This window comes from Oncorhynchus tshawytscha, linkage group LG11 (genome assembly GCF_018296145.1).
Source record: "Oncorhynchus tshawytscha isolate Ot180627B linkage group LG11, Otsh_v2.0, whole genome shotgun sequence".
NCBI lineage: Eukaryota > Metazoa > Chordata > Actinopteri > Salmoniformes > Salmonidae > Oncorhynchus > Oncorhynchus tshawytscha.
In genome coordinates, this window is record NC_056439.1 from 575,038 (window position 1) to 719,216 (window position 144,179).

At 44.6% G+C, this 144,179-nt stretch overlaps 3 protein-coding genes and 1 pseudogene across 7 annotated transcripts; 1 reads left to right on the plus strand and 3 right to left on the minus strand.

The window, feature by feature from the left end:
- Nucleotides 1-4,174: 4,174 nt before the first annotated feature.
- On the minus strand, nucleotides 4,175-14,517 carry LOC112236862 (ubiquitin carboxyl-terminal hydrolase 38-like). 2 transcript variants are annotated; one of them, XM_042329639.1, is made up of 12 exons: nucleotides 14,406-14,517; nucleotides 14,123-14,314; nucleotides 12,845-13,580; nucleotides 12,040-12,175; nucleotides 11,752-11,881; nucleotides 10,991-11,092; nucleotides 10,244-10,402; nucleotides 9,873-10,066; nucleotides 9,583-9,682; nucleotides 9,346-9,452; nucleotides 6,752-8,129; nucleotides 4,175-5,172 (listed from the first exon to the last, which is right to left on the minus strand). In XM_042329639.1, exons 3-12 carry the CDS (start codon nucleotides 13,524-13,526, stop codon nucleotides 5,008-5,010), a joined length of 3,153 nt encoding a protein of 1,050 aa, XP_042185573.1. In that variant the 5' UTR covers nucleotides 13,527-13,580; nucleotides 14,123-14,314; nucleotides 14,406-14,517; the 3' UTR covers nucleotides 4,175-5,007. The 2 variants fall into 2 exon arrangements, with proteins under 2 accessions (XP_042185573.1, XP_042185572.1); XM_042329638.1 differs by having other exon boundaries at nucleotides 14,123-14,503.
- Nucleotides 14,518-14,603: 86 nt separating this feature from the next.
- On the plus strand, nucleotides 14,604-25,503 carry LOC112234714 (SWI/SNF-related matrix-associated actin-dependent regulator of chromatin subfamily A member 5). The gene is made up of 23 exons (XM_024402966.2): nucleotides 14,604-14,888; nucleotides 15,728-15,838; nucleotides 15,923-16,089; nucleotides 16,229-16,329; nucleotides 16,814-16,914; nucleotides 17,128-17,307; nucleotides 17,692-17,847; nucleotides 18,006-18,137; nucleotides 18,345-18,413; nucleotides 18,740-18,849; nucleotides 18,957-19,183; nucleotides 19,411-19,532; nucleotides 19,758-19,910; nucleotides 20,151-20,283; nucleotides 20,404-20,552; nucleotides 20,751-20,978; nucleotides 21,610-21,723; nucleotides 22,025-22,147; nucleotides 22,354-22,486; nucleotides 22,645-22,763; nucleotides 24,100-24,312; nucleotides 24,481-24,594; nucleotides 24,839-25,503. Exons 1-23 carry the CDS (start codon nucleotides 14,814-14,816, stop codon nucleotides 24,905-24,907), a joined length of 3,099 nt encoding a protein of 1,032 aa, XP_024258734.2. The 5' UTR covers nucleotides 14,604-14,813; the 3' UTR covers nucleotides 24,908-25,503.
- A 114-nt stretch (nucleotides 25,504-25,617) lies between these two features.
- On the minus strand, nucleotides 25,618-79,241 carry LOC112234749 (annotated as a pseudogene).
- Nucleotides 79,242-92,928: 13,687 nt separating this feature from the next.
- Nucleotides 92,929-129,910, minus strand: LOC112236623 (rho GTPase-activating protein gacJ). 4 transcript variants are annotated; one of them, XM_042329640.1, is made up of 10 exons: nucleotides 129,702-129,909; nucleotides 126,092-126,343; nucleotides 125,755-125,874; nucleotides 125,600-125,653; nucleotides 125,352-125,431; nucleotides 125,069-125,162; nucleotides 124,565-124,636; nucleotides 116,677-116,895; nucleotides 115,518-115,609; nucleotides 92,929-94,533 (listed from the first exon to the last, which is right to left on the minus strand). In XM_042329640.1, the coding sequence occupies exons 1-9, from the start codon at nucleotides 129,745-129,747 to the stop codon at nucleotides 115,557-115,559; spliced, it is 990 nt and encodes a 329-aa protein (XP_042185574.1). In that variant the 5' UTR covers nucleotides 129,748-129,909; the 3' UTR covers nucleotides 92,929-94,533; nucleotides 115,518-115,556. The 4 variants fall into 4 exon arrangements, with proteins under 4 accessions (XP_042185574.1, XP_042185575.1, XP_042185577.1 ...); XM_042329641.1 differs by lacking the exon at nucleotides 92,929-94,533 and adding an exon at nucleotides 96,543-97,079 and having other exon boundaries at nucleotides 129,702-129,910; XM_042329643.1 differs by lacking the exon at nucleotides 92,929-94,533 and adding an exon at nucleotides 98,729-98,756 and having other exon boundaries at nucleotides 129,702-129,910.
- Between the last annotated feature and the right edge of the window lie 14,269 nt (nucleotides 129,911-144,179).

A 144,179-nucleotide genomic window follows, 5' to 3' on the forward strand; every position in this document is an offset into this window, starting at 1 on the left:
TTCATCATATGTTTTACATTCATTTAACTAGGCAAGTCAGTGAAGAAAACATTTTTATTTACAATGTTGGCCAACGCTGGGCCAATTCTGCGGGTGCCCTATGGGACTCCGAATCACTGCCGGTTGTGATACAGCCTGGATTCGATCCATGGTGTCTGTAGTGACACCCCTAGCGTGACACCCCTAGCACTGAGACACAGTGCCTTAGACCCCTGCACCACGCAGGAGCCCAAATGAATGAAATGTCTTTGTTCCTTCATTGCAAGAGTAGGCTATCTATCCCTTGAAGACTAGTAGTGTTGTTCTTGTAGACCCAGAGCCTGACTATTGTCAATTTGACAGAGATGAGTTCCCATGAGGGTTAAAGTATCTGTGGAATCCTGGAATGTTATTGTAATGGTAAAAAGCTCTCCAGGTTTTTTGGCTATTAACCTGTATTTGTAAGTGCATCTATAATGTTTGACCGCCAATTTCTAATGGGTTTGAGCATAGTATACATGAAGGTCAATATTGTGATTAACAAATAGTCAACTGATGTACCAAAACAAATATTAACTTTTCATATAACTTACTAATACAAATTAATAACTATTATTGTGCACAACAGCCATCACAGGGCGGCAGGGATCCTAGTGGTTAGAGCATTGGACTAGTAACCGGCAGGTTGCTGGATCGAATCCCCGAGCTGACAAGGTAGAAATCTGTTGTTCCACCCCTGAACAAGGCAGTTAACCCACTGTTCCTAGACTGTTGTTGTAATTAATCATTTGTTCTTAATTGACTTTCCTAGTTAAAGAAAAAACATTTCAATGTATGACTCAAGTAACACAATAACATTCAAACAATGTATTAATCATATGCAGATTCACAACTAAGTACAGTCATGACCCACCCAGTTGTGAGTGAGACTTTACATTCTAATATTAATCCATTTAAACATTCACATAGCCATTAAAGATATTTGTCACAGCATAGCTCCATACAGCAGGCAAGCCCAACCAGTGAGGACAACAATTGAGTACATTTGTCAGTCTACCATCCATAATACTATTGATCCTACTTGTCAATGTCTTCTAAAATACTATTCAGCCTGGGAGATCATTTTTCCTTTTTACTGTGTGCTCCTCAAGATGGGTCTGTGACACCATAGAGCTGAAAGAAAGATATTGCTGTGGTAAAAGTTCTAGTCACTGGCATTTTGCTGAGCCATGCTAGTCACTGGGGAACTTAACAGGAGCATAAATCCCAACTTCATGGTCCCCAATAGAATGAAATGGAAAAAGAGAGAGGAAGGGAGGGAGACAGAGAAGGCATTATGTTTATTAAATTACATTTTAAATGAGTGGTTCCAGAGTTCATGCTTTTGCAAGGGATTTAAACTTTTATGAGAAAGGCATTAAAACAAATTGCATTTGACGTGTCGTGGGTGGAGACCAACCACAGAAAACTAAAAACATTCAAAACAGGGATCAAACAATATGCATTTGTGATTTGTGTGGGGATGTTAGCTGCTCATCAATTCATCCCACGTTGGTTTTTGCCTTCATTGTTATCACATTGAAATCTCTGCAATAATAGAGGGGTTATAGCATCCATTTTAAAGCCCACCGCCACAATAATAGTATTTCATAACTTCAATTGAATTGAATTGTAGTGTACTTCAAGTTCCCAGAGGGAAGTTGTTTTGCCACCATGGCAGTAAATACAATAGACTGAAAAAGTTGCTCCTAAAAAGTGCAGCCAGGCAAATCTACATACAATACTGAAAAATGGTATAAATGCAACAATTTTACTGAGTTACAGTTATAAGGAATATATAAGGAAATCAGTCAATTGAAATACATTAATTAGGCCCTAATCAAGCCATTGGTGGGCTTGGGAGGGCATAGGCCCACCCACTTGGGAGCCAGGCCCAGCCAACAAGAATTTGTTTCCCCCCACAAATGGGCTTTATTACAGACAGAAATACTCCTGTTTCATCAGCTGTCAGGGTCGCTGGTCTCAGACGATCCTGCAGGTGAAGAAGCTGGATGTGGAGGTCCTGGACTGGCGTGGTTCTGCAGTAGTGAGGCCGGTTGGACGCACTGCCAAATTGTCTAAAATTACATTGAAGGCAGCTTATGGTAGGGAAATTAACATTCAATTATATAGCAACAGCTCTGGTAGAGATTGCTTCAGTCAGCATGCCAATTGCACACTCCCTCAAAACTTGAGACATTTGTGGCATTGCAAAACTGCACATTTTAGAGTGAATTTTAATTGTCCCCAGCACAAGATGCACCTGTGTAATGATCATGCTGTTTAATCAGCTTCTTGATATGCCACACCTGTCAGGGGGATGGATGATCTTGGCAAAGGAGAAATGCTCACTAACAGTGATGTAAACAAATTTGTGCACAACATTTGAGAGAAATAAGCTTTTTGTGAGTATGGAACATTTCTGGGATCTTTTATTTCAGCTCATGAAACATGTGACCAACACTACATGTTGCATTTATATTTTTGTTCAGTATTTTTGGGCAATCTGAACCTGCTGATGAAGCTGCTCTGGTGCTATCAAAAAAAAGGCCACACTTGATATCATACAACACTGAGTTGTGTAACTTACAGGGAATGCCATTGCTCAATAAAACTTTTGATGTGTCCTTACAAAACTGTACAAGTGAAACGCAAATGGATCAGTCAATTAATAATTGAGTGCCATTGATTTTTTCCCAAATGCTTTTTGAGGCGATTACAGTGCTACTACTACAGTGTGTTGTAAACGTAATGGCAGGGATACCGAATAGCACAGAAATGACCCATTTGAAAACCACAAGCTTGCATTGCTACATTACACATATTGGCTATGCCATTAGCAACAGCAAGTGTGCTGATAGGGTCAACCGTTGCATACCATTCTCTATTCATGTAGTCCACTATTGCAAGTCTGACGCTACTGTTTTAAGACCCATTACATAAAGATGCTTCTCGATATCCTTTTGGAGAGGGTAAGGGTTCTATAACATGTCGGTTCCGTCTAAGAGGTTTTAGGTCAGTTTCCACTGGGTAAGGAAACCTATCCTGGCTGGTAACTTGAATGATGAGGCTTTCCCATGGGAGGTCTGTCTGACATCACCGTGAACTCTCCCTTCTGTTACTCCTATAATCTCTCTACCGGGTCATGTTCATTAGGGCACACCGTAACAAAACAGTTCAAAATGTGGTGCAACGTAAAACAAAAATGAGTTTTTTTTAACGTACATTTTCAGATAGTACCTCCCCGTTTCAGGATGTTTTCCTCCGTTTGGTGCCTAATGAACACGACCGTGGTATTATACAAGATTGTCAAGGAGAATGGATTTATTTCCTTCTTCCTGGATACTCCTTCAGTCTTACTCAAACATATTCACCTATGGGCATAGAAGAGCACCGGTAATTGACCTTATGCCGGGACTGTGCATGAGAAACATTGAGACGCCACAGCAGTGATAAACGCACCACACCTGAAGCAGGTGGTCTTGGCTACAGCTTCAAAGCCACTCTGCTCCGTCTTTGATCTAGGGAAAGGGGATACCTAGGTAGCTGCACAACTGAATGCATTCAACTGAAACGTGTCTTCCGCATTTTACCCAACCCCTCTAGGTTCTCTGAAGAAATCACAGCCACACTGGCAGAGGAAATGTTACCGCAACTTAGCATGCCGTTCATCTGTATCACAGCAACATGCTTCATTAAATGGGAACACCGCCCAAAGGTGAATGTCTGGACATTCAATCATTAACAGTGCCTCAAAACCAGTCTTACCCTTCACTCAAACATCAAGTGTCCAATTGGAAACCTAAGAACCATAGCCAGTACATGTAATGTTCAGTATGACTACAGAGGAGGAATGCCATGAAAAGATAAACAATACACGTAGCAACCCTAACTTACAATATTTTAATGTTGAATAAGACAAACGGTAGGAGGCATTTATTGTGTGTGGGCAGACTGGGCACTGACAACACATGAAGCTGAACACAGCCATGCATTCATACGGCCGATAGCTAGCTACTGCAGTGTGTTCAGAGAAGACAATAATACAAGAGCATCTAAATGACACTTGTGGGAGAATGTGAAACATGAAGGTGTAAAACTCACCCGGGGGGCTTGTAGGTAGCGCTAGATGGACAGAGCAGGCAGACACAAACAAGACCCTTTCATCTTTAATATTGGGGAAAATCATGTATTGTACATAGCTTTAAAACACTGTACAGCAAGGCTGAGGTTTGTGTCTTTCCAGTCAGTCTTTTTGTAAATTCAGGTTTATTAATATCTAACAAAAGGCACAAAATCTGCAACAAAAGAAAAGTATCCCTGAATGAATAACTTAATTAGAGTCAATGTTAGTAACCATAACCCCACCTTAAGAAAGTTGTCAAATGTTCAGCATGCAATTAACACACACATTTTGTATTAAAAGATTAATCGCATCTAAAACTTTTTGTATACAGTATTCATGGCATTAGTTGATCATATTCCATGTTGATTGAATATACTTTCGCACCCATATCTGTACATTTTATTGCATATGAAAATGTCTTATGACAAGTACACATCAATGAATCTCCTTATCAAAAATCAAACCCACCGCTTGAAAAAGAAAAAGAGAAATGCATGCAAACCAGAAAAGGTTATGAGGTCTAGCTTGTCCCGAGGCAGAAAGTTGAGAGTTATGGACGATAATAAAACGACAGAGCCAGACATGAGAGGTAAGACCCTCACTGTAAGGTTGAGTCCAGTGTTGAGTTCAGTGTTGTGTGTTGGATTTAAGTCCATGTGGGTGTGTACATTATGCGCTGTATTCAAGTGCTCCCTCCAAGATATTCAGCGCTCTCTCTCTTTACTTTCATATGTGCTTCACCATCCACTGGATGAGGAGCCAACCAGACTTCTCTGTGCATGTCTCTCATATATATAGAGTCCAGTGGTCTTTCAGTGCTATATTTACTTGTCTCTCACTCACTCTTCCCAGTCCCTCCTCCATCAGAACACCAGTCTATTGACAGTGTTGAACCCCCCACCTCCTCCTCCTCCCCCCGAGGGACCACAGCTGCCCGGGGGTTCGTTGTCGTCTGGTCCATTGGGCCTGAACGAGCAGGAGGCAGAGGCCGCCTGGAGAGCTCGGGTCCGCGCGTTCAACTCCTGTTCCTATTTGACAAAAGGAGTTCGGGATCATTAAACACTGTTCAGAGGGTCGTTCATTAGGGACCAAATGGAAGAAAATAGAAACAGGCAGGGACTACCTGGAGTTTAATTTTCCAATGCAGAACGGTTGAAAATGTTACCTGTCCTAATGAACATGACCCAGGAGTTTAGGTATTCTGTCTGAGCAAGAAAATGCAGCTCTGTTGCCCTCTTGTGGTTACTGCAAATGTGTGGTTGAAGTCTTATTTTTTTGAGAGATTAACAACTCATGAAATTTCACTTGACTAATTGCATCTTGAAAGCACAAGGGAAATGTGTAACATGTGTATGGTTGGCTTTCTGAATACTTGCAACATGTTTTGATCAAAGCTTGTTCAGAACTACTTTAATCCGGTCAATGGATACATGGAAAACAGGGTCCTGTTAAATTTTGAACATGGGCACAAATTGAAAGGACAAATTCCAAAAACAAGTCCAAAAGAGAAGAACAAAGCGTGACGTTACCAGAAATACCCTGAAGAATATGGAAATGTGTCTGACATGATGCCACCCCCACAAAAAAAAAAAAACTATTTTCCCCACCATCACTGATAACCAGGGGCGCAACATCGGTTTTAGAAGTGTGTGTGTGTGTGTGTGGGGGGGGGCATCATTTATAAAAAAAATGTATCCAGTCAGGTAAACACGCCAAACAGCCTACCGACCGCATGGTCCTAAAGCTCACGGTTGCCTTGTTTTGTATCACATGCCAATGATAAAACTGGGGGGGAGAAAATGCCATTTCAGAGTGTGTGTGGGGGGAGGCATGCCCCCCCCCATCCCCAGTGAAAGTTGCACCCCTGCTGAGAACTACTTTGTTGAGAGAAAATGTAGTGATACGATTATGATATGTTGTCTCACCTAGCCATCTTCAGATGAATGCATTAATTGTAAGTTGCTCAGGAGAAGAGCTAAATGACTAAAATGTAAAATACGCATGCACCTCAGCGTCCCATGCTAATCAAGCAATTAGAGAAAGGTTATTGGAGGCTTGCGTGATCATAAGTCCACACAGTACACTTCCCTGGGCCAATACATTAGCATAGCCTGATGCATCATTTAGGTCAGGATCACACTAAACGGTTATGCTAATGGATGCGTCACCCCTCCTTGGCCTGTATTTAGTGACAGAAATGACAGGCGCCGACACAGGAGGGCTTTTTATGTAGAGATAATTGGTTGGAGTGAATCGGATTTTCACCCGTCTGCTACTCTGTCATCTAAAACTGGTCATTGAGAGAGAGATTAAAGTAGATTATTATAATATGGGTTGTTGCCCTCGTGGTTAAGAGGGTGGGGGTCAAAGGTGAGGCTTGTCCTACTTGTAAGCAGCCTCTTCCATTGGCTTTACACGTCACCAATTTAAGAGTTCATTTGATGAAACAAAAAATTGCTCTGATAACTAAAGAGACAATTTCCTTAAGGTTTCAAACCAAAAATGAACATACTGTAAATGAAATTGAGTAGAGCCCTTGGATAAACATGAGCAAACAGAAAACGCCTCATTCACTATACTGTAACTCCTCACACCCTCTTCTCTCACCTGTAAAAAGAGCTTGTTGTCCTTGGTGACGGCGTCCATCAGTTCTTTCTGCAGCGGAGGTTCAGAGCCCAGTCTCATGCCATTGGCCGTCCCTCCCCCGGTACTGTTTTGCCCCCCCGTAACGTCCTGTTTCCGGTAGATCAGCACGTAGGCCGTGTCCTTGGGGAAACGGTTGGTGACGTTCTGAACCGACCCCAACGAAGTGAACGTTACCCTGCTGTCGTTGAACAGCAGCCAATCCCCGGCCGCCTGGCCTCCGCACACCTCTTCCACTTCCTGTTTGGGATGAGTCGCCCCAGAGCAAGTGAGTGTGATGGGCTCAGTCTGCCCGTTGCCAGGATCCTCCCCCAGGGCGAGGGGATTGGCTAGGTGGTGTTGGGCTCCGTCAGCCCCATTGAGGTTGCGGCCGTAGGAGTAGTAATGGCCACTCTCCGACGACATCCCAGAGTGCATCACTACAGAGCTGAGGACGTAGGGAACGAACCGGGCCGCCGGCCACACCCCTACCTCACTTTCTCCTCCTGCCATCCCGTTGTCGCCCTCTTGCCCAGTCTCCTCCTCCTCCTCTCTCTGCGACGGCTTCAGTTTCTTGGCCAGGTTTTCGCTGCTCTCGGGTGAGTCCACTTGGAGTGGAGAGGATGGTGGCAAGGAAGAGGACGAAGAGTGTTTGGGTGGAGGGGCGTGCACGGGCAGTCTCATGAGCGGCGGGATGGTGACGTTGTCCAGAATCTTGCGGCGCACGTGGCACTTGGCGTCGTAGGAGAACCTCAGCAGAGTGAGGATGAGGTACTCGGGCGCCGCCACCACCCTCATCCCCCGCTCCGCCCGCTGCAGCGAGCCACACTTCTGGCAGAAGTAGGCGTTCTCCTTGTCCAGGATCTCTGGCGCCAGGAAGTAGTCCACCAGGTCAGGAACAGACAGTGGTGGCTCGCTGGACCCTGGAACAAAATGGACGCCGGTGGTGGAGGCCGTGACGGGTTTGGGAGAAGGGCCTATTTCGGGAGCCTCGCTGCCCCCGTTGACAGCCCCCTGGCAGGGGCCCCGGGGTTCCTCTGAGGGGCCCTCGGTCTGAAGAGGGCTGGAGGTGGTGGAGGGACAGAAGGCCAGGGATAGGTCAGTGAAAGGTTCTTCTTTCTCCGAGACGCTGTTGCATGTCATACAGCGGATACCCGTGCTCAGCCTGCCTCCAAACATCCTCTCAATGAGCGTCCTCTCATCATTCCCCTCGGACTTCCCCTCCACAGGGGCCACGTGTGACACTCCGGCATCCTCCGCAGAGGTTTCACTTCCGGTGTCGTTGCTCGGTCCGTTGCCAGGGGAGACAACATTTGGCTTGGCTGACATGAGAACCTGGATGGTTTTCTCCTCTTCGTGTAATCTTGGCAACCGAACACAAGGAGACAAGAGAAAGTTCAACCAAAAATACAACATGCAAATGAATGTAACAGCATAATAAATGGAGCTCTCCTTTTCAATAACACCCATTCGAGTGAACATGAAATCTTAAAATCCTTCTCTCAAAACACTAGATTTATACATACATACTTCCCATCTATACCTGGAGTCATACAGGTTTTAGGAGTTGTAGGGTGCTCCAGCAGTCTACTAGATGGTATACTACCTGTCCAGGAGGAAGGAGTTGTAGGGTACTCCAGCAGTCTACTAGATGGTGTACTACCTGTCCAGGAGGAAGGAGCTATAGGGTGCTCCAGCAGTCTACTAGATGGTATACTACCTGTCCAGGAGGAAGGAGTTGTAAGGTGCTCCAGTAGTCTACTAGATGGTGTACCAACCTGTCCAGGAGGAAGGAGCTGTAGGGTGCTCCAGCAGTCTACTAGATGGTATACTACCTGTCCAGGAGGAAGGAGTTGTAGGGTGCTCCAGCAGTCTACTAGATGGTATACTACCTGTCCAGGAGGAAGGAGCTGTAGGGTGCTCCAGCAGTCTACTAGATGGTGTACCAACCGGTCCAGGAGGAAGGCGTTGTAGGGTGCTCCAGCAGTCTACTAGATGGTGTACCAACCGGTCCAGGAGGAAGGCGTTGTAGGGTGCTCCAGCAGTCTACTAGATGGTGTACCAACCGGTCCAGGAGGAAGGCGTTGTAGGGTGCTCCAGCAGTCTACTAGATGGTATACTACCTGTCCAGGAGGAAGGAGCTATAGGGTGCTCCAGTAGTCTACTAGATGGTATACTACCTGTCCAGGAGGAAGGAGCTGTAGGGTGCTCCAGCAGTCTACTAGATGGTGTACTACCTGTCCAGGAGGAAGGAGCTGTAGGGTGCTCCAGCAGTCTACTAGATGGTGTACTACCTGTCCAGGAGGAAGGAGCTGTAGGGTGCTCCAGTAGTCTACTAGATGGTGTACTACCTGTCCAGGAGGAAGGAGCTGTAGGGTGCTCCAGTAGTCTACTAGATGGTGTACTACCTGTCCAGGAGGAAGGAGCTGTAGGGTGCTCCAGCAGTCTACTAGATGGTGTACTACCTGTCCAGGAGGAAGGAGCTGTAGGGTGCTCCAGCAGTCTACTAGATGGTGTACTACCTGTCCAGGAGGAAGGAGCTGTAGGGTGCTCCAGCAGTCTACTAGGTGATGTACTACCTGTCCAGGAGGAAGCGGAGGTACTCAGAACAGTCCTGCTGGGATCCTGCATTGAACCAGGGGGGCCGAGACGCCTCAAAGAAGACTCTGGGGGCATACGCTGCCCTCTGCAGGAGAGACACACACAAACTGAATGACCACTCACCGAATACACACACCAAGTGAAACGTCAGGGATGGATCCATAGTCATTTCCATTGAAAAACCTGATGGCCACTAACAGCAGTGGGAGACAAACCTGGGTGTGTGAGAGGAAGGTGAAGAGGAGCTGCAGTTTCTTCATCAGTGTGTTGGCAGTGGCATCATTCAGACGTAACGATAAGACATGCCTCCTGAAACTGGGACAGGACCATAGGAAGGTTCGTGCAGAGCATTTCATAAGAACTTCCTACATAAATATTGCAGTATTATATAATGCTATTGTGAGAGGATTCAAGTCAGAATGTATATAGACAGCTTTGTTAACCATGCGGTCAACTCAATATAAATGCAACGTGTAGTTGTATGTGTACTAAATCCACTACTCACTCTGTGGCTGAGAAGAGTGTCTGTATGATACTGTTCATGTAGCAGGTGTTTCCCAGGTTGATGAGGCCAGTCTTGCCCGTCTCAGACTTGCCCGGCAGCCTCAGCAGGCCTGAGGCAAACGAGTTGGACTGGGACGTCCAGGCACTTTGGTTCAGAACCAGCTTGATCTTATCCTCACCGGGCCCAGGTAGCTCCTAGAGGGGAGGGAGACAGCTTTCAGACACTCCATACACCACATTTACTACACGAGCTGCGTAGTATTGTACACTGTCCGAATTTTGAAGGTCCATCCTTCAATAATGACATTATTCACGACGCCACAAACACTCAGTTGGTCACTTGTGTGATCACTCGTTGTCAAGGTGTCTTACTTTGATGGCCTCCAGGATGTCGTCGTAGAGGTCAGGGAAGCCAGAGTACTGGTACATCATACAGTGGACGAGCTCTGTGAAGTGCAGCAGGAAAGCCTTACTGGTGGGCAGGCCGTCATGCTTCAGACTCTGAACCAGGTCCACTATGTGTGGCACGACCTGGGGAACACACATGGAACGTATTGTCAACAAACATTTACAGTAAAGTTGTTTAGCAGACGTACAGTTAGCTAGGTGAGACAACCAACATATTACAGTCGTGGTACGTCAATTTATCCTCATCAGCAAAGTCAGTGCTGGTACACATGATGTTCTTGGTCATGTGCACATCACATCTGTTCTAATCTGTTATAAGGTGGAAAGGTGCTGTGTAGGAAACTAGGCACTGCATATAGCAGTAGAATAGCACTAAACACACTGATGTAGTGACTGGTAAAAACATCAACCTTCACATGCTACATTAAACCTCCCTTTTTGTCATGGGGGGTCACACTGACTTAAATGTAAATCAACCTTTTAAAAGGAATTGACAATCATGGCAGATGAAACCACCACCAGTCAACTAAAGGACCATCTTGGTGCTTTAAACACTTTACACCTCATTAGTGGAAGAGCCCTGCTGAGAGGAGAGTGCATCTGGGAAATGGAGTTTAATGGAGCCTGAAGGTATTTCAGCTAAATAGGGGGAATAAGGGAGGGAAAGACATGCAGTGCGCAATAGAACGAGTTGTATTGTGTGTTTCTTACCAAGTGGAAGGCCTCAGGAGAGTGTTGGAAACTCAGCAGCATATGGGAGAGAACCACTAGGGCCCCCTGTCGCACGATGGGGTACCACAGACGGTTGAACACCTACACACAAAGATAAAACATACAGCATATGTATTGTACACACACTGACACAGAAACACACAATTCAGAAGTGATATAGCTAGACACCATAATGACCAAACTACAGGAACACATTTTCGTTCATGTGATCATCTATTCATCAGTTCTAACTAAAGTTAATATGTAGTTATAGATGCCATCACCACAGAGTTTCTAAACCCAGAGGCGCAACATCGCAAGTCTTCCGGGAACGCTTGCGAAACAGATCAGGCCGGGGTTTGTGAGTCAATGAGAGAAGTGAAAAATTGTTCCTTCGTTGTGACTTGTCTCAAAATCTAAAGTCACAGCCTAGATTCCAACCAGTTGTTGAACATGTTATTACTCCAACCTTGTGAAAGTGACAAACTGACACATTTTCATTTTTGTCAAATACTACTTTATATCGAAGGAGTGCCTAGACGACTGTTCGACACAATGACATGTTTCTGAGCATGGGCTTAGCTAGCCAACGTCGCCATGACATCACCTAAAGTGTCATCAGGGATTTCTATTGGAGAAGCAGTTTCTGCCCATCTTCATATAGAGTACTGTATTTGCTATTACCATGTGTAACTACCATCTTAGCTCATTGGTGCATTGACACACCCTGCTGAGGTAGTGGTGGTCAGCACACTACCCACCAGTTCAATCTTAAGCAGGGTGACATCTATGAGGATGGTGAACTTCTGCACCGCAGCCAGTCCCTTCAGCAGGGCAATGACCCACATCTCCACATGGTGGGCCAGAGGCCAAGACAACCAGTCAATCATCCTGAGGAAGGAAAGAGAGAGAGATGGAGAGAACGGTAAATAAGGGCAGAAAAGCGCCATTAAATCACTACATCCCATCTAGTATACACACTGCAAATACAACAGATTCATTTATTCAGTTTAGCTAATGAAAAAACACAGTAAAAGGCACCCAGTGACCTGCAGAGTGCTTGAGTCATGCTGGTGTCTTTGACGTTCTGGTCGGTGGTAAGGCTCTTGATGAGAACTGTGATCATCTGGAGAGGTATGTGCTGGACCAGGCTGGCTAGGGCAATGGAGGGTTCGAAGGAGGGGTCTGTGCAGAACACAAAAAAAAATTGAGTATAATTGACTGATGTTTTTTTTTTTTTTTTGGGGGTCACAGCTTATGAAATATGACCCAATTGTATTCAAATGTCTTGTTTACAACCTCTACCCTAACCAAGTGACCCAAATCAAGTATGATATTGAGCAGTGCATGAACTCTCCACCACCCTGGATCATTAAAATGACAAAGAAGTTACTGTTCCAAGTCTCAAGCATGTGCTAACAAGCCTGACATTCCTCATTTTTCCACAGGTGGGCGAAGGTGGAGGTAAATTAGTGGCTGCATTAGAAAATACTATAGTGTACTTTACTTTACTTCTGATATTGTATTTGAAACTGCTCATTTTGTTCAAATTATTTATAACACTTTATTTATTTAACTAGGCAAGTCAGTTAAGAGCAAATTCTTATTTACAATGACGGCCTACCTGGGAACAGTGGGTTAACTTGCCTTGTTCAGGGGCAGAACGACAGATTTCTACCTTGTCAGTTCAGGGATTCGATGTAGCAACCTTTCGGTTACTGGCCCAAAGCTCTAACCACTAGGCTACCTGCCGCCCCAACTTGTATGGGACATTGATGCATAGACACATACAGTGCAAGTTGTGCGTGTGTGCTCATCTGTGACTGTGTGTGGTGCTCCCTCCCTCAGTCTCACCAGTGGAGGAGATTATAGCGAACACCTCCTGCAGAGATGGCAGCAGTGTGACCGGCTCCGCCTTCCAGATGTTCTGCAGCAACGTGCTGACCTTGGTCACCTGGTCCACGTACTCCCTCAGCTCCCGCTCCTGGCTGGCAGGACAGTGGAAGTACCCAATGGTCCTCACCAACTGCTGGCAGAACAAAATGGCCGTCTTCTCCCGGGGGATGCACTGTATGAAGTCTGAGAGCATGGTGGCGAGACGGGCGCACAGGGCTGGCTCAGGCCGTTCGCACACCATCCTTAGGATTTCTGTCTGGATGATGGAGAAGATATCCAGCACCGAGGGGCAGCTGATCAGCAGCCGCAGGCAGCCATGGATGTAGTCAACCACGGCCGGGTCCTTGCGGTCCAGGGGGCCGTAGCCCTGCTGTAACAGGCCCAGGACAAAGTCTTTGCTGAAGAAGAGCTCAAAATCAGCACGGTGGTAGCGGGCATAGGCCTCCAGCACCTGGAAGCCCACCTGTTTCTGGAAGGCGTCTTCGCCCAAGAAGATGAGGCGAGTGGTGAGAGTGTACAGGGCCTGACATTGCTCCGCCGTGACCTCTTTCTCTGCGGCTTCGACTACCTTCTTCACAATGGCCTTCTTCACTGGGACTGAGTGAGAGGAGCTAACCAGCGCCTCTAGAATCTTGTCCATGATGGCAGGCGATCTATATAGCTGTGAGGGGAAAGATCAGGGAGCAGTCCACACCTAAAAGACGAGAGCGAGCAGGACATCAACCACCATTAGTGACCAGTTACTTATTCTGGCTAGCTTTCCATTTCTTCATGGCATGTCTACCACAGCTAGCTAGCTAGACGTATGATTCGGTCAACAACTTGTAAATAACAAACTGTAATCGTTTTTACCATTGCTGAAAAGTTGTATAAGCATAGCAATATTACACGGCTATGAAGCTAGCCACAGGTAAACAAAAACAACACAGCATCATGCTTTGCCTTATCATCACAAAGCCAGCTAACTTAGCTAGCTAAACAAGTTACCACATTGAGCTAGTTACAGTACCAGCGGCATGTTATCGAATTCAAATTAACTGAGATTAAAGGCATTGATGCACAAATAAAACATGTGTGGATAACAAACTTTTTTTCGTAATCTAGCTAGTTAACGTTCTTTAACAAACTAGCTAGCGATGCTAGCATGACGTTAGCTGTGTATGGTATTGCAACAAAGCAGGCCGGAGATGTCACTAACTTAGCTAGCAGAAATGTATCTTCCCAAACATCACGTACCAATATAATTCATAACACCAGCAACCGATGAAAATATCATAAAATGCCAGTTGACATTAGTCGCCGGTTAACAGCTCATTCATCTCTTATTTTGACATTATAAAATCAGCTAATTTAAAAGCCCTGCAGAAACGTCATTCCGATGGACCACGAATTTTTCTAGGAGTCTTCTGCTGTTGACGATCTCATTGCCTGTTTAATAAAGAACGAAAATGCGACTATAAAATATATAAACTTTTTGTGAATTACAGGTTTGTTTAAATACAAATATAAACATACTGACAATGGTTTGTAATGACTTAAAACGAAATGTATTATTCCACGGACTTCTTTTACGCATTAACTGAGCTCATAGCCATTGGGTAGGCATAGCAGTTAGACTGGTAGATGTAGCAGATGGGTTATAACTTGTACATTTGTGCAGATTTTGCATTTCGGGGGGAAAACACGCAGCCACGCTACGAAAGTCTCGCGAGACAAAGCGGAACCTTTGTGAACGCGGGTAGCGGGGAAAGGAAGCTAGCGAATGAATCACTTGTAGCCAGCCAGTCTCTTTCATAATAAACAGTAGGACTATAGCAGCGTGTTTTCTGAAATAAAGTTTTTGAAAACCATATCTGCCATTTATAGGCGGACGAAGTAATCGAATAAACAGACGATCGATTTAAATCGAGGAAGAAATTCGGTAGCAATGTCCGAGACTGGAAACGGCGTGGAGCTGCGGGAAGAGCGAGCAGTTGAACTTGAAGAAACCGGAGGAGTGGAGGTGAGCCTGAACAAAATAATAATAATACAAATTCTGAGCCCATCATTAGAAAAAATGGCTCAACAACTTTTAGATTATGCTAAAATCAACCATACGTCCTTTGTGTCACTTCCAAAGCGAGCCATCTCAAACTTTGTCTTTGCTAGCTCGAGTTGTTTAGCTAGCTAGCATTAGCGTCGTTAGCTAACGTTAATCGACAGCTCCGACCCATCTTCCCGGAGAGTGTGTCTCGCAGTACTGTATAGTAGAGCTATCAGCTAGCCTGTTTAATAAACACTCATCTAACTATGCTAGCTAACGTTACACCTAATACGTTACACTAATACACACGTTTCTATACAATTGTAGCAGTTGTTTACATCTGTTTGACGCTGCATTCGATCCTCTGTATACTTGTGCAGCTTAAGACAACTGGGAAGTCTCAGTCAAACCGTGACGTCAGTGATCTACAGGTTGGGAAGTCGGAGCTCTAGAGCAGTTTTTCCCGAACCTGGTCCTCGTGTACCCCCCAACAGATTCGTTGTTGTAGCCCCTTGACAAACACCTCATCCAACTCATTTAGGGCTTGTTGACAAGTTGAACCAGGTATGCTTGTCCAGGGTTACAATAAAAAGGTGTACTGTTGGGGGTACTCGAGGACCAGGGTTGGGAAACACTGCCCTAGAAAGATGCCCAAGTTTCCAACTTGGAACTTGGAATTCAAAATATTTTTCCCAGTCGGAAATTGTTTTTTTCTTGGTTTTTTTGAGTTCCCCAATCTTGAAGGCACTTGGGTCGGAAGTCTGAGATTTCTGAGTTCCCAGTTGTTTTGAAAGTGGTGTTGCATTCCTCTTTTCCAGGAAAAGGATGATGCGTCAGAGGCCAGCAAGGAGGAGTCTTCTGAAGCCGGACAGGATGCCCAAGATGAGGACCCCTCTTCATCTACAGCGCCAGCCTATGAGGAGAAAGTGGTAATGGCACACTGCTAGATGTTAATTTACAGTTTTAATATGTAATTTGTTTCTCACAAAGTTTCACTGCTTTTCTGTGTGTAGGCATCAGACCGGACCAACAGATTTGAGTACCTACTGAAGCAGACAGAGGTGTTTGCCCATTTCATCCAACCCGCAGCCCAGAAGACCCCCACCTCCCCGCTCAAGATGAAGCCAGGGCGGCCTCGTGTCAAGAAGGACGAGAAACAGAATCTCCTCTCGGTCGGAGAGTGAGTATACAACACAACACGCAGAACAACTTCACCCGATGATTCGTCAGTCTTCCGTGGGAGTACATTGGGTGTACGTGTGGGGCATTTGATATGCTGCCTCTGATGAATTGCGGGTACCCCTTTCTCTCTTTGACAGTAACCGTCATCGTCGCACAGAGCAGGAAGAGGATGAAGAGCTGCTGAGCGAAAGCAGCAAGACCACCAACGTCTGCACCCGCTTCGACGAATCTCCCTCCTGTAAGCAGTCACATGGTTTTACTTATTAGAGCTACAATATATATCTTCTTGGGCGACCTGACCAAATTCTCATAGAAATGTGTGTTATAGATCTGTCCTTCTCATTGAAAGCAAGTCTAAGATGCGGTATATCTGTTCTAGGTTCTCATTTTCTATGCTATCCGTGGTTAAGTTTAGCATCTTTTACTTTCGGTTTTGTACACCAGCTTCAAACAGCTGAAAATACAAATTGTTTTAGTTATGGAAAATACATTTCACAATGGTTTAGATGGTACAAAGATTCTCTACACTAAACTTGCTTGTTTTGTCACTGACTGAAATTAGGTGAACTATTAGAATTTTAGCAAACAGGAAATGGCTTCTGCATAGTGCATCTTTAATGTTGCAAAGTTCTGACCGGGACTACTATAGTCCATATCTGAATGGGAAGTATGTCAAACTTGTGCAATACTGAGTATGTTGTGCTGTATCTATCTCCCAACAGTTGTAAAAGGGGGTACAATGAGAGACTACCAGGTCCGTGGTCTGAACTGGCTCATCTCTCTGTACGAGAACGGAATCAACGGGATCCTTGCTGATGAAATGGTAGGTTCTTGTTTCAAACTAAAGTGAAAAATATTTTGATATTCCGGTAGTTCTACATGCATATCTCTTGGTGTGTGTGTGTGTGACTCATGAAGATTACTCCTGGACTACAGCAGTAACAGCATCCAAATACCCATTCATGCTAAAAATCGGTAATTCAAATTATTGTGTTTTATTTTTATATATACTCTCACCTTGCCTGTTGTCCTTCAGGGTTTGGGTAAGACCCTGCAGACCATCTCTCTGCTGGGGTACATGAAGCACTACAGGAGCATCCCCGGGCCCCACATGGTGCTGGTGCCCAAGTCCACCCTGTACAACTGGATGAACGAGTTCAAACGTTGGGTCCCCTCCCTCAAAGCAGTCTGCCTCATCGGAGACCGAGAGCAGAGGGTGAGCTATGAGCAGCAGCAGACCACATGAATTCTCTAATGTAAAATGAACAGGGCATGTTGATTGCGGTAGATCAGCTGGAAAGCATTGGGTGGTGACTGTGGGACAGTGCTGAGGCTTATTTGTTTTCCAATGTTCCATATGGGAAGAAATGTTGTCATGGAAATAGTCAGTTAATCTCTCTCTCCGTCTGCAACTGAAAGCGTAACACGTAGAATTCCTGCGACATAAGACGACTAATGGATATTCTGTATAATGCAATCCAATGCAAGTCAGTCATTTTTCAATAACTTGTACTACCGCACTACAGAAGTTAGACTGGTGGTGTTGCTGGGGCTTTGGTCTTGTGCCCCACTGATAACCCTGTATTCTTCCCCCCCCCAGAATGCCCTGATCAGAGATGTGCTGCTGCCAGGGGAGTGGGATGTGTGTGTCACCTCTTACGAGATGCTCATCATAGAGAAGGCCGTGTTCAAGAAGTTTAACTGGAGGTACCTGGTCATCGACGAGGCCCACAGGATCAAGAACGAGAAGTCAAAGGTTCGGGAGCTTCTAAAGTTGACACACACTGTATACATATTTGATTAAATGTAAATATGTGATTTAAAATGTGTATATACACTAACGAAACGTCAATTGGCTCAACTCACAAAAGACTCTTAGATGGTTTGTCTGACCTGTGTATGTTTGCGCTGTAGCTGTCAGAGATAGTGCGTGAATTCAAGACTACCAACCGTCTGCTGCTAACCGGCACCCCGCTGCAGAACAACCTCCACGAGCTCTGGGCCCTGCTCAACTTCCTGCTGCCAGATGTCTTCAACTCCTCAGAGGTAAGAGGCAGATAAAACAGGATGAACTTTAATGTACCCGGGGGGAACAAATTGTTGAACACACAGACAATTGCCCTCCATTAATACTACAGTTTAGGAATTTAGGCTTAATAACACTTAGTGAAAATAACAATATTCTCTATTTTTCACTTATTTAAAGGGCCCTGAAAATATGGATTGATTTAACTTTTTGTTTTTCTCTCGAAGGACTTTGACTCATGGTTTGACACCAACAACTGCCTGGGGGATCAGAAGTTGGTGGAACGTCTTCACACTGTAAGTATCTGAAACACTTCCTTACATTTAACTGTACTGTATGAATGTGTACTGTGTATATATGAATAGTGAGTAAATAGTATTTTTGTCTATTGGTTGCCTTGACAATGTATTACTTTCGATTTTAATGTAGTAACATCTTGTGTTGTTCTTGTCTATAACTGTTTTTTTTTTGTGGATCCAGGAAGTGTATCTGCTGCATGTTCAACAGCTAATGGGGATCCTAATGAACTAAACATGTATCCATGTAGGTTTTTATCAAATAGTGTTATGGTGCCTTCCCTTACCTTTCATTGGTTGTTCTCTCTCTGTGTACGTGTGTGTAGGTACTGCGTCCTTTCCTTCTGCGTCGTATCAAAAATGAGGTGGAGAAGTCTCTGCTGCCAAAGAAAGAGATCAAGATGTACGTGGGGCTGAGTAAGATGCAGAGAGAATGGTGAGTAGCCCACACACAGTCAACGTATGCCCTTTCCCTGCCAAACTAATTCTTCAGCCCCGTGCACTATAACGTGCATTTGAATACACTGTCCCGTCTCTCCTCAGGTACACCAAGATCCTGATGAAGGACATAGACATCCTGAACTCTGCAGGGAAGATGGACAAGATGCGCCTGCTCAACGTCTTGATGCAGCTGAGGAAGTGCTGCAACCACCCGTACCTGTTTGACGGGGCCGAGCCCGGCCCGCCTTACACCACCGACCTGCACCTGGCCGTCAACAGCGGCAAGATGGCCGTCCTTGACAAGCTGCTGCCCAAGATGAAGGCTCAGGGTGGGTGGACGAAAGACTCCCCTCTAAGACCCGTTACAAAATTGGTGTTTTTATGCCCTGTTTGATGGCTCTTTGGCCCTTTCAACTCTAAAGTTGATATGGAGACAGTGTTGTGTAAAGGCTATTTCAGACTTTTTGTGATTCAAACTACTATGTTAAAGTTGCAGCAGTGTAGGCATGGTGGATGATTGATTGGCGGCCATTTTGAACTCCCCTCCCTCTCCCAGGCTCCCGTGTGCTGATCTTCAGCCAGATGACCAGGATGCTGGACATCTTGGAGGACTACTGCATGTGGCGCAACTTCGGCTACTGTCGCCTGGACGGACAGACGCCCCACGAGGAGAGACAGGTACGACTATGACTCCCACTCCTGGATCTCATTAACGGCACTGGCTTACTACCCTGGTCCCAGATCTGTTTGTGCTGCCTTGGTGTGACATTGACCATAGGAGTTGGCAGGGCAGCACACGCAGATCTGGGACCAGGCTAATAAATGGCTTGTAAATTCAAACAATTTAACTCGTTGCAGTTTGAACACACTTCATTTAACACTACATTTCCCATGTTCCTCTAGATCTCCATCAACGCGTACAATGAGGAGGACAGCCCTAAGTTCATCTTCATGTTGAGCACCAGGGCCGGAGGGCTGGGTATTAACCTGGCCACAGCTGACGTGGTCATCCTCTACGACTCAGACTGGAACCCTCAGGTCGACCTACAGGCCATGGTCAGTACCTCTCATTCACCCATGTTAGTGGACTAATTAGTCAGTCTGTTATATGACATTTTACTATTACTATTTGCACTACAGATTTAACATGTTCAATTCCCCCTAGTTTGAATCATATCACAACAAGTGAGCTTACATTCAATAGAATCTCTCACCAGTAACTTAATTGATCAAGATGCTTCTACCTGGTAACTGTTAGACACTTACCTGATTGGTTCATTTAACTTTTCTTCTCAGGACCGAGCTCACAGGATTGGTCAAAAGAAGCAGGTGCGCGTGTTCCGTTTCATCACGGAAAACACAGTAGAGGAGAGGATCGTAGAGCGGGCCGAGATGAAGCTCCAACTGGACTCCATCGTCATCCAGCAAGGTACTGCACCGGTGGCCATTTTGAATCTCCTCTTCCCAGTTTCAAACCTACGCTATTGAAGTCAATGCCTTGGCAATGCAACTGGCTGACTTATCTGTGTCTACTGTGTCTGTTCTGCAGGAAGGCTAGTGGATCCCAATGCCAACAAGCTGGGGAAGGACGAGATGCTGTCTATCATCCGGCACGGCGCCACGCACGTCTTCGCCTCCAAGGAGAGCGACATCACCGACGATGACATCGACGAGATCCTGGAGCGAGGCGAGAAGAAGGTCAGAACGCAGACGGACAAGGGCCTAGCGCTAGCATTGGGCCTAGCATTAGCGTTTATCTGCACTCAGATCATTTATATAATATGTGATAGCATTAGCATTGCTATATGTGGGTTGATATGGCAGTATCTAGAGGCCAAACACATTAGCAATGTGTAGCTTGATGCTAACACTTTGCTGTGTGTTTGTATCTGACAGACCATGGAGTTGAAGGAGAAGATGAACACCATGGGCGAGAGCTCCCTGAGGAACTTCACCATGGAGTCCGACAACAGTGTGTACACCTTCGAAGGAGAGGACTACAGGGAGAAGAAGAAGGTGGTCACCAACTGGATCGAGCCACCCAAGAGAGAGAGGAAGGCCAACTACGCAGTGGATGCCTACTTCAGAGAGGCCCTGCGTGTCAGCGAGCCCAAAGCACCCAAGGTAAGCCTCACTACCGCCAGCCTCTGGCTATGTATACGCACGCCACTGGGATAGCTGTGTGGAATGAATCAGACCATCTTTCTCCATGACTAAAACTCCTGTTCTCCTCTTCCAGGCCATCTTTCTCCATGACTAAAACTCCTGTTCTCCTCTTCCAGGCCATCTTTCTCCATGACTAAAACTCCTGTTCTCCTCTTCCAGGCCATCTTTCTCCATGACTAAAACTCCTGTTCTCCTCTTCCAGGCCATCTTTCTCCATGACTAAAACTCCTGTTCTCCTCTTCCAGGCCATCTTTCTCCATGACTAAAACTCCTGTTCTCCTCTTCCAGGCCATCTTTCTCCATGACTAAAACTCCTGTTCTCCTCTTCCAGGCCATCTTTCTCCATGACTAAAACTCCTGTTCTCCTCTTCCAGGCCATCTTTCTCCATGACTAAAACTCCTGTTCTCCTCTTCCAGGCCATCTTTCTCCATGACTAAAACTCCTGTTCTCCTCTTCCAGGCCATCTTTCTCCATGACTAAAACTCCTGTTCTCCTCTTCCAGGCCATCTTTCTCCATGACTAAAACTCCTGTTCTCCTCTTCCAGGCCATCTTTCTCCATGACTAAAACTCCTGTTCTCCTCTTCCAGGCTCCTCGTCCACCTAAGCAGCCCAATGTGCAGGACTTCCAGTTCTTCCCCCCAAGGCTGTTTGAACTGCTGGAGAAAGAGATCCTATTCTACAGGAAGACTATCGGCTACAAGGTACAACATGTACTGTTACTAGTGTAACTGGTGGTACATCAGTGATGGTAGGTGCCACTTAAAATTGAATGTTGGGCTCATACTAATGGCTGGAATGGTGTATATGTGTTTGAGCCGTCCTCGCCTCACCAGCCTCCTCTGTGGTCAATTATGACGCCGTCAGTGTGATAATGTTCCATCAGACGGCGGACATTTTGGATCTCCTCTGTGCAGTTTCAAACCAACACAGTCAGGTTTGGTTTAGAATGGGATGTATCTGTTGAGTGTTTAAGTGTATATGTGATATACATTATCTCTCCAGGTTCCTCGTAACCCAGAACTGCCCAACTCAGCCCAGCACCAGAAGGAGGAGCAGGCCAAGATTGACGAGGCCGAGGGCCTATCAGAGGAGGAGCTGGAGGAGAAGGAGAACCTCCTCTCACAGGTAATTGGCTGAAACAAGACCTCCAACTTAAACACTAGACATTCATCATAGTGCCCTACTCCATCATAGACGCCCTACTCCGTCATATTTATAGAACTACATGTAGTTCAGTTGAGATACTCTTTAATGGCTTCAACTACAAACTAGAGACAAATGTTAGCATTTGTGGCTTGTGTCGTTACAAACTGTCATCGATCTCTCCACAGGGCTTCACCATCTGGAACAAGCGTGACTTTAACCAGTTCATCAAAGCCAATGAGAAGTGGGGGAGAGACGACATCGAGAACATCGCCAGAGAGGTGGAGGGCAAAACCCCAGAGGAAGTCATTGAATATTCCGGTAAGAAAAAAATAAAATAAATTCCCTTACATTTCCGCAATTTGAAAAGAAAAATATCTGAATCTTCTTCTTATATAGCTAGTGGACATTACTCCCAAGTGTATGACCGAGATCTAGAGTATTATGATCTAAACGTGTGTGTGTGTGTACACACACAGCTGTGTTCTGGGAGCGTTGCAACGAGCTGCAGGACATTGAGAAGATCATGGCTCAGATCGAGAGGGGAGAGGCCCGCATCCAAAGGAGGATCAGCATCAAGAAAGCACTGGACACAAAGGTAAGCCATTTCAGTGAGGTCATCGTTAACAAGAACAACATTGGGGAGCCAAGACCTTTTTTTATTTTGATCAGATGATCGATACAGCTGTGAAAACCTCTGGCCACTCCCAACCCTTATGAAGGTATGTGTCTGGCCACTCCCAACCCTTATGAAGGTATGTGTCTGGGCACTCCCAACCCTTATGAAGGTATGTGTCTGGGCCACTCCCAACCCTTATGAAGGTATGTGCCTGGGCACTCCCAACCCTTATGAAGGTATGTGTCTGGGCACTCCCAACCCTTATGAAGGTATGTGTCTGGGCACTCCCAACCCTTATGAAGGTATGTGTCTGGGCACTCCCAACCCTTATGAAGGTATGTGTCTGGGCACTCCCAACCCTTATGAAGGTATGTGTCTGGGCCACTCCCAACCCTTATGAAGGTATGTGTCTGGGCACTCCCAACCCTTATGAAGGTATGTGTCTGGGCACTCCCAACCCTTATGAAGGTATGTGTCTGGGCCACTCCCAACCCTTATGAAGGTATGTGTCTGGGCCACTCCCAACCCTTATGAAGGTATGTGTCTGGGCACTCCCAACCCTTATGAAGGTATGTGTCTTGGCACTCCCAACCCTTATGAAGGTATGTGTCTTGGCACTCTCAACCCTTATGAAGGTATGTGTCTGGGCACTCTCAACCCTTATGAAGGTATGTGTCTTGGCACTCCCAACCCTTATGAAGGTATGTGTCTTGGCACTCCCAACCCTTATGAAGGTATGTGTCTTGGCATTCCCAACCCTTATGAAGGTATGTGTCTGGGCACTCTCAACCCTTATGAAGGTATGTGTCTGGGCACTCTCAACCCTTATGAAGGTATGTGTCTTGGCACTCCCAACCCTTATGAAGGTATGTGTCTTGGCATTCCCAACCCTTATGAAGGTATGTGTCTGGGCACTCTCAACCCTTATGAAGGTATGTGTCTTGGCACTCCCAACCCTTATGAAGGTATGTGTCTGGGCACTCCCAACCCTTATGAAGGTATGTGTCTGGGCACTCCCAACCCTTATGAAGGTATGTGTCTGGGCCCTCCCAACCCTTATGAAGGAATGTGTCTGGGCCCTCTCAACCCTTATGAAGGTATGTGTCTTGGCCCTCCCAACCCTTATGAAGGAATGTGTCTGGGCCCTCCCAACCCTTATGAAGGAATGTGTCTGGGCCCTCCCAACCCTTATGAAGGAATTTGTCTGGGCCCTCTCAACCCTTATGAAGGAATGTGTCTGGAGCTGGTGTCTGATCATGTCTACCAGAGGCTTACCATACACCCTGAAGGACATCTTTTCTCTCCCTCGTTGTAGATTGGTCGCTACAAGGCGCCGTTCCACCAGTTGAGGATCTCGTACGGCACCAACAAGGGGAAGAACTACACGGAGGAGGAGGACCGCTTCCTCATTTGCATGCTGCACAAGCTGGGCTTCGAAAAGGAGTCGGTCTACGACGAGCTGCGCCAGTGCATCCGCAACTCGCCCCAGTTTCGCTTCGACTGGTTCCTCAAGTCCAGGACCGCCATGGTGAGCGGAGTGGCCCCGGGCCGACAGTGGAATTAAGTACAACTTTGTTGTAGAATCAATAGAGTACAACCTGTAGATGCAAATGTGTCTTTACTTCTTCAGTAACATGATAACCAATAATTCAAAACATTACACATGTTGTGGTTGTATACTTGTGTGTGTGTGTAGGAGCTCCAGAGGCGATGCAACACCCTGATCACCCTGATTGAACGAGAGAACATGGAGCTGGAGGAGCGGGAGAAGGCAGAGAAGAAGAAGAAAGGACCACGGAGTCAGTCTTCTGTAAGATCACAACGCTCCACTTCCTGCCCATCACTGAATTCTCTGGTCATGCAGTCCTCTATCACTGTGCAGGAAGACACACACACGACACTAACAATATCACACAATGTTCTTTTCCACTATATAGTCTTGTCTAAACCAATATTCCATTGTAAGCAGACGTTATTGTATGAAGTGACGATTTTTATGATCATTTGAGCTGACACTCCGTTTCTGTCTTCCTCTTCATCCCACACTTCCTCAGGCTCAGAAGCGTAAGGGAGAAGGGACCCCAGACCCGCGAGGAGGCCGCAGGAAAAAGCTAAAGCTGTGAGGCGGTGGTGGTCAGAATGAGGGCAGCGGCAGGCAGCAGTATAGTAGTCGTAGCGTCTGTTTGTTTTGTACGGGTTACCGTGGTGATACATGATGATGATTTACTGTATAAAACCCAAAAGGACTGAACTTTTCTTCACTATAGCGTGTCGTTCTATCTAGAAGATTCCAGGAGGGAACCTAGGTTCTTAGTGTCGATTTAAGGCAGCCCCCCGCACCTCTCTGATTGAGGGGTTGGGTTAAATGCGGAAGACACATTTCAGTTATACAACTGACTAGGTATCCCCCTCTCCCTATTGTATTCCTTCTATTCACAGGCCTGCTAGTAGGGACTAACTGACATACTGCAGCTGCGCTGATTTAGTAGAATTTTCTTTTTGTTGTTTTAGTTTTCTACCCTTTTTTTTGCTAGTTCTTGAGGTGACGAGAGATTAATTTATGCCTGTTGGTTATGTTATCACATTCCATTGATTGTACCGATACCTGTATGTACCGATACCTGTATCTATCCCCCCTCCCACTCTGTTATGTTACCGACCTACATTGTAGAAAATGTATTTTTGGAACGTGTCACTAATAAACTTCCCCTTTTTTAAATAAGTCTATTCTTATGCAAAAAAATATATACTTTCTGTTGAATATTTGTGCAAAGCTTTTCACACAAAGAGCAGTGGACGTTCACAGTCTGAGTGAAGACTAGGACCAAAATCATTCAGAAAAGCACATTTGTATTTGGCAGTTAAAGTTGGAGGACATCAAACAATTGATTGAAATTATCACAAAATTGATAAGTCACCAATTTGATCTAAATTGGTCGGAGACATTTCTTTACCTTCTAGTTGGCACCTATTAACTTATACTGTCACTTGCATAAGATCAAGATAGTCACATACTTCAGTTGAGAAACAGCATCAAATGTGGGGTTAACATATTCTTCAAGTTGCACCAGGTTTTAGTAATTAATACCCTTTCTTGTTTGCATTGTCCTGTGTTGACTTTGACCATCCTATACATGCAGGTATGTACACAGACTTATAAGAGTTAATAATATACACATGTGATTTTTTAAACCTCACCTGAAACAAAAATGTATAAAAACATTCTGAATTAATAGTTTAAGCGCTTGAATGACTAAAATGGACAACATCACAATCTCATTGAATAGCACCATGTCTGTGCTCTGCTGCAGTGGGCACACCTGCTGACTACCGAGGGCTTTGTAAAGCATAGCAGTGCATCAATCAATATTAGAAAATACACACATTTACCACGTTTGATACAGCCAGCCTTGACCGGACCGACACAACCCAACATTCGATCCACTTGGCTCTCTATCTCGCACTCATAAAAACAAATATTAGTTGACACTGATTGAACGACCGACAACAAAAATAACATGATAGGCTAGTTCTCTTAAGAAAAACAGGACCGAATAGTCTCCTCAAAGCTGCTCTGCACTATCAAGGGGGACGTTTAGTTGCTTTTACCTTCTGTAGATGCAATTACTGTTTTTAAGATTTAATTGGGATGTTCAGCTATAGCAGTTAGCATAGTTGGAAAGGGTATTCTCCACAACATCAGCCCTCGGGGACTCCTAATATTTGACACATGAACTAAAGCACACCTGAATGGAGTTCTGACAATTGGGTTGTTGAGGGGGACTAAAACCCATGTTGTACCACAGGAAAAGGGGTGAAAACACTTCATTGAGGGTTCATGGATCCTCACATGACTTTCTCTCCAGGCTTGGCCAGCCATGCATGCATTCATACTCTGGTTATAGGCCCACAACACACATCAACTGACGTCAACTGTCCCAAGAATTGGCTATGCTGTCTTCAGTGCTAGCGGAAGGCAGGGTTAACCCCGTCTTAGGGCTCTATTCAATCCGTATTGCTGAAGTTCAAGTGTTACAGCGCGATTGAAATGTAAAGCCAGTGTTCCCGAGTTAGCGGAGACTGTATTCACGGTAAACCCTGCATATGTCGGCAATCGGAAATGACCTTTGCATTTTTATCACGCAATCTATAACGCTTCAGCGGTAAGGATTGGATAGAGCCATTAGACGGCACCGCAGTGGTAGAGGGTGGAACTGTTGACAACTGTCAATGTCTTATCAGAAGGCCACGGGGACGGGATGGTGTTGGTAGGAGGGCTGTCTCTAGTCATGAGCCTAGACCTCCGAGCTGTCCAAGCTGCTGCTCCCAGTACCCATCATGCCCTCTCTGCTGTTTCCACTCCCTCCGCTGTAGGCTGAGCACGACGAGGTGGAGTAGGGAGGGAACTGGCTCTTCTTCTGGTTCTTCCTCTTGCGCCGCACCAGCAGAATAACCACCATGGCCACCAGGCAGGTGAGAAGGATCAACCCGGCCAGGCCTACCAGTGTGGGCAGGGTGGAGGTGTTCACAGGCTCCCTGCCGGAGCTCTCCAGGAGGGGGCGCTCCAGGAAGGGTGAGTCGCGGTCCGACCCAGTCCGGTCACGTCCACCCCATGGCTGGCGCTGGCTCACCACCAGGCGGTCCGTGCGGTCCAGAGCGATGTGCTGGATGTTGGTTCCCCGATTGTTGTCGGTGCCGATGTCCTGAGCCAGGTCCGGAGTGGGGGCGGCACGACGGTAGCGACCCCGGGAGGAGGTGTGGAGGTCGGGCTGAGGGTCGGCCACGGAGGACAGGCTGTGGTGGTACTCCAGGCTGCGCTTGCCGATGCCACGGTTGGCATTGTCTCGGGAGCGGACGGTGTAGATGGTGTGGATGAACCACTCCCGACCTGCAGCCACCTGGAACATCCAGACACAGTGGAGCTTGAGGTTAGTGATAAAGACTTTGGCCTATACCTTTCAGTGTGTGTTTTCAAACCAAATTCGTGTGTTTTTTGTGTGCAAGTAATCAAACTCAGATTTCAGAAACCAGATTTAATTCAACCATACAGAGACTATTTTCCCATTGTTATCCAGTTTACAGACCATATTAGGTACGATTTGAGTCAAAGAGAGCCTCTCTGGGGGGGCGCGTTTCAGCTGACCTGGAAGAGAGGCGAGGAGGACAGGGCGAATCCGTCTGAACCAGGCTGTCTGACCAGAGGCAGGCCTCCAGGAGTGTCCAGGGCCAGAGTGGCACCAAACAACACATCTCCAAACGCTGTGGCCTGTGTCTCTGGCTGAGCCTTGTCCTGAGGAGGAAAACACACACAGGTTAGACCACTGAAATCATTACAGTAGGAACCTAACTTACAAATATTGTATAGGATGTCTATGGATTAGAGGTAGGTAGCTTAGCGGTTAAGAGCATTGGGCCAGTAATCAAAAGGTAACTGGTTCGAATACCGTGGCCGACTAGGTGAAAAATCTGTCGATGTGCCCTTGAGCAAGGCACTTAACCATAATAGCTCCTGTAAGTCGCTCTGGAGAAGATCGTCTGCTTAAATGACTGAAACGTCAAATGTATTTCAACAGCCTAACAGCAGCATGGCTCACATGTACTGAGATGTCAAGAACACAAATGGTTGTAGACGGTTGAAGCAAGAAATTACTTGTGAATGAATTAATTGATATAGCAAAACTGACCAAACTGCATTCAAAGTGACCATAAAAAAAACTCCAGAGGAATCTCTCCCTGACTGGAGGCATCATGTGTTAAGTGATTGCCGTACGCACCAGGATCTTGAATCTGTAGAGCAGAGAAGGTGCGTCCGCCAGGCAGCCATACTCCTTGTTGGTGGGGTTGTACTTGGGGACGTAACCGTCAGCTCCTGTACACAGGAACACCTTCTCTATACTGCAGGAGAAGTAGTCACCCAGGTTCTGGACTGGGTCCACCATCACACGGCCGTAGATAGAGGAGCCTGGAGAGGGGGATGGAGGGAGAGATTAGAGGAGGGTGGTGTCAATTGCTCTGTGACACTTCAACAAGCACTGAAAACTTCATTAAATGGTTATTAGACTGTTAAATATTATCTTTACATTCAAACTCAGAAAGCAGTTAGACAGAAAGCTGTGTGAGTTCTATAAGATAAAACAGCTAATAATGTACACTGAGTGGACAAAACATTATGAAAACCTTCCTAACATTGAGTTGCACCCCCTTTTGCAGCCTCAATTGGTCGGGGCATGGACTCTACAAGGTGTCCAAAGAGTTCAACAGGGATGCTGGCCCATGTTGACTCCAATGCTTCCCACAGTTGTGCCAAGTTGGCTAGAGGTCCTTTTGGTGGTGGACCATTCTTGATGTACAAACTATTGAGCGTGAAAAATCCCAGCAGTGTTGCAGTTGTTGACACACAAACCGGTGCGCCTGGCACCTACTACTATACCCCGTTCAAAGGCACTTACATCTTTTGCCTTGCCCATTCACCCTCTGAATGGCACACATACACAATCCATGTCTCAATTATCTCAATGCTTAAAAATCCTTCTTTAACCGGTCTCCTCCCCTTCATCTACACTGATTGAAGTGGATTTAACAAGTGACATCAACAAGGGATCATAGCTTTCACCTGATCAGTCTATGTCATGAAAGAGCATGTATTTTGACTAGTGGTATATCTATCTATATGTTGACCAGTGGTGTATATATCTATATGTTGACTAGTGGTGTATATATCTATATGTTGACTAGTGGTGTATCTATCTATATGTTGACTAGTGGTGTATATATCTATATGTTGACTAATGGTGTATATATCTATATGTTGACTAATGGTGTATCTATCTATATGTTGACTAGTGGTGTATCTATCTATATGTTGACTAGTGGTGTATCTATCTATATGTTGACTAGTGGTGTATCTATCTATATGTTGACTAGTGGTGTATTATCTATATGATGACTAGTGGTGTATCTATCTATATGTTGACTAGTGGTGTATCTATCTATATGTTGACTATCTATCTATATGTTGACTAGTGTATATATCTATATGTTGACTAGTGGTGTATCTATCTATATGTTGACTAGTGGTATATCTATATGTTGACTAGTGTTGATCTAGTTGACTAGACTAGGTGTATCTATCTATATGTTGACTAGTGGTGTATCTATCTATATGTTGACTAGTGGTGTATCTATCTATATGTTGACTAGTGGTGTATCTATCTATATGTTGACTAGTGGTGTATCTATCTATATGTTGACTAGTGGTGTATCTATCTATATGTTGACTAGTGGTGTATGTTGACTAGTGGTGTATCTATCTATATGTTGACTAGTGTATCTATCTATATGTTGACTATGGTATATATCTATATGTTGACTAGTGGTGTATCTATCTATATGTTGACTAGTGGTGTATCTATCTATATGTTGACTAGTGGTGTATCTATCTATATGTTGACTAGTGGTGTATCTATCTATATGTTGACTAGTGGTGTATCTATCTATATGTTGACTAGTGGTGTATCTATCTATATGTTGACTAGTGGTGTATCTATCTATATGTTGACTAGTGGTGTATCTATCTATATGTTGACTAGTGGTGTATCTATCTATATGTGACTAGTGTGTATCTATCTATATGTTGACTAGTGGTTGACTATCTATCTATATGTTGACTAGTGGTGTATATATCTATATGTTGACTAGTGGTATATATCTATATGTTGACTAGTGGTGTATCTATCTATATGTTGACTAGTGGTGTATCTATCTATATGTTGACTAGTGGTATATATCTATATGTTGACTAGTGTATATCTATATGTTGACTAGTATCTATCTATATGTTGACTAGTGGTGTATCTATCTATATGTTGACTAGTGGTGTATATATCTATATGTTGACTAGTATCTATCTATATGTTGACTAGTGGTGTATCTATCTATATGTTGACTATATGTTGACTAGTGGTGTATCTATCTATATGTGACTAGTGTATATATCTATATGTTGTAGTGATCTATCTATATGTAGTGGTGTATCTATCTATATGTTGACTAGTGGTGTATCTATCTATATGTTGACTATGTGATATCTATGTGTGTATATATCTATATGTTGACTAGTGGTGTATCTATCTATATGTTGACTAGTGGTGTATCTATCTATATGTTGACTAGTGGTGTATCTATCTATATGTTGACTAGTTGATCTATCTATATGTTGACTAGTGGTGTATCTATCTATATGTGACTAGTGTGTATATATCTATATGTTGACTAGTGGTGTATCTATCTATATGTTGACTAGTGGTGTATCTATCTATATGTTGACTAGTGGTGTATCTATCTATATGTGACTAGTGGTGTATCTATCTATATGTTGACTAGTGGTGTATCTATCTATATGTTGACTAGTGGTGTATCTATCTATATGTTGACTAGTGGTGTATCTATCTATATGTTGACTAGTGGTGTATCTATCTATCTATATGTTGACTAGTGGTGTATCTATCTGATATGACTAGTGGTGTATCTATCTAGTGACTAGTGGTGTATCTATCTATATGTTGACTAGTGGTGTATCTATCTATATGTTGACTAGTGGTGTATCTATCTATATGTTGACTAGTGGTGTATCTATCTATATGTTGACTAGTATCTATCTATATGTTGACTAGTGGTGTATCTATCTATATGTTGACTAGTGGTGTATCTATCTATATGTTGACTAGTGGTGTATCTATCTATATGTTGACTAGTGGTGTATCTATCTATATGTTGACTAGTGGTGTATCTACTAGTGGTGTATCTATCTATATGTTGACTAGTGGTGTATCTATCTATATGTTGACTAGTGGTGTATCTATCTATATGTAGTGATATATGTATATCTATCTATATGTTGACTAGTGGTGTATATATCTATATGTTGACTAGTGGTGTATCTATCTATATGTTGACTAGTGGTGTATATATCTATATGTTGACTAGTGGTGTATCTATCTATATGTTGACTAGTGGTGTATCTATCTATATGTTGACTAGTGGTGTATCTATCTATATGTTGACTAGTGGTGTATCTATCTATATGTTGACTAGTGGTGTATCTATCTATATGTTGACTAGTGGTGTATCTATCTATATGTTGACTAGTGGTGTATCTATCTATATGTTGACTAGTGGTGTATCTATCTATATGTTGACTAGTGGTGTATCTATCTATATGTTGACTAGTGGTGTATCTATCTATATGTTGACTAGTGGTGTATATCTATATGTAGTGTGTATCTATCTATATGTTGACTAGTGGTGTATCTATCTATATGTGACTAGTGGTGTATATATCTATATGTTGACTAGTGGTGTATCTATCTATATGTTGACTAGTGGTGTATGTTGACTAGTGGTGTATATATCTATATGTTGACTAGTGGTGTATCTATGTTGACTATGGTGTATCTATATGTTGACTAGTGGTGTATCTATCTATATGTTGACTAGTGGTGTATATCTATCTATATGTTGACTAGTGGTGTATCTATCTATATGTTGACTAGTGGTGTATCTATCTATATGTTGACTAGTGGTGTATATATCTATATGTTGACTAGTGGTGTATCTATCTATATGTTGACTAGTGGTGTATCTATCTATATGTTGACTAGTGGTGTATCTATGTTGACTAGTGGTGTATCTATATCTATATGTTGACTAGTGGTGTATCTATCTATATGTTGACTAGTGGTGTATCTATCTATATGTTGACTAGTGGTGTATATATCTATATGTTGACTAGTGACTAGTGTATCTATCTATCTATATGTTGACTAGTGGTGTATATATCTATATGTTGACTAGTGGTGTATATATCTATATGTTGACTAGTGGTGTATATATCTATATGTTGACTAGTGGTGTATCTATCTATATGTTGATATATCTATATGTTGACTAGTGTATCTATCTATATGTTGACTATGGTGTATATATCTATATGTTGACTAGTGGTGTATCTATCTATATGTTGACTAGTGGTGTATCTATCTATATACTAGTTGACTAGTGGTGTATCTATCTATATGTTGACTAGATCTATCTATATGTTGACTAGTGGTGTATAGTTGACTAGTGGTGTATCTATCTATATGTATGGTGTATCTATCTATATGTTGACTAGTGGTGTATCTATCTATATGTTGACTAGTGGTGTATCTATCTATATGTTGACTAGTGGTGTATATATCTATATGTTGACTAGTGGTGTATATATCTATATGTTGACTAGTGGTGTATCTATCTATATGTTGACTAGTGGTGTATCTATCTATATGTTGACTAGTGGTGTATCTATCTATATGTTGACTAGTGGTGTATCTATCTATATGTTGACTAGTGGTGTATCTATCTATATGTTGACTAGTGGTGTATCTATCTATATGTTGACTAGTGGTGTATCTATCTATATGTTGACTAGTGGTGTATCTATCTATATGTTGACTATCTATATGTGTATCTATCTATATGTTGACTAGTGGTGTATATATCTATATGTTGACTAGTGGTGTATCTATCTATATGTTGACTAGTGTATCTATCTATATGTGACTATGGTGTATCTATCTATATGTTGACTAGTGGTGTATCTATCTATATGTTGACTAGTGGTGTATATATCTATATGTTGACTAGTGGTGTATCTATCTATATGTTGACTAGTGGTGTATATATCTATATGTTGACTAGTGGTGTATCTATCTATATGTTGACTAGTGGTGTATATATCTATATGTTGACTAGTGTTGACTGTATGGTGTATATCTATATGTTGACTAGTGGTGTATATATCTATATGTGACTAGTGTGTATATATCTATATGTTGACTAGTGGTGTATCTATCTATATGTTGACTAGTGGTGTATCTATCTATATGTTGACTAGTGGTGTATCTATCTATATGTTGACTAGTGGTGTATCTATCTATATGTTGACTAGTGGTGTATATATCTATATGATGACTAGTGGTGTATATATCTATATGATGACTAGTGGTGTATCTATCTATATGATGACTAGTGGTGTATCTATCTATATGTTGACTAGTGGTGTATATATCTATATATTGACTAGTGGTGTATATATCTATATATTGACTAGTGGTGTATATATCTATATGATGACTAGTGGTGTATCTATCTATATGTAGTCCAGTACCCTCTGAGAAGGCTGTGTCGGTGCTCTCTCCGAAGCCCATGGATCCGTCCGACAGCCACAGCTCCCTCTTGGACAGCAGGAACATCTGGGTGTTCAGACTGAACTCAGCCGCCACCGGGTCACTCACCTGGGGTGGTCAGAGGGCAAAGGTCAAACACAGGAGAGTTGATAAGATTTAAACGTTTGGTTCAATGCATTTAATCAACAAGTATCTGCTACTACTTGTTTTTAGCCTCATACAACACCGAGACAAATCAGCATTGGTGAATGACAAAGTTTCCTCTTGATTCTAGCGTCTTGGGTATGCTAGTCTGCCAGAGACTGTGGGTATGCAGTGGTGGTGAGGGTGACCTGCTGGAAGCGGATGTCCATGTGGAAGGTGAGCGGTTCTCGTGGGTGACACACAGGGGGAATGCTGAACTCCCCATTGGGAGAGGCACTGCAGGGGATCATCTTCACTGTGTACGTGCCAGAGTAGTCCCGCACCTACAGACAACAACATTACAACATCATTAAAACAACTTTAAAACACACCAACCATTTAAGGTAGTTACTGTTGGTCTGGTATCCATACTGTACGTGCTGCTAAAGCTAACCCTAGTCTTCTGTCATTACCGTCTACCAGTTGGCTTCAGCACAAACACTAAGAATACAAAGTTAAAGGTAGACTCAGCGATATGACGTAGGTACACAAAGTAAACAGCATAGTGGGTCCATTTCCTCAACAACTATGAGCGCTCAGCTGTTTTGGTCCTGCACCTACCACGCTCTGACAGCGTGAAGCGAACCGGTGCACATACGCAGATACCGTGTGTGACAGTGAAGTCTTGTCTCTCGCTCATCGCAATATCTACGGTGCAGCTCGTGGCCACGTCATATCGCAGAGTCTACCTCTAAGACAGACAATGATCAAGATGGCAGCTCACAGCGAAGTCCGAGACGAAGCTCCACTGCTGCATGGGCTGGTTGTAGGTGGGCTCAGTCCTGATCAGGGCCAGGGTGAAGGTCAGGCCAGAGAGGTCAGCACACATCACCATGGACGACAGAGTGGTTCCTGGAAACACACAGTCAAACCTCTCTTTAGTCTCACACGTACACTTCTGTTGAGCGTTTCTTTGCTCGATGTGTCTGACAAAGGGCATACATGAACACAACATCTTAAGACCGACGTTGTACTGTATGTCGAAGTTCAAAATGAACGCACCTCGTTGTAAGGTATACACATTTTACATTGTTGACGGTAGTTTTATTCTTACTGAAAAGGGTAATGTCATGTTGACATTTGGCAGAACAACCCTTAAGACGGTTCCATTCTAATAGCGGTACAGGATCTGGGTAACAGTGCATCCCAATAGGAGAGAAAGCTATACAATCACCCTATCGGATGTGTGTGTGTGTGTGTGTGTGCGTGCGTAATACCTGGGTGGGACATGACAAACTGTCCCCTGAAGCGGGCCTCAGTCTTGAAGTTGACCACCAGACGTCCCTCCTCGTTGATCCTCATGCTGGTGGGGTACATGGATCCTATAGGGACACAGTTACATCAAACCAGGGTTATTGTCCACCTCTATCATTCACTGGTGAAATAATGCATAAGACATTATTTACATTTTTGTAATTTAGCAGAGACTCTTATCCAGAGTGACTTACAGGAGCAATTAGGGGTAAGTGCCTTGCTCAAGGGCAGATCGACAGATTTTTCACCTCTCCAGCTCGGAGATTCTAATCAAATGTGCCTGCAGACTATTAATTATACAGGTATTAACTGAGTAATACTGCAAGCCATCCACCTCACTGTAGTACTTAAAATAGCCAGCAGTGGGCCGAATTGGCTGTACCTTGTAGTTCAGCCTCCGGCGGGCTGCCGATTCCATCCTGCCACAAGATGGCGGTGTCGTACACAAAGGTGAGCTTGAGCTCTGACTGCAGGTCAAAGTGCTGCCATCCTCCCACGGCGACGGGGGAGTGGAAAACGTAGGACACATAGAGAGGCACGCGCAGAGTCACATAGGACTGGACCAGGTTCAGCACCTAGAGGAAGAGCAACACAGAGATACATAGTCAGGGTCACCTTCAACTGTACCTGGCTCAGCATATACCACAGTACAAAACAGAAGGATAGGAACACTTCAGAGCATTCAAGCATGAATGTTAACATAGAGGGAATTTAACACCAAGGGAATTTAACACAGAGGGAATTTCAAAATGTCTACTTTCAATTTGACAGATTACTGAAAAAACAACGACAGCAAGACTGAGTAATCCAGAGCTGCACACAGAGAACAGCCAGCGTGTCAGTTTGTGTGTGTGTGTGTGATTGCATCAGTGCATATGTGTGTCTCTCCAGTACCTGACCATCCGTCCCGATAGAACCTCCACAGGTGGTGAGCAGCTCGGACATGTCGTAGTAACTATTAAACTCCCACAGACAAGCCTCCAGATTCAGGTTCCTGTAGAATCTCAGGCTGTTGGTGGAGCGCATGTCGGCGCTGTACTGGTAGGGCGATGTCTCGCCGATGATCTCAGGGTTCTTGGTGGCGTCGGTGATGAAGCCGTGGCCCGTCTGGATCTCGTTGAAGTCCAGTAGGTTGGAGCAGCGGTGGTTGCCCACGCGCGTGCCGTCCGGAGACAGGGTCAGCTCGAAGTTGGACAGGGGCCGCGTAGAGATGACCGGTAACATGCCTGAGGAGAAGAGGGGTGAGAGAGAGACGGTTTCAATACATCATCAATCCATTGCAACATTTATAAATCTTTTAATGACCTGGTAACTTTTTACCCTTGACAACTGATCTTGAATCAGTTCTTTCTACCTCAGTCCTATCGTCATCGATTGTCAACAATCAAACTGACTCTAGACCAGTAGGTAAGGACATGATAGAGCCTGTTACTCACCGTCCATGTGCGGCATGTTGACAGTGAGTTTGATGAGGTTGGGGAAGTCAGGGTCGTCAGGGCCGGTGTAGCGGATCTTAGCAGAGAAGGGCTCAGCTCCAACCGTGCCAGAGATACGTGGTTGACACAGACCTACACAGACACACGAGACATATTATTGTCGGATAGACAATCATCCTTGAACTCTCCATCACAAGGCCTACGTAACTCCTAGTGGTCCTAATAAGGACATATAACAGATGTCATCAACAGTCATGAAGGTTGATGTCACTGAACTCTGAACCCCCCTCCCTCCCAGTCTCCACTCACCCTCCTCCCTGCTGACCACCAGGATGGGACTGGACAGCTCCAGACCAGCATCCCCGTTCGTATTGAACGCCCGGGCAGCACACTGGACTCTCGACCCAGCCTGGAAGTAGATGGAGTCCAGGGTGATGGACTTAGTGTTGGTGAAGAAGGTGTTGGTGTCCACCTCTCTCAGGGGCGAGGTGACCCCGTCCGACCCGCTGGGGGCGCTGACCAGCCAGCGGTACTGGGTCAGGGTGTCGTTGATGCTCTCCGCCGTGCAGATGGAGCCCGTCTTGTCAAAGTCGTGATGTTTGGGGTTGCAGGCCTGCAGGTGAGGGAGGGGCCACAGATACGTGGTATTATGGTATGTAATAGGACTATACACAGTCGTCTTGTAAACCGCGCTCAACACGTGAAGTGAAGTTTACGAGGCTAAATGCAATGGTATATCGGTAATATGTATTTGAGATTTGTTATGCCGGTGAAAGGGTCTCATGTTTAGGATTTAGTCAGAACTGGAGAAAGCATTTCAATGGGAAACGGATTCATTTACCACTTAAACAACAGGTTTTGAAACTATGAAACACAAAGACCTTCAGTTTGAAGCCTCGGCTTTCTGGACTGGATGAAAGTATTCCGACAGTGTCGCTAGCTTAGCTTTACATGTTTAAACACCTGGATATAAGGTGTGTGTGTCTGTGTGTCTAGGGGGTTGCATTCTGCGTGTGTGTGTCTGGGCCCTGTGGCCACCACTCACCGTCACACAGACGATGGGGTAGCCAGTAGAGGGGTGAGGGTTGTCCCTGGCGCGGGCCGTGTCATCGTACATTAGCAGGGACACCACAGTAGGCACAGCCGGGAAGGTGACGTCTGCCACGCTGTCCATCTCCTCGATGTACACAATTGCCTTACTCATCTGATGAACGGGAGAGAGAGATTCAAAACACCATTCCGTGGGTATAGTACACTTTATGGTGTTCTACATTGTAAACTTGGACGTTTGAGAAGGTGGAGTCCTCCTTAGAACAGCATATTTGTAATACCAAAGGAGAAGAGTGAGTTAAAGTGAGCGTACACCTCTAGCATTATTTGTGTCAGGTTAGTGGTATGGTACACTACATGTCTGGGATGCCACATAGCTGTGTTTGTAGGTCACACTGCTCTGTGGGTTGACTTGAGGGACATTCTCATAGCATGGACTCAACCAGGAGGTCTTTTTATAATAGCTGGTGATTTGGGTGCTGGGGCTGCTGACAGTGGCAGCTGCTGCCTGGCTATTTGTGTGTTCAAGTGTGTGTGTGCATGCCCTGAGACCCGCTGAGGGTATTTATATGGTGTGTGTGTGTGTGTGTCTCGGTGGGTGATCTAGGTGGGTCTCAGCAGCATACCACCCTGCATCTCACTGCTGGCTTGCCTCTGAAGCTAAGCAGTTAAGCAGGGTTGGTCCTGGATGGGAGACCAGATGCTGCTGGAAGTGGTGTTGTAGGGCCCGTAGGAGGCACTCTTTCCTCTGGTCTAAAATTAAGAAGATCCCAATGCCCCAGGGCAGTGATTGGGACATTGGGTGCCATCTTTCGTATGGGACGATAAACGGGTGTCCTGACTCTCTGTGGTCACTAAAGATCCCATGGCACTTATCGATAAGAGTGCTAACCCTGGTGTCCTGGCTAAATTCCCAATCTGACCCTCATACCTTCACAGTCACCTAATCATCCCCTGTTTCCAATTGGCTTATTCATCCCCCCTGTAACTATTCCCCTGGTTGTTTCTATAAATGAGAATTTGTTCTCAGTCAACTAGAGAGAGAGAGAGAGAGAGAGAGAGAGAGAGAGAGAGAGAGAGAGAGAGAGAGAGAGAGAGAGAGAGAGAGAGAGAGAGAGAGAGAGAGAGAGAGAGAGAGAGAGAGAGAGAGAGAGAGAGAGAGAGAGAGAGAGAGAGAGAGAGAGAGAGAGAGAGAGAGAGAGAGAGAGAGAGAGAGAGAGAGAGAGAGAGAGAGAGAGAGAGAGAGAGAGAGAGAGAGAGAGAGAGAGAGAGAGAGAGAGAGAGAGAGAGAGAGAGAGCCATGCCCTCAGTCTAACCTGCATCTCTGCAACCATGTACTCATCAGGTTTCATGTGGACGACGAAGGCTTCTCTCATCTCTCTCTGGCCGTCATACAGGATCTGCACCTCCACAAAGTGTTCTGTCTCACCCTCCTTGAACTCCACATCTTGAGAGACACACACAAGGTTAAACAAGAGCTTAATAAGGATCTCTATTAAAAATGTATCACATCGTTTTTGGTGTGAATGGGTTATACACGACAGTGCCCAACACAGTATGACAACGATGGCTGTATATTCTAGGGTAACAGAATAATACTGAGAATTTAAAATGTATGTCAAACAAGAAAAATATCATTGCAAACTTAAACAAACCATACAACTCTCTGACAAGACTACTTTTAACAACTGACACTGAACATTTTACATAAAAACTAATTTACTTGAAAAACAGTGCAGATGCAAAGTTTGGTAACAGAATGACGGTATGTGCTGTTTTTGTAAAATGTTCAGTGGACATTGTTAAAAGTCGTCCTTGTGCATAGAGTTGTATGTTTTATTTAACTTTGCAATCATTGTTTTTTCTTTGACATCCACTTTAAAGCGTCAAATCTCATGGTTCTGTTCTAACGCCCATACTAACATCCCACTTAGAATGAAGCAATATTTTGGACAATCTAAGAAGGATGCTAGAGTGGATAATGGAACATAGACTACAGTTCCTGAATGTGTACTCACCCTCCGACAGCAGGTTGTAGTCCTCTCCAGACGTTAGGGTTAGTTATGTCTGTGTTACATGATTAAACTATATGATAACTTAATGGTAGGACTCACCCTCCGACAGCGGGTTGTAGTCCTCTCCTGAGGTGGCTGACCCGTCCTTGGTGTGGACCCTGACCAGGGAGACCTTGGAGGTGTCTCCTAGCCTCAGGATAGGGATCTTCACCACGGCTGTCTCCCCCTGGATCTGGGGCTCCCGTACACTGTACTTTATCTCACTGAAACGGATGATGGGCTCTGAGGAGAGAGAATGCGGTTAGACTCCCGATACAAAACAGAACATACTACCGACTCTAACTCTCTAGAGACTGAATCAAATCATTAATAAAACAGAGTGTTTTGGCATTTCATTTGAAATACTTTGTTAGATAGATCTATACAATGTAGCCCGATGTTCGGTAGATATCTCTGTGTTCCTTGGGGAAAGCTTACTGTCTTTCTCGTCAGTAATGGTGACCACCGCCTCGCTCTGTTCCCCTGTGGAGGCTCCGAAGGGTGACTTGCTCTTGGGCGTTCCCAGGACCAGACGGAACTCCTCGTCCTCCTCGTATAGGTTATCATCCACCAGGTTCACCACACACTCCTTCTCACTCTCCCCTGTGGGACAGACGGACAGGGGGAACACGGCGTTAACACACAGAAATATGAGGATATGGGGGGTTGGCATATAAAAAGACATTGAGAGAGAGAAGGGGTAGAGCTAGGGAAGGAGGGAGAGAGAGAGAGAGAGGGAGGGAGAGAAGGGGTAGAGCTAGGGAAGGAGGGAGAGAGAGAGAGAGAGAGAGAGAGAGGGAGGAAGGGAGAGAGTGAGAGAGAGTAAGAGAAGGGGGAGAGAGGGAGTAAAGAGGGAGAGAAGGAGAGAGGAGAGAGGGAGAGAGGGACAGAGAAAGGGAGGGAGATGGAGAGAGAGAGAAACAGAAAGAGAGAGAGACTGGGGTTACCTGGGAAGAAGGTGATGAGTGACCCGTCCGTGTTGGGCCTCTCATCATAATCCATCATGACCTGGGCAGAGCCCTGGCGGGTGTAGCAGCGCACCGTAGACCTGTGACTGATGTCTCCACTACGATACACTACGGCCTTCATCTCCCCGTCCGCCTCATCCACCTTATAGGCAGCATCCTTGAACTGAACCTTGGGCACTGGAATGATAAGTAGATTTGAATTAGGCTCTGAAGAGAACAGAATACTACTTATCAGTACTGTGGTTTTCTAGTAGCTCAATATTCTTTCCATGGCTTCTGCATAGGGAGTTAGTTTAATTTTTAGTTTAATTTCTCATTGCTCACTGACTAAATGTGCCTTAGACAATCATCTTAAAGCTACTTTTATATGGATAACAAAACACAAACAATTCATACAAAGAGAAAAGCTAAAACAGTTGTTATGTTAGTGCTAAAACAGTGGTTATGTTAGAGCTAAAACAGTGGTTAATGCTAAAACAGTGGTTATGTTAGTGCTAAAACAGTGGTTAATGCTAAAACAGTGGTTATGTTAGAGCTAAAACAGTGGTTAATGCTAAAACAGTGGTTATGTTAGAGCTACAACAGTGGTTAGTGCTAAAACAGTGGTTAACGCTAAAACAGTGGTTATGTTAGAGCTAAAACAGTGGTTAATGCTAAAACAGTGGTTAATGCTAAAACAGTGGTTATGTTAGCGCTAAAACAGTGGTTATGTTAGCGCTAAAACAGTGGTTATGTTAGCGCTAAAACAGTGGTTATGTTAGCGCTAAAACAGTGGTTATGTTAGCGCTAAAACAGTGGTTATGTTAGCGCTAAAACAGTGGTTATGTTAGCGCTAAAACAGTGGTTATGTTAGCGCTAAAACAGTGGTTATGTTAGCGCTAAAACAGTGGTTATGTTAGCGCTAAAACAGTGGTTATGTTAGCGCTAAAACAGTGGTTATGTTAGAGCTAAAACAGTGGTTATGTTAGAGCTAAAACAGTGGTTATGTTAGAGCTAAAACAGTGGTTATGTTAGAGCTAAAACAGTGGTTATGTTAGAGCTAAAACAGTGGTTATGTTAGAGCTAAAACAGTGGTTATGTTAGAGCTAAAACAGTGGTTATGTTAGAGCTAAAACAGTGGTTATGTTAGTGCTAAAACAGTGGTTAATGCTAAAACAGTGGTTATGTTAGCGCTAAAACAGTGGTTATGCTAGAGCTAAAACAGTGGTTAGCGCTAAAACAGTGGTTTTGTTAACACTAAAACAATGTGTGAAAAAGTGTGTGTGTCTGTATAATTCATGGTCAGTGACAGTATCATTAACTGGGATGGTGGTCTTGCTGGGGGCTATATATCTACATGTGTGGGGATGTGTTACAGAGTGTGTATAACTCACGGTCAGTAAAAGTATCATTAATAGTGATGATGGTCTTGCTGGGCTCTCCCAGCACAGCGTTCATGGGCATCCTCAGCACCAGGTCAAAGGTTTCCGGCCCCTCCAGCTCCGGCTGACCCAGGTCATCCAGGATGGTCACTCTGAATGTCTGCATGGTCACCCCGGGGGCAAAGTCCAGGTTACGGCTGATGCCCACGTAGTCCAGGCCGGCTGGCAGGGGGACACGGGGAACATAGAAATAGAACATTACACATATATCTTTATGGAGAGAGAGTCAGTAAGGGCATTGGAATACTACCATAACAGAGAAAGAGATGACATCAGAATGTTAGGAAATATTAGAAACGATTGGGAATTCTGTGTAATTGCATTGATAGAGAGATTGTGAATAATGTGAAAACAGAGATTGAGGGGCTCCAGGGGAATTATAAATACTGTGACACATACAGTGGCTTGCGAAATAATTCACCCCCTTGCCATTTTTCCTATTTTGTTGCCTTACAACCTAGGATTAAAATAGATTTTGGGGGGGGGGTTGTATCATTTGATTTACACAACATGCTTACCACTTTGAAGATACAAAATATGTTTCATTATGAAACAAACAAGAAATAAGACAAAAAAAATGAAAACTTGAGTGTGCATAACTATTCACCCCCCCAAAGGCAATACTTTGTAGAGCCACCTTTTGCAGCAATTACAGCTGCAAGTCTCTTGGGGTATGTCTCGATAAGCTTGGCACATCTAGCCACTGGGATTTTGCCCATTCTTCAAGGCAAAACTGCTCCAGCTCCTTCAAGTTGCATGGGTTCCGCAATCTTTAAGTCATACCACAGATTCTCAATTGGATTGAGGTCTGGGCTTTGACTAGGCCATTCCAAGACATTTCCATGTTTCCCCTTAAACCACTCAAGTGTTGCTTTAGCAGTATGCTTAGGGTCATTGTCCTGCTGGAAGGTGAACCTCCGTCCCAGTCTCAAATCTCTGGAAGACTGAAACAGGTTTCCCTCACGAATTTCCTTGTATTTAGCGCCATCCATCATTCCTTCAATTTTGACCAGTTTCCCAGTCCCTGTCGATGAAAAACATTCCCAAAGCATGATGCTGCCACCACCATGCTTCACTGTGGGGATGGTGTTCTCTGGGTTATGAGAGGTGTTGGGTTTACGCTAGACATAGTGTTTTCCTTGATGGCCAAAAAGTGAAATTTTATTCTCATCTGACCAGAGTACCTTCTTCCATATGTTTGGGGAGTCTCCCACATGCCTTTTGCAAACACCAAACGTGTTTGCTTATTTCTTTCTTTAAGCAATGGCTTTTTTCTGGCCACTCTTCCGTTATCTTTGGTCTCTTTGTTGCCTCTCTGATTAATGCCCTCCTTGCCTAGTCCGTGAGTTTTGGTGGGCGGCCTTCTCTTGACAGGTTTGTTGTAGTGCCATATTCTCTCCATTTTTGAATAATGGATTTAATGGTGCTCCGTGGATGTTCAAAGTTTCAGATATTTTTTTATAACCCAACCCTGATCTGTACTTCTCCACAACTTTATCCCTGACCTGTTTGGATAGCTCCTTGGTCTTAATGGTGATGCTTGCTTGGTGGTGACGCTTGCTTGGTGGTGCTACAGACTCTGGGGCCTGCAACACCACTAAGAACAGGTGTAAATATACTGAGATCATGTGACACTTAGATTGTACACAGGTGGACTTTATTTAACTAATTATGTGACTTCTGAAGGTAATTGGTTGCACCAGATCTTCTTCAGGGGCTTCGTAGCAAAGGGGGTGAATATACAGTATATATTCTTATTTTTTAAATTTCATTTCACCAATTTGGACTATTTTGTGTATGTCCATTACATTACATTTAAATTACAGGTTGTAATGCAACAAAATAGGAAAAAACACTAGGGGGGGGATGAATACTTTTGCAAGGCACTGTATTCTGGAAACGCTACACCACAAAGAGGATAGGAATAATAGATCTAACATTCACGTTCTTCTTCTGACCTTCAGCAGAGACGGGGTCACTCTTCCTGGAGCGGACGGTCACTGTGGCCGTCTTGGAGAGGTCAGTGCCAGTCCTCCAGACCCTGACCTCCACGTAGCCTGAACTCTCATCCACAATGTAATCTAGTTCTCCGAAATACAGAGAGGGCTCTGTGGGTTAGAGGGAGAAAGAGAGAGATGGGGGAGGGAGGGGAGAGAGAGAGCGGTCAAGTCAGTATATTATCATCTACATCTTACAGATATGAACATTAAGTTACAAAAATTTGGTTTTGATTAAGGATGTCTTTGGGGAAGAAGCTGTCATGGGATAATCCACATTTCTGATCTGAACTCTGCTTGTCAGATACAGTTGGTACGGCTGACGGGGTCATCCCCCTCTTTCCCTCTCTTTCCAGGAAGAGACCTGTCACCCCACTCATCCCTTCATCATCCTCCCCTCATCGAGGCCAGACAGTGTCGTCTGAACTCAGTGCCAGAGGTCTACTTTGCACACCTGAAAAGCCAGGTAGAAATGGGGGATAAGTGAAAGGGGGATGAGTTGGGGGGAGAAGAGGGATGGGATGTCCACCTTGTCTGATGACAGTAGCACTGATAAGAGGGAGGAGACGGGGGAGGCAGCACAGACAGGAGGATCTCTCTACCTCTCCCTCTCTGAGTAATAGACTAGAGGGACGGAATGCATATCTTTGGAACACACAGCGGATTAATCTCTCCACACCCCTGTATAACAGCCAGACTGATCATCACTGACAAGCTACCGCTGTCTACTGTCCACCCCTCTATAACAGCCAGACTCATCATCACTGACAAGCTACCGCTGTCTACTGTCCACCCCTGTATAACAGCCAGACTCATCATCACTGACAAGCTACCGCTGTCTACTGTCCACCCCTCTATAACAGCCAGACTCATCATCACTGACAAGCTACCGCTGTCTACTGTCCACCCCTGTATAACAGCCAGACTGATCATCACTGACAAGCTACCGCTGTCTACTGTCCACCCCTCTATAACAGCCAGACTCATCATCACTGACAAGCTACCGCTGTCTACTGTACACCCCTCTATAACAGCCAGACTCATCATCACTGACAAGCTACCGCTGTCTACTGTACACCCCTCTATAACAGCCAGACTCATCATCACTGACAAGCTACCGCTGTCTACTGTACACCCCTCTATAACAGCCAGACTCATCATCACTGACAAGCTACTGCTGTCTACTGTCCACCCCTCTATAACAGCCAGACTCATCATCACTGACAAGCTACCGCTGTCTACTGTCCACCCCTCTATAACAGCCAGACTCATCATCACTGACAAGCTACCGCTGTCTACTGTCCACCCCTCTATAACAGCCAGACTCATCATCACTGACAAGCTACCGCTGTCTACTGTACACCCCTCTATAACAGCCAGACTCATCATCACTGACAAGCTACTGCTGTCTACTGTACATCCACTAATGAGGTTGATCTATAATTGAGCTTTCTGCCATTTCTATAAGGGGCAGATACAATATTGTGACACTCGTGATTATTTAGTCTATAGCTGGATAAAATAGTAAAAGTAAGACATGGAGAATAGGAAGTATGTACACATTTAACTGACTGTTAGGTGAAGAGGATTTTAAGAGGTGGTCTAGAGATGTTTTTAGACTAGGGCTTGGACTGCCGCATTCAGAAAACCACCGCTGACCCGCTGAAACTTGGCTTACTCTCAATGCCTCTCATCACCAGAGATACTGTTTAGTACCAGGGGCGGCTGGTTAGGGGGAAGGAGACATGGCAATCCCTAAAGGATCACTGAGAAAGGAAGAGCCAGACTAATAACAATGAAGCCTAATGCTGGCCGGGGTCCCAACCACAGGTTTACTCAGCCCGGAAGATGGGTTTACACACACGCACACACACACACACACACACACACACACACACACACACACACACACACACACACACACACACACACACACACACACACACACACACACACACACACACACACACACACACACACACACACACACACACACACACACACACACACACACACACACACACACACACACACAGTGGTGTCACTTTAGATTTCAGGACCCACCAAGAAGTTTGTGGCACAATGGAGGAATGGATCTTTACATTGAGAAGACATCTCCTCTTGTCGCCTGGAGATCATGTCTGGGAATGCACGCTGATTACTTAGACATAACGTTTCCATTGTACTCCAAATTACAGGGGAGGAAGTGGGGAGTGTAGCCCTGACTGTGAGTGTGTCTGTCATTAGAATAAACCAGTTAGTGAAATAAATTAGCTCTGAAGGGTGGGAGAGAGGAAGGAGAGGAGGAGGAGGAGAGAAGTGCAGAGGAGAGGAAGAGGAACGGCTCAGAGAGACAACTAAAGAGAGATAAATGACTCATTCAGTCAGAGTGGATGGGGAGGACTGGAGTGGCCTCAGATTCAGAAAGTAAATCACTTGAACACTAAGGGGCAGTTTCCCAGACACAGCTTAAAGGTTTTATATATATTTCCACACTTTGCGTTTGGAATAATACTGTGAAATAGCTGTTAGTGTAAGAGCTGTTTGAAAAGGCCGCCTGAAATTTCAGCCTGTTTTGGTGGGATGGAGTTTTGGCCTTCCATGGTGACATCACCATATGGTAATAAGAAAGAGATTTCTCTTCCTCTCTATCAGTAACGGCTCATTTTCAGTTTTCCCTTTCCCACTCAGACCACTCCCAGACATTCCTAGAAAAGTTATTGCTTGAGAAATTACCCTTTGCTTAGAAGCAATGTTTGTGTATTTTTGTCCATTTTAATTTAAAACAACCACAGTGAGGTAATTCATTCTTACCCAGTAATGATTTGATTTTGAGATAAAAACGGCTGCATTGGACCCTTAAGACTGGTCCTGGATTAAATCTCCATTGAATGTGTTTCTTGGTTTACCTGTGTAACAAACAAACACATCTCCTCTTTCTCATCTAAAGCCTATGGGTGATATTTGACGTACATGCAAATGAAAAGAGGGAACATTTATGTCGATACGATATCCTAATATGTTGGGTTTTTTTTACTTCCAGAGCGTCCTTGAAGTTGTAAACAAACCATCACCCCCATCTCAGATAACAGCTACACAAATAAAACAAAAATGGAGGCTGAAAACCATCAAACAGGAGCCGGAGGAAAAACATGCCTGTCATTTGACATTCCTCTCCCACAAATCCCTGTTTCCCCACCTGCCTCTTGGCCCCTGCAACACAAAGGGAAGCCCTCTGTTTTCCCCCAGCTCCACTGAGTGGTGGAGTTGGAGGAGTGTCTCAGAACAAAACACGTTCAGAGAGCTGTTTTATGTGTCATGACAGAGGGTTGTCCAGTGTAGTTAAGACTGGAGTTTCTATTCGATTGTATTTTCTCTCTTCCCAGTTCTACCACCTGTTACTAGAAGTATAGGATAGAACAGCTGTAGTGTGTAGTCAGGGGTAGAGCGAGAGGAGGGACCAGGGAGGAGGGGAAGGACCCGGCAAAGAGAGGGGAGTCAAGACAAACATGTGGGGAGAGGTGCTTTTGTCTTGGGTTGAGTGTGTTTGTGTGCCACTGTCTGTCTTTGTGTGGCTTTGGGGAATGGTACCATGCATGAGTGGACCTGTAGTGGAATAGATTACACATAGAGACCAGTGGTTACAGTAAAGAAGGGCATCACCCGGGCTGGAGGATCCCCAGCACCCGGCCTCTGAGTTATGGTGTTGATGATGGCTGGAGGATCCCCAGCACCCGGACTCTGAGTTATGGTGTTGATGATGGCTGGAGGATCCCCAGCACCCGGACTCTGAGTTATGGTGTTGATGATGGCTGGAGGATCCCCAGCACCCGGCCTCTGAGTTATGGTGTTGATGATGGCTGGAGGATCCCCAGCACCCGGGTGTTGACTCTGAGTTATGGTGTTGATGATGGCTGGAGGATCCCCAGCACCCGGACTCTGAGTTATGGTGTTGATGATGGCTGGAGGATCCCCAGCACCCGGCCTCTGAGTTATGGTGTTGATGATGGCTGGAGGATCCCCAGCACCCGGCCTCTGAGTTATGGTGTTGATGATGGCTGGAGGATCCCCAGCACCCGGACTCTGAGTTATGGTGTTGATGATGGCTGGAGGATCCTCAGCACCTGGCCTCTGAGTTATGGTGTTGATGGTAACACTCTCACCAAAGAGGCTTCACTAGGCTTTGTACAGTCCTACGGTCTACATGCTCTCACAAGCCCTACTGTAGTTCCTATGTGGCTCAGTTGTTTTTTGTTGTTGATAAAACAACTTCTAACCACATCTTTCCTGCCTATCCTCTCTCCTTTCATCTACTGTTTGGCACCAGCTCTCTCTCTTTCAGTCTCCTGTCTTTTCTCTTTACCCTAGTGCTTTTGGCATGGCTGCATCAATTGTTCCTTTATTCTACCTCACTAACAGGAGAACAAAGAGTGAAGCAAAGTAATGCTATTGATACGCGTCTATCGTCAGTGAAAAGTAATGACCCTGTTATCAGTTCAATAGTGTTGTATCTAGTTGCACGACTCTGTGTTTTCAGCGACTGTGTTGAATATTAGACAACTGCTGGGAGATCAAATGATAATAAATCAATGTGGATGAAAGGGTTTGGTTGCTAAGGCATCACAGGTGCACACTGACATACAACACACAGCACAGACAGAGACTGACACACAAAAACCCAGAGACAAAGACACACACACCTGTACACTTGTAAATTGTAACTGGGCACATCAAAGTGTCTCGGGCAACAGTTAAGCCCCCATAACAAACATAGAGGAAGTCATATGATTAGGAGTGGCCCATAGGAAGTCCCAGGAAGTCATATCATTAGGAGTGGCCCATAGGAAGTCCCAGGAAGTCATATGATTAGGAGTGGCCCATCCCAGGAAGTCATATCATTAGGAGTGGCCCAGGAAGTCCCATATATGATTAGGAGTGGCCCATAGGAAGTCCCAGGAAGTCATATCATTAGAGTGGCCCATAGGAAGTCCCAGGAAGTCATATCATTAGATTAGGAAGTCCCAGGAAGTCATATGGCCCATAGGAAGTCCCAGGAAGTCATATCATTAGGAGTGGCCCATAGGAAGTCCCAGGAAGTCATATGATTAGGAGTGGCCCAAGTCCCAGGAAGTCATATCATTAGGAGTGGCCCATAGGAAGACCCAGGAAGTCATATGATTAGGAGTGGCCCATAGGAAGTCCCAGGAAGTCATATCATTAGGAGTGGCCCATAGGAAGACCCAGGAAGTCATATGTTTAGGAGTGGCCCATAGGAAGACCCAGGAAGTCATATGATTAGGAGTGGCCCATAGGAAGACCCAGGAAGTCATGGAGAAAAGCTGAAAGGAGCCCCTTTGAAACACTTCATTTGTTTATCTTTTAAAACAGGGTTCATAAAGGGTTATTCTGCTGGCCCCATAGGATAAACCTTTTTGGTTCTAGGTAGAACCCGCTGTGGAAGGGGAACCTAAAAGAGTTCTACCCGGAACCAAACTTTTTTTATTGAAGGGTTATCCTATGGAGACAGCCGAAGAACCCTTTTAGGTTCTAGATCACACTTTTTTTTAAAGAGTGTACTCCTGTTCACTGAACCCAAGAGACTGGAGGGTCGAATAGGAAGTAATTCTGATACTGGTAGAGTTTCCTTTATAGTCAATATAGTAAAGGGTCAGGAATCCTTGAGTCTGTTGCCATTGACGAGTAGCATTCAAGTTGACTTGAACCTGTGTGTTGAACTATTTGAACTAGGGTTTCAAGTTTCAAGTAGGGTTTCATGACAATTGATTGACCTCTGTATTCAACAGGTGACTATAGATGCCACCACCCACCATACGCCCAACAAACCCACTCACCGTCGTCGCTGTCGGCCAGGATGGTGACCTTCGCGCTGGGGAAGGTGGCTCCCACCTGGCCCCCCATGGGCATGCTGAGGGTTACGTTGAAGCTCTCTTCCTCCTCGTAGAGCGAATCGTCGATGATGATGATGCGGCAGGGCTTCTCCCTCTGGTCCTTGTCGAAGCGGAGCACGCTGGTGTGGTCCTCGGGACGCGTGATGTAGTCGCTGTAGGAGAGGACCGTGCTGGGGATGGTGCCCGTCGCACTGGCTGTTGGGAAAAGGAGTTCAGGGGTCAATGGTTAAGGGTCAATAGAAGAATGACAGGCAGTTGTGGGGGAAGGAGAGTAGTTTTATGTTACAATATATCTACAGTGCATTCGGAAAGTATTCAGACCCCTTGACTTTTTCCACATTTTGTTATGTTACAGCCTTATTCTAAAATGGATAAAATCATTTTTTCCTCTCATCAATCTACACACAATACCCCATAATGACAAAGCAAAAACTGAAATATTACATTTACATAAGTTCTTACTGTTTACTCAGTACTTTGTTGAAGCACCTTTACAGCATTGAGTCTTCTTGGGTATGATGCTACAAGCTTGGCACACCTATATTTAGGGAGTTTGTCCCATTCTTCTCTGCAGATCCTCTCAAGTTCTGTCTGGTTGGATGTGGAGCGTCGCTGCACAGCTATTTTCAGATCTCTCCAGAGATGTTCGATCGGGTTCAAGTTCGGGCTCTGGCTGGGCCACTCAAGGACATTCAGAGACTTGGCCCAAAGCCACTCCTGCGTTGTCTTGGCTGTGTGCTTAGGTCGTTGTCTTGTTGGAAGGGGAACCTTCGCCCCAGTCTGAGGTCCTGAGTGCTCTGTACTTTGCTCCGTTCATCTTTCTCTCGATCCTGACTAATCTCTTAGTCCCTGCCGCTGAAAAACATCCCCACAGCATGATGCTGCCACCACCATGCTTCACCATAGGGATGGTGCCAGGTTTCTTCCAGAGGGGACGCTTGGCATTCAGGCCAAAGTGTTCACTCTTGGTTTCATCAGACCAGAGAATCTTTTTTCTCATGGTCTGAGAGTTCTTTAGGTGCCTTGTGGCAAACTCCAAGAGGGCTGTCATGTGCCTTTTACTGAGGAGTGGCTTCCGTCTGGCCACTCTACCATAAAGGCCTGATTGGTGGAGTGCTGCAGAGATGGTTGTCCTTCTGGAACTCTGTCAGAGTGACCATTGGGTTCTGACCAAGGCCCTTCTCCCACGATTGCTCAGTCTTGGTGGTTACAAACTTCTTCTATTTAAGAATGATGGAGGCCACTGTGTTCTTGGGTACCCTTCCCCAGCTCTGTGCTTCGACACAATCCTGTCTCGGAGCTCTACGGACAATTCCTTCGACCTCATGGCTTGGGTTTTGATTTGAGATGCACTGTCTTCTGTGGGAACTTATATTGACAGGTGTGCACCTTTCCAAATCATGTCTAATCAATTGAATCTACCACAACTGCACTCCAATCAAGTTGTAGAAACATCTCAAGGATGATCAATGGAAACAGGATGCACTTGAGCTCAATTTCGAGTCTCATAGCAAAGGGTCTGAATACTTATGTAAATAAGGTATTTCTGTTTTTAACTTTTTACAATTCTAAAAATATGTTTTTGCTTTGTCATTACGGGGTATTGGGTGTTGGATTGATGAGATTATTAATATTTTTGATCCATTTTAGAATAAGGTTGCACTGTATATCTATGTGTATTTTATTCATGCATTTAATCTTTGTAAAAACCCATGTATTTGAATGATATATTTGACTGTATTCACCTTGCTGGGTGTAGCAGACGACCATGAGTTCCTGGCTGAGGTCTCCAGAGCGGCGAACAGGCACCAGCAGCTCCCCAATGTCCTCCTCTATCTTATACTCTGCCTGGGGGATGAACACCGTGGACTCTGCAGAGGAAAGAGGGAGAAACCATAGAATTCAGAATTAGAATAGTCATTTAACAGGATCTCTATGGGAGAAACACAGAGGATAGGCCAAAGAGAACAAGAGAACAAGAGTTTACAAGCTCAGGTGAGTCTGTACTTATTTGATCCATGCATATTTGCTGCTGTCATCAAATTGCCCAACAATGGAACAATAAACATGATCTGATTCGGGGATCTTAAATGAAGGATACAATTATATTTTTGTTTTTGTTTACAATTATATATATTTTTTTTCATTTACAATTATGTAAATGAATGTAGCCTTTCCAATTGACTTAAAGCCTGTCTACTATTCATAAAGGATTTCATGTCGGAGGGCAAATCAAACAGACAATCTGCAGATAAGACTGTTCATTCTTACCATCACCAGGGTCCACTATCTCCACAGTGGCTGTATCGGGGTACTCCAGCACGGCCATGACAGGCTCCGACAGCTGGATCTCAAAGGTCTCGCTGGTCTCAAACTCCTGGTCCGTGAAGATCTTCACCCTCCAGGTGGCAACTGTCTGGCCTGGGTTGAACTGGACCTGCTTCTGGGCCTTGCCCCGGAAGTCCTTGTCCTTCTCCGCAGTGCCATCCTTGGTGGTGATGCCTGAATAGAACCATATCGAACTGAACTAAATAGAACCTCATTTAATTACATTTAATTGTAATTTAGCTGAGGTAAGCTGAGCTGAACTGAATTGAGTTGAACTGAACCTAATTGAACTGAATAGCTTTATAATAATGACACGTAGCACTGTGTAGTTTGCAGGGCCTCAGAGGATGTGAGTTGACTGCAGGTTGACTGTGATTTACAGACTGTAGTTGCCTGGTTAGCTCTCATTGTCTGTCTTTGTTCATATTTGCCCACTACTGCATCGTCAAAGACAACTGTACATATAGGAGCCTATGTATAAAAGCTTGTGTGTTGGATGTAGCCAAACAGACAAGCATGTTGACATTACCTGGTGACCTCTATGAGGAAGGGCTATCTGACCCCTCAATCAAACTAGGTTTTTCACCAGCGAGACAGGAAATGGGTCATCAGTCAAACAGGAACACACACAGGGAAGATTGATAACCAGGGGGTCTGTTTTATTCTTAGGCTTCTTCTAATGGCAGGGCAATAACAGACACATACACTCCATGAAGACCCTTAAAGGGCCAATCAGTCTTTTAACACAATGACAGTTTAATAGGTCCTGCTTTCTGAATAGTCTCTCCACTGACATGTACATCTTTTCGGAGTACCCCTAGTCAGAGTTGATGGTGGTGGATGATTGAAATATTTACACCCCATTAGGGATAAAATAGTGGCAATTTAAAACTACCTTTATCTGAGTGGCAAGCAGAGAAAACAATGGGAGAAATGTACTAAGGGGATTAACCAACGAAGTGCAAGCCAGTTCCAACAGGAATGGTACACTCTTAGAAAAAGGGTTCCAAAATGGTTCTTCAGCTGTCCCTATAAGAGAACCAAAAGGGTTCTACCTGGCACCAAAAGGGTTTGATACCTGCAATAAAAAGGGTTGGGACAGCCGAATGACCCTTTATGGTTCTAGATAGCACCTTTTTTCAGAGTCCACGCCCTTGGCATCGGCTAATGGGGATCCTAATAAATCCAAAATCAAACCAAAATACTATAGATCTGATGTAAATCCTGTTCAAGACATTCAGCATCTCCATGTCAGCCATATTGAGTGTACCCATTAGTATTCTGTAAAATGACTGAGGAGCCTTGTACCCATTGTATTCATTCTATTTCTATGTTAGAGGTAAACACTGCTAATGGGTCCCCATTCTAGTCATTCTATATCTATGTTCCCTTACATTAAAAAAAACTGCATGGTTTCACATGTGGAAAATCACAATTTCACGTAAAATTTCACATGTGAAATCATGTGAAAATGTTTTTTTTGGAACACTTCACATGCCCCATTCTAGTCATTGTATTTCTAGGTCATTCTATATCAATGTTTAGAGTTAAATACTCCTATAGGACCCATTCTAGTCATTCTATATCTATGTCTAGAGGTAAATATTGCTATAGGTCCCATTTTAGTCATTGTATTTATCTGTTTAGGTAAAGGCTGCTGTAGATCTGTGGTAAATACTGTGTAAGACTTCCAATACTCACTGACGAAGGATGTCTCTCCCAGGTATCCCCTGCGTCTGAGCGTCACCTCCAGGAATTTGGCGTCCTCATCCACCAGATAGTACTCCTTCTCCAGGCTGATCCACGACCAGTTGAGCCGGAATGGCTGCGGCTTCAGCTTGTTTCCACCTGGAAGACAAAACTTTGACATCAGTTTTTGTAAACTCATTGAGCCCTATGACAAAAGACAGATATTTTAAATTGTGACGGGTAACTTGATAACTGAATGTCAGGGCTTACCCCCAAATCCTCCATCACAGGCCTCTTGAGTGATGCCTTGTTTCTAATTTCCTCTCTCACTCCATTGTCCCCCCCACACACACACACACACTCTCAGTCAGTGCCTGGCTAGGGTTTCTCACCTCCTCACCCAGATATGTGTGTCAGTTTCCTGGCTCCTTTGGCAGGGTTGCCTTCCCCTGGCTAGACTCTTACCTTCTTACCAGTCTCGGGGGAATGGGCCAAAACAGGACAGAGAGAGAGAGAGACCAGTTTTTAATGGATCACTTGCTGACAGTGACTCAGATAGATACTGTAAGTGGCAGTCTGTTCAAGGGAATCCCTGTCTCTTTGATTGTCTGTCTGTCTGTCTGTCTGTCTGTCTGTCTGTATCTTTCTCTCTCTCTCTCTCTCTCTCTCTCTCTCTCACTCTCTGTCACCTCTGACCCAAACCAGACAGTATTAGCAGAGGGGTTAAAGGTGAGGTGCAGAGAGAGGCTCCATTACTCCTGGTGACTCACTGACATGGCAGCCTCAGCCATATCCTTTAAGCATCAGCCCTATCCCTTTAAGCATCAGCCCTATCCCTTTAAGCACCAGCGGTATCCCTTTAAGCACCAGCGGTATCCCTTTAAGCACCAGCCCTATCCCACATCGTGCACCACTCCCTAGCATTCTTCTTGCCAATGTCCAGTCTTGACAACAAGGTTGATGAAATCCGAGCAAGGGTAGCATTCCAGAGGGACATCAGAGACTGTAACGTTCTCTGCTTCACGGAAACATGGCTAACTGGAGAGACGCAATCCGAAGCGGTGCAGCCAGCGGGTTTCTCCACGCATCGCGCCGACAGAAACGAACATCTTTCTGGTAAGAAGAGGGGCGGGGGCGTATGCCTTATGGCCAACGTGACATGGTGTGATGAAAGAAACATACAGGAACTCAAATCCTTCTGTTCACCTGATTTAGAATTCCTCACAATCAAATGTAGACCGCATTATCTACCAAGAGAATTCTCTTCGATTATAATCACAGCCGTATATATCCCCCCAAGCAGACACATCGATGGCTCTGAACGAACTTTATTTAACTCTCTGCAAACTGGAAACGATTTATCCGGAGGCTGCATTCATTGTAGCTGGGGATTTTAACAAGGCTAATCTGAAAACAAGACTCCCTAAATTTTATCAGCATATCGATTGCGCAACCAGGGGTGGAAAGACCCTGGATCATTGTTCATCAACTTCCGCAACGCATATAAGGCCCTGCCCCGCCCCCTTTCGGAAAAGCTGACCACGACTCCATTTTGTTGATCCCTGCCTACAGACAGAAACTAAAACAAGAAGCTCCCACGCTGAGGTCTGTCCAACGCTGGTCCGACCAAGCTGACTCCACACTCCAAGACTGCTTCCATCACGTGGACTGGGAGATGTTTCGTATTGCGTCAGACAACAACATTGACGAATACGCTGATTCGGTGTGCGAGTTCATTAGAATGTGCGTTGTTGAAGATGTCGTTCCCATAGCAACGATTAAAACATTCCCTAACCAGAAACCGTGGATTGATGGCAGGATTCGTGTGGAACTGAAGGCGCGAACCACTGCTTTTAATCAGGGCAAGGTGTCTGGTAACATGACTGAATACAAACAGTGCAGCTATTCCCTTCGCAAGGCTATCAAACAAGCTAAGTGCCAGTACAGAGACAAAGTAGAATCTCAATTCAACGGCTCAGACACAAGAGGCATGTGGCAGGGTCTACAGTCAATCACGGACTACAGGAAGAAACCCAGCCCAGTCACGGACCAGGATGTCTTGCTCCCAGGCAGACTAAATAACTTTTTTGCCCGCTTTGAGGACAATACAGTGCCACTGACACGGCCTGCAACGAAAACATGCGGTCTCTCCTTCACTGCAGCCGAGGTGAGTAAGACATTTAAACGTGTTAACCCTCGCAAGGCTGCAGGCCCAGACGGCATCCCCAGCCGCGCCCTCAGAGCATGCGCAGACCAGCTGGCCGGTGTGTTTACGGACATATTCAACCAATCCCTATACCAGTCTGCTGTTCCCACATGCTTCAAGAGGGCCACCATTGTTCCTGTTCCCAAGAAAGCTAAGGTAACTGAGCTAAACGACTACCGCCCCGTAGCACTCACATCCGTCATCATGAAGTGCTTTGAGAGACTAGTCAAGGACCATATCACCTCCACCCTACCTGACACCCTTGACCCACTTCAATTTGCTTACCGCCCAAATGGGTCCACAGACGATGCAATCTCAACCACACTGCACACTGCCCTAACCCATCTGGACAAGAGGAATACCTATGTGAAGAATGCTGTTCATCGACTACAGCTCGGCATTCAACACCATAGTACCCTCCAAGCTCGTCATCAAGCTCGAGACCCTGGGTCTCGACCCCGCCCTGTGCAACTGGGTACTGGACTTCCTGACGGGCCGCCCCAGGTGGTGAGGGTAGGCAACAACATCTCCTCCCCGCTGATCCTCAACACTGGGGCCCCACAAGGGTGCGTTCTGAGCCCTCTCCTGTACTCCCTGTTCACCCACGACTGCGTGGCCACGCACGCCTCCAACTCAATCATCAAGTTTGCGGACGACACAACAGTGGTAGGCTTGATTACCAACAACGACGAGACGGCCTACAGGGAGGAGGTGAGGGCCCTCAGAGTGTGGTGTCAGGAAAATAACCTCACACTCAACGTCAACAAAACTAAGGAGATGATTGTGGACTTCAGGAAACAGCAGAGGGAACACCCCCATCCACATCGATGGAACAGCAGTGGAGAGGGTAGCAAGTTTTAAGTTCCTCAGCATACACATCACAGACAAACTGAATTGGTCCACTCACACAGACAGCATCGTGAGGAAGGCGCAGCAGCGCCTCTTCAACCTCAGGAGGCTGAAGAAATTCGGCTTGTCACCAAAAGCACTCACAAACTTCTACAGATGCACAATCGAGAGCATCCTGGCGGGCTGTATCACCGCCTGGTATGGCAACTGCACCGCCCTCAACCGTAAGGCTCTCCAGAGGGTAGTGAGGTCTGCACAACGCATCACCGGGGCAAACTACCTGCCCTCCAGGACACCTACACCACCCGATGCTACAGGAAGGCCATAAAGATCATCAAGGACATCAACCACCCGAGCCACTGCCTGTTCACCCCGCTGTCATCCAGAAGGCGAGGTCAGTACAGGTGCATCAAAGCTGGGACCGAGAGACTGAAAAACAGCTTCTATCTCAAGGCCATCAGACTGTTAAACAGCCACCACTAACATTGAGTGGCTACTGCCAACACACTGACACTGACACTGACTCAACTCCAGCCACTTTAATAATGGGAATTGATGGGAAATGATGTAAATATATCACTAGCCACTTTAAACAATGCTACCTTATATAATGTTACTTACCCTACATTATTCATCTCATATGCATACGTAGATACTGTACTCTATATCATCGACTGCATCCTTATGTAATACATGTATCACTAGCCACTTTAACTATGCCACTTGGTTTACATACTCATCTCATATGAATATACTGTACTCGATATCATCTACTGTATCTTGCCTATGCTGCTCTGTACCATCACTCATTCATATATCCTTATGTACATATTCTTTATCCCCTTACACTGTGTATAAGACAGTAGTTTTTTTTTTGGAATTGTTAGTTAGATTACTTGTTGGTTATTACTGCATTGTCGGAACTAGAAGCACAAGCATTTCGCTACACTCGCATTAACATCTGCTAACCATGTGTATGTGACAAATAAAATTGGATTTGATTTGATTTGATTTAAGCATCAGCCCTATCCCTTTAAGCACCAGCGGTATCCCTTTAAGCACCAGCCCTATCCCTTTAAGCACCGGCAGTATCCCTTTAAGCACCGGCGGTATCCCTTTAAGCACTGGCGGTATCCCTTTAAGCACCAGCCCTATCCCTTTAAGCACCGGCGGTATCCCTTTAAGCACCGGCGGTATCCCTTTAAGCACCGGCGGTATCCCTTTAAGCACCAGCAGCACCTCTGAGGGACAAGGGTAACTTCATGTCTATAGGCTTAAAATAGACCTTTTACCCCTTGGTGTTAAACCTTAGTATTGTGAAAGTAGCTCACATTTGTTGTGGTGAAAAACAGAAAGATTAATTAATTAGTTCTTACAATGTTTGAGTCTGTGCACTATGCACACGGAAACCTCTGATTTGAGATTTGCACCTGGACAGGATCCTCTGTAAAACCTCAGAGTTCAAGCGATTAAGACTTCATATCTAGGTCATTTTTCTCAGCTTGAAGTGTATCTACCTCATTAGGCCCCATGAAGAGAACAGGTGCCATAAAACACACATATGAACCAGACCTGGGTTCAAATACTATTCTAAATCATTTCATCATTTCAAATATGTTGCCTGGTCTCTATTAAGCTTACCTGACGCAATGGGACCAATATAATAGTCCCAAAAGTACAATCCCCCCCTTTTTATAAGGTATTAAATAAGATATCAAACAGTATTTGAACCCAGGTCTGAATCTTGTAGTCACCTGGCACTGATCACCATTGACTATACATTGCTTCCTCTGCCCTTAATCCATACTATCTCATGACTCTTTTATCCTTCAAAAGAAAGTATTCCACTCGCCGCTTGACATGGGCCACTCTGGACAGACGGAGTTACTTACTTATCCAGTAGCTTTCTTAATGCTTAAATCTTAATCCCAGGCTTCTATTTAATAACTGTGGCCAAACGTCCAAACGCCTTGGCTTATCCCCTCTCTGACAGGCCCTAGGAGGACCCTTGACCTTGTGTCTGATTGGCCAGAGCTTAGTGGGTTCAGAGAGCCGCGGAGGTTAGAGAGGTGTTGGTCGGTTTTGCACCGCTGGTCACAGTGGCAGAAAGGCCTTATTAGCCTGTTATTAACCTGACCCCTGAGTCTAACTCTGAGCAGCCATGGAGGAAGTAGGTCAATGTCAAGATAAGACCCTTTCATATTAACCCTTCACTTCCTTTAGTGTAGCGCCATGGTGGTTGTGGTCATCAGAATATCACTCTATTTCTATGGTTGTAGCGCCAGAGTTGAGGATTTGGTAGGTAGACTGAGAAAAGGCTGTGTGATATTAACCATTGATCTCCCTCTAGCAGAGGAGTGCTAGTGTTAGCCTAGTAGCATAGTGGTTGCCAACATACGGTGGTGGATTTGGTAGGTAGACTGAGAAAAGACCGTGTGATATTAACCATTGATCTCCCTCTAGCAGAGGAGTGCTAGTGTTAGCCTAGTAGCATAGTGGTTGCCAACATACGGTGGTGGATTTGGTAGGTAGACTGAGAAAAGGCCGTGTGATATTAACCATTGATCTCCCTCTAGCAGAGGAGTGCTAGTGTTAGCCTAGTAGCATAGTGGTTGCCAAACATACGGTGGTGGATTTGGTAGGTAGACTGAGAAAAGACCGTGTCTTAACCATTGATCTCCCTCTAAGGTGCTAGTGTTAGCCTAAGCATAGTGGTTGCCAATACGGTGGTGGATTTGGTTAGACTGTGTGATATTAACCACTGATCTCCCTCTAGCAGAGGAGTGCTAGTGTTAGCCTAGTAGCATAGTGGTTGCCAACATACGGTGGTGGATTTGGTAGGTAGACTGAGAAAAGGCCGTGTGATATTAACCATTGATCTCCCTCTAGCAGAGGAGTGCTAGTGTTAGCCTAGTAGCATAGTGGTTGCCAACATACGGTGGTGGATTTGGTAGGTAGACTGAGAAAAGACCGTGTGATATTAACCATTGATCTCCCTCTAAGAGGAGTGCTTGTTAGCCTAGTAGCATAGTGGTTGCCAACATACGGTGGTGGATTTGGTAGGTAGACTGAAAAGGCTGTGTGAATTAACCATTGATCTCCCTCTAGCAGAGGAGTGCTAGTGTTAGCCTAGTAGCATAGTGGTTGCCAACATACGGTGGTGGATTTGGTAGGTAGACTGAGAAAAGACCGTGTGATATTAACCATTGATCTCCCTCTAGCAGAGGAGTGCTAGTGTTAGCCTAGTAGCATAGTGGTTGCCAACATGGTGGTGGATTTGGTAGGTAGACTGAGAAAAGGCTGTGTGATATTAACTATTGATCTCCCTCTCACTAGGCTTTAGCAGAGGAGTGCTAGTGTTAGCCTATAGCATAGTGGTTGCCAACATACGGTGGTTTTGCCTGGCTGAGGGAGATCTCCCTCTAAGAGGAGTGCTGTGGGGTTCTGTGGTTGTGGATTGGTGATTTGGGGTCCGTGTCAGAATGAAAAACCCTGGTGGGGGTTTTTGAAATGGGGCTCTAAATTCAATGTATTATTATGTGTTATTCATATCATTATTATCCACTCTTGTAGCATGATGGTTGCAGCACCAGAGTCAATTTGGTAGATTAATGCGGAGAAAAGACCCTTCGGATATGAACCCCTACATAACAGAACACTAAGGAAAGGAGGGCAGAACCAATCCTCTGAGGGGTGACAGAGAACCTGTGAGAGGAGGCTAACTAAAGAAATAAACTCTCACTAGGCTTTATGGAGGACAAGAGCATGGAGCATCTGGTTCATTTATACAATGAGCCTAGGGTTTTGCCTGGCTGAGGGAGAAAGGAGCTGTGGGGTTCTGCTATGTGACTGGGGAAATGAAAACACTGGAGGGAGGAGATGGGGCCACTTCCTCAAACCCACATGTCAACATGGCACGGCCGGGCCATAACCGAGACACAACAGGGCCAGGGACAAACCACACTCCGCCCACATGTCAAGCCTGGATGTCAATGACGGTGGATTGAATTGAACTGATACCAACTAGTGGATTTTTGGGGGGATTGATTCAATTGGATCAGGGCCACTTGTTCACAAATCACACACACACACACACACACACACACACACACACAACACACACACACACACACACACACACACACACACACACACACACACACACACACACACACACACACACACACACACACACACACACACACACACACACCAGAACCCGCCACCCTCCCACCCCAGCCATCCCCCAAATGTATAGTATAGTAGCCATGGAGTCCCAGTTTGACATAGGAGCCCCTAGCACCTAACGGTGTCTATCCTTGACCATGCTCATGTTTCTGACAGCTCCGGCTAAAAATACAGGAAGCATTCATCATGTTTGTCTTTGCCTGCCCCAAATTCCACCACGCTTGATGAGTGCGCATGTGGCCAATTGATAGACAAGATGAGCCAGCTAACTTCAAAATAAGATTTGAGTGTTTGGTTAAGTGTATTTTCATTTAGCCTGAGTGGAAATATCAAACACCTCTTGAGCATCTTTGAAATGTAAAAGGGAAGTGCAATGACTGTTGACTTTCGTCCGTTACTGTACCTATAACGTACAGTGCACATAAACTAAATGCTACATGGCACATTAGTCACACCTCAGTCCATCACATAAAGTATAATAATCACTTATCAAGGGAGAAACTTGATTTATAAAACCTGTATACCTTTCTGCTCATATCTCCTCAAACCCACAGAATCTGAAGGAGTGTTTCTGTTCAGAAAGCCACGTGTTCCTAGGCAGGCTGCCCAGTTTACACAGAGCTGATATTGAGCTTAGTGAGCCTGTATTGTGTGTCAGATAGGATTATCGTATGAACATAGTCAGCAACAAAAAGACTATCGCTCTGGCATCCAGACTGGCAGCCTATCTGACAGCTTCTGGTTTCAGCTCTGACACTGTTACCCTCAAGACATGTAATAATGCTATTTTATCTTGAGCATTGCATAGAAATACAATTTCTAACATGGTGTACTTTGTCTGATGTCAATTGGAAAAAAAGAGCTGAGGTAAAGTCTTCCCTAACCATGTCTCCATTTCCCAGACCTGATAGAGATACGTTGTGACACCATGACATCGCTGTGACGCTGTACATACATCATGTTATACATAGACGCACAGCCAGTGGAGGGGACCTCAAAGCCCTGGCTGTGTGATATCTGAGCCTTTGAAAACGCTATGACAACTATGACAAAGGCAATGTCGTCATCATCCATATATTTTGTGTGTCGTCCAAGAGAGTTGGCTGGCAGGCAGGCCTCAAAAACAAAATCAGCACCTGCTACAATGATGATACAAGCACACAAACATACCCTTTAAAAAATGACAAGGTGATATCATTACAATCTGAGCTGTCTGTGTATAATCAATTACACTAATATCACATTCCATCCCCCAGGTGGACATGATCAGAGCCATAGACATGACCGTGAGATAGGGGGCTTCAGATCCGGCCGGTGTGACACTTCAGTCAGCCATTCTCTCTCTCGCTCTCGCTCTCTCTCTCGCTCTCTCTCTCGCTCTGTGTCTCAGAGAACTCCTGCCAGAGCTTCAGATTCCGGAAAAAGAAGCTGAGTGACAGCTGTGCCCTCCCACCCCATCTCTCTGTCCCTATGTTGGCTTTGTCCCTCCAGGATGAACAAGGGACAGCAGGCCACTCTCTGGGTGGCCCACAGCCCACTGCTCTGGCATGTCTCTCTGCCTCCCTCCCTGCCTGCTTTCCTTTCTCAAACTCAGAGGAGGGAATCCTCTTCTGGCTCCTTTTGTGAATCCTGTCAGATACCGTGTCCAGACCTGGCATGGAATCCAACCACACCAGACACGGATCCAGTGGTGTGTTGTCAAGCACACTATACACTTTCTGCTTTCCATTAGAGAAGGTCACATCAATAGCACTGATTCAGATAAACCTAAAGTGAAACTGAGTGGTAGCCTTTCAGTGTTTGTATAAAACTCAATTTCAAATGATATATAGACTGATTAGTGCTCAGCGCTGCTGCCTATTTAAATGAACTGAGGCATCTTGCAGAAGTGGAGAGGGACGCCTTTCTTGGTATTTATGAGAGCAATACCGTGGATAGAGTATGTAAGGCTAAGTAATGGCCACATTCCCTCTGAACCAGGTGTCCCTGCTGGTTCTGATGTCTCTAACTGATTTACGAACTCATTTATTACAATCTTTACAACTAACATATCAACCACACTCCCAGCTCACATTTCTTTTGCGTTTCAAACTGACAATAATACTAGTTCTCACCATCAGATTAAATGTTTTATAGAAGACGTAGGCATTTTGAAAAGCCCCTGTTTCAGGCTCTTAATAAATTTGTCCTTAGAGTGATTTATTAATGCTAGGCTAATCGTTTGAGTAAGCAGTAAGCACAGCCAGTATATCACAGCCACTGCTAAGTGTTGGTTCCTGGACATTTTTCATGTTCTTAGACCTGAGTGAGAAGACCAGATGTTTTCCAGGTATGGAGCTCCCTACGGTGCATCCATCTTTGGATAACTAACTCACATGGTAGCTAGCTAGCTTGCCCCCCTATGCTCCAACAACATGTAACTTTAGTGGCTAACAGGTCAAATGAATTTACCACTGTCATTTTAATGACCTGTCAGGGGATTTGCCAAGATTCTCAAGATGGTCTCCTGTGAGCCTCGATGACTAAGGATATAATGGAGACATCAGTTAGGTTCATTCCGATTCCAAACATGTTTGATTGTATCTCCTGACTGTACATCAGAGGAGGCTGGTGGGGGAGCTATAGGAGGACGGACTCATTGTAATGGCTAAAGTGGCATAAATGGAACGAAGTCAAACGTGGTTTCCATATGTTTGATACCGTTCCATTATTCCATTCCAGCCATTACAATGAGCCTGTCCGCCATTGCTAACTACCAGCACCTTAGCTAACTAGGTCCCATTGTTGCAAAGAGTTATGGGATATTAGATACCCTTGTTTTAACCTTTGTCATCTTCAACCTCGACCATGGTCAGCAATCCATCCATAAAGCAACCAGCAGCCCTACAGAAAACCCCCCTAGTGTCTTTTCATTCCACCTTCTTCATCAGGTCATCAGGTCCTATTTACATTGCTACAGTATTCATAGCCATACATAGATATACTTAGGATGGTGGGTGGGACTCAAGAGGAGGGGGGGGATATCATTGGTCAGAATGAGGTTTTGACAGCCAAGAGAATGATGCAAGGGTGAGCAACAGAAAGCGGAGCCCATGTAAGTATATCCCCGCTGAGTGACAGGAATGAGGACCATGATTATTACATTTCCTCATTCCTCTTTTTATTTATACTGGGTCACATTGCACTCTGCGACATGGCCCGGTATAAACTTGCAGAAATTTACATTTTAGCAATTTAGCAGACTCCCTTATCCAGAGTGATTTGCAATCAACTAAAGTAGGCAAAACAACCACATATATACAAAAATAATAATGTTTTATTGTCACATACAGTACACCGGATAGGTGCAGTGAACTGTGTTGTTTTCACAGGAGGCTGGTGAGGGGAGGACGGCTCATATTGGGGAGGACAGCTCATATTAATGGCTGGAATGGGATCAAACACATGGAAACCATTTGTCTGATGAGTTAGATACCATTCCATTTGTTCCGTTACAGCCATTACTATGAGCCCGTCCTCCCCAATTAAGGTGCCACCAACCTCCTGTGGTTGTTTTACAGGGTCAGGGTAGTACGGCGTCCCTGGAGCAAATAAGGGTTAGGTACCTTGCACAAGGGCACATCGCTAGATTTTTCACCTTGTCAGCTCAGGAATTCAAACCAGCGACCTTTGGGTTTCTAGCCCAACACTCTAACCGCTCGGCTACCTATGGCCCTTATTATTACAGTCCCTACAGCCAAAACCATCAACAACACCTGTGTGAACATAGATTTCACATGTGGTCAGAATTTCTATACAATATATTCAATTACAACAGCTTTCTCTTTTTTTAACGTTGGCGCTACAGTACAGAAAGTATATTCTCAAATGCCAGTGTGCTCAACTCAGTTTCCTCTGGGCCATTCCGAAGATCCCATGGTTGGGATTTTGGATTTGAAGAGCCAGGCAAATTAATAGATCCTATTGGCCACTGCCATGCACTGTAAAATAACACTGACTCCAGAACAGTGACCTGATCTGGGTCGGAAAGGCAGTATGCCGCACATCACAAGGTGACAGAGAGACTGGGTCACCCCCCAATGGTGCCACTGGCGCTTATTGCATCATTTTGGAAAAAACGAACCTAACTGTCCCATGGCAACTGGCCAAAATGAATCATTTAATCATATACATACACAACACTGAGTGTACAAAACATTGAGAACACCTGCTCTTTCCATGACACAGACTGACCAGGTAAATCCAGGTGAAAGCTATGATCCCTTATTGATGTCACTTGTTAAATCCACTTCAATCAGTGTAGATGAAGGGGAGGAGACAGGTTAATTAAGGATTTCTAGGACTAGAGACAATTGAGACATGGATTGTGTATCATTCAGAGGGTGAATGGGCAAGACAACATATTTAAGTGCCTTTGAATGGGGTATGGTACTAGGTGCCAGGCATACTGGTGTGTCAAGAACGGCACACTGCTGGGTTTTTCACACTCAACAGTTTCCCGTCTGTATCAAGAATGGTCCACCACCCAGAGGACATCCAGCCAACTGTGTGAAGCATTAGAGTCAGCATGGGCCAGTATCCTTGTGGAACGCTGTTCTGAGGGAAAGAGGGGTGCAACTCAATATTAGAAAGGTGTTCCTAATGTTTTGCACACTCAGTCTATATGCCATTTAGCAGACACTTTTATCCAAAGCTACTTACACTCATGCTTGCATACATTTAACGTATGGGTGATCCCGGGAATCGAACCCATTATCCTGGCATTGCAAGAGCCATGCTCTAATAACGGAGCTAAATGAAACGACTAAGTGGTGTCAAGATTCTTAGTGAGTTCTCACAGAACCTTTCAGACAGGGAAGGAGTGATAGAAGAGAGAGAGGAAAGGGAAGGTGCATTTGCTAAATGACTAAAATGTAAATATAAATGAAAGAGAGGATAGATACTGACATACAGATGTGGGATCTTAATTTGATCCCCCTGTTGCAGGATAACTTTTCTGTGATGTAGGACATTTAAAACATGTAGTGTACTTGCAGTTTGAAAAATGCTTCTGAAATTTGTAATTTACACTCTGAAATGTCAGACTTAATTTTCCCTTATGAAACATGTATCCACCCCAACAAAAATGTATATTAATTATGAAAATAATTTACATTTCCCGTTGCTGGAAGATTATTTTCCTGCTGTGGCAAACTGGCTCAAATTAAGACCCTACATCTGTGCAGAACAAGTGTGCAAGTGACACATCTTTAAACAGACAGCGAGAGAGTAGAATATAATGTAAAGTATAGAATATAAAGACAGTTTTAAAAGAAAGTATGGGGAGCAGCAGACAGCTTTGCCATATGGAAGCAGACATGAATAACCTCTAGGGGCCAGACATCATAACACCAACACTCTCCCAACCCCAATAAATCTATCTGCCCCGTGTCAGGAGGCAAGGAGAGAGCGAGAGAGAGGGAGAGGAAGAAGCCTCCGCCTCACAGTCACAGTATACATGTAGGTAGACCTTCGACTGGCACCAGGGGACAGTAAATCGTTGGCCGGCTGTTGACATGGCTGACAGGTTAGATCCGAACACACACTTAGGAAGTCATGGTGCCTGCTGTGTAAAATGGCCGCGACCCATAATTCCCCTCCTCTGACAAAGTGCCATTCTACCCCTCTGGAACAGAACAGGGGGCTGTAATGCAGTCAAACGTTCCTATCTGAGTATTGGCTTTGATCTCTGGGGGTTGTGAGTGGGGTCTGTGGGGGACTATGAAAGGGGATACTACCTGTCCTGGAACTCTCCCAGTCCCATACACCTGTCTACTAGGGTTCCAACTTCACTTCCAGGTATGTCTGTGTGTGTGGCAGGAGACGGGAGTCTTGAATCGCATAACACTATTACCTCTGCCACTGGTCTACTGTCATTCCCCATGCAGCAGGAGCCTGGAGTGAAAGGGGAAGCTACCAGATTATAAAACCGAGAATGATTCAACTCTATTCAACACAGGGAGGCTATTTTCAAGATACAACCAATTAGCATGACTATATATGTACATTTTTATCATCGCTATTACTATGAAAACTAAAACGGCACAACCTCCTCTTGCATAACGTATTAACCTTGGCAGAGTTTGCCTGGAAGCTAATATTCACTATCTACTCACTAGCCTATCATTTTCTTAATGAGCGCTCTTAAAGAAATCTGATGTAGACTTCCCATATATATCCAACTACCTGGATGAGTTTAAAACTCTGATGCAAGACTCTGTTCAGGAGGAGTGTAAATTGTTATCGTATTGTTACGCTGATTGGATCGTATTGTTACGCCGATTGGATTGTATTGTTATGCCGATTGGATCATATTGTTACGCTGATTGTATTGTGCTGATTGGATCGTATTGTTACGCTGATTGGATCGTGTTGTTACGCTGATTGGATCGTATTGTTACGCTTGATTGTATTGTATTGTTACGCTGATTGGATGGTATTGTTATGCTGATTGAATTGTATTGTTACGCTGACTGGATCGCATTGTTACGCTGATTGGATTGTATTGTTACGCTGATTGGATGGTATGTTACGCTGATTGTATTGTATTGTTTTGTTGTGCTGATTGTATTGTATTGTTGTGCTGATTGTATTGTATTGTATTGTTGTGCTGATTGTATTGTATTGTTGTGCTGATTGTATTGTATTGTTGTGCTGATTGTATTGTATTGTTGTGCTGATTGTAATGCATTGTTGTACTGATGGGATCGTATTGTTGTGCTGATTGTATGGATGACAGAAGAGGAGTAACCCCAACTGACACACTGAACTTCATTATTGGGATAGAGCTCAGAGGCTAATAATCATTGTGCCGTTAGACTAGTTTCTTTTGAAGAGGCTATATGGAAATTGAAAAATACATCTGGCCTTTTATGATAGAATGACACTGCCTTTCATCCAAGCACCTTGTCATAAACCTATTATCACACAGGGGTAGCCAACAATAACAAAAACAGTGTTGAGGAAACATTCAAAGGTGGCCATTTTGAGCGAGGCAGAATCCAGGTCAGGGCTTTGCTGTGTCTTTCAGCAGGATTAGGTGAAGGGACAGAGGGCTGACACTAGATCAATAATCAGTTATCTGTGTAGTGATGGTAATAATACCCCGTCCTCCTAACCCTAACTGTTCTAACCTGTTCTAACAACTCCTCCTTGAGTCCATCACTCAACGAAGAGGATCTCTCTACATGGCCATATGCCTGGAGATGAGGGAGTAGGTCTATACCTCAGCTCACTTTATCCATCAGAGTACCTTATAATCGCCCCTCAGAACAGAACCAGTGGGCTGGTTGGGTCCTTATGGGCCTCAAGGGGTAAGGTATTCCCTCATCAAATAATACATTAAGGCTTGAATGAAGGGAACCTGTCTGAGTTTGTCACTTATGATTCAGTCAGTCTGCTTATTGTTGTATAACATTGACATCAGTTTCTAAACAACCATTTCCAAAATGCATTTACATTTTTTAATTGCTACCCCTCAGGGCTGACTGATGATTTACACATTCCACCATCCATCGGATCTCCCCGAAGGGTGAAAAGTTAAACAGGCACTCCGCAGGGCCTCCCTCTGGGGTCCTGACTGAAAAAGGACAGCATATGATACCAGGACTTGGAATGTGGCCACTGTCCATTTCAAGAGACAAGACTTCCCGCAGTGTGGCAACTGCTGACCCCTTTCTTGAACAATGCAGAGACACTGGGAAGTCATCACTAATCCCCCCTCCTACCCCACATTTCAACTCTATATCTGACATGGTACAGATGTCTTCTTTTGTGATGATAAGCCCATAACCATATGTGTGAGGTGTATACTTTTATTTCAAAGTAGATTTGTTTAAGACTACTAAGAATCACTCTGTATGACCCTAAAAGGTTAAAGACAGCTGCAACTTTAGCCCACTGCAGTAAAAGTTTAAAGACAGCTGAAACTATCAATGTATCTGCAGGACTATTTCCTCAATGGAAACATGTTCATCTGAATGATGAAAGGATTCAACTCATTAATGACACTTCCGTATTCATTTTGGTGTGCAGCTAGAAAGTGTAAAAGGTGTGGTACCACATAGAGTAAAAGGCACATTTCACACCGTATCTGACTCAGCTGAACCCCCTCTCTCTTCTGGTCTCTCCCTTCAAAACACCCAGGACCAGAGCCACCGCCACCCTGCCTGGAGCCAGTACAGCCTGCCTGGACCCAGTTGAGCCTGCCTGGCTCTCCTTGTCAGAACCCCCTGGATCAACAGATGTGCTCACTTGCCCCAGGAAGTCCTGGGCTGTTGTAGTGTAGCCAGGGTGACACAGTTCGGCAAATCAAATCAAATCAAAGATTGCCCATTAATCACATATGCTGAATACAACAGGTTTAGACCTTACAGGTGAAATGCTTACTTACGAGCCCCTAACCAACAGTGCAGTTTCAAAAAAAGCAATAGATGACAACAGAGAGTGGCAGTGGTGTGGAGAGGGGTGGGGACAACAGAGAGTGGCAGTGGTATGGAGAGCGATGCAAATAGTCTGGGTATCCATTTGACTAGATGTTCAGGAGTCTTATGGCTTAGGGGTAAAAGCTGTTCAGAAGCCTCTTGGACCTAGACTTGGCGCTCCTACCACTGTTGTGCGGTAGCAGAGAGAACAGTCCATGACTAGGGTGGCTGGTATTTGATTTAGAGCCTTTCTCTGACACCGCCTGGTATAGATGTCCTGGATGGCAGGAAGCTTGGCCCCAGTGATGTACTGGGCCATTCGCACTACCCCTGTAGTGCCTTGCGGTCGGAGGCCGAGCAGTTGCCATACCAGGCAGTGATGCAACCAGTCAGGATGCTCTAGATGGTGCAGCTGTAGAACCTTTAGAGGATCTTATTACCCATGCCAAATCTTTTCAGTCTCCTGAGGGGGAATAGGTTTTGTCGTGCCCGCTTCACGACTGTCTTGGTGTGCTTGGACCATGTTAGTTTGTTGGTGATGTGGACACCAAGGAACCTGAAGCTCTCAACCTGCTCCACTGCAGCCCCGTCGATGAGAATGGGCGTGTGCCCAGTCCTCTTTTTCCTGTAGTCCACAATCATCCCCTTTGTCTTGAGGTATGCTAACGCTCTGAGATATGCTAACGCTTCATCACCACTTCACACATAAAGTTTATGCTAACAGTATGCTACGCTATATCACTACATTCCCCTCAAGGTGAGGGACGAGGGGAGAGCTTCATTCAAATGAATTCAGTCAGGGTCTCAACATACTATTCAGTCTCTACACTCAGTCACATAGGGTCCCCATTCAAAAATTTGGCTAGGGCTTTAAAACTATAATAAGTCTCTACACTCTCGCCCCCAACACCCACACTCCTGACCAACACCCAGGGGAAATACCCTGACCCCTCGCTCTTTCTCTTCTTACCCATAACGCATTATTTATGACATGTTGTTTCAATACAGCAATACAACTCTACAGGGAGACAATGCAGCCATTTGGACTATTTTCTATGTGAATTTTGCACACTTAGGGTGTAAATAGTATTCATTTTAAGGTATTGTTCATGGTCACTTCTGCTGCAGACATTTATTCTATAGAATCTAGAACGTCCAGCGGTGTTTCTCACACACATTAAGAAAACACAAAACTTTTAGGGGGAAATTCGCTGACCAACAGAATGATGTGTCAACTTGTTCATACATGCCAGTAACAGACTCAGGCAATTGTTGCCTTTTCATGCCTTTATTTGATGTTACTCGGTGTGTGTGTGTGTGTCTGTGTGTGGTGTGTGTCCTACCAGCCCTGACTCAGTGCTCTGCACATGTTAAACGTAGTCAGACAGAAACAAAGTCACATTAGACAGATGGCAGAGAGGTATAGAGCCAACCCTGCACCTGGTTCAGATGTGCTGGCTGGAATCTCAAACAGAACAGTGGGACAGACTACACTACAAACACAGGGGATTGTGGAGCTAATTGAAGCCCTTGTGTCCCCTTCCTGTTGTAGCCAGACCCTCAATTACAGACAGCCCTGAGAAAGAAATCCCTATTATCCATTAAGGCTATGGTCTGAGAGCGCCAGCCATTTATGGCCATCTGGAATTCAGCATGTTCTGCTTTAGCAGAGTAAGAGGACGTGTCCATCCAAAACAAATGGAAACTTTGGGAAGACACATGCATTAAAAAATATAAATAATTAATCAAATAAGTCTCAGTATTTCAGCATGTGTGGATCGGGACAGGACAGGAAATGTAATTCCTTGTTGTGCAATATCTTCAGATACTAGTTAACAACCTTTCTCCCACTCTGTTCTCACAGTCAATTCTCTGTCCTAACAGGAGTGTTCATTACTGGGCGTGAACACTGACATGAAGATGAAAGGGTTAACTTAGGGGTTAAACGTGGTGAAAACAACAAGAGGAATTGACCAAAAGGCCAAGACACATAAACCCTCCGTGGCCATCAAACACGGTGATGATGATGATGATGATGATATTGTGCTAGCTAGCTAGTCCTCAATCCAGCATAAATATAGCCCAAACCTTTCTTACAGTGTGTCATGGAGGGATGAATTTCAAAACCTCAGAATGTGTTAAGCATTTACAGCTGATGTTAAAATAGCAAAGCATGTCCCCATCCCCTTTGCTTTGCATTCGCTATATATATATCCGTGATGCAGTTAAACTAGGTCCACAATGGTACTTTGGACGAAGTGAACCATAACAAAGCGCAAACGAATATCCAACAACTGATTTGTTTCAAAACTCCACAGTCTGTGTGTGATACACAAATGTGTAGAATATGTAGAATATACTTTGAAACCAAAAACCTATTTTATGATAAACATGCTTTACTCCAATAGTTGAAATCTACCGACAATACCATAGAAAAGCTACGTTATACAAACACTAACATCATAATCATGCATATGAATTACTGCATACTGAAAACACCAATAGGATTGTCACGATAGAAATGCAACCTGTGTGGATAGTTATGAAATCCAATAAGGTACGGTTCATATGACATCGGACCAAACGTTAATTTCTAGGGGAATATAAATACACACAGCTACTGAAATCCAAAGCCTTCCAAGCAAAGGATCCCTAGAGAAGGTAAGGAATGGATCTGGCATATCAGATGGTAATGACTAGTCTATTTTCTATTTTCTAATGACTAGTCTATTTTCTATTTTCTGATGACTAGTCAAACAGAAAATAGAATCCAAAAAAATAGAAGCACTTCAAACGATTCCATGAGAATTCTGGATTGTGAAGCAAAACTTGCTAACTTCACTATGAAATAGTTACGTTTCTGTTCCACTAACCTAGAGAAGCAATGAAGCAGGTTAACAGTCACCTTGATCATTACAAAACTGCTGTTCAAAATTAGTAGTTTCCTCTACACACAGGGTCAAAAGCTCATGCTATTCTCACTTATCTAGGATCGATTTCCATAAAAACGGACATATGGTTTGATGAATACTTGGAATGCCTTGGAGGTATTGAAGGTGGCAAATTTGGTTTCATGCTATCACTTCAAACACTGAAGCAAACCCAAGACAAAAACCACAAAGGAAAACCCCCATTGTTCATGATACAATAAAGTTCAGAGCTTTTTTAATTGCCGGGCGTTCCATCCCTTTCACTCCTAACACACCCAGGGACACTGTTCGGCCCATGTCCCCACTGACCTCATCCACCCCTTCTTTAAACCTGCCACCCTCAGCAGTGGGGCGAGGAGAGAGAAGGGGCTCTGTGCTAGCTGTCAGTCATGGCGGACTGCGTTTAAGTCTTTGTGATGCAAACACTTTGGAGATTGACAGAGAGCAGGAAGATTCAATCTCAAAGAGACATTCAATCTTAAAAGAAGGCTGAAGCCGAAAAGAATGCCTACAGGCCATGTGATATAAGTCTGCAGTAACGGGACACAACAACGTCAATGAGCATGAGGTTCAAATATTAAAAAAGAGGGTCTTACCTTTATCCTCAACTGTGAAGTAGAAGATATCACTTGTGGCATTGCTACCATCAAGCAGCACGTAGCAAATCTTCATTTCATCGATATCAGCTGATGACATGAAAGGGTGAATTGGAAATGTAAGGAGGAGAATCTCTACATTCTTTAGAACATCTGAGATGATTACTCCACTTTCTACTGAAGGTTACTTACAGCCCTCAGGCATCACTTTAGATTATGTCAAAGACAAAGGCATTACAATACTGATTCTGGAGTGTGAATACTGGTCTTTTTTAATTTTTTTAATTTTACCTTTATTTTACTAGGCAAGTCAGTTAGTCTTACTGATATTGTAAACATAATTTTCCCAAAGTACAGAACTTCAATCAATTTAAAATAAAATGAAAAAAAAGTAAATTTGTCAGATTTTAATTGTTTTGAATGTTTGTTCACTTTTTCCTCAATTGTGTTTTTAATTTGTATATATGTCATATTAAATGCTAGTCTTACCTTGTGTGAAGGCCTTGATGCTGTCATTGCCCAGGGCGGTGTTCATGATGAAGCCATGCTGTGGGGCCTCGGCCACGGAGTACTTGAGGACTTTGTGAGGACTGTCTCGATCCTCAGACTTCAGGGCCTTGCTGGTGATTAGGAAGCCAAGGTGGCCGCTATGCAGAACCCTTAGGGACGGGGCAGCCTTGTTGACCACGATCTGGGGGACCCCATTGTCAATAGTGCTGATGTGAATGGTCATCATCTGAGGCTTACGTGTCTCGTACACGGTATCAGGGAATACATAGAAGTCGTTGTGTGTGCCGTCGGTGACGGTGAACGAGAAGCTATCCTCGTTGGACTCGGTGCCATCATGCTTGTAGGTGATGAGGTTCTCGCTCAGGTCCTGCTTGGTGAAGGTGTTGATTGGCTGGGTGCCGTTGAACAGCAACTGGCCATGAACCGGCACCTGGGTGACCACAAAGCGCAGCAGGTTGTCTGGGGTGTCACGGTCCTCCACCGTCAACTCGAATGGGGTGATGAGCTTGTTTTCGCCCTCTCCCAACAGCAGCTTATGGACGCTCAGGACAGGTTTCTTGTTGTCCACGTCCGTGATGGACACTCTGAAGGTGCGGAAGACCGGGTTGTAGCCGTCCGTCACCTCGAACTCAAAGCTATCCATCTTCATTTCATCGTCTGAGGTGTGGATGTAGTAGATCTTGTTGCCGGCCAGCTGCAGCTGGGTGAAGGTGGAGATGGGCACACCTGGGAGGTCAGTGCATTCAAGGTGGCCTCTGCTAGGGGCACGTGTGATGCTAAAGCTGAGGAACTCATCTGGGCTGTTGATGTCAGTGGTGCTGAGCAAGTCAGTGGTGAGAGTCACTTTGCCCCCTTCTTTTAGGGTCACGCCTTTGTTGATGACATCGGGGAAAACCATGTCGATGCTTCCGATGTTGATGTAGAAGTATCGGTCGATAAGGGGGTTAATGCCATCGGTAACGTCGAACTTAAGCAGGTCACGTACACCCTCCTGGCCCGTATGCACATACTGGATCAGGTTTTTGTCGACTTCGTCTTGGGTGAAGTTCATGTCGAGGGTGATGTTGCCCACAACGTGTCCGAACTTGGTGATACGCTGGAGATAGCCTTGGCTTGGGCCGTAGCGCACAACGTAGATGAGCTCTTTGTCTTCCGAGTCCAGATCAGTAGCCTTCATGACCCTGTTGTTGATTATTTTTGTTTCTCCGATCTCAACCTCCAGTCCATCATTGATGGCCATTCTCGGTGTCTCGTCATCGACAGGAATCACCATGATGAGAATCTTCTTCTCCACTGTGTGTTTCCCGTCTGTGAGCCTAACTTCGAAACTGTCTTCTTTGGTCTCTGAGTCGTCATGTTCGTAGATGATGTTGGAGGCCTCATTGATCTGTTCCAAGGAGAACCTGACAACAGTGACTGTGCCCGTTGTAAGCTGCTGAACTATCTTGCCATGCTTGGGGTTCTTTATGATCTCAAACTCCAGTTCATCCCCTGGAATGTCTGCATCGGCCGCATTCAGGATGGGTGTGTCGATGACCAGACTCATGCCCTCCATCACGACAAACTCACGGATAAAGATCTCTGGTTTCTCATCATTGGCAGGGATGATGACGATGGGGAAAAAGTGGCGATCAGAGAAGTTGATGCCGTCGGAGCAACGGAAGGTGAACCTGTCTTCCACAGGCTCCACACCTTTGTGGATGCTCTGGACATAGTAGATATGACCGAGGAAGACATCTTTGAAGCTGAAGGCGGTGATGGCGTTGCCTGCTCTGGACTTCTCAGAACCTGAAGCTGGGGAGATATTCTCCACGTACCCGGATGTTGATTGGACAATAACGGTGCACAGGATGTCATTGTTGTCTGTGTCCATATCCTCAGTCATAACGTGATCCAGAGTAATGACGTTCTTCTCCCCTTCTATCACCACAAACTGCTCCCCGACGCTGACAATGGGTGGGATGCTGTCGACAGGCAGGATGGTGACGAGCACCCGGACTCCTTGGACCTTGTTTCCCCCGACGACCCATTCATCGGACATGTCGGAGATGGTGAGGTTGAAGGAGTCATGCTCTTTGAAGGAGCCGATCTCACCACTAGTGTGGGCATACATCACCACGCCGTTGATGATGTCCTGTTGGGTGAACCTCTCGGCGCGGGCACCGCTCACCAGGATCTCACCGAGCCTGGGGGGCTCCTCAACGATGAAGGTCAACATGAGGTCGTCGGTGTCTTCGTCACGGCCCTGGATGACGTTGCTGGTAATTTCAGTTGCCCCATTCTCCAGGACATCGATGGATGCCCCTAGAAGGCCAGCAGGGAGCATGATGGTGGGGGTCTTGTCATCAACTGGGTTAATGGAGATCTTGATGATGATTGGTACCTCATGGAAGCCGTCGCTGACGTCACACTTGATAACGTCACTGAGGCTTTCCTCCCCGCCATGGATGTAGGCAATATGGCCATTTTCGATGTCCTCCAGGACAAATGTCTCACTGTTCGACATATCGATCCCTAAATACTGCAACTGCCCATAGCGAGGAATCTGGGTCACAGTGAATAGAATATTTTCATATTCTGTGTCCTGGTCGGTGGCATCGAGCTCCTTCTTAGTGATGATGTACGTGCTTCTCTCCTGGCAAGTGAAACCAGTGTTGGTGATAAAGGGAGGTTTGTTGTCAACGGGCTGTAAGAAAATAGTGAATAGTCCATCTACTGTATTCCCAGCAGTATCCTCCACAATGAATGTGAACTGAAGGACTTTTGGAGTGATGCCCAGTTCCTGGTCTGGGGGCTTGTAGGCCACTTTGTGGTGGTTGACCTGCGCCTGCGTGAACTCACTGATCACAGAGTCGGGACTGTCAGTCAGAACAATGTCACCCAGGGGGGCCGGGTTGTTCTCATCTGTGTCAGTGGGGGACTTGGTGACGGTATATTTCAGATCCCTGTCATCCGAGTCCAAATCTGTGTAACGCAAAAACGTCTTCTTGAAGTGAGTCAGCTCATACTCTTGCACTGTCATGTGAAGCGTGGTCCCTGGGTAGATCTCTGGTGGGAGGTCATCCACCGGGTGGATTTTAATGGTGAAGGTATGCTCACCGGACTGGTTTGGTGGGTTATTGTCATCTTGGACGCGGAACACAAACTGATCCATCACAGTGGTGGTGCTGTGAGGCCCAATGTGGCGGTAGAAGAGCTTCCCATCTAGAATGTCCTGCTGGAAACATTCGGTCACCACCTGTTCAAACATCTCATCTGTCTCACTGAACTTCCAGAGAGAGGGGTTAGAGGGAGGCTCCACTTGTCTGAGGATAAGCTCCCCTACAGTGGAGTATGGGGCCTCAAGGATGAATTTAATGGTAGAATCCTCTGAGTCTATGTCTGTGGCGCTCAGAATGAAGGGGGAAATCTGCATGATTTCATTCTTGAAAAGCACCAGGCCGGTGTTTGCATTGATAATAGGGGGTTCATCGTCAGTGGGGGCTATAGTGATAGGGAACAAAAACTCGACCTCATTGCTGCCATCAGTCATTCTAAAAATGATGTTGTCGCTGTAGGTGTCGCTGCCGTCGTGCTGGTAAACCACGATGCCGGCATCTAAATCGGCCGGTGTGAAGAATTTCCTGCGCGCGCCGAGCACCGTCAGCTCGCCGTGCTTCAAGCCGTCCACCACTGTGATTTTCACATTGTCCAGGTTATCTTCATCACTGATCTCTAAGTTGTGAGAGCTGGAGAGAGTTCTGGACTGGCCCTCAAACAAAAGCTGCCCTATGTTCTTGGTTGCTACGGGAGCAAGAGTATTCATAGGCTTCACCACAATCATAAAGGCAAACGTATCAGAGACGGCGCCCTCTGTATCTACAATTTCAAACTCGAGCTGGAAAATCCTCTCTACTTCTGAATCCTCGGATGGAGGCTTATAGGCTATCTTCAAATCTTTAATGTCTCTCTGGTAGAACGAGGTGATGGGGAGGTTCTGATCATCTGTACTGATGATGTAGCCTTGCTGATGGTCCAGGGGGGACGTAATGTTAAATATTAAGTCATCTGGATCAGATTCAACATCCTCGGCAGCCAACATATCACTGGTGATAGCTGTCATCACAAACTGATCAATCTCCATCATCATCATAGAAACAAAACTAGGCTTAGGAGGGGTGTTCTCTGTACCCTCTCTGATTCTAACCATGATCTGGAAATGCTCCTGCATAATGGTGTTTCCCTCATTATCCTGCAGCTCTACCAACATGGGGATATAATCTCTGTTAGGAGAGTTGGTGGTGGATGTGTGCTTGTAGCGAATGCCTTGCTTAAGAAACTCATCACAGTCCATCATCTGGCCATTAGTGGAATTATTTAAAAGGGTGCCATACCTGGGGAGACCGCCGGCGCCGACCAGCGTGGCGACCTTGCACTGAGTGACACCATCCTCAAAGGAAAAGTCCAGGCCCTTTTTGTCGATGGGGTTGCTGTTGCCGTTGAGCTTGTCCACAGCCAGGGGCATGTTCCTGGTGAGGACCTCCAGCTGCTGGAAGACCACCTCCACCTCCAGCATGAAGGGGATGACCACCGTGTCCGTCTGGGAGTCGTAGCGTAGCTGCAGCTTCACCCTGTCTTTACTGGGGCTCCGGGAACCAAAATGAGTGTATTTCACCTCATCACCGCCAAACGCACAGGGAACTTCTTAGGGCTAAGCATTCCGGGTTTTTGGGCCAGTGGGTCATTCTCCAGGACCGTGATGGAGCAACGGTCTCCGGGCTGCACCTCAGTCACCAGGTCATTGACAGCGTCCAGGTACACAGACTTCCCGAAGGGAACACGGAGGCCATTGTTGGCCACAATGATGCTGTCAGCATGATGTCCTTGTCGTTGTCGGTAAAGGAAAGCCGAATCAAATTGGTGGGGCTCCGCGTCCACAGAGGAAAAGCAAAAGACAAGAGTGAAAAGCACAAAGAGGCATCTCAACAAACGTGCCTGCCCTTTACAAAGTCCTGTCCTTTGCAGACAACCAGCCATGTCCACTGCCAGTTGCCCTGCCACTTTGTATAACTCAGCAGAAATAAATGTCCTTCAAATCAAATCTCTCCAGAGAAGAAAAAAGATGAGAAAAAGTAAACCCCACTCTGGCAGTTGAAAAGTTGAAGCTTGGGTCTCTGGTTCTCTCTCTCTCTGCTCCCTCTTTCTCTCTCTCTGTCCACTCACACTCACACAGGAAAAGTGTAGTTGATCTTATGGTGCAGGTAATACTGAAGCAGGAGACAGTGACAGCGCCCCCAGACTCCTCCCTCTGACAACACGGAGAGAATGCCTCCCGCCCCCAACAGCTAATTTAAGAAAACACATTGGACAGCCCCTCCAGTACCCTTGCCTATTCCCCCCCCCTTGCCTATCCCCTCCCTCCCCCCCTTGCCTCTCTTCCCCCTCTGCCTATCCCCTTCCTCCCGCTCTCTTCCCCCCCTGCCTATCCCCTCCCAGCTTCCCTCCTCCTCTTTTCCCCCCCCAGCCTTCCCTGTCTCAGCCCCCATCCTCCTCTGCCCCCAACAAACTACCTAACCCCCCCCTCCAAAAGAAACCTAAATCATCAGTTGAAGATCTCCAAAAATTCTGTGTCCAGGTTTTCAAGACAACACATGCAGAATTGGCTTTAATGTGTGTCAGGACCCAAAGTGGGCCCTGGGCATGTATGTGAGAGAAGGGTTATGAAAATAATCACACACTATTTCTTCTTAATTTGGGTTGATGAAGGACGATTTTGGTCACGGGAGGAACATCAAGTTCTCATTTGGGTCTCGAGCTGAAAAAGTTTAAGAACCCCTGGTCTAAACACATTGATAATAGACCTTACATAAAGACACAGTTTGGTTAATGCATATGTATTTTGAATGAGTCTTAGATTGAGGATGTGATGATTTTGTAGAGTATTACGTTAAATGTTTCAGATTCAAACACCAGTGCTGATTTAGAGGTTTGCTTTCATTGTGCATTAAGCATGATCAAACATTGAACAGGAGCGTTTGAAGTGCAAGGCAATGACACTGTGGAACACTGACGATAGTGCCCTCTATTGGGTCACCTGGTGCAGGATACACGAGCTACAGTTATTGAACTACATTCCAACCAAAATAGAAAACCCTAAAAAATCCCATTTAGTCAGTTAACATGATCAGTTAAATATGAAATGAAAAAAACTAAGTAATAAGAGTTTTAAAATATCACATACATAAAGTTTTCCTCAGAGTATTTTCATGGTCAGATATTATGAGGTATAGGTAGGCAGGTAACCTGCCCCATTAGTTTCGGAGACACTTTGAAGTCAACTCGGTGCTCTGATAGGCTATATCATCAGCGATCGCCATGGTAATTTCACATTGTGCTTCACATGAACAGTGGGGTCTTTCAGAAGGGCCAGGTCCAATGCTAATGAACCATGACATCTCTCTTATCATACGGTGGCCTGACAGACAGGCTACCAGAGAATACCCAAAGCCAAGGTCAGTAATGTAATGTCCTCTTCCTCCCCTCCACTCTATTCCTGTGTTCAGGGGCCCTGGTGTGTCATCATACCACAACCCCTCACACCTTGGGGTTAACAAGCTTCTATTCTATTTTTTGCTGCATGGGATGATATTTGATAAGGTTTAGAATATCATCATACAAAGCATTGATGTTTAATGCAGCAGAAAACACTACATAACATATGCACAAGGAAAACGTTGAAGTGTTGTTCCCAAGACATCCTATACAGTCAGAAAGACTTTCCACGTTACATTGTTTTATCCCTCATCAATATACACACAACACCCCACAATGACAAAGCAAAAACAGGTTTTTGCAAATGTATATATAAAAAAATAAGAATAATATTACATTTACATAAGTATTCAGACCCTTTATTCAGTACTTTGTTGAAGCACCTTTGGTAACGATTACAGCATCGAGTCTTCTTGGGTATGACGCTACAAATCAATCAAATAAAAAGTTATTAGTCACATGCGCCGAATACAACAGGTGTAGGTAGACCTTACAGGGAAATGCTTACTTATGAGCCCCTAACCAACAATGCAGTTTAAAAAAATACAGATAAGAAATAAAAGTAACAAGTAATTAAAGAGCAGTGGTAAAATAACAATAGTGTGAATATATACAGGGGGGTGCCGGTACAGAGTCAATGTGCGGGGTCACCGGTTAGTTGAGGTAATATGTACATGTAGGTAGAGTTATTAAAGTGACTATGCATAGATGATAACAGAGAGTAGCAGCAGTGTAAAAGAGGGGGAAAGGGGGGACCTAGGCACACCTGTATTTGGGGAGTTTCTCCATTCTACTCTGCAGATCCTCTCAAGCTCTGTCAAGTTGGATGGGGAGCTTCGCTGCACAGCTATTTTCAGGTCTCCCCAGAGATGTTCGATTGGGTTCAAGTTCGGGCTCTGGCTCTGGCTGGGGCATTCAAGGACATTCAGAGACTTGTCCCGAAGCCATTCCTGCGTTGTCTTGGCTGTGTGCTTCGGGTCGTGTTACTGTTGGAAGGTGAACCTTAACCCTAGTTTGAGGTCATGAGCACTCTGTAGCAGGTTTTGTTTTTATGAAGGACCTCTCTGTACTTTGCTCCGTTCATCTTTCCCTCAATCCTGACTAGTCTCCCAGTAGCTCCCACTGATAAACATCCCTACAGCATGATGCTGCCACCACCATGCTTCACCGTAGGGATGGTGCCAGGTTTCCTCCAGACTTGGAGTGGCTTCCGTCTGGCCACTCTACCATAAAGGCCTGATTGGTACAGTGCTGCAGAGATGGTTGTCCTTCTGGAAGGTTCTCCCATCTCCACAGAGGAACTCTGGAGCGACCTTCTACCCCGATTGCTCAGTTTGGCCCGGTGGCCAGCTCTAGGAAGAGTATTGGTGGTTCCAAACTTCTTCCGTATAAGAATGATGGCCACTGTGTTCTTGGGGACCTTCAATGCTGCAGACATGTTTTGGTACCCTTCCCCAAGACATGTGCCTCGACACAATCCTGTCTCGGCGCTCTACGGACAATTCCTTCGAACTCATGGCTTGGTTTTTGCTCTGACATGCACTGTCAACTGTGGTACCTTATATAAACAGGTGTGTGCCTTTCCAAATCATGTCCAATCAATTGAATTTACCCCAGGTGGACTCCAATTAAGTTTTAGAAACATCTCAGGGATGTTCAATGGAAACAGGATGCACCTGAGCTCAATTTCGAGTTTCATTTTTTTAATAGATTTGCTAAAAAAAATCGAAATACCTGTTTTCGCTATTGTGTGTAGATTGATGAGGAAAAACATTTATTTAATCCATTTTAGAATAAGTTTGTAATGTAACAAAATATTGAGTAAAGGAAGGAGTCGGAATACTTTCTGAATGCACTGAATGTAGTCCTCCATATGACCCCTGTGGAATATAAAATGAACTAAGGGAGAGGATTTTATTGGTAACTTGAGCCATGTTTTAACATGATCCTTCATCCCTGGGAAATAGACATGGACAACAGTAGAGATTGGAGGATCAGTTTACAAAATGGATGTTCAGCCTCTTAGTCCACTCAAACAGTACGCATTGACCTAACTCAACATCAACGCTCGCTTGAACAAAATACATTTTCAAATGCAACTGTCAACAGCAAAACAAAATGGCACCAGGTATACAGGCCTACAGGGCAAATATTGAACGGCGCAATAAGTTAAACAATGTGACATGTGTGACCTGGTCATGTGGCGGTTTATGATCTGTTCACGGGGTTGGTGCCCTTTAGGGTCAGGTCTCTGGGACACCCCGGCACCAAACTCCTCTCGGTCACACACTGAGAACCACCCAGCACCTGGCATCAGCTGGCCTAGCGGGATAGGTGGGGTGACAGTGACCCTGGGACACTGTCCTCAACCCCCAACAAACCCCTTCCTTTAATGACACTAGACTAGAAACAGCTTATATTACAATCAGACAGATACAGTAAGCAAAAAGCCATTTCAATCAATCAGTCAATCAATCTATAAATTACAATAACCAATCCTAGACCCCAAAGTCCAAGCAGAAGCTAAACCAAAGTGTCCAGGAAAAACTCCCAAGTATGAAGAACCCTAGAGAGGAACCAGGCTTTCCATATGTGTATGAGTAAATATCATATTTATGATTCTTGTCATAATTGTTTATAGCTAGGCTATATTACTGATGATTGGAAGTGACCTGCAGAATTCGATAGACCACGTCTCTACTGTAGTTAAAAAAGCACTGGATGACCTTTCCTATAAATGATTAGTAGAACGTCCAAATATATCCTTTGCGGTGGGCTGTCACCGGCATCAGATTTAAAGCCATGCAATGATGGAAACCCCCCTCCGAGGCCCATCCTCCCTGGATATGGAGAGATGGAGAGGAGTTGATCTCATCTCATGACGCGACACATGATCTAGGCATCTACGCCAGCAACCAGATCTTCAGCATTCTCACGTCAATGTCTTAGATTTTTTATGATTATTATATTTTTCATCTAAACTACGATTGGACGACAGTAAGCACCAGGGTTCGCTGGGTTCTCATGATGGTGGGTCACGATGACACAATATGACACAGAGAGACGTGTTGCGGTCCGATCGGGGATCCAGGGAGAATGTGAGAATGCACCCTCGGTATGGCGCGGCGCAAGGTCACGTTAAGATAAATATACTTAGTGACCTTTTATAGAGTAACGTGTATGATAGCTATTAAGCTATAATCATGGTGACGTTGGTCCACAGTTTCAATATTAAAAAATACAAGTCTTCTATACTTCTTTCTCTTTTATCATGATTACCAAGTATAGTCAAGGAGAATAAGGAATTATTATTGCAGAAACCCAAACTTACTGTTCTAGAAATGTAAGTGTAGCAATAATTTCTCATTCATTCAATCAACCACAGCTGGTACAAATGAAATACAGTTTCAAGTGATTCATATGGCTGTTCTGTCACTGAATCACTTTCTGGTGAAATGGACTCAATCTATAAATCTATTTAATACGGATAGGATGCACTGGACATAAATCTTCTGTACATTTTTATAATGTATTTTTTACCTTTATTTAACAAGGCAAGTCAGTTGAGAACAAATTCTTATTCATAATGACGGCCTACCCTGGCCGAACCCTCCACTAACCCACAAGACGCTGGGTCAATTGTTCGCCGCCCTATGGGACTCCCGATCATGGCCGGTTGTGCTACAGCCCGGGATCAAGCCCGGGTCTGTGGTGACGCCTGTAGCATTGCGATACAGTGTCTTAGAACTCTGCGCCACTCGGTCCCCCCCGGGATGAGATTTTTATAAGGGGGCCCATTGAACAACGCATGGGTGGGTGAACTCTGGGTGAGCTGCTGAACTTATACCTTAAATAACGCAGATAAAAATAAAAGGCTGTACTGTTTCTGGAGATGCCGCGTTTCGGACAACACTGCATGGCACTTAGCAACCTCCTCCCGTGACAAACGCCCCTTAACGTGTGCCGAATACCCAGCATGGCATGCATTCTGCATCTGGTCCTTTCATTACATCTCCTAAATAAGTACTGCATTACCTCCGCTCGTCTGGACAGTTATAGGAATGGAACGGTGGGTGTGTCCGAATGGTGTAACTATAGAAACAAACAAACCAAGCTTTTTATATAACTCTATAACCCCAATGGTAATTTACTTTATTTCTACGGTTTAAGAAAGTATTTCAGTTTCGCACCAAGCAGGATAGGGTTTCCTCTCTAGTTGTCATCCAACCCAGGCAGTACTGTAGTTCATTATGGACCATTAGATTGTTCCAGGGGTTAAATGCTAAGTAGAAATGCTAGCAGTGACTGCCAAAAGAGTTGTGCTGAGTGTGTGCTGCCTGTGGATGCTGCTAATAAGGGTCGTTAGCCTAGGATTAGCCTAGCATTAGCACAAGCCTAGCATTAGCCTAGAGATAGCATTAGCCATAGCTGTTGAGTCACAGTACAGTAACAGTATATAACACATGGCATAGTGCTGACTGACTCATTAGCTTGACTGTACTGTATCAATGGCCTAGTTGTGTGAGGTTTACCTTCTCTGTTCCCTTGGAGCCATGCTCTTAATGATGGCCTTTGGTAAACAGAGAGAGGTTGGGCAGGGGCCAGGGCATTCAGCTCCTGCTGCTGCCAGGGCTCACTTCACCATCCTGGGGACAGGCACACGATGACAGACCCTTAATGACCCATGATGGATGGAGAACAAAGCCGAAGTGTATTCTCAAATCCCCCTCTTTCCTCCCCTACTGTCTATGTCATGCTTGACTTTTGCAGCAGTTGTTCGTTCCACTAAGGTGAAGTCAAATTGAGGTCCAGGCAGAAGCTTACATGACTCATGCTTTCCGGTAATGTATATTTTCCCCATCTTCCAAATTTGAATTATTGCCATAGCCTTGTTCTGTCCAATGTTCTCTATATAGTATATATATAGTACCTATATAGTACTCTAAATACCCCAATTCATGTTGTTAAGATCCAAAGAATACAAGATACTAATCACTGACACCATTCAAGCAATGAGGGTTCGGAACTTTAAAGCCAATTATCTCAGAATCATCTTTTTGCAGATATAAACTTAAAGGGGATTTCTTACTTTAAACTCGGACAAAACAGAGATGCTAGTTCTAGGTCCCAAGAAACACAGAGATCTTCTGTTGGTTCTGACAATTAATCTTGACGGTTGTACAGTCGTCTCAAATAAAACTGTGAAGGACCTCGGCGTTACTCTTGAACCCTGATCTCTGTTTTGACGAACATAATCAAGAATATTTCAAGGACAGCTTTTTTTTTAAAAATCTCCGTAACACTGAAAGAAATCAGAAACTTTCTGTCAAAAGATTATGCAGAAACATGTATCCATGCTTTTATCACTTCTAGATTAGACGACGGCAATGCTCTACTTTCCAGCTACCTGGATAAAGCACTAAATTAACTTCAGTTATTGCTAAACATGGCTGATAGAATCTTGACTGGAACCTAAACATTTGAACATATTACTCTACTGCTAGCCTCTCTACTCTGGCTTCCTGTTAAGGCTAGGGCTGATTTCAAGGTTTTACTGCTAACCTACAAAGCATTACATGGGCCTGCTCCTACCTATTTTTCTGATTTGGTCCTGCCTGTACATACCTACATGTATGCTACGGTCACAAGACACAGGCCTCCTTACTGTCCCTTGAATTTCTAAGAAAACAGCTGGAGGCAGGGCTTTATAGAGCTCCATTTTTATGGAATGATCTGCCTATCCATGTAAAAGATGCAGACTAGGTCTCGACCTTTAAGTCTTTATTGAAGACTCATCTCTTCAGTAGGTCCTATGATTGAGTGTAGTCTGGCTCAGGAGTGTGAAGGTGAACTGAAAGGCACTGGAGCAACAAACTGCCCTTGCTGTCTCTGCCTGGCCGGTTCCCCTCTCTCCACTGGGATTCTCTGCCTCTAACCCTATTATGGGGGCTGAGTCACTGGCTTACTGGTGCTCTTCCATGCCATCCCTAGGAGGGGTGGGTCACTTGAGTGAGTTGAGTCACCGATGTGATCTTTCTGTCCGGATTGGCGCCCCCCTCGGGTTCGTGCCGTGGGCGAGATCTTCGTGGGCTATACTCGGCCTTGTCTCAGGGTAGTAAGTTGGTGGTTGAAGATATCTCTCTATTGGTATGGGGGCTGTGCTTTGGCAAAGTGGGTGGGGTTATATCCTGCCTAGTTGGCCCTTTCGGGGGTATCGTCGGACGGGGCCACAGTGTCTCCCGACCCCACCTGTGTCAGCCTCCAGTATTTATGCTGCAATAGTTTGTTTCGAGGGGCTAGGGTCAGTCTGTTATATCTAGAGCATTTCTCCTGTCTTATCCGGTGTCTTGTGTGAATTTAAGTATGCTCCCTTTAATTCTCTCTCTCTTTTTCTATCTTTCTCCTTCTCCTTCTTTCTCTCTGAGGACCTAAGCCCAAGGAACATGCCTCAAGACTACCTGGCCTGATGACTCCTTGCTGTCCCCAGTCCACCTGGTCGTGCTGCTGCTCCAGTTTCAACTGTTCTGCCTGCGGCTATGGAACCCTGACCTGTTCACCAGACGTGCTACCTTGTCCCGGACTTGCTGTTTTGGACTCTCTCTACCGCACCTGCTGTCTCTAACATGTCACATTTACTCTTGAGGTGCTGACCTGTTGCACCCTCTACAACCACTGTGATTATTATTATCTGACTCTGCTGGTCATCTATGAACATTTGAACATCTTGGCCGTGTTCTGTTATAATTTCCAACCGGCATAGCCAGAAAAGGACTGGCCATCCCTTAGAGCCTGGTTCCTCTCTAGGTTTCTTTATCTTTCCCTTTCTAGGGACTTTTTCCTAGACCTTTCTAGGGACCTTTTTTGTCCTAGCCACTGTGCTTCTACATCTGCATTGCTTGCTGTTCGGGGTTTTAGGCTTTTAGGGTTTCTTTACAGCATTTTCTGACATTGGTTGATGTAAAACTTACATTTTTTGGCTTGATAATCCCAAGTGCTCACATAATTTTGTCTTTATCTCCCATGAATTTGATTTACAGAAGTCCCTAACAAATGACTAGTCATGGTCATGGATACATTGTTCAAACATCTATCATGTACACTGAGTACCCACCAAACATTAGGAACACCTCCCTAATATTGAGTTGGGATATTAATTCAGAGTAACCTGGCAAAATAATATAAAGAAAAATCATTTAATTATATAATCTACATTCTTGTGGAAAAAAAGGTGCTATCTGGAACCTAAAAGGGTTCTCCGGCTGTTCCCATAGGATAACCCTTTTTGGTTCCAGGTGGAACCCTTTTAGGTTCCATATAGACCCTTTCCACAGAGGGTTCTACATGACACCCAAAAGGTTTCTACCTGGATCCAAAAAGGCTACCTGGATACCAAAAGTGTAGGCTTCTCCTATGGGGACAGCCGTGTAGAACCCTTTATAGGAACTAACTTTTTTAGGTTACTAAGAGTGTAGGCTAACATATAGTGTATGCTACCATATAGTGTAGGCTACCATATAAGGACATAAACATTTGTTTTACTTTAGCATTATATATGTCTGTAAATTCCTAACCATGTCCATGACACCACTTACTTCTGCGTACTGCTGTGTGCTGAAGCACCACCACCTCGCCGTGTAGGTTGTCTGGTCATATCTGTCACACTGTGTTCACACCGTGTTTAAAAACATTCTTTGCATTCTCAACAAGTCCGTAAATTTTTATAGCACTTGAACATCTCATAACCTCTACATCATGGTGTTGATGAATGGGTTGTTACAGCTGCACGGGACAGTTGTGGACATGCATCCCTGTAGGCCAATATCAGTAGTGAAGGGGAGTAACGATACTGGTAGAGGACATACTGTTATTTTACTAGGCTGCACAGTGCTCACCACTTACTGCCTTTGCGCCATCAAAGCTGTCACACTGTGCTAACAGACGAACAAATTATAGTGTCAATGCATTCTGGCTGTTCGTGACAGAGGCTGCCTTTACACAGGCATCCCAATACTGATTTTTGTTTCACTGATTGGTCTTTTGACCAATCAGATTAGTTCTGAAAAAGATCTGATGTGAAAAGATCTGAGGTGATTTGTAAATGACCAATTAACAGAAAATGATCAGAATTTGTCTGCCTGTGTAAACGCAGCCCTAATCACCCACAGTTTTGCACTCAAGTGAGCAAGCTTAGTCAGGACTGTTAATAAGTGTGAAGCAGATGCTGAGGTGGAGGATCGGACAGTGAGGAGACAGAAAGGATGTTCTGATGCTCACCACTCAGAGGCTTTTATTTACAATATTGAACAGGTGCAGGTGCAGGACAAAAATATACGTTGTACAGAAAATAACAAACAGGACGTTGACAAAGACTTGAAAAAATCTAAGATATTCTCAGTAAAAACTATTCAGGCAACAACTATTTTCCGATAACAAAACTCAGGTATGGCTCTACTCTAGCCAACCTGCTACCTGCCCAGCCTGCATTTGATTTAGAACTCCTAGGCAAAAAACGCAATTTGATAAAAATATTGAGCACCTAAGTACTTGCTTTAAAGAGTCTTTCTCAAACCAATCATTTGTTTCAGTGTCATTGTCTAAAAGTCACAGACAATAAGGCAACGGCAAATACTCAGCACCTTCATACTTCACACTAAATTCAGTCACCTCATATTTGGATCTTGTCACAGAAAATTCTACTTCAGTGAACCTATGGGCCCTGGCATTTCTAGTGGAAAACCTGGAACTGTAGGCTACACGAGGGTCAAACCCTGCATCTTGGGGGAAGAGGGAAGGGGACAGTACAGTTGCAGTGGGGTGGAATGTTTTCTTAGTTGTGGATGGAGTGTCCTATATAGCAGAGCTGGGTCTGCAGCTGCTGTCCAGGCAAAAGCCATGCACCCTGCCGGGACGCTGTCTGCCACAGTTACAGTATATTACATAGGAATGTTACACTGTACTGTGTCGTTGAATGACCAGACTAGCCCACTTGTCCATGCTGTCCCCATTCTGTCAGGTATAAAGTTACTGTAATGGCTTACACTCGTGGGAATTGGCCTATATGGATCCGGCGAAATTCAAATGTTTCTTACAGAAGAAATATGGAAAAAATGAACAGTTTGGATTGTTAGACTAAAAGGACAAAACAGTCAATCTGACACAAGACTGAATCCAAACATTACAGTGTTGATGTCCCATTGAATATTCATGGGACATTTGGGGTAGGTATAACATAAGACAAAAAAAAAGACCCCAAAAAAGTGTTTGAGTGAGAGGACTAACTGGTTTCTTTCCCCAGGTGGCCACACACCTCTCCAAAGTAACGTCGATGCACTTTTATGACTCACAGAGTCTTTACCTATAAGTTGTTGTTTTGTCAGCTCTCCTAGCTGCTGTTGAGGAACTAGAGCAAGCAGACTTGTTGAACACTGACCGTATTTGTCATTTTTGTTTGTGTATAAAGTATTTGGCAACAAGAATTTTTTTAAATCACTATCATTTCAATGGTCTTGTTATCATTGCAATAGTAACATATTGTATCCTTCTTGTTAAAAACATGAGTAGTGTTCAAAACGGTAAATACACGGTAAATACGTATTCAGGAAGGTTTCCCCAAAAATCTATCACAGATTAACATTCGTTGAACAAGTGAGTAAGATTTTCACCTTTTTCGCAGAAAACGCAGATATCATCAATAGATGTAGAAACGAGCTCATTCTGTCAGAACAACCCAGGGTATGACGCCATGTCATCTTGTAACTGTACATCAAGCTTAGTGATCATAACCGTTGACACTGTATAAGACATTGGTTTTATGACATGGAAATGTGAAGTGTACATTTGGACTAACTGGTGTTTGGCTTGTAAGACATCAAACCGGTATATTTATTATAATCCTAATCACCTCGTCTTTCAAAATACACAGAGTCCTCTTTATTTACAGCATATCCCTCACTCAGACAACAAAAGATGTTGGCCAATTTTTTTTTGTTGCGTGCGGTGTTCAAATTCAGAACCGCTGTCAGTCAAAACCAATACTGAACTTTGAAGTGGAGACCTTGATCTCTGACGTCATGTATATCATGTTACTGTACAGTGACTGCGTCCAAGTTAAACGCTTATCAGTGTCCAAATCTGCTATTTTGAACACGTAAAGTGGACACTCCTTCAAATGAGTGGATTTGGCTATTTCAGACACCCGTTGCTGACAGGTATATAAAATCGAGCACACAGTCATGCTATATGCATAAACAAACACTGGCAGTAGAACGGTCTTACTGAATAGCTCAATGACTTTCAATGTGACACCATCATAGGATGCCACCTTTCTAGTCAGTTCGTCAAATTTCAGCCCTGCTAGAGATGCCCCTGTCAACGGTAAGTGCTGTTATTGTGAAGTGGAAACTTCTAGGAGCAACAACGACTCAACCGCGAAGTGGTAGGCCACACAAACTCACAGAACGGGACTGCCGAGTGCAGAAGTGTGTAAAAATCATCAGTCCTTGGTTGCAACACTCACTACCGAGTTCCAAACTGACTCTGGAAGCATCGTCAGCACAAAAACTGTTTGTCTGGAGCTTCATGAAATGGATTTCCATAGGAGAGCATCCGCACACAACCCTAAGATCACCATGTGCAATGCCAAACATTGGCTGGAGTGGTGTAAAGCTCGCTGCCTTTGGACTCTGGAGCAGTGGAAACGAGTTCTCTGGAGTGATGAATCACGCTTCACCATCTGGCAGTCTGATGGATGAATTGGGGTTTGGCGGATGCCAGGAGAACGCTACCTGCACCAATGCATAGTGCCAACTGTAAAGTTTGGTGGATGAGGAATAATGGTATTGGGCTGTTTTTCATGGTTTGGGCTAGACCCCTTAGTTCCAGTGATGGGAAATCTTAACCTGTACAGAGCCTGTACAGAGCCCTGACCTCAATCCCATCAAACACCTTTGGAACGCCGACTGTGAGCCAGGCCTAATCGCCCAACATCAATGGCCGACCTCACTAATGCTTGTGGCTGAATGGAAGCAAGTCCCCGCAGTAATGTTCCAACATCTAGTGGAAAGCCTTCCAAGAGGAGTGGAGGCTGTTATAGCAGCAAAGGAGGGACCAACTCCATATTAATGCCCATGATTTTGGAATGAGATGTTTGAACGAGCAGGTGTCCACATACTTTTGGTCATGTAATGCATGTTTAGAAGGTCCCATTTACCAGATTCTGAACAGGGAGATGTTCTGGTGGCCACCTTCTTTCCCTGATCACCTCTGATAAGCCCCCCTCCACATCCTCAGAATAGCACCCAGAAAGAGGGTCCACCATAACCCCTTTCTCTTTGCTTTCACCCTTTGACGCAAGCATCTGAATCATCCGGCCCTCCTGTAAAAATAAACAGCGTATAAATAGGGGATACCAAGAAGGATCCGAATACATTTGGATCCAGTTCAGTTCAGGGAGAGGATGGGAGGAGGAGGGTAGTATTCTGCCTCCTTTAGCTGGTTGGCGCGAGGCCCCAATGACTGTGGTCAGGTTTGAAGGGTATGAGCCTGCATTCCAGTGCCTCTCCTGCCGTCACGAACACACCACAAGGCCCAATGCAGCATTTCAGCTCTTAATGGTGGATTAAGATGTAAAAACCACCCGATTGGTCCGCTGGCTGTAGGGACTGGTGTTATCACCTGGCATTGTCACTAGGCAGAACAGGACAGAAGCCCCGGAGACAAGCTTCATATAGCACCTGGAACAGGCCCAAAACCTAGGCACTAGATGGGTGGTACAATAACTAGATTTACATAAGACTTTAAAAAGTATGTATGATCACGATAGTCAAAAGTAAGCGTTAATGCACAAGACTGTGCATATTGTCAGGGAATAACTACAGCTCCATCGGTGTGAGAAGGCACACGGGCGAAGGAGTTCACCCTGAAGGAGTTGTAGCTACAATGTCATGGTCCATCCATGTTCCAAGGCTATATTCAAGGTCATGATGAGCTGGCTATTGAACGCCAGTCCAGCTTAAAGAGCCCTGCTAGAGACTTGAGGGAGTGCTGCACTGCAGTCCCAGGAATGTGTGGCAGAGTGTCAGGGAATTCCTGTCTTTTAACGCTGTCACTTTGAAGCGAACGCATTCGCACCTGTAGCCAATGTTTACGCTTACCATAACATGACCGGCTGGACCGGAGGTGGGATGCTGGACAGTTGGCCGGTCAGCAAGAAGAATGACATTGTAACTAGGGACACCTTGTTACAATGACAACTATTTTAAAAAGGTTTCTTGAAATGTTTTTTTTTCCCCTTGAAAAATCTGAGAGAAGGAAGTGCTGTCTCCACACTTTTAGAAAAACCAAAACTAGATGCTGCAGATGTTTTTGATAGATTTATTAAAATGTACAAACAAGAGAAACAGGTGTTCTAGACAGAGCATTACTTATGGAAACGTCTTCTGGACGTCTTAGCTTTTTACATTTTATTTGTGTCAAGATTTCCGACTTGATGCATGAAAAAAGGAAGTATAATTTCACACACTACATTGGGATGTTTGTGAATGAGTGTGTAGAAAGAGGATAAACTATCCTGTAAAGGAAACAGTTTGGAGTTCTCTCCTGTATCCCACCTCTCCCAGCTGTTTCTTTCCTATCCGTCATAGCTAGGCTATATCACAGTATCACTTTCATTTCCCCTGGATCACGAACCAACACTGCTATCTTCTTGGCTTGGACTGTCTCTAGCCCTGGCCTCCCTTTCCTCTCCTTTTAGTTGTTGTGTTTTACTACGTGTAAATTATAGCATATCTGCTGCTATTAGCATCATCCAGAGCAATCCACCCATAAGCCTTTTAGGATGTCGTCTTGGATGCAGATGCAGTGGATTGGCTTGATAGCCTGGTTTCTAATTCATGAGGGTATTAACAGGTGGCCTCGCAATAGCAGGGTCCAGTTCACTGTATGTTGGGGACCAGGGCTGCATTTAGCAGGGCTCAACATTGTGAAACGTTCAGAAATATATTTTGCAGAATAGACATGCCTCTGTGAGATGCGGAATCAGGAATCACGTCAGCTCTAATCAGGACATTTCTATCTGAAGGGTTTCCACAACGTTTGGCTCCTGAATGAGGCCCAGATGACACGAGGGGAATTTGAAGAACATGAATAAAACACAAGCTTCACGCTGAGTAGGATTTAGATCGCCCAATAACAGACATATTGTGACACATTCACTACATTTATCTAGCTACTTACATCAAAAACATCCAAAAAGGATGTAATCAAATCCATGCAAATAAAATGTACAGAACAAGCATTGCCGTTTTTTCAAAAAGACAAATGAATTGACAATATAGCTTGAGGGGAATGTGAAAAATCTGCAGAAAGATTTGAAACTGATCTCCCCAAAAATGTATCTTGGAAACAGAGATGTTAACAATTTTAAATTCATACATGACCTCATATTTCATATGACTTCATATGAGTTTATGTAAATAAATAAGGCAGCTTTCTAGAATGCCCTTCAAGCCAATCAGAAATCAGTATTTAACAATGCCATGGTATAAATCTTAAGTAAATCAGAATAACTACATGAACACATTCTGACACTGCTACTCTTCCCTAAAGACATACATTCCTATCTATACTATATACACACACACAAGAGACATGGACCCTGTGACACAGGGCATATGTTTAGAATTTAAATGAATGAATCAAAATTAGGCGTATTAACTCCGAAGGCTACGAAAACAAAAATACAGTATAAATACAGTGTAAATACAGTATAAAAGTAAATACTAAAAGTGAAATTTAACTTAGCATTTCCATTCCTGAGATATAAAAGACAACAATAGTTACATTGTTTATAGACAGAGAAAACATCAACTTAATCAACTAGCCTATATAATATGAATTGAAAGAAATACTTTGTTTTCAGGCGTTTCCGATGACTTGACCTTTTACTTCACGTTTTTTCTTCAGCCTAAAGAACACGAAGAAAACAACGTGGAAGTCAGCATGAGGTCAGTGGGTCACGATTCAAATGATTCATTTTGTTGTGCAGAACAGTTATTCATCTGTAAAGCTCTTAGCTTCAACCTTTGCTAATCCTGCTTTGTAATCGATAGAGCGTCACGATGGGGAGATCAAACTGAGCCACCTTTCAGAGCTCTTCCTCCTCAGTTTTCTCCATCTATATTTCTACCTGGCTGGATTTTCCTGGATAGTTGTGTCCTTAGTCATTCTGTGACACCACTGTCCTGGCTCTCGTCACCTGTAATCCCCTGCCTTGCCTTCTGCTTTGACCATGTTTACGTGGCCTTTGACCTTTGACACCTGTGCTGAAACATCTGTTTGCGGGACAGGATACCGGACATGGGGGGGAAAAAAAAAACTCTATTGAATTGATTTATGATGACACTTTTATGGATTCTTCGAACCGGTGTATGCCCCCTAGGTGTGAAGACCGTGGAGTTGAGGTGGTACAACTCCTTAAAAAGCCCTTGATGACTTAGACTAGATTAACTTTTAGATTGACAAAAAGCTGAGTGTACAGATTTCATACATAAAAATCCTACATACCCAAATACGAATTGAAGGCAGCTCACAGGTGTTCATTGGATATGGATGGTGTACAGTCTATAGTACATGACCAAATCAATGAAAACCAACCATGCTGTAGGAGTGTCTCATCCTCACAGCTCTTATATCCTGCCGTTGCACTTTCAAATGTGACCCCCCCGGTAATCTCAAATGCATGCAATAAAAAGGAGACCAGGTAACAGAGAACAGCTTTATGTGATTACTAAGAGGCTGATTGCATATTGCAGAGCTTATGTGATTACTAGGGGTCTGATTGCATATTGCAGGACAGGTGAGCTCTCGCACAGCTCTGTAAAGTGGCTGGGCTAAACTGAGCTAAAGTTGAGCCATATAGGAACAGATAGGGATCTGTGTGGAGAGAACTCCCAGTTAGGCAGTTACTATAGTGAAGGAGAAACCTAGTCACTGAAAGGCTTGACATTCCACTGGGGATTTAGTGACTCTGTGGAAAATGCTACTAAGGCTAACCTGAGTCCAGCGAGAGACTACCACCTCCTCAATCTGGTCTCTGAACAAGAGCTCAAATGCTGGGTTACAAAAGTAGTGATTACAATTGATTAGATTGCTCACATTGTAGTAAGGCCTAGGAGTCAAGTGTTTGAACTGTAGCGGAGGTAAGTTTCCACCTATCATTTTGTTAACGGATAGTAATAGACCAAAACCTCAGCCGGTTTTCAGTCTCATTACCTACAACCTGCATAAACCTGTTTACTACCTTCACCTTTACCCCCTTCTAAAAACAGGTGGAAACTAAGTGAAATCCGAAATCCTTTCTGTCCTAAACTGACTATATACCTGTTTTTTTCATTGCTTTATGACATCACAGAGGGAAAGTTTCAAACATGACAATTTATCACCGCTCTTTCCATCTCCTCTGGGCTTTTACAGCGTGCAGTAAAGCAGATCTGGCCTTTTGGAAACGTCCACTCGTCATCACAACGGTCTCCTCTAAACTACCTGTTCCATGCAGTCAATATTCCTACACTGCATGGTAGAATACAATAGAACTGTAATTGTCCATTTTGTCAGAAGACGTTTCCATTAAGACATTTTTGTCCATAAAGACATTTTTGTCCATAAAGACATTTTTGTCCATAAAGACGTTTGTGGAAACACTTTGAATGAAAGGGCAATGCATGTGTCTAAGCTAATTACCTACCTATTAGTATGGGCATGTAAAAACAGCAAAATAACCGATGAGAGAAAATAACTAGGGAAGCAAAACCTGATTGATCTGACAGATTAACAACTGAAAGGTTAAGTGCTGAAAAGTTTAATAGCTAATCGTAATATCTTTTAGGTCAAAGCAATGCAGCGATTCACTACATATTTAGTATGCAGTTGTTAATATCAATGTGAAAGCTTGCTGAGGAAGAACACGACTGCAAGTTCATTTAAATGTACAGTGTTTATTCTAATAGGTTTATGTGCAATATAAGCATAGTGCATTACATTAACAACAACAAAAGCCAAATTCATCAGTCATGAATATGCACAGCCCTGCGTCAACTTGCATGACTATTTCTCAACTAGTCACATTTTACTATCAAACATTCTCCAATTTTAAAACCACCATAAACACACTTCAAAATGTAGCAATAGTGGCCGCAGTGTAACATACCTAAAGCGTTCATTTAAACTAAACTGTTCTTACACCTGGAGAGTGGGGAGAAAAGTCCCCCAACTGCGATGACAAACACACTGAAAGACACAGGCATATTAAGCCGTGGTGTGACTCGTCAGTTTGGGCCTGAGGAAGGAATGTTGGAGGTTGGAGCTGATGCTTGAGGCGATACCAGCAGGTGAATGTCCATCTTTCACCAAGTCTCTGATCACAGTAGGCCCAGAGGCCCGGAGAGTAGGTTCGACCCAGGAGGAGTGGACAGGAATGCTAAAACAACCCATTTTGTTGGATGGGGACACCGGCTGAAAATACAACAAGCAGAGGATGGTGACAGGTCTATCCCTTACATACTATTGAAGTCACAGACAGTATTGCATTATGGGGATGGACATTAAGCTGTTATGGCTGCTGCTCCTTCCAAACAGTGTGCCTCCAGGACAGAATCTGACCACATGGGGACTGTCAATGAGATCAGAACGATGACTGGTTTGGTACTATGACGTCAGTCCACCCAGAGATAGTAAGATAGTTGGAAATACCATATACTCTCTTGACTGATGTAGAGATTTGGTTATGGCTCATGAGAATAGAAATACCATGTCAGGAACTAAGACTAAATCCATCCACAGTACTTATTGCTTTGTACATAGAAAGGTGACAGTATTTGTGAATGAGTGTGGAGAAGGCATCACCAGGGCCCAGTTATCTATCTGGATTTTGCCTATCGCATAGGATTAACTGCATAGAAATAGAATGAATAGAACAGAGTAATTATTGACTTGAATTGGGAACACCCGTTCTATTAATTTAAATTGTATCCGATTGCCAAAATCCGGCTAGATAACTTTTGAAAAACTGAGCCCAGGGGCTCTAGAGGAGCTGAAAGGATCGGCCACTTCCCTAATCCGGCATTTGGCAGGTGGACTCAATTCCCCGGAGATTATCTGGATAATCCTGCCCCAGGGGAATTCTGTTCTGTAAACAAAGCCTAACATTAGTTCTGCTGACTACTAGAGACGTTCGACTAACTGCACCTCCCAACTCCCCACAAATGATTTTCTGAACTCTTAGTAGGTACTCAGAGCACTGACTGTTTGTAAAACAACTGGAAGTGACAGATGGTGTTGGTCAGAGGAACTGTAAGGGTTTTGTTCAATGACTGGATTATTGTCCTTCATTGTTAGTCTAGGATACCGGATTTCAACTACAGAGTATAGGTACAGATGTAGGATCTTAATTTGATCACCCTGTTGCAGGAGAACTTTCCTGCAATGCAGGACATTTAAAACTCGTGGACTATTTGAGGTTCAAAAATGAACAATTGTAATGCTCCAGGTGTCGTGGGTGTGGAGTCAAATGCAGGAAACAGAGATTTCAATGCTGTGCGTCTTTTAATAGCGCTTAACACACCACAGGGTGCTCACAAAAGTAACGTTCCAAACACAACAGAGCCGAAGGTTACATAGAAATAATCCCGCACAACAACCAGGCGGGCCGGCTGTCTAATAAAGACAAACTAATTAACCCTACACAGGTGCTACCACTAAACATACAAGGAGGGGGAGGAAAAACAATCAGTGGCAGCTAATAGGCCGGTGACGACGACCCGCCGAGCGCCACCCGCCCGGGAAAAGGAAACACCCTCGGTCGGACTCGTGACAGTACCCCCGCCCTGACGCGCGGCTCCCGCAGCGCGCCGACACCGGCCTCGAGGTCGCCCCGGAGGACGAGGTGCAGGGCGATCCGGATGGAGGCGATGGAAATCCCTCAACATGGAGGGATCCAAGATGTCCCCCACCGGTACCCAGCACCTCTCCTCCGGACCGTACCCCTCCCAGTCCACGAGGTACTGCAGGCCCCTCACCCGGCGCCTTGAGTCCAGAATGGCCCGGATCGTGTACGCCGGGGTCCCCTCGATGTCCAGAGGGGGAGGGACCTCCGGTACCTCACTGTCCTGCAGGGGACCAGCCACCACCGGCCTGAGGAGAGACACATGAAACGAGGGGTTAATACGATAATAGGAAGGGAGTTGTAATCGATAACACACCTCGTTTATTCTCCTCAGGACTTTAAAGGGCCCTACACACTGCGGACCCAGCTTCCGGCAGGGCAAGCGGAGAGGTAGGTTTCGGGTCGAGAGCCAGACCCTGTCCCCCGGTACAAACACGGGGGCCTCACTGCGGTGGCGGTCAGCACTCCTCTTCTGCCGTCCACTCGCTTGTCGTAGAGAGTCCTGGACGGCCCTCCAGGTCTCCTTGGAGCGCTGTACCCATTCCTCCACCGCAGGAGCCTCGGTCTGGCTCGGATGCCATGGTGCCAGGACCGGCTGGTACCCCAACACACACTGAAAAGGGGACACGTTAGTAGAGGAGTGGCGTAGTGAGTTCTGAGCCATTTCAGCCCAGGGAATGTATCGTGCCCACTCCCCTGGCCGATCCTGGCAATACGACCGCAGAAACCTACCCACCTCCTGGTTCACTCTCTCCACCTGCCCATTACTCTCGGGGTGATAACCGGAGGTCAGGCTGACGGAGACCCCCAAGCGTTCCATGAACGCTCTCCATACCCGAGACGTGAATTGGGGGCCCCGATCAGAAACGATGTCCTCCGGCACCCCGTAGTGCCGAAAGACATGGGTGAATAACGCCTCCGCAGTCTGTAGGGCTGTAGGGATACCGGGCAACGGGAGGAGACGGCAGGACTTAGAGAACCGATCCACAATCACTAGAACCGTGGTGTTCCCCTGAGACGGCGGAAGATCGGTCAGGAAATCTATGGACAGATGTGACCATGGCCGCTGTGGAACGGGGAGGGGTTGTAGCTTCCCTCTAGGAAGGTGCCTAGGAGCCTTACTCTGAGCGCACACTGAACAGGAGGAGACATAACCCTTAACGTCTTTAGCCAACGTAGGCCACCAATACCTCCCCCGAAGGCTCCCCACTGTCCTCGTCACCCCAGGGTGACCCGAGGAGGGTAGGACGTGAGCCCACCGAATCAGTTTGTCCCGAACACCAAGCGGCACGTACCTTCGCCCCGCTGGACACTGAGGAGGCGCGGGTTCAGCCCGTAACGCCCGCTCGATGTCCGAGTCCACCTCCCATACCACTGGGGCTACCAACTTTGAGGCGGGAAGGATGGGAGTTGGTTCGGTGGACCCATCCTCCGTGTCGTAAAGGCGGGACAGTGCGTCAGCCTTTACGTTCTGGGAGCCCGGTCTATAAGACAAAGTAAACCGGAACCGGGTGAAGAAGATGGCCCACCTTGCCTGACGTGGGTTAAGTCTCCTAGCTGCCCGAATATACTCCAGATTCTGGTGGTCGGTCCAGATGAGAAAGGGGTGCTTAGCCCCCTCAAGCCAGTGTCTCCACACCGTCAGTGCCCTAACCACCGCTAGCAACTCCCGGTCCCCCACATCATAGTTACGCTCCGCTGGGCTGAGCTTCCTTGAGAAGAAAGCGCAGGGGCAGAGTTTTGGTGGCGTACCCGAGCGCTGTGATAGCACGGCACCCACCCCAGCCTCGGACGCGTCCACCTCCACTATGAATGCTAGAGAGGGGTCCGGATGCGCCAACACGGGCGCATCAGTGAACAGTGCCTTCAACTTGTTGAATGCTCCGTCCGCCTCGGCTGACCACTGCAAACGCACCGGGCCCCCCTTCAGCAGTGAGGTAATGGGAGCCGCTACCTGGCCAAAACCCGGATAAACCTCCGGTAGTAGTTGGCAAAACCCAAAAACCGCTGCACCTCCTTTACCGTGGTCGGAGTCGGCCAATTACGCACGGCACTAATGCGGTCACCCTCCATCACTACCCCCGAGGTGGAAATGCGATATCCCAGAAAAGAGACGGCTCGTTTAGAGAACACGCATTTCTCAGCCTTGACGTATAGGTCATGCTCCAGCAGTCTACCAAGCACTTTGCGCACCAGAGACACATGCTCGGTGTGAGTGGCCGAGTAGATCAGAATGTCATCGATATAAACAACCACTCCCTGCCCGCACAGGTCCCTGAGAATCTCGTCTACAAAGGATTGAAAAACGTCTGGAGCATTTTTTAACCCATACGGCATGACGAGGTACTCATAGTGGCCTGATGTAGTACTAAATGCGGTTTTCCACTCGTCTCCCTTCCGAATACGCACCAGACTATACGCGCTCCTGAGATCCAGTTTTGTGAAGAACTGCGCTCCGTGGAACGATTCCACCGCCGTAGCGATGAGAGGTAGAGGGTAACTATACCCCACTGTGATGGCGTTTAGACCTCTATAATCGATACACGGACGCAAACCTCCCTCCTTTTTCCTCACAAAAAGAAACTCGAGGAGACGGGTGAAATGGAGGGCCGAATGTACCCCTGTCCCAGCGACTCCGTGACATATGTCTCCATTGCCAACGTCTCCTCCTGGGACAGCGGGTACACGTGACTCTTGGGAAGCGCAGCGTCTACCTGGAGATCTATCGTACAATCCCTTCCCGGTCGATAAGGTGGTAATTTAGTCGCTTTCACTTTACTGAAAGCGATTGCCAAATCGGCATACTCGGGGGGAATGCACACCGTGGAACCCTGGTCTGGACTCTCCACCGACGTGGCACCGATGGAAACTCCCAAACACCTTCCAGAACACTCCTCTGACCACCCCTGGAGAACCCCTGTCTCCACGAAATTTTAGGATTGTGCCGGGCCAACCAGGGAGTCCCCAGCACCACTGGAAACGCAGGCGAATCAATAATAAAGAAACTGATACGCTCCCTATGATTCCCCTGCGTCACCATGTCCAGTGGGACCGTGGTCTCCCTGACCATCCCTGACCCTAATGGCCGGCTATCTAGGGAGTGCACGGGGAAGGGAGAATCTATCGGCACCAGCGGAACCCCTAACTTAAGGGCGAGTCCGCGATCCATAAAGTTCCCAGCTGCGCCTGAATCGACTAGCGCCCTATGCTGGGAAGAGGGAAAAAAGTGAAGGAAAAAGGTTAAGACAAACATGTGGCCAACAAGGGGTTCTGGGTGAGTTTGATGCTGACTCACCTGGGGTGACCGAGAAGCGTTCCGCCTGCCATCTCTACTCCCAGACGGACCCCCCCAGCACCGATCAGACGTGTGTCCTCTCCGACCACAGTTGGTGCAGGGAAGGCCTCCTCCTCCGGTACCCCTCGGCGCAGCCCCTCCCAACTCCATCGGAATGGGAGCGGAGGGGCTGGGTGGTGGAATGCACAGGACCCTCTCTGAACGCCCGCGGGCAGCCAGCAGATTATCCAGTCGAATGGACATGTCAATCAGCTGATCCAGTGACAGAGTGGTGTCCCGACACGCTAACTCCCGGCGGACGTCCTCTCGGAGACTACACCTGTAGTGGTCCATGAGGGCCCTGTCGTTCCACCCAGATCCGGCTGCCAAGGTCCGGAACTCCAGCGCATAATCCTGGGCGCTCCTCCTCTCCTGCCTGAGATGAAATAGTCGTTCTCCCACCGCTCGGCCATCTAGAGGGTGATCAAACACGGCACGGAAGCGGCGGGAAAACTCTGGGTAGTGCTCCCGCGCTGAGTCTGAGCCATTCCAGACTGCGTTCGCCCACTCCAGAGCACGACCCGTGAGGCAGGAGATGAGGACACTCACCCTCTCTGCTCCTGAGGGAGTGGGTCTGATGGTGGCCAGGTATAGCTCCAGCTGAAGCAGAAAACCCTGGCAACCCGCCGCAGCTCCATCATAAGCCTTCGGTAGCGTCAGACGGAGGGTGCTGGAGTCGGGAGATGGAGAGTCCGGAACCGTGGGTGCCGAAGGTGGAGAGAGGAGACCACTCCTCTCCCATCGGTCCATTCTCTCCATCACTTGATCCATCTTATGTGTATCCGGCCTGAACATGTGATCACTGGACAAAGATGAACTTAATCTCCTCCGCTCACCTGTTTACAGGACCAGTCAAACCTTTCCTAATTTTATAATGTATGTTTTAGTCACTAGAAACACTAGAAAGCTAGCCACATTACAGAGCAATTCAGTTGAAGTGGCAGGATCCGATCCGATGGAGGACGGTGGTGTGGTGGAGAACCCGTTCCTCCATCGATGGGAGAGGGTTGGCTGCTGCTCCTGCTGACTCCATTCAATTTGATAGGTGCGGGATTCTGTAATGCTCCGGGTGTCGTGGGTGTGGAGTCAAATGCAGGAAACAGAGATTTCAATGCTGTGCGTCTTTTAATAGCGCTTAACACACCACAGGGTGCTCACAAAAGTAACGTTCCAAACACAACAGAGCCGAAGGTTACATAGAAATAATCCCGCACAACAACCAGGCGGGCCGGCTGTCTAATAAAGACAAACTAATTAACCCTACACAGGTGCTACCACTAAACATACAAGGAGGGGGAGGAAAAACAATCAGTGGCAGCTAATAGGCCGGTGACGACGACCGCCGAGCGCCACCCGCCTGGGAAAAGGAAACACCCTCGGTCGGACTCGTGACAACAATGAAATTTCAGACTTGATTTTCCCTTACGAAATATGTAATTACCCCTACAAAAATGTAGATGAATTATAATCCACATTTCCTGTTGCAAACTGTCTCAAATGAAGATCCTACATCTGCAATAGACTGCCCTTTGGCCTGGTCTCCTTTGTAAAGCTCAATGGAACATCCAGATGCAATAATAGAATAGAATAGAGTAGTAGCCTCTATCTCTAGGAATAGTGTCTGGGCAAAGTGGGCATCACATCATAGCATGCTACCAGATCACACACACAATGCAATGAAGATAGGTGCTATTCGGAAAACCGTATGTCGAACAACGGGACACTATTTAGAGAGCTATGGAACCTGGGTGACCTCTGACAAGCTTTGCTACCAAGGTGTAAATACCATTTCCATGTAGCATATCAAACTTATAGCCATATTATTTTATTGCCATTGCCATTCTATCGTCTGCTTTCCTTTGTTGACAGACCGGTATTATTATTATTATTATTTAGCTCCTAAAGCGAAGTCAATAATGGTGTGTGTCTTACAGCACTTGGCAACCAGCCGTCTGCTAGCATGGCGGGAATAAAAGAGAGAGAAGGGAAAATGTGACAGCTACGGTGGAACTCTTGGGAAGAGTCTAAAATATAAACACTCAAAAAAGGTCAGAGGTCACCGTTCTCTGACATCCATCAATAATGGGTTAGGTAGAGGGTATGGTGAACAGTGAAATTGTAAAAGTGAGCTCTTAAGAATTCTCTTCCTTTACCTGGCTGTGTGTGTGTGTGTGTGTGTGTGTGTGTGTGTGTGTGTGTGTGTGTGTGTGTGTGTGTGTGTGTGTGTGTGTGTGTGTGTGTGTGTGTGTGCGGCATCTGTATGTTTATAGATGCAATATGCAGATATCGCTCTGCCATTTCCTGGTTGCTAAAATTCTAATAGTTTGCCTAATTTTAGTTTATGTGACCAAACAGGCAATGTATAGTGTAGAGTGTATAGTGTAGAGTGTATAGTGTAGAGTGTATAGTGTAGAGTGTATAGTGTAGAGTGTATAGTGTATAGTGTATAGTGTAGAGTGTATAGTGTAGAGTGTATAGTGTAGAGTGTATAGTGTAGAGTGTATAGTGTATAGTGTAGAGTGTATAGTGTAGAGTGTATAGTGTAGAGTGTAGAGTGTATAGTGTAGAGTGTATAGTGTAGTGTAGTGTATAGTGTAGAGTGTATAGTGTAGAGTGTATAGTGTATAGTGTAGAGTGTATAGTGTAGAGTGTATAGTGTAGAGTGTATAGTGTAGTGTATAGTGTAGAGTGTATAGTGTAGTGTATAGTGTATAGTGTAGAGTGTATAGTGTAGAGTGTATAGTGTAGATAGTGTATAGTGTAGAGTGTATAGTGTAGAGTGTATAGTGTAGAGTGTATGTAGTGTAGAGTGTATAGTGTAGTGTATAGTGTAGAGTGTGTAGAGTGTATAGTGTAGAGTGTATAGTGTAGAGTGTATGTAGTGTGTATAGTGAGTGTATAGTGTAGAGTGTATAGTGTAGAGTGTATAGTGTAGAGTGTATAGTGTAGAGTGTATAGTGTAGAGTGTATAGTGTAGAGTGTATAGTGTAGAGTGTATAGTGTAGAGTGTATAGTGTAGAGTGTATAGTGTGTAGAGTGTATAGTGTAGAGTGTATAGTGTAGAGTGTATAGTGTAGAGTGTATAGTGTAGAGTGTATAGTGTATGTATAGTGTGTATAGTGTAGAGTGTATAGTGTGTATAGTGTATAGTGTAGTGTATAGTGTAGAGTGTATAGTGTAGAGTGTAGTGTAGAGTGTATAGTGTAGAGTGTATAGTGTAGAGTGTATAGTGTAGAGTGTATAGTGTAGAGTGTATAGTGTAGAGTGTATAGTGTAGAGTGTATAGTGTAGAGTGTATAGTGTAGAGTGTATAGTGTATAGTGTATAGTGTAGAGTGTGTATAGTGTATAGTGTAGAGTGTATAGTGTAGAGTGTATAGTGTAGTGTATAGTGTATAGTGTGTATAGTGTAGAGTGTATAGTGTAGAGTGTATAGTGTAGAGTGTATAGTGTAGAGTGTATAGTGTAGTGTAGTGTATAGTGTAGAGTGTATAGTGTAGTGTAGTGTATAGTGTAGAGTGTATAGTGTAGAGTGTATAGTGTAGTGTAGTGTATAGTGTATGTAGTGTAGTGTAGTGTATAGTGTAGAGTGTATAGTGTAGAGTGTATAGTGTAGAGTGTATAGTGTAGAGTGTATAGTGTAGAGTGTATAGTGTAGAGTGTATAGTGTAGAGTGTGTATAGTGTAGTGTAGTGTATAGTGTAGAGTGTATAGTGTAGAGTGTATAGTGTAGAGTGTATAGTGTATAGTGTAGAGTGTATAGTGTGTGTAGTGTAGTGTATAGTGTAGAGTGTATAGTGTATAGTGTATAGTGTAGAGTGTATAGTGTAGAGTGTATAGTGTATGTAGTGTAGAGTGTATAGTGTAGAGTGTATAGTGTAGAGTGTATGTAGTGTAGAGTGTATAGTGTAGAGTGTATAGTGTAGAGTGTATAGTGTAGAGTGTATAGTGTAGTGTATAGTGTAGAGTGTATAGTGTAGAGTGTATAGTGTAGAGTGTATAGTGTAGAGTGTATAGTGTAGAGTGTATAGTGTAGAGTGTATAGTGTAGAGTGTATAGTGTAGAGTGTAGTGTAGAGTGTATAGTGTAGAGTGTATAGTGTAGAGTGTATAGTGTAGAGTGTATAGTGTAGAGTGTATAGTGTAGTGTAGAGTGTATAGTGTAGAGTGTATAGTGTAGAGTGTATAGTGTAGAGTGTATAGTGTAGAGTGTATAGTGTAGAGTGTATAGTGTAGAGTGTATAGTGTAGAGTGTATAGTGTAGAGTGTATAGTGTAGAGTGTATAGTGTAGAGTGTATAGTGTAGAGTGTATAGTGTAGAGTGTGTAGAGTGTATAGTGTAGAGTGTATAGTGTAGAGTGTATAGTGTAGAGTGTATAGTGTAGAGTGTATAGTGTAGAGTGTATAGTGTAGAGTGTATAGTGTAGAGTGTATAGTGTAGAGTGTATAGTGTAGAGTGTATAGTGTAGAGTGTATAGTGTAGAGTGTATAGTGTAGAGTGTATAGTGTAGTGTATAGTGTAGAGTGTATAGTGTAGAGTGTATAGTGTAGAGTGTATAGTGTAGAGTGTATAGTGTAGAGTGTATAGTGTAGAGTGTATAGTGTAGAGTGTATAGTGTAGAGTGTATAGTGTAGAGTGTATAGTGTAGAGTGTATAGTGTAGAGTGTATAGTGTAGTGTATAGTGTAGAGTGTATAGTGTAGAGTGTATAGTGTAGAGTGTATAGTGTAGAGTGTATAGTGTAGAGTGTATAGTGTAGAGTGTATAGTGTAGAGTGTATAGTGTAGAGTGTATAGTGTAGAGTGTATAGTGTAGAGTGTATAGTGTAGAGTGTAGAGTGTATAGTGTAGAGTGTATAGTGTAGAGTGTATAGTGTAGAGTGTATAGTGTATAGTGTAGAGTGTATAGTGTAGAGTGTATAGTGTAGAGTGTATAGTGTAGAGTGTATAGTGTATGTATAGTGTAGAGTGTATAGTGTAGAGTGTATAGTGTAGAGTGTATAGTGTAGAGTGTATAGTGTAGTGTATAGTGTAGATAGTGTATGTAGTGTAGAGTGTATAGTGTAGAGTGTAGAGTGTATAGTGTAGAGTGTATAGTGTAGAGTGTATAGTGTAGAGTGTATAGTGTAGAGTGTATAGTGTAGAGTGTATAGTGTAGAGTGTATAGTGTAGAGTGTATAGTGTAGAGTGTATAGTGTATGTATAGTGTAGAGTGTATAGTGTAGAGTGTATAGTGTATAGTGTAGAGTGTATAGTGTAGAGTGTATAGTGTAGAGTGTATAGTGTAGAGTGTATAGTGTATAGTGTAGAGTGTATAGTGTATAGTGTAGAGTGTATAGTGTATAGTGTATAGTGTATAGTGTATAGTGTAGAGTGTATAGTGTATAGTGTAGAGTGTATAGTGTATAGTGTAGAGTGTATAGTGTAGAGTGTATAGTGTAGAGTGTATAGTGTAGAGTAGTGTAGTGTATAGTGTAGAGTGTATAGTGTAGAGTGTATAGTGTAGAGTGTATAGTGTAGAGTGTATAGTGTAGTGTAGTGTATAGTGTAGAGTGTATAGTGTAGAGTGTATAGTGTAGAGTGTATAGTGTAGAGTGTATGTATAGTGTAGAGTGTATAGTGTAGAGTGTATAGTGTATAGTGTATAGTGTATAGTGTAGAGTGTATAGTGTAGTGTATAGTGTATAGTGTATAGTGTATAGTGTATAGTGTAGAGTGTATAGTGTAGAGTGTATAGTGTAGAGTGTATAGTGTAGAGTGTATGTAGTGTAGTGTAGTGTATAGTGTAGAGTGTATGTATAGTGTAGTATAGTGTATAGTGTATAGTGTAGAGTGTATAGTGTAGAGTGTATAGTGTAGAGTGTATAGTGTAGTGTAGTGTATAGTGTAGAGTGTATAGTGTAGAGTGTATAGTGTAGAGTGTATAGTGTAGAGTGTATAGTGTAGAGTGTATAGTGTAGAGTGTATAGTGTAGAGTGTATAGTGTAGAGTGTATAGTGTAGAGTGTATAGTGTAGAGTGTATAGTGTAGAGTGTATAGTGTAGAGTGTATAGTGTAGAGTGTATAGTGTAGAGTGTATAGTGTAGAGTGTATAGTGTAGAGTGTAGAGTGTATAGTGTAGAGAAACATTATACCATCTAAACCGCTGTGAAATATCTTATGAAAATACCCAAAAATATGTTGCTGTTTGAAGCTGGTGTATGAAACAGAAAGTAAAATTCGCAACTACGAAAGGTAAGAACGGGAGTATAGAAATAATGCACCTAGAACATATCTACCACTTCTTAGAGTTGAGAATGACACATTTCTATGTTAATTTTGTTGGGTCCCCCAAACAGTTACATATTGCAGCTTTAAGTGTGTGCAGGTCTAGACGTTCCTTGAGGACAATTCCCTCTAGCTCAACCTCTGCATGGACATGTCTCAGTGACCACTAAAGAATGTGGGTGTGTCTCCTAGGACACAGGGAGTACATCACTCTCCTCCTTGTGGGCAGCGTATACCCTTTAATTAGGTTCTGCAGACCTCTGACCTTTTCACTTAGCTCCCACCGCAAAGGGTCACTGAAAGTTAAGGAACCCAAACAGGAAGTTGGACCGACCCCACCTGGCGGTTTTGTGATGTGGAGACAAGTTCAGGAAGTGAACACGTGAGATGTGTGTGGTATTATACAAACTAGATCTGACTGATCTCTGGACCAGATAGCAGTGGTAAATGCACTGCCGATATGACTAATGGGTTGGGGCATGGTTTCAGGCCACATAAAGGAGAGATACTTCCTTTCATAAAGAGAGGCACAGTATAGTGTGTAAAAATATCACGGACTAGGGCTAGCAATAGATACTCAAATCAATGTCTCAATTATACTCCCTTGTATTCTACAGAAAGCTAATGAACAAGGCTAATTAGCTTACTACGCAACAAGAGTTTGATATAGCTATATTTTAGGCGACTATATGAGTTTGGTGTAAGTATATGATAAAACAGCTAAACTATAATTCAAACACAGCGAGAGAGAGAGAGAGAGAGAGAGAGTGAGAGAGAGAGAGAGAAAGAGAAAGAAAGAGAAAGAGAAAGAGAAAGAGAAAGAGAAAGAGAAAGAGAAAGAGAAAGAGAAAGAGAAAGAGAAAGAGAAAGAGAAAGAGAAAGAGAGAGAGAAAGAGAGAGAGAGAGACAGTGGTAGGATAAAGAGGTTGGAGTTCCTTATTGGTTATAGATAGCTCTCAAGCATCTGTTTGACTTGACCCCATTTGTCAAGGTTAACATTGGTGGAGATCCATAATAGTCAATGAGCCAAACTGTATCTAAACTAGCTAAGGGGTTATCTGAAATTTGTCTTTGATTGACTTGTATACTTAGGGTTGTTACAGCAAACAACTGCCACTAAATCAACTGGCTGAACTAGCAAATGTCTATTTCACTCAGTTATTGTATTTTTCACAAGATGAATTTGACACCCAGGTTGCTCTGACCTCTGCCACAGAAAGGTATAATGTTTCAATAGCGAGCAGCTAGCTAGCTACATTAGCTACATTCCACCCACACCAGCAGCTGTGTACTGTACTGTGAGGCAGGGCTGCCTCCTAACGTTTAAATATAGTAATGGTTTAAATATACTAATGGTTTCACTGAGTGTTGGTAAAAAAAAACATTTAAAAAATATTTAAAATTTTAAAAAAACTGGAAAAGGGCAAAGGGCTACGACCAGGTTATGACAGATGCAAAGCTAACAGGAAGCCTTGGGTGAGCCAAATGTTTATAATAGATTAATTAGCACCTGTAAGTGGCCCCCTTGTAAATTTACCCTCTTGCATTCTAAACACATTTAGATGGTCCGAAACACGCCTGACCACTAAAGCCAAAGGAAAAGACAGCTGGGTTGCAGTTGTAGGAAGTGTTTCTGTTTTACAGCCTACCAACCAAAAGTGAATATACTCATACGTGGAATATTTATTTATTTATTTAACCTTTATTAAACTTGGCAAGTCAGATAAGAACAAATTCTTATTTACAATGATGGCCTACCAGAAGGCACAAGTCCTCCTGTGGAGACAAGGGCTGGGATAAAAAATATTTAAAAAATATAGGACAAAACACACATCACGACAAGAGAGAAAACACAGCCCTACATAAAGAGAAACCTAAGACAACAACACAGCATGGTAGCAACACAACATGGAAGCAGCACAAAGGCTAAGAAGGTAGAGACAACAATACATCACACAAAGCAGCCACAACTTTCAGTAAGAGTGTCAAAGATTGAAAAAACAGTGCATTCGAAAAGCATTCAGACCCCTTAACTTGTTCCACATTTGTTACGTTACAGCCTTATTCTAAAATGGATTGCATTTTTCCCCTCATCAATCTACACACAATACCCCATAATGACAAAGCGAAAACAGGTTTTAGAAATATATTAGGAAAATAATTTATTTACATAAGTATTCAGACCCTTTTCTATGAGACTCAAAACTTTGCTCAGGTGCACCCTGTTTCCATTGATCATCCTTGAGATATTTCTACAACTTAATTTGACTCTACCTATTGTAAACTTAATTGATTGGACATGATTTGGACACCTGTCTACGTAAGGTCCCACAGTTGACAGTGCACGTCAGAGCAAAAACAAAGCCATGAGGTAGAAGGAATTGTCCGTAGAGCTCTGAGACAGGATTGTGTCGAGGCAGAGATCTGGGGAAGGGAACCACCAAGACTCTTCCTAGAGCTGGCCACCTGGCCAAACAGAGCAATCGGGGGAGAAGGGCCTTGTTTAGGGAGGTGGCCAATAAGCCTATGGTAACTCTGAACTCCAGAGTTCCTCTATGGAGATGGGAGAAACTTCCAAAAGGGCAACCATATCTGCAGCACTTCACCAATCAGGCCTTTATGGTAGAGTGGCCACTCCTCAGTAAAAGGCACATACATGACACTTGGAGTTTGCCAAAAGGCACCTAAAGGACTCTCAGACCATGAGAAACAAGATTCTATGATTTGATTGAACTCTTTGGCCTGAATGCCAGGCGTCACGTCTGGAAGAAACTGGCACCATCCCTACGGTGAAGCATGGTGGTGGCAGCATCATGCTGTAGAGATGTTTATCAGCAGCATGACTGTGAGACTAGTCAGGATCGAGGGAAAGATGAACAAAGCAAATAACAGAGAGATCCTTGATGAAAACCTGCACCAGAGCGCTCAGGACCTCAGACTGGGGCGAAGGTTCACCGTCCAACAAGACAACGACCCTTGGCACACTGCCAAGACAACACAGAGGACGGCACAAAAATAATGGCTGTAATGGATTCAATGGAATGGTACCGAACACGTGGTTTCCAGGTGGTTTATACCATTCAAATGACTCCATTCCAGCCATTACTATGAGCCTCCAGTGACTTCAATGTAGGAGGGGACCCAGGACAGTGTGTGTGTGTGTGTGTGTGTGTGTGTGTGTGTGTGTGTGTGTGTGTGTGTGTGTGTGTGTGTGTGTGTGTGTGTGTGTGTGTAGGGGCCTTTCCAGCCTGCCTTTCCACTAGTCCCTCCCTGTGATAAAACATCAAGCCAGTCAGGTGACATGACAGAGCCCTGTCATCTTCATCACCACATCAAAACCCACACATGCAGGAAACACCACCCAGCAGCACCCAGCCACTGTTATTGCTGAGCCCAGGCCCCCTCTCACACTACCATAGAGCCATTGGGACGTCCAAAACGGTGGTCTCAAACCCCAAAATGGAGGTCTGGTTTCTTTTTATATTACTGGGGACAGCATTGCCACTACATAAACGAGAAAAATATTTATTTTGGAGACGATGAATGACAAATATATCTAAGCAAAGTTAGTAGATCTGTTCATAAACACATGAGATATAATCTGACCCTTGACCTCTGAGTCTCTACACAGCCTTGCCCCGTCTTTGAACTTGTGTGTCCAATCACATCGAACGAAATCCCCTCTCGAACAATAAAATAGCCCACACTAATTACTAGCTAGGCTTGTCCACATTTTCTCGTCTCTCTGGACCGACGGTCTATTCCAGTCAAATTTATGATAACCCCCGTGAGCTGACGGCATGAAAGCAAACCCGATTGGAAAATAACACAGCCGGTCTAACCAGCTAATTATGCTGTTTCATGAGCTGTCAGGTCATGTCCATTATCTCCCCTGGATGGGGGAGACAAGAGAGCTTTCAAGTGCAGGCTTTCCAGCTTGTTCATCACTACCTAAACCAGGTGGAAGGAAGAAAGGACTGGTTGTTTCTTGCTTTTCTCTTTCTTTCCTTTTTAGGTCTCCTTCACGGTCGATTCAGTCTGCTTTCTTTGCATGTAAAGCACAAAATAGACAGCTTTTGTTATTGTTTATGAGCAAAGCCCAGCTTGCCTTCCAAGAAGGGCATTTTCTCCTCATGCTAAATGTGAAATCCACCGCTGAAGCAGCTGTATCATCCAGTCGTTTCCACTGTATTGAGAATATAGAGTTAATAATAACTACAATTCAACAGTGAGAATAATAGGCTGCACTCTTAGAAAAAACCTAAAAGGGTTCTTCGGCTGTCCCCATATAGGACAGGGGTGTCAAACTCATTCCATGGAGGGCCTAGTTTCTGCTGGTTTTTGGTTTTTCCTTTCAATTAAGACCTAGACAACCAGGTTGACATTAATTCATCAATTCAGAACAAAGGAGGAGCGAAAATCCTCGGCCCTCTGTGGAATGAGTTTGACACGTGACATAGGAGAACCCTTTGAAGAACCCTTTTGGGTTCCATGTAGAATGTTTCCACAAAGGGTTTTACATGGAACTCAAAAGGGTTCTACCTGTAACCAAAAAGTGTTCTACCTGGAACAAAAAAGGGTTCTCCTATGGGGACAACCCATATAACACATGTAGAACCCTTTATCCTATGAGTGTAACTACCAAGCCTATCAGTGGGCATACTTGCTTTCCATTGCCGAAATATAAATAATGCCGCTGTAGTTGCCGTGATCCAATACCACTCCCCCAGTGTGAAACTCTAAACCATATCAATAACCTGCTGCTAGAAGGTATCCCTGGTAGACTCAGCTCCCACTGTTTGTGTAAGTCAAACGAAAGTTCTGGAAGGCAATGGTATAGGAGCAATTACGTACCAGAATCTCCAGGAACTAAAATGTTAAACGGTGTGTATATGTGATAATATTTACGACTGTGACATAGGTAAATAGAAACTAGCATAAAACACGTTATTTTAACAGCTGTATTTTGCTACATTACACATGTAGGATTATTAACGTCGTCATATATTATCTACGGTTTAGTTATTCTCCATCTACATGGTCAACTCTGTCTCCAACGATTCTGTTAAATACGTATGTAAATAAATGACATGAAAATAAATGACATGAAATGGATCCTGGGACAGTGAGGTGCATGGGGCCTTGTGTACTGTAAAATACTCTGAACCAACCAAGGAAGTAATTTCTTCAGAGAGTGGCTCTGTCTGGACCAATTATCCAATCCTCTAATGAACTAATTATGGCAGTCTGAAGGCAATGATTGTAATTACATACACAGCCACAGCATAGCCACCTTACTTGAAGCTAGCAAGACTTTCTCTCACGTTTTCCCCTGCCTTAAAGACGGAGATTAGAGACGTGTCAGTCATCTTTAAGAATGACTATGGTTACACTGTACATATTAGTGTACATGCATAGTGTACACATGCATACCTGCATTATTAAAACATACAAATCTATTCTCCCCTTACTGACCCTCATTCTAAATCTCCTGCTCAAACCATCCTGGAGGGGGGAGAGCGAGAGAAAGAAGAAATAAAGGAAGAGAGAGGGAGAAAAAGGGGGAACCCTGACTATCCTCCCCCCCGGGATGGAGCAACGGGCTGCCTTACAAATCCCCACGCTTCTTATCCAGCCTTTCCTAAATACCCAAAAAGGACAGGTTTGTCAGTGGTGCTAGGCAGTAGCCTTCTAATTGCACTTCTAAATGACACTCTCTGCTGTAAATGACCAAATTCATTCTAATTCATTCTGCTGTAAATGTAGTTTTATGAGACCTAATTCATTCGGCTGTAAATTTAGTTTTATGAGACCAAATTAATTCTGCTGTAAATGTAGTTTTATGAGACCTAATTTATTCTGCTATAAATGTAGTTTTATGAGACCAAATTAATTCTGCTATAAATGTAGTTTTATGAGACCTAATTCATTCTGCTGTAAATGTAGTTTTATGAGACCTAATTCATTCTGCTGTAAATGTAGTTTTATGAGACCAAATTAATTCTGCTATAAATGTAGTTTTATGAGACCTAATTCATTCTGCTGTAAATGTAGTTTTATGAGACCTAATTCATTCTGCTGTAAATGTAGTTTTATGTGACCAAATTAATTCTGCTGTAAATTTAGTGTTATGAGACCTAATTCATTCTACTGTAAATGTAGTTTTATGAGACCTAATTCATTCTGCTGTAAATGTAGTTTTATGAGACCTAATTCATTCTGCTGTAAATGTAGTTTTATGAGACCTAATTCATTCTGCTGTAAATGTAGTTTTATGAGACCTAATTCATTCTGCTGTAAATGTAGTTTTATGAGACCTAATTCATTCTGCTGTAAATGTAGTTTTATGAGGGATGGTCACTAGACATCTTTCTACATTATGTGATTCTACTATACTGTATGAGGAAATGTCAATACTACACGTCATCTTAAGGGTCACCCAAAAAAGCAGGCCAAGCAAAACTACTGACTGAGCGATAGAGAAAGCGGGGAGGAAGAGAGAGGTGAGAAAAAGTGAAGGACTGACAACCCCTGATGGACGTGACATAACAGGGATTTCTGGGGGTCTGCTTTTTTGTGAAATGGGACGCAACCTGTGACTGTTAACACGTTGCGTCTCGGCGGCGGGCTTAAGATCTGGGTCTATCATCGGCTGTTAAGAGTGGGATGGATTCCTCAGGTCTTCAGGATCCAGGCCCTGGGCTGCAGCACTGAAGTGGCGGCAGGCTTCAGAGAGAAGAGAGACACAGGTGCAGGGGGCTATAGTTATAACTTCCTGTCTGACTGACTGACTGAGAGGACCCAAGCTGCTGGGGTCTGTCTGACGAATCTAGCTGAGTGCCTGATCGAAATGAGATAAGAGGCAGAGTTATGAGCAGAACAACTGTATGAGAGAGTATGAGTGGAAATTGGAAATGCATTAAATAAGTTATAAAATACGCCTTCATTTGTCCCTCTCACTCAACCTGGAGCCTATATAAATCCTCCCTACACAAGAAATTCAACTTTGATATATGCTGCAATATCTTATGACCGTCAATGGAGAGTTGAGTCCAGATGCATCAACAACCACAAACATCCCTTCAAGGAATATATTTATATATATATATATATATATATAATGTGGATTAGCCTCATCAAGAAGATTTATGAAGATGGGAACCCATAATCAAATGCAGACTGATAGATAATGACCAGCGGTACCGGTAGATTGGTGGTTATGACGTCCTATTTATACTGCAATGTTAATTCAGGGAGACCGGTTCAGTAACATATCTGGCACTTCCAGCAGAAGTCGTTTGCGGCCTGCTGACCTGGCTGGTAGGGGGGGGGGCTGATCCGTTTACTAACACCTGAGCTGGGGAAGTAGTTCAGCAGCTGCAGGGGGGTTGGGGGTCCGATGGGGGCTTACCGTGGTTGTGAAGGGGCTGCAGATAAAGGAGGATCTCTTTTAGGCCGGGTTGTCCAGAGGAACCTCAGAGAAGCTGCTGGTCATGGCCCGTCCTGAGAAAGTGTGTGAGAGAGAGAAGAAAGTGTGTGAGAGAGAAAAAGTCTGTGTGAGAGAAACAAAATAATGAGGAGACAGGGCATAGATGAAGTGATGACCGTGGGGAGTTTTAACCCTAGATCTATGGCTACATTTCCCCTGCTAATGGTTACTGAAGGATGCTTGAGTAATGGCAGCAGACCTACAGTCAGGATCCCTGCCAAAGTAGAACATTCAATACTAATGCGATGGTAGAACATGTGTTCTGAATCATATACTGTAGAACCATCTGACAGTAGTGGGACTAAACAATGGAATCCTACAGCCATCCTTTACAAGTGACCCTGCAGCCGCGGTTTACAAAATGTTCCATGCATTTTTGGACCGCTGAACGGCTGAAAGGACAACTGGCGTTCTCTCTCTTGGTTTGAGCTCAGCAACATGTCTTAGTAAAGGGGAAGGGTCAAACACACACATCTGCTGTTAACCACTGCCTTTCACTTGCCATGGCTTGACCATATAGTGATGCTTTCCATTGGTTTTGACCAGACATTCAAAACTGACTCAAACACCACCGCTATTAGAGCCCAACTGAATGTTGCTTTAGAAAACGACAGCTTGAACTAACTGTCGTGTTGAGTTGTTGGTTCAGTCTTCACCACCCAATTATAGAGGAATCCTCCACGCTGAGATATGGACATAGTCTGGGAGTTGTGGTGCTATCACCATGCTGTGTTAATTACATTCTCCCCGGGAGAGGAATGTTCAAGGCATAGTAGAACACTTCTGTTCAACATTGTATCCCTGAGTCAATTACAGAGAAAGAGGAAGTGGATAAACCAATCTGTCTCGTTGTGTTTTCAAATTACGCAAAGAAGCGAAAAGAGAGGTGTGATTTGTTTTTGGCCACTTTTTTTAAACGGCGAGGAACAATATTCAATTAACGGCATCAATAGACATAGATACCATGACGTTAGAAGAAGATGTATACAAATGTTCAACGGAAATGTGTCTTCTTCACCCCCAGCCGTCAGAAAGACACACATACACACAGAGGTTGTAGCAGATATTGAACTATACCAACCTCTTGGAGTTGTTGAAGCGATCCTGGCGGTGATGCTGGTGTTGTTGTTGTTGCTCTCGTTGGCCTCCACTGACTCCACTGAGGTCTTATTGGAGACAGTGTTCTCGTCATCAGTCTCCCCCACTGGGGCCTCAGGGGCCACATCTCCAGGGGCCCCATCATCAGGTTTGTCCACAGGGCTGGCAGGCGGTGGGTAGTCAGAGATTTTCTCACTATCTGCTGCAGAGTGAGTACAGAGTTTAATCATGTCAGTGTCTTAACATATTATTGTCGAATTATACACACAATATCTCTGAAGAGCTTGCCACAGCACATTTCAACACACCCATTATTGCATAAACCTGTATTTAACACATGTTCACCCAAATTCCGGCTAAGAAAGGCATATTTACCTTGCACTGCAAGACTGTGCTTTGTCATTACCCCTAAGCATTACTATAATGATAGCATTTCCTATCTGAGTCTCCTGGCCGGCAGTGTTTCTCTTTCTGTTCCTACAAGAATGTTTCTGCTCACTTTGACTGTTGGGGGATTTCTCCTCTACTGAACCAGCTGATCCAGGCCCAGGCCTCTGGTTGGTCGCCTAATGAGGTCCTGATTACTGACCGGGCCTTGCTGGGAGAGCAGCACCACACAGCTGGTTAAGAGCTGTGGGAAAGTATGGCCGCCTCGTTATTATCTTACCCAAGGTGATGGGGGGACTGTGGGGGATGGTGGGGACAAGGGTGCTACGAGGCTGGGGAGGGAGGGGGGTAACACCACTGCTGTTCTGGACATATCTGCAGCATTATTCAGATCTGTAAACCGCTATTTTTTAAGCACCATTGCTACCTCTTGTGAGGACAGACACTGGGAGACCAGAAGCAAGTACAGGGAGTGAATATTTAATAGTTAACAGACATGAAACAAAACACGGACAGCGTCTGGACAAGGGAAACATAACATTATTGCTGACACAGGGATCAAACTGCGGCTATGGAACCCTGACCTGTTCACAGGACGTTCTACCTGTCCCAGACCTGCTGTTTTCAACTCTCTAGAGACAGCAGGAGTGATAGAGATACTCTGAATGATCGGCTATGAAAAGCCAACTGACATTTACTCCTGAGGTGCTGACCTGTTGCACCCTCTACAACCACTGTGATTATTATTATTTGACCCTGCTGGTCATCGATGAACATTTGAACATCTTGGCCATGTTCTGTTATAATCTCCACCCGGCACAGCCAGAAGAGGACTGGCCACCCCTCATAGCCTGATTCCTCTCTAGGTTTCTTCCTAGGTTCTGGCCTTTCTAGGGAGTTTTTCCTAACCACCGTGCTTCTACACCTGCATTGCTTGCTGTTTGGGGTTTTAGGCTGGGTTTCTGTACAGCACTTTGTGACATCAGCTGATGTAAGAAGGGCTTTATAAATAGGGTTAGGTTTCGGGATTGTGGTTAAGGTTAGGTTTAGGAAAATAGGATTTTGAACGGGAATACATTTTTAACCCCCAAAATGTCCTGAAAAGGCACTCAGTGGCTGGTTGCTAAAACGAATCCCCGTCAATAGGTCAGTTTCTTCCAGGCCCCCAACTCACTCAAAACCAACACGCTAATTTACTGTCCAAGGGAATGTGGGAATGGAGAGTGAGATCTGTAATTAGCCTTGATGAGCGCTAAATCAGTCTCTGGGTCCAGACTCCATAATTGAGAAAATAAAGTGTCAAGGTCGGTCGCCAGAGCAGTTGGTAGAGATTAAGGTCGTTTCAAGTCATCCCTCACAGCTGGAGCCAAAGCTAAGAATGAGAGAGTGACAGGCAGAGGTACAAGTTGAGAGTGGCGGACTAATTAGAGGCCGAGGCATTGCTCTGCATGCTAGCAAGGATTAATGATAATGTTCGGGTTTTTCATAGTTTGTAAAATATGGTTAAAAATATATACAGTACCAGTCAAAAGTTTGGACACACCTACTCAATCAAGTATTTTTCTTTATTTTTTTACTATTTTCTACATTGTAGAATAATAGTGGAGATATTGAAACTGTGAAATAACACATATGGAATCATGTAGTATCCAAAAAAATGTGTTATATGTATTTTGATTTGTTTATTAGGGGCGGCAGGGTAGCCTAGTGGTTAGAGTGTTGGACTAGTAACCGGAAGGTTGCACGTTCAAATCCCTGAGCTGACAAGGTACAAATCTGTCGTTCTGCCACTAAACAGGCAGTTAACCCACTGTTCCTAGGCCGTCATTGAAAATAAGAATTTGTTCTTAACTGACTTGCCTCGTAAAATAAATTAAAATATATTTGAGATTCTTCAAAGTAGTGCTTTGCACACTCTTGGCATTCTCTCAACCAGCTTCATGAGGTAGTCACCTGGAATGCATTTCAATTAACAGGTGTACCTTCTTAAAAGTTTATTTGTGGAATTGCTTTCCTTCTTAATGCATTTGAGCCAATCAGTTTTGTTGTGACAAGATAAGGGTGGTATACAGAAGATAGCTCTATTTGGTTAAAGACCAAGTCCATGTTATGACAAGAACAGCTCAAACAAGCAAAGAGAAACGACAGTCCATCATTACTTTAAGACATTAAAGTCAGTCAATGCGGAAAATGTCAAGAACTTTGAAAGTTTCTTCAAGTGCAGTCGCAAAAACCATCAAGCGCTACGATGAAACGGGTTCTCATGAGGACTGCCACAGGAAAGGAAGACCCAGAGTTACCTCTGCTGTTGAGGGTAAGTTCATTAGAGTTACCAGCCTCAGAAATGTCATCCCAAATAAATGCCTCACAGTTCAAATAACAGACACATCTCAAAATCAACTGTTCAGAGGAGAAAAAAACACTACTAAAAGGACACCAATAATAAGAAGAGACTTGCATGGGCCAAGAAACACAAGCAATGGGAATTACACCGGTGGAAATCTGTCCTTTGGTCTGATGAATCCACATGCAATTTTTGGTTCTAGCCGCTGTGTCTTTGTGAGACGCAGAGTAGGTGAACGGATGATCTCTGCATGTGTAGTTCCCACCATGAAGCATGGAAGAGGAGGTGTGATGGTGTGGGGGTGCTTTGCTGGTGACACTGCCGGTAATTTACGTAGAATTCAAGGCACACTTGACCAACAAGGCTACCACAGCGTTCTGCAGCAATATGCCAATCCCATCTGGTTTGTGCTTAGTGGGACTATCATTTGTTTTTCAACAGGACAATGACCCAACACACCTCCAGGCTGTGAAAGGGCTATTTGACCAAAAAGGAGAATGACGGAGTGCTGCATCAGATGACCTGGCCTCAACCCAATTGAGATGGTTTGGGATGAGTTGGACCGCAGAGTGAAGGAAAAGCAGCCAACAAGTGCTCAGCATATGTGGGAACTCCTTCAAGACTGTTGGGAAAGTATTCCAGGTAAAGCTGGTTGAGAGAATGCCAAGAGTGTGCAAAGCTGTCATCAAGGCAAAGGGTGGCTACTTTGAAGAATCTAAAATATATTTTGATTTGTTTAACACTTGTTTGGTTACTACATGATTCCCTATGTGTTATTTCATAGTGTTGATGTCTTCACTATTATTCTACAATGAAGAAAATAATAAAAAGAAAAGAAAAACCCTTGAATTAGTAGGTGTTCTAAAACCTTTGACCAGTAGAGTGTGTGTGTGTGTGTGTGTGTGTGTGTGTGTGTGTGTGTGTGTGTGTGTGTGTGTGTGTGTGTGTGTGTGTGTGTGTGTGTGTGTGTGTGTGTGTGTGTGTACTTCCACAAGCAGAGAACGCTTGAAAACGAGAATAGCAAAGTTTCCCCTTTTTCTGAGGTTCAAGAGGTTCTTACAACATCATACTGAGGAGGTAGTAACACAATCTAAGCCTTTCATCATGGCACCGAAAAACAATCCTACAAAGTGGAAGTCGACCAAATCGATCAGCGGACATGTAGGACATTTTGGTCAAGCCAAACCATAAAAAGGAACAGAAATACATAAAGGACCGACAATAACCAAAATATTTCAAAAGGGCTTTCTCTCCACACCTCTAGTAAAGGAGACGGACTGCACTGCAAGGATCTTGACACCCGTAAAGACAACAGAGAGGTTAAGAAATAGAGACCATGTCTAATTGTGTATCTGTGTGTCTTTGTGTTTGAGCGCGTTTGCTGTGTGCGTGCGTAATTCATTCTAAAAGGAGTTCAACTGTTATCATTACTCTGCTTCATACACATCAGATCCTTTCCATTGCGTCCATCTCAAACCCAGTCCTAGTGACAGTTGTCTATAATTTTTTAACAGACTGACTTTACAGGCATGGGGCAGCAGTATGCTTTTACAACAGTGGAATTCACACCTCTCCAAATCATGGTTTCATTTGTTTGACTTGTATCTCTTTTAGAAAGAGCACAGAAAAAAAGTCAAGTTGAAAGGTTACGGCTGGGAGAAGTGCAAAAGAAGCAGACGTCTGTCGCTACTGAGCTGCATCAAAACAGTAGCAACACATGATGCCAGTGCAACGTCTTGAGTTGATGATTTTTTTAAAAGGAGAGGAAAAAAATGACTTGGGAGGTAGTTACTTTTAAAAGAGCCAATCAAAACTGACCCATTCCACAAAGTGTGACCCAGGGTGAAGAGAGAAAGACAGGCTCAAACATGTCCACAACAGTCACAAAGCCTGGGAAGACCTCTGAGAGAAATAAGAATTCAACCACTTTCAACCTAAACAAAAAGTTATGTCAAAAGGAAGGGCTATCAGATTGAGAATAAATGAAAACAGCTAATGCTGCATGGTGTTCTCTTCTCTTACTATAACGGTTGATGTTTCCATTATTTCACTGTGTGTGTTTTATTACACAGGTGTCCGATGCCTGACATTCAGGATTCTTTAGCAGGGTTCTACATTGCCACCATTTTTCTCGCATGTGTGACAAATTATTTTGCTGTGCGACCTGGAATTGTTATTTAGGAACACCAGTGGACATATATATTTTTTTAAGTATGATTCAAGCTTTAATACTTCTCATTGTGCTCCTAAAACCTGTCACTATTTTGAAATGTCCTCTGTTTAAAGCACTGAGAACAATAGACCACAGTATAAAAGGTCATGTCTTATAACACAAGAACACATTAAAGGTAGCCTATACCATAGAAGCTGTAGTTACACATCCATCAGAGACCAATGAACAACTCGCTCTGTGCTTTGACTCTCCTGTTCATTCTCTAGGGTTTTGTTTCCATCCAGTGGCGGACGTTGGTACGGCACCTCACCACAAAGATGACATTACACAGAGTAGTGTAAAACATTTTACAAATCAAACGTGTTATGGATGGTGACAGTGGTGTCACAAAGGAGTGGGCAATGAGAGCTGACCCACTAGGCAGTTCAACATCTAGTTTTGATTTACAGTACGTTTGGTTGAGTTGTTAATTAACGTGAATTCAAGGTGACAAAAAATGGCACAATCTCATTGGATTTAGGTTCAAAAGTAAGGAGAAAAAAACGATGAAAATCCCTGACGTTTATGACTTCTTTCAAATCCAATCAGTTTTCCAAGTTGATTCAACCAGTTTTTGCCCAGTGGGGAAGTTCTTATCTATCTAAACAATGCATAGTCATGACTGAAAGTATTGGCACCCTTGATAAAGATGAGAAAAAAGACTGTATAAATAACACAAATACTGAGATATATTGTATGCTCAACATTTTGGGGGAAATTATATTATATTAATACAATTGCTCACAGATAAAATATTTTGTTTACCAAGAAATGTAAAAAAAAAAAAAGATGGGTATCAAAATGATTGAAAGTCCGGAGATGGGATGGCTACCACAAATGTTTCATTTTGTGGCCAATTAACCATTTCTTTGTGGATTTTGATGTGTTCTTGGGGTCACATATTCTTTATCCCCTTACACTTGTGTGTATAAGACAGTAGTTTGGAATTGTTAGTTAGATTACTTGTTGGTTATTACTGCATTGTCGGAACTAGAAGCACAAGCATTTTGCTACACTCGCATTAACATCTGTTGTGTTAACACCATGTGTATGTGACAAATAACATTTTATTTTATTTTATTTTATTTGATGTACTGTAACTTTGGGCTCCTGAGTGGCGCAGCGGTCTAAAGCACTGCATCTCAGTGCTAGAGGCGTCACTACAGACACCCTGGTTTGAATCCAGGCTGTATCACAACCAGCCGTGATTGGGAGTCCCATAGGGCGGCCAGTGTAGGCCGTCATTGTAAATAATAATTTATTCTTAACTGACTTGCCTAGGTAAATAAAGGCTAAATAAAAATACAAAATTCATTTTAAAAACTTGGTGAAGTTCATGATGCCGTTGACCTTAGTTAGCAAGGGCCCAGGACCAACAGCCCCCACAACATCAAAGATCCACCACCATATCTTACAGTATGTATGAGGATTTTTCTCTTAAACACCAAACCACGGTGTGTGTGACCAAATAGCTCTATTTTTGTCTAATCTGATCATAGCACCTGGTTCCAATCCAAGTGCCAATGCTGTTTAGCGAACACCAGGTATTTACATTTGTTGCTCAATAAAGGCTCCTATTGGCATGGAGGTGGCGTCTATTTGTAGATTTGGAGTCTTGGTGACCCCAGGATGCGACCAAGTTCGGTAATTCTCTAACGATGACCCTCTGTCTTTTCTTTGTCTAACCATCTTCCTCACTGTGATTGGGGACAAGTTACACTTGGTTCTTCTACCAGACATGCTAACCACTGATCCAGTGGTTTTAAACTTTGTAAATGTTGCCCAGTAGTTTCCTTTTCCCCATTGTGATGGATGACAAATGGATTTTTACATGCGGTGTTACCTCATTTTTACCTCAGTGAAACAGGAAGTCAAGAAAGGCCACAATACAGTTCTTTAAATGATGCATTTTGTGTCACCATGAATAAGTGGCCAGGGACACTTTGCTTCAGGGGGAGTTGTGATATGCAAAAAAAACACATTCCATTACACATGTGTGTAACAGGACAAATATCTTCAAAATGTGACTGCTAACATGCAAAACATTTTGGGACTGTATCAACAGTGGACTAATGAAAAATACACTAAAATATAGTTTGAGTAGAGTTCCCCTATAGGCTGAGATGAATGCAAAAAGAAGTATACTATGTTAATGCTGATTCAATTTTGTTTGATTTTATTTACATGAATCGTTAGGAGTGCTCAACATTTTGATATCTTTTTTAGATTTGTTTTATTACTTGTTAAACAACATATTTTTCTCTGAGCAGTTGTATTAGTAATATAATGTTCCTATACATTGGCCAGGTCGCAGTTGTAAATGAGAACTTGTTTTCAACTGGCCTACCTGGTTAAATAAAAAAATGGAATAAACCTCAGTATTTGCATTATTTATTTCACACAGTCTTTTTTGATCATCTTTATCAAGGGTGCCAATCATTTCGGTCGTGACTGTAAATGTAAGCTCTTAGGGACTCTAAACCTCACACAGTGCTCAACTCACTGTTTTGAATCAAACTTGAATAGAAACAGTGATATGAGCAACACACCTGCCACACAAGACATCATGAAGTTTTAAAAAATAAGTTGAAAAATGCATTATTTCAGCTGTGACTCTGGGCATTTTAAAACGTAGATAACTACGAATATATTATAGCTATTAGCACACATTGACTTCCTTCCCTCTTCTCTTTAACAGCTGTTGCAAAAGAGGAAATCCACTCTGAACACAAAAGCCATTCCAGTAACCAAACAATACATCACACCTGACAGAACACTGTGCAATAACTCAACAACTCATAAAAACTACAAATATAGAATTCTCAATAGAGAATTGTTCCTCTTTTGGGGGCACATTGTCATAGACCCAGCAAAGTGACCCTACGAGAGGACAGTACATGCACTGGTCCATTGCCTCATCAAGCTCACCTCTTTCTCCCTCACTTCCCTTAACCAGGACCTCGGTGCTGTTGAGATCCACGGTGGTAAAGGTGTCCATCCCTGGAGAGGTGATCAAAGACAACATGCAATTTGTTCTTAACTGACTTGCCTAGTTAAATAAAGGTTAAATAAAAAATGGTTACTACCAGTCTAACACGTTATTGACCACAAGTTAATGTACATGAGCTAGATGCTCATTATTATTTTTTGGGGTAGTTCAGTTTCTCTTTCTCTCTGCATTGTTAGGAATGGCCCATAAGTAAGCAGTTCACTGTTAGCATGGGATGAATCAAATCTAAATCAAGATTTACAGAAGTGTTTTGGTGATGTCTTGTGTACAAGCTTCTACAAAGTCTAAGTTTCCCTATTAGTGTGTAGTAAATGATCATTAATGAGGAGAGTGTAAATGAATGTAGTGTATTCTCATCCATACAGATGTATAATACTGCATGTTTTGTTCTATACATATTCTATGTAATTCTATGTTGTCACCCTTCTGTGTTGAGGAGTTGTCAAACACGGCGTCGGGATCCGCAGTACTCAGAGGCAGATCCTCATGCCTGTCTCGGAGATCTACGGAGTACCTCTGGAAACACAACAGGGTACAACACACACACACACCTCAACGGGCTAGAAAACAGACAGGCATCTACAGACATCATTGAATGCTAGCGTTTTGGTGTTTGTACAAAGTCAAGTTGAAGATTTGTTATAGAATGTTAGAATGGATTAAATCACAGAATTGAACTGGACAAACAGCATATACCTTACTCACCCTTGATGTCTTCTTAGTAAAGAAGCATGTTGCTCCAAGCACACAGGCAGTGATGATGATCACAATAAAGATGATCAATCCTATCAAGAAACAGAAAACAATCAATTGTTGAGCAATAAAGATAAAAGGCCATGTTGATGTCATTTATAATGTGGGTTAGTCTGACAAATGATCACCAATTCAGATTTGTTGTCAGAACACACACCGTTGGGCAAGTTTGAGACATTTTTTAAATGCAATCATGTTACCAATGTGGGGCGATTTTCTCGCAGAGGGTTTTGGTTGAGCAGTTCCCGCCGAACCTTTTGAATAAAGAGAAGATAAAAGTTGTGTACTGATGGATTCACTTCACAGTGGATTCACTTCACAGTGGATTCACTTCAGTCTGGTGAGATCAACTCACTTCTATTCTCGGTGGTGCTAGTAGCAGAAGTGCTAGCAGTTGTGCTGCTGGCCTCTGCTGGGGGCTTTGATGTAGAGACGTCCATTGGTGAGGGCCAGGATGTCGGTCCTGGAGAGGCATCTTGAGAAAAACGACTGTTACTTTACCTCCACCAAAGCAGGTAGGAAATTAGCATCGATCAGAGATGGAGCCAAGACTTAGACCCCTTGAGACCGAGACTGTATCGACTGGTCTTGAGGGGTCTCAAGACCCAAGGCAACGAGGTCAAGACTCCATCTCCAGTATCGACCATTGACCATAAACTGACCATACAGTGAAAGCAGCAACTCCAACCTACCTGAACTGGTCTTCAGTGGTGTGGTTACCGTGTGGTTAGGCCTCCCGGTGGAATTGGTTATAGGGACGTTATCAAAAATGAGATCAGTAAGGTTTGGGTTTATGGCGAATAATGTAAAATTATTGTTGTCTACAGTCGTGGTATGTCTTGGAGTGGCTGTTTTGTTGGCTGGGTTGGAGGCTGAGGTGGGCTGGGTTACAGTGGGATTGACTGGCTGTGTCTGGGCTGTGGTGGTAGAAGCCAGGACGAGACCTGAAAAAAGACATGAGTATGGTTTAGAATCAGTGTTGGGGAGTAGTGAACTACATGTAGTTCAACTGGTCCTATTAATGACATTATTAATGACATTTTGCTGTAGCTTGGTGGTACTGTAGTTGAACTAAATTCACATCTTGGTAGTGTTTTCAGTAGTTTATTACTTTGTTGCTGTCACACCCTGACCATAGTTTACTTTGTATATTTCTATGTTTTGGTTGGTCAGGGTGTGAGCTGAGTGGGCATTCTATGTTTCATGTCTAGTTTGTCTATTTCTATGTCTGGCCTGATATGGTTCGCAATCAGAGGCAGGTGTTAGTCATTGTCTCTGATTGGGAACCATATTTAGGTAGCCTGGGTTTCACTGTGTGTTTGTGGGTGATTGTTCCTGTCTCTGTGTTTTCACCAGATAGGGCTGTTTCGGTTTTCGTTACGTTTCCACATTTGTTTTTTGTTGTAGTTTTTGTATTGATTCGTGTTTTACGTTTGTTGATTAAACATGGATCGCAATCTACACGCCGCATTTTGGTCCGACTCTCCTTCACCAAAAGAGAACCGTTACAGAATCACCCACCGCAACGGGACCAAGCGGCGTGTCAACAGGCAGGAGAAGAACAAAGGCAGCAAAAGCGGCGCAATGAGGATTGGACATGGGATGATATATTGGATGGCAAGGGTTGCTATACATGGGAGGAGATCCTGGTGGGAAGGGATCGCCTTCCATGGGAACAGGTGGAGGCAGCGAGGAGAGCAGAGGCAGCCAGAGAGAGGAGCCGGCGATATGAGGGAACACGGTTGGCAAGGAAGCCCGAGAGTCAGCCCCAAAAATTTCTTGGGGGGGCTCACAGGGAGTAGGGCTACGCCAGGTAGGAGACCTGCGCAAACTCCCTGTGCTTACCGGGGGGCTGGAGAGACCGGGCAGGCACCGTGTTATGCAGTGGTGCACACGGTGTCCCCAGTGCGGGTGCATAGCCCGGTATGGTATATTCCAGCTCCTTGTATCGGCCGGGCTAGAGTGGGCATCGAGCCAGGTAAGGTTGGGCAGGCTCGGTGCTCAAGAGCTCCAGTTCGCCTGCACGGTCCGGTCTATCCAGTACCACCTCCACACCCCAGCCCTCCGGTAGCAGCTCCCCGCACTAGGCTTCCTGTGCGTGTCCTCGGTCCAGTACCACCAGTACCAGCACCACGCATCAGGCCTACAGTGCGCCTCGCCTCTCCTACGCTGTCGGAGTCTCCCGCCTCTCCAGCGCCCTCGGAGCCTTTCTCCTCTCCTGCGCTGCCGGAGTCTCCCGCCTGTTCAGCGCAGCTAGAGCCTTCTTCCTCTACAGCGCTGCTGGAGTCTCCTGCCTGTTCAGCGCAGCCAGAGCTGCCAGCCTGCATGGAGCAGCCAGAGCTGTCAGTCTGCATGGAGCAGCCAGAGCTGTCAGTCTGCATGGAGCAGCCAGAGCTGTCAGTCTGCATGGAGCAGCCAGAGCTGTCAGTCTGCATGGAGCAGCCAGAGCTGTCAGTCTGCATGGAGCAGCCAGAGCTGCCAGTCTGCAAGGAGCTGCCAGTCTACAAGGAGCTGCCAGCCTGCAAGGAGCCGCCAGAGCTGTCAGCCTGAAAGGAGCCGCCAGAGCCGCCAGTCAGCGTGGAGCCGCCAGAGCCGCCAGTCAGCGTGGAGCCGCCAGAGCCGCCAGTCAGCGTGGAGCCGCCAGAGCCGCCAGTCAGCGTGGAGCCGCCAGAGCCGCCAGTCAGCGTGTGTAGCCGCCAGAGCCGCCAGTCAGCGTGGAGCCGCCAGAGCCGCCAGTCAGCGTGGAGCCGCCAGAGCCGCCAGTCAGCGTGGAGCCGCCAGAGCCGCCAGTCAGCGTGGAGCCGCCAGAGCCGCCAGTCAGCGTGGAGCCGCCAGAGCCGCCAGTCAGCGTGGAGCAGCCAGAGCCGCCAGTCAGCGTGGAGCAGCCAGAGCCGCCAGTCAGCGTGGAGCAGCCAGATCTTTCAGTCTGCCAGGTTCCGCCAGTCAGCCAGACTCTTCCAGATCTGCCAGTCAGCCAGAACTGCCAGTCAGCCAGACTCTTCCAGATCTGCCAGTCAGCCAAGATCTGCCAGTCAGCCAGGATCTGCCGAAACCACCAGCCAGCCAGGATCTGGTAGATCCATCAACCTGCCTGAGCTTCCTCTCACTCCCGAGCTTCCTCTCACTCCCGAGTTACGTTTCCACGTTGGTTTTTTTTGTAGTTTTTGTATTGATTCGTGTTTTACGTTATGTTGATTAAACATGGATCGCAATCTACATGCCGCATTTTGGTCCGACTCTCCTTCACCAAAAGAGAACCGTTACAGTTGTGGTGTAGCTAACCACTGGAACTACACACTACTTGTTTTTTGCAATAAGAAAATAAAGTATGGGTGAAGTAGGAAATAATCTCCTTTTTTTTTTTGGGGTATCAGCGTTTGGGAATCCCCGGTCTATGATATTTCAGATTTAGAAATGATAATTTTCACAAAGTAGCTTCAATGTAGTGAACTTCTTTTTTTTTTAAGTCAAAATGAAGTTGTAGTCACATTATGCATATTGAGCAACAACTGTCCCGTAGACGGGACACCGATCCACAAGAAGTTTAAGTAAACTATAGTTCCTTAAGGTAGGGCTCTACAGCACCGCCGTCTACGCGCATATGCGCCTAATTATTTTGCTGTGAGACCTGGAATAGAAAAATCAAGGATGTAATATCTCAAATCTCTTTCATTGTGCTCCTAAATGTATTTGTGTGCGCCTGCATTTTTCAACTTAGGTGCACACATGCTCCTCGTAGAGCCCTGTAAGAGTAGCTTTAGTGTAGCTCATCTTCTTCCAATGTAAAGTAATTGGGAGTTTGGTAGACTATAATATCAGAGTAGCTTCCCCAACACTGTCTAGAATATAGAGAAGAAACCATTGCATAGATAGAGCATTGATTACATCAGCAACTTTTTTGGGCAGATAAACTGAATTGACAAAACCAGTTGAGAAAACAATCTCGTATTTGTATAATAACCTGTGCAAAATAATCAAAGACTTGATCTTAAATATACAAAAACAAGCAAAGTACATAAAAGTAATGTTATACTAGATAACATTCAAGTAACCTTAAGAGTGTTTGGCCAGCCCCCCAAAATAAAATCTATTTTTATTACTTTAAAGATTTTTTTAAAAAGAGCTTCTGGACAGTAAACGAAAGGTCGCTGGTTCGAATCACCGAGCCGACTAGGTTGATGTGCTCTTGCACAAGGGCACATCAACACGTCTCCTGTAAGTCGCCCTGGATAAGAGCGTCTGCTACATGACTCAAATGTAAACATACTGTAAATGTCACAAAAACAGAGAGAGACAGCTTACCCAAAAGGACAGTCAGACAGGGAAAAGTCAACTGCATTTTGTCCATTTTGAGTAACCCTTGTGTGTAGTTCTCTTTCCTTGTCACTCTAGTAGCCTGCTGTAGACTGTGTCACTAACAGAGTGAGGAAATGCAGTGCAGTCTAGTGCATCCCTCTCAGGATGCTGGGCCATGAAGCCACAGAGAACATTCACCGCCACAGGATGTATAATAGAGAAATAGCGTTGCTCGAAAAAGTACTGGGGGAAATGACAAACTTTTATACAAAACTACCCCCCCCCCCCTCCGGGTCCAGAATTCAGACATTCTCTCAAAAGCAGAAGAGTAATGCTTTTCTATGATCTATGATTCTGCCCATGCCCAAACCCGGACATTTATTGTTTGATTCCATCATTAAAAGTGGATGCTGAATTTGATTCCTGATGCTTGTGTGTGTTAAGGTACCCTTACAACACCCTTATCTTACCTCATCTTATGACTGCATTGGGTCATGTCTGTCATTATCAGATTGCCACAGATACTTGTTGTTGATCTGAGTCATCATGCTGTATTTATAACTTCCTTGTAACCTCTCAGTTCTTTCCTTTGAAGGCAACAGACAGCAGGCACATACAGCGACGATGGGGCTCATGCAATCTTTTTAAGGACAAATAACTAAATATCTACTTACAGCAGTAGTCAGTAGACTCAGAGAAAAAAAGGTGCTGTCTGGAACCTAAAAGGGTTATTTAGCTGTCCCCATAGGATAACCCATGAATTAACCCTTTTTTGTTCCAGGTAGAACCCATTTGGTTCCAGGTAGAACCCTTTCCACAGAGGGTTCTACCTGGAACCAAAAAGGGTTACCCTATGGGGACAGCAGATGAACCCTTTTTTCTAAGAGTGTAGTGATAGTGGATTTCAAGGCCTCTCGCACACTCCTCATCCTCTCCAGTTGCCTAATAAATCACACTTTGATACCAGTTGTTGGTATGCCGTCAAAGAAAACACTGCAGAATCTTGGACATGTTGCTTACAAGCTAGAATGTTGAATACAATTTTAACTTACACTGTAGGTTGTCTATCTGTGCGGTTGGTCCTTCAACTACTCGAAAATTGAGGCAAAATATCCACAGGATATAATCGTTAACCTGACTTTTTAAAGCACCAGTACTGACATTTCTATCACCTAGCACATGAGCAAAACCGCATGCAGGGCGTGAATGTCAGATACAATCAAATTAAATATTATTTGTCACATGCGCTGATGCACAAATAATATTTTGATTTGCACCCCCCACAACCACAGGGCTCTCCAGAGGGTGGTGCGGTCTACCCAAAACTAGGGGCAAACTACCTGCCCTCCAGGGCACATACAGCACCCGATGTCACAGGAAGGCCAAAAAGATCACCAAGGACAACAACCACCCGAGCCACTGCCTGTTCACCCCGCTATCATCCAGAAGGCGAGGTCAGTACAGGTGCATCAAAGCTGGGACCGAGAGACTGAAAAACATCTTCTATCTCCAGGCCATCAGACTGGCCACCATATGTATATACTGTATTCTATTCTACTGTATCTTAGTCTATGCCTCTCTGACATTGCTCATCCTAATATTTATATATTCTTAATTCCATTCCTTTACTTTAGATTTGTGTGTATTGTTGTGAAATTGTTAGATATTACTTGTTAGATATTACTGCACTGTTGGAGCTAGAACACAAGCATTTCGCTACACCCGCAATAACATCTGCTAAACATGTGTATGTAATTTGATTTGATTGGAGATCAGAATGACAGTTTTATTTTTATCCACAAGAGGTCAGCATTGTATCACACGCAAATAAAACCATCACCACAGCTCTCTCCTCTAAATCCAAAATGCTTTGTCAATGGAGCTTTTGAGAGTGTCTTGGCAACATCTGACCCAACAGTGAGACAGACGCTGCTGGTACCTTTGGGCGGAAAGTTGGACTCTGACTCAGTCCTCAAGAAACATTCCATGTCAAATGATTTACACTTTCCCCATTAAAACAAGCCAACGTTCTGAGAAACCCTTTTAATCTCAAATAATGTGCTAGTAATTCATGAAGCTAAACGTACAGTCAGTACATGCCAGTGTTGATGTCTACGGAGCCAAAGTAGACAGAGTTGAGGCCTAAAGTAAAATAATATCTAAACCAATTGGTTCATAAGATCTCAATATTGGACGGGAGTGCGAGTGTGGTGCTATGTGGTTAGGTCGAGGTGAGGTCTTGGGTTGTGGGTTGTTCCTGGGGTTTAGACTTGAGTGGAAGTTGAGGTTCTGTTTGGCCTGGTTGCTATAACATGGAGCAATACTAGTTAACCTTTTAGGGCTCATTAAGCTTAGTTTTCATGTTCTTTTGTCATGCACAAATATTTTAAAGATAAACAAAAATGTATGTTTTGATAGGCTTTGATATGATATGGCTTTGATTTGATAGGCCAACTACAGCGACACAGGGCAGAATAAAACAATTGCAAAACGTGTCTGGATGTAATAGGTTGCTGTGCCTGTGTATAGAAACGCTATGATGGGTGGAGGAATGCAGTGTGTAGTGCGAAGGAGTGTGTGTTTGTGTGTATGTGTGTATGTGTGTGTGTGTGTGTGTGTGTGTGTGTGTGTGTGTGTGTGTGTGTGTGTGTGTGTGTGTGTGTGTGGCAGATTGACGTTTATTGGGATGAACACAGAACTTAGCGATATTCACTAGATAGGCCAGCTGCAAAGTCAAAATGGGCTATATTGTAAACATTTATGAAAACAAAAATATGCCTTTTGGTCTTCATTTAAGGTTAAGGTTAGGCATTAAGGTTAGCAGTGTGGTTAAGGTTAGGTTTAAAATCAGATGTCATGACTTTGTGGCTGCGCCAGATAGTGACCATTCTGCAGAGCTGCCTCCAGAACAACATTCATGAGTATTCAGACCCCTTGACTTTTTCCACCTTACAGCCTTATTCTAAAATGGATTAAATAGATTTTCCCCCTCATCAATCTACACACAATACCCCATAATGACAAAGCAAAAACAGGTTTTTAGAAATGTTAGCAAATGTATTAAACATTTAAAAAAATGAAATTTTACATTTACATAAGTATTCAGACCCTTTACTCAGTACTTTGTTGAAGCGCCTTTGGCAGCGATTACAGCCTCAAATCTTTTTGAGTATGATGTTACAAGCTTGGCACACCTGTATTTGGGGAGTTCCTCTCATTCTTCTCTGCAGATCCTCTCAAGCTCTGCCAGGTTGGATGGGGAGCGTCACAGCACAGCTATTTTCAGGTCTCTTCCTAGAGATGTTTGATTGGGCTGGACCACTCAAAGACATTCAGGGACTTGTCCCGAAGCCACCCTTGTGTTGTCTTGGCTGTGTGCTTAGGGTCGTTGTCCTGTTGGAAAGTGAACCTTTACCCAGTCTGAGATCCTGAGAGTTCTGGAGCAGGTTTTCTTCAAGGATCTCTCTGTACCTCCGTTCATCTTTCCCTCAATCCTGACTAGTCTCCCAGTCCATTCCGCTGAAAAACATCCCCACAGCATGATACTGCCACCACCATGCTTTACCGTAGGGATGATGCCAGGTTTCCTTCAGAAGTGACGCTTGGCATTCAGGCAAAAGAGTTCAATCTTGATTTCATCAGACCAGATAATCTTGTTTCTCATGGTCTGAGAGTCCTTTAGGTGCCTTTTGGCAAACTCAAAGAGAATGTCATGTGCATTTTACTGAGGAGTAAAAGTCCTTCTGGCCACTCTACAATCCTGTCTTGGAGCTCTATGGACAATTCCTTCGACCTCATGGTTTGGTTTTTGCTCTGACGTGCACTGTCAACTGTGGGATCGTAAATGGACAGGTGTGTGTCTTTCCAAATCATGTCCAATCAATTGAATTTACCCCAGGTGGACTCCAATCAAGTCGTAGAAACATCTCAAGAATGATCAATGGAAACAGGATGCACCTGAGCTCAATTTCGAGTCTCATAGCACAGGGTCTGAATACTTATGTAAATAAGTATGTAAATTCTGTTTTTTTACTTGTAATACATTTGGAAAAATTCAAAAAAACTCATTTTGTTTTGTCATTATAGGGTATTGTGTGTAGATTGATGAGGAAAATGTTTTATTCAATCAATTTTAGAATCAGGCAAAAAACATAACAAAATGTGGAAAAGGGGAAGGGGTCTGAATACTTTCCGAATGCACTGTAGTCTCCCTGTCTGTGTCGGCCCCTGGGCCCTGGCCCTGTAAGAGCAGGGCAGAGTGCCGGGCTGGCTGGCCGGTGACAGGCCCTTGGCTCCCAGCCTCTCTCATACAGGGATCCCTCGGGGCAGCCTGCTCAGCGAGCCACCAGCCCTTTCATACATTCCCCCACACCGCCCCCAGCTCCAGGCCTTTACCCACCCGCTGCCAACCAACGCAGAGCCACACAACCGTGTGTGCCACCCAGCGCTCCCCAGGCAGACCCAGACACCTGAGCTGGCACAGCAGAGAAGGAGAGGAGGGATGGATGGAGGGATGGATGGATGGAGGGAGGGAGAGCCCAGCCAGACTTCTAGCCAGTCGGCCAGCAAGCGATCCCTGCACCCCGCTGCAGCTGTTCCGTCCCGCTCCACAACGCTCCCACTGTTCCACTTCCAATACAGAACTAATTAAAACTGCGCCCATCTCCGTCCCTGCCAGAACGCCCCCCCTCCATCCTCCACACACACACACACGCACACACACACACACACACACACACACACACACACACACACACACACACACACACACACACACACACACACACACACACACACACACACACACACACACTCCTCCCCCCCTCTACCCCCAACTCCTCCCCCCTCCTAAACCCACCCCAACAGCTGCCTCCACTGCACAGTTGAATTGAGTTATTGACCAGCCTTTTTGTAAACTAAATTTACTGCTTTCGCGCTTTCCTCCATTGATTAAATCATCATGTAATTGATTCCTTCTCTGTGGACTTCTCTCTGCTCTGCTCCCCCTCCCTACCTCATGTTCCCTCTATGCCTTTACAGAACTGCTTGAGAAATTAAGCACAGGGCAGTGGTGCACCCTGCTGCCAGCAAGGCATATAAATACCAATTGCACCATAATAGTAGGTGATCTTGGCCTAATTAAAACATCTCAGTTACAATCTCAGAGGTCAGGAAATGCCATATAAGGTCAGGCCACCAACTGACACGGTATTATCAGGTGTTCATTACACATCCCTGGTGTTATTGTTTTCCCACGTTGCCAACCTCCAGTTTTGGTGCTCGGAAACCTTCCTCTTACCACAAAATTACACAATTGTGATAGCTTCCTTCTGTAATTTCAAGGCAAATTTGTTGTTCCAGAGGACCAGAAATAGGTTCTAGCTTCTCTCTCTCGCATCAATCCACCCCGTAATTGCCATGCAAAAAAATGATGAAGAGTGTTGGCTTCCAAGAGCAGCAACCCTCCTAGTCTCGGCCACTTCCTTTACCTTGTCCTCACCAAGCATTCCGATATAGATTAGCTGGAAATCTTTCCTGCTCTGCCAGGATAATCCCTTGACCGTGTCTTAGGAATGATTTAGGCACACTGTATTCCGGCCAGAGCAGGACATGGCCAGACCTTAGTTTTCATTGCACCCCCCATGATTTGGGTGTTCCGATTGTTTTACATTGCTAAGGGAGGGGGGTCTTTTGTCGTTGAAGAAGGGGGAAAGAAAGTGGGCAATATATATAATACTTATACTGTGGAAACAGAGTTCAAAGTCATCATGTGGACGCGAGGAGATGAATTAGAGTCACTGTTAAAGGGCAGAGTCGGAGCCCTTGGAGGAGAGTGTGTGTGTTCGTGTGTGTGTGTGTGTGTGTGTGTGTGTGTGTGTGTGTGTGTGTGTGTGTGTGTGGTTTGAAACCAGGGGGTCCTGGGAGTGAAGTTATTAAGTGGTTTGAAGTCTGAGGGGTATTTCCACATTTTTCAGCCACACCGACCAACGTTACCCACCACAAAGCTGGGTTACATTCATCAGTCAGGATTGTTAGTAATATGAATGAGGATTTCAGCAAAAGAGCGCTGCAACGCCTTAGTGTGGGAGATGAAACATCTGTACATGGGCGTGTTCTATTGGACACAGTGTTACATACACTCTTAGACAGGAAGGTTCCAAAAGGGTTCTTCAGCTGTCCCATAGGAGAAGCCTTTTTGGTGCCAGGTAGAAATACCCTTTTGGATTCCAGGCAGAACAATCTGTGGAAAGAGTTTTATATAGAACGCAAAAGGGGTTCTACTTGGAACCAAAACGGTTCTACCTGGAACCAAAGGGTTCTTCTTCCTGGAATCAAAAAGGGTTCTTCAAAAGGTTCTCCAATGGGGACGGCCGAAAACCCTTTTAGGTGTATAGACAGTGTGTATAGACAGTGATACATAACATGGAAAATCCAATATAGATGTGAGCTAGAGGATATAGGCATGATGTCCACAGTCGTTTCTGACAGCCCTCTGTCAGGTTCTATATACTGATCTGAGACTTTACATGGCATTCGGAAAGTATTCTTGACTTTTCCCACATTTTGTTAAATTAGACTTATTTTAAAATGCATTAAATACATTTTTCCCTCATCAATCTACAAGCAATAGCCCATAATGACAAAATGAAAACAGACCCTTTGCTATGAGACTCGAAATTGTTTCCATTGATCATCCTTGAGATGTTCCTACCACCTGATTGCAGTCCACCTGTGGTAAATAAAAAATAAAAAACCTTTATTTAACTAGGCAAGTCAGTTAAGAACAAATTCTTATTTTCAATGACGGCCTAGGAACAGTGGGTTAACTGCCCGTTCGGGGGCAGAACAACAGATTTGTACCTTGTCAGCTCGGAGGTTTGAACTTGCAACCTTCCGGTTATTAGTCCAACACTCTAACCACTAGGCTACCCTGCCACCCCAATTAATTGTACATGATTTGGAAAGACACACACCTGTCTATAATAGGTCCCACAGTTGACAGTGCATGTCAGAGCAAAAACCAAGCCATGAGGTTGAAGGAATTGTCCGTAGAGATCCGAGACAGGATTTTGTCGAGGCACAGATCTGGGGAAGGGTACCAAAACATTTCTGCAGTATTGAAGGTCCTCAAGAACACAGTGGCATCCATCATTCTTAAATGGAAGAAGTTTGGAACCACCAAGATTCTTCCTAGAGCTGGCCGCCCAGCCAAACTGAGCAATCGGAGGAGAAGGGCCTTGGTCAGGGAGATGACCAAGAACCCGATGGTCACTCTGACAGAGCTCTAGAGTTCCTCTGTGGAGATGGAAGAACCTTCCAGAAGAACAACCATCTCTACAGCACCACCAATCGGGCCTTTATGGTAGTGGCAATAAGGAAGCCACTCCTCAGTAAAGCACATGACAGCCCACTTGGAGTTTGCCAAAAGCCACCTAAAGGACTCTCAGACGATGAGAAACAAGATTATCTTTTGCCTGAATGCTAAGCGTCACGTCTGGAGGAAACCTGGCACCATCCCTACGGTGAAGCATGGTGGTGGCAGCATCATGCTGTGGGGATGTTTTTCAGCAGCAGGGACTGGGAGACTAGTCAGGATCAAGGGAAAAGATGAACTGAGCAAAGTACAGAGGGATCCTTGATGAAAACCTGCGCCAGAGCACTCAGGACCTCAGACTGGGGCAAAGGTTCACCTTTCAACAGGACAACGACCCTAAGCTCACAGCCAAGACAATGCAGGAGTGGCTTTGGGACAAGTCTCTGAATGTCCTTGAGTGGCCCAGCCAGAGCCAGACCTTGAACCCGATTGAACATCAAAATCAAAATAGATGTGCAGCGATGCTCCCCATCCAACCTGACAGAGCTTGAGAGGATCTGCAGGGAAGAATGGGAGAAACTCCCCATATACAGGTGTGCCTAGCTTGTAGCGTCATACTCAAGACTCGAGGCCGTAATCGCTGCCAAAAGTGCTTCTAGAAAATACTGAGGAAAGGGTCTGAATACTTATGTAAATGTGATATTTCAGTTTTTTATTGTTAATGCAAATATGTCTAAAAAACTGTTTCTGCTTTGTCATTAAGGAGTATTGTGTGTAGATTGATGAGGGGAAAAACATATGTTAATCCATTTTAGAATAAGGCTGTAACGTTTTATTTAGATTTTTCACCTTTATTTAACCAGGTAGGCTAGTTTAGAACTAGTTCTCATTTGCAACTGAGACCTGGCCAAGATAAAGCAAAGCAGTTTGACACATACAACAACACAGAGTTACACATGGAATAAACAAACATACATTCAATAATACAGTAGGAAAATATATATTCAGCATGTGCTAATGAGGTAGGATAAGAGAGGTAAGGCAATAAATAGGCTATAATGGCAAATTAATTACAATATAGCAATTAAACACTGGAATGGTAGGATGTGCAGAGGATGAATGTGTAAGTTGAGATACTGGGGTGCAAAGGAGCAAGATGAATAAATTAAATAAATACAGTATGGGGATGAGGTAGATTGGATGGGCTATTTACAGATGAGCTATGTACAGGTGTAGTGATCTGTGAGCTGCTCTGACAGCTGGTGCTTAAAGCTAGTGAGAGAGGTAAGAGTTTCCAGCTTCAGAGATTTTTGCAGTTCGTTCCAGTCATTGGCAGCAGAGAAATGGAAGGAGAGGTGGCCAAAAGAAGAATTGGTATTGGGGGTGACTAGTGAGATGTACTGTACCTGCTGGAGCATGTGCTACGGCTGGGTGCTGCTATGGTGACCAGTGAGCTGAGATAAGACAGGGCTTTACCTAGCAGAGACTTGTAGAAGACCTGGAGCCAGTGGGTTTGGCGACGAGTATGAAGCGAGGGCCAGCCAACGAGAGCATACAGGCCGCAGTGGTGGGTAGTATATGGGGCTTTGTTGACAAAACGGATGAGACTGTGATAGACTTCATCCAATTTGTTGAGTAGAGTGTTGGAGGCTATATTGTAAATGACATCGCCGAAGTTGAGGATCGGTAGGATGGTCAGTTTTACGAGGGTATGTTTGGCAGCATGAGTGAAGGATGCTTTGTTGCGAAATAGGAAGCTGATTCTAGATTTTATTTTAGGATTGGAGATGTTTAATGTGAGTCTGGAAGGAGAGTTTACAGTCTAACCAGACACCTAGGTATTTGTAGTTGTCCACATATTCTAAGTCAGAACCGTCCAGAGTAGTGATGCTGGACGGGCGGGCAGGTGCGGGCAGCGATCGGTTGAAGAGCATGCATTTAGTTTAACTTGCATTTAAGAGCAGTTGGAGGCCACGGAAGGAGAGTTGTATGGCATTGAAGCTCATTTGGAGGTTAGTTAACACAGTGTCCAACGAAGGGCCAGAGGTATACAGAATGATGTTGTCTGCGTAGAGGTGGATCAAAGAATCACCAGCAGCGAGAGCGACATCATTGATGTATACAGAGAAGAGAGTCGGTCCGAGTACTGAACCCTGTGGCACCCCCATCGAGACTGCCAGAGGTCCGGACAACAGGCCCTCCGTTTTGAGACACTGAACTCTATCGGAGAAGTAGTTGGTGAACCAAGAGAAGCAATCATTTGAGAAACCAAGGCTGTTGAGTCTGCCAATAAGAATGTTGTGATTGACAGTGTCGAAAGCCTTAGCCAGGTCGATGAATACGGCTGCACAGTAATGTCTCTTATCGATGGCGGTTATGATATCGTTTAGGACCTTGAGCGTGACTGAGGTGCACCCAGGACCAGCTTTGAAACCAGATTGCATAGCGGAGAAGGTACGGTGAGATTCGAAATGGTCGGTGATCGGTTTGTTAACTAACGTAACAAAATGTTGACAAAGTCAAGGGGTCTGAATACTTGCCGAACTTGTGAAAGAGTGTCATCACACTAGACTGTGTAATAGCACGATATATCACGCCTGCTCTACCGCAGATTGCGTGTGTGTGTGTGTGTGTGTGTGTGTGTGTGTGTGTGTGTGTGTGTGTGTGTGTGTGTGTGTGTGTGTGTGTGTGTGTGTGTGTGTGTGTGTGTGTGTGGCGAGCTAAAATCAGGAGCAAATGGTTCTCCAACAAGATTTCTCATTTTATGACATGATCTCAAGCTGGAGCTCCCTGGAGTGGGCCAGGTCAGCATGTATCATTTTAATTATTCATTCATGGAAACACACTGTGACTGTGTTGTATTACTCAGAGTGACTGTCTGGGTGTCGAAGCAGTGGCAGTCCCAGGCTGAGTCTACAAATGGCACCACGTTGCGTATCTAGTGCACTACTTTTGATAGGGCTTTGGTCAAAAGTAGTACACTATATGGAGAATAGGGTGCCATTTGAGATGCGAACCAAGTCCCACACCGGGTACATAATACAGCATTAGACATGGAAAATGCCTTCCGGATGGGCCAGGACGAGGGGAGTAAAGACGGGCTTATTTCACCTAAAGTGAATAGGACAGTATGGGTAAGACAGGGGTTTTAGTGGTTTTGCAGTTCAGTGCCTGTGTTTGAAAGCTCTTTCAGCAACGTGGGTGGCAAGGTTTCTTCTTACTACCATCTCTCCCCAGTATTGTAGTTGGCTCTTTGCACTTGTCAGAGCCATTGCTTACTTTCTCGGAAAATGTTCATATTGTTTTATAATGAAAGCCGAGAGGGACGTTGTTGAATTCCCCCTCACACACAGCACAGCCCGCAGGACCGGAGAGCTTGTTGTCATCGCAGATGTCCAAATTCAATTAGCATATTTATTGTTTTCCTATTTTTTTCCCCGAGGAGGGCATTCTCTCTACGCAGACGGTCCCAGTGCTGTGTTCCCGTAGCTACTCCTCCATGTGAAAACACAGTGTGTCACGTAAACACAGGACGGAGAACAACAAGCACAAGCAAAGAGAAACTTTCCACTCCTTCCTGATCCTCCACCCCCCCCTTCCTCTCCTCCCACTCCTTCCTGATCCTCCCCCTTCCTCTCCTCCCACTCCTTCCTGATCCTCCACCCCCCTTCCTCTCCTCCCACTCCTTCCTGATCCTCCCCCCTTCCTCTCCTCCCACTCCTTCCTGATCCCCCCCTTCCTCTCCTCCCACTCCTTCCTGATCCTCCACCCCCCTTCCTCTCCTCCCACTCCTTCCTGATCCTCCCCCTTCCTCTCCTCCCACTCCTTCCTGATCCTCCAACCCCCCTTCCTCTCCTCCCACTCCTTCCTGATCCTCCCCCTTCCTCTCCTCCCACTCCTTCCTGATCCTCCACCCCCTTCCTCTCCTCCCACTTCTTCCTGAACCTCCACCCCACCCCCCTTCCTCTCCTCCCCTCCTCCCACTCCTTCCTGATCCTCCACCCCACCCCCTTCCTCTCCTCCCACTCCTCCCACTCCTTCCTGATCCTCCACCCCCCTTCCTCTCCTCCCACTCCTTCCTGATCCTCCACCCCCCTTCCTCTCCTCCCACTCCTTCCTGATCCTCCACCCCACCCCCTTCCTCTCCTCCCACTCCTCCCACTCCTTCCTGATCCTCCACCCCACCCCCTTCCTCTCCTCCCACTCCTCCCACTCCTTCCTGATCCTCCACCCCCCTTCCTCTCCTCCCACTCCTTCCTGATCCTCCACCCCCCCCTTCCTCTCCTCCCACTCCTTCCTGATCCTCCACCCCCCTTCCTCTCCTCCCACTCCTTCCTGATCCTCCACCCCCCTTCCTCTCCTCCCACTCCTTCCTGATCCTCCACCCCCCTTCCTCTCCTCCCACTCCTTCCTGATCCTCCACACCCCCCCCTTCCTCTCCTCCCACTCCTTGTTGTGCTTTATTTGTAGTCTAACACTTGGCATTAAATCTTATTATTTTTTGGTAAATAAACCTGTTTCTAGTAGGAATTACACACAACTTAGTGTGAGGTCCTTTTCATAAAGGGGGTCTGGAACTTTTCATCTAAAAGGTTTTCTATTTGTGCTGCTTTGAAAGAGAGAAATCAGGTTTTCTCGCGCTTCTGGGGGTGAGTTTGGGATTCTGTCTGGGCATTGTGGTGAGAGTTATTCCAAGAGGCTTCATTTCTTCCTAATTTCCCCCCTTTGTTCTCAGCTATGCTGTAAGTAGTTCCAGGTCCCCCCCCCCACACACATACCCTCATCTGTGTGTGCATCTGTGTGCATGTGAGGGCAACGCGACATGACACCTGCTGTTGGGATGAATGGGGTCAGCGGCAGGGCCCATCCAGCAGCTGCCTCTTCCCACTGCAGCCACACACACTCACAGTGCCAGATAGAGCCCTGTTAGTACAGCCACAACCAGAACCACTGGGACTGGGGCCCATATAGTGCACAACACAGCGCCCCCTACCATCACCCACTGTCACTGCAACCTCAGGGAGCGCAGACAGTGCAGGAATGGGACATATCATTATGCTGTCACTAGAGAAAGGGTTGGGGATTAGAGAGGTGCTGAGAAACAAGACATCTGTTTTTTTTGGTCTGACCTGTCTGTGCTCACTTGCTGTGTGTGTGTGTGTGTGTGTGTGTGTGTGTGTGTGTGTGTAGAGCAGTGGTGGAAAAAGTACTAAATTGTCATACTTGAGTAAAAGTAAATATTACTTAATAGAAAATGACTCAAATAAAAGTGAATGTCACCCAGTAAAATACTACTTGAGTAAAAGTCTTAAAGTATTTGGTTTTAAAAGTACTTAAGTATCAAAAGTCAATGTAGATGCCAAAAAATACTTAAATATCAAAAGTAAAAGTACAAATCATTTTAAATTCCTTAATTACTTAATAAGCAAACCATACGGCACAATCTTCTTGTTTTTTTATTTACGTATAGCCATGGTCACACTCAGACACCATCTATAAACAAAGCATTCGTGTTTAGTGAGTCCGCCAGATCAGAGGCAGTAGGGATGTTCTCTTGATAAGTGTGCGAATTGGACCATTTTCTGTCCTGCTAAGCATTCAAAATGTAACAAGTACTTTTGGGTGTCAGAGAAAATGTATAGAGTAAAAAGTACATCATTCTCGTTAGGAATGTAGTGAAGTAAAAGTTGTCAAAAATATAAATATTAAAGTAAAGCACAGATACCACAAAAAACTAGTGAAGTAGTACTTTAAAGTATTTTTTCTGAAGTACTTTACACCTCTGATGTAGAGTGTGCGGCAGCTTGTTTTACCCTGATTTCCTGCCATGACAGGTCATAAAATGGGCATGACCATGTTAGTACTGTAAGTCAGAAACATTATTGCCCAATATGGATTTAAAGGCAATTTTCTCTGCGGAATCCAAAATCATGAAACGTCTACAATCCCGACTGAATTCCATTCCCATGTGAAGGGCAAGTGAAGCCACAATACATTACAGAGCCCACACAACAATAATAATAACAGCAAACTGTATTGGTTGGTCCCCATTCAACAATTATACCTTTATTCCAGACATTTTACATCATCAAACAGACGATCTCTCAAAGTGCCTTAATTAATTAACACGACTCAACAAATACATGCATTTCAACAGCTTTCGGTTATGTAGCCCATCTATGGAGAAGTCAGGGAGATGCTGCTATGTATGATCCCATCTATGGAGAAGTCAGGGTGATACTGCTATCTATGATCCCATCTATGGAGAAGTCAGGGAGATGCTGCTATGTATGATCCCATCTATGGAGAAGTCAGGGTGATACTGCTATCTATGATCCCATCTATGGAGAAGTCAGGGAGATGCTGCTATCTATGATCTCATCTATGGAGAAGTCAGGGTGATACTGCTATCTATGATCCCATCTATGGAGAAGTCAGGGAGATGCTGCTATCTATGATCTCATCTATGGAGAAGTCAGGGAGATGCTGCTATCTATGATCTCATCTATGGAGAAGTCAGGGAGATGCTGCTATCTATGATCTCATCTATGGAGAAGTCAGGGAGATACTGCGATCTATTTTTTAATTTTCTATTTACCTTTTTTTAAATAGTCAGTCAGTTAAGAACATGTTCTTATTTTCAATTACAGCCTAGGAACAGTGGGTTAACTGCCTGTTCAGGGGCAGAACAACAGATTTTTTACCTTGTCGGTTCAGGGATTCAATCTTCTAACCTTCCGTTTACTAACCCAACACTCTAACCACTAGGCTACCTGCCGCCCCAACTATGATCCATCTATGGAAAAGTCAGGGTAATACTGCTGTCTATAGAGAATTCAGGGTGATACTACTACCTATGATCCATCTATGGAGATGTCAGGGTGATACTACTATCTATGGAGAAGTCAGGGTGATTCTGCTATCTATGGAGAAGTCAGGGTAATACTGCTATCTATGGAGACGTCAGGGTAATACTGCTATCTATGGAGAAGTCAGGGTGATTCTGCTATCTATGATCCATCTATGGAGAAGTCAGGGTGATACTACTATCTATGGAGAAGTCAGGGTGATACTACTATCTATCCATCTATGGAGAAGTCAGGGTGATACTGCTATCTATGGAGAAGTCAGGGTGATACTACTATCTATGGAGAAGTCAGGGTGATACT

What these genes read in the sequence shown, in the direction of transcription:
- LOC112236862 (XM_042329639.1), bottom strand. Translation starts at nt 13,526, where the DNA reads ATGGACAAGATTCTAGAGGCGCTGGTTAGCTCCTCTCACTCAGTCCCA. An exon ending in CTCCTGAGGCCTTCCACTTG is followed by an intron (nt 10,403 to 10,990) that starts GTAAGAAACACA and finishes TGTGTTCCCCAG; the next exon opens with GTCGTGCCACACATAGTGGA. An exon ending in CTCCGCTTCCTCCTGGACAG is followed by an intron (nt 8,130 to 9,345) that starts GTAGTACATCAC and finishes TCGGTTGCCAAG; the next exon opens with ATTACACGAAGAGGAGAAAA.
- LOC112234714 (XM_024402966.2), top strand. Translation starts at nt 14,814, where the DNA reads ATGTCCGAGACTGGAAACGGCGTGGAGCTGCGGGAAGAGCGAGCAGTT. An exon ending in AGGTCGACCTACAGGCCATG is followed by an intron (nt 19,911 to 20,150) that starts GTCAGTACCTCT and finishes TTTTCTTCTCAG; the next exon opens with GACCGAGCTCACAGGATTGG. An exon ending in GACCACGGAGTCAGTCTTCT is followed by an intron (nt 24,595 to 24,838) that starts GTAAGATCACAA and finishes ACACTTCCTCAG; the next exon opens with GCTCAGAAGCGTAAGGGAGA.
- LOC112236623 (XM_042329640.1), bottom strand. Translation starts at nt 129,747, where the DNA reads ATGGACAAAATGCAGTTGACTTTTCCCTGTCTGACTGTCCTTTTGG. An exon ending in CTGTCTGACTGTCCTTTTGG is followed by an intron (nt 126,344 to 129,701) that starts GTAAGCTGTCTC and finishes GTCTTTTTTCAG; the next exon opens with GTCTCGTCCTGGCTTCTACC. An exon ending in ACCACTGAAGACCAGTTCAG is followed by an intron (nt 125,875 to 126,091) that starts GTAGGTTGGAGT and finishes GTTTTTCTCAAG; the next exon opens with ATGCCTCTCCAGGACCGACA.